General features: G+C 45.8%; 4 protein-coding genes and 1 long non-coding RNA gene across 6 annotated transcripts; 3 read left to right on the forward strand and 2 right to left on the reverse strand.

Moving 5' to 3' along the window:
• The first annotated feature begins 21201 nt into the window (after positions 1–21201).
• On the forward strand, positions 21202–82590 carry LOC128840410 (uncharacterized). Of its 2 annotated transcripts, XR_008445647.1 has the most exons (4): positions 21202–21666; positions 32588–32723; positions 68532–68582; positions 81641–82590. It is a non-coding gene; the product is annotated as an uncharacterized LOC128840410 (long non-coding RNA). The 2 variants fall into 2 exon arrangements; XR_008445648.1 differs by lacking the exon at positions 32588–32723.
• Positions 28850–30943, forward strand: LOC128840397 (uncharacterized). The gene is made up of 2 exons (XM_054034308.1): positions 28850–29258; positions 30405–30943. Exons 1-2 carry the CDS (start codon positions 28862–28864, stop codon positions 30896–30898), a joined length of 891 nt encoding a protein of 296 aa, XP_053890283.1. The 5' UTR covers positions 28850–28861; the 3' UTR covers positions 30899–30943.
• LOC128840391 (uncharacterized) lies at positions 37025–98907 on the reverse strand. Its single transcript, XM_054034295.1, has 22 exons — positions 98822–98907; positions 98221–98310; positions 92444–92544; positions 91024–91210; positions 89618–90046; positions 88470–88522; positions 86956–87095; positions 82597–82738; positions 71669–71710; positions 70921–70948; positions 68747–68821; positions 67471–67604; positions 65040–65226; positions 56024–56500; positions 54315–54364; positions 52834–52955; positions 51967–52087; positions 48542–48575; positions 47194–47280; positions 46641–46756; positions 38743–38878; positions 37025–37931 (listed from the first exon to the last, which is right to left on the reverse strand). Exons 2-22 carry the CDS (start codon positions 98228–98230, stop codon positions 37876–37878), a joined length of 2727 nt encoding a protein of 908 aa, XP_053890270.1. The 5' UTR covers positions 98231–98310; positions 98822–98907; the 3' UTR covers positions 37025–37875.
• On the reverse strand, positions 74119–76504 carry LOC128840403 (myb/SANT-like DNA-binding domain-containing protein 2). Its single transcript, XM_054034320.1, has 2 exons — positions 75693–76504; positions 74119–74626 (listed from the first exon to the last, which is right to left on the reverse strand). Exons 1-2 carry the CDS (start codon positions 76240–76242, stop codon positions 74589–74591), a joined length of 588 nt encoding a protein of 195 aa, XP_053890295.1. The 5' UTR covers positions 76243–76504; the 3' UTR covers positions 74119–74588.
• A 5099-nt stretch (positions 98908–104006) lies between the features above and the next one.
• Positions 104007–112473, forward strand: YARS2 (tyrosyl-tRNA synthetase 2). The gene is made up of 5 exons (XM_054034346.1): positions 104007–104816; positions 107075–107242; positions 107643–107798; positions 108663–108833; positions 110525–112473. Exons 1-5 carry the CDS (start codon positions 104035–104037, stop codon positions 110682–110684), a joined length of 1437 nt encoding a protein of 478 aa, XP_053890321.1. The 5' UTR covers positions 104007–104034; the 3' UTR covers positions 110685–112473.
• Positions 112474–129580: the final 17107 nt, after the last annotated feature.

The following is a 129580-nucleotide window of genomic DNA, read 5'->3' on the forward strand; positions in this document are numbered from 1 at the left end:
GCCCCATGCTGGGCAAGGAGGCAGCCCCATCCCTCACCCCCAGGGAGGCTACAGTCAGGGGCAACAGCAGGGGAGGAGGCGCACGCAGCACCCCTCCCCCCTCCCGGCACCCACCACGGGGGAGGTGAGGGAGATTCCTGGACCTGAGAGGGGCCCTAGGAGCACATGCAGTGACAGTGTGCTGCTGGGGCAGGGCAGGAAAGGGGGGCTCCTCCCCCAGAGCTGGGGGGAGTCCTCTCTGGCCCCTGTCCCGGAGCAGCCTGCCTGCACCCCAAACTCATTCCGAGCCCTGCCCCACCCCTAAGCCCATACCCCCAGTCAGAGCTTTCACCCCCTCACCACACCCTCTACCCTCTACCTTAGCCCTGAGCCTCTCCAGCATCCCAAACACCTTATCCCCAGTCCCAGCCAGAGCCCTCCCCCACACACTCCTACTCTCGCCCTGAACCCCTCCCACACCCCAACCCCCCCATTGCCAGCCCCAGACAGAGCCCTCACCCCCTACACTCACCCTGAGCCCCTCCCACACTCCAAACCCCTCATCTGCAGCCACACCCCACAGCCCTCACCCCTGCACCCCATCCCTCTGCACCCCTCCCATCCCCAAACTCCCTCCCAGAGCCTGCGCCCCAATTCCCTGCCCCAGCCTAGGGCCTGCACCCCAGACCTCCTCCCTCACCCAAACTCCCTCCCAGAGCCTTGGGCAGGTGGGGGGTGGAGTTTGGGTGGGGGCAGATTCTGGGCACCACCAAAATTTCTACAAACATGCCACCCCTGGCAGTACCTGCAAAACCGGGCGAGGAAGCGACGACAGTGCAATTACTATACTGATGAAGACATGGACACAGACGTTCCTAACAGCACGGCATGTGGCGATTGGGGGATCATGGTGACATTGGGCCAGGTTCATGCCGTGGAAAGCCGATTCTGGACCCGGGAAACAAGCACAGACTAGTGGGACCGCATATTGTTGCAGGTCTGGGATGATTCCCAGTGGCTGTAAAACTTTCGTATGGATAGGGCCATTTTCATGGAACTTTGTGACTTGCTTTCCCCAGTCCTGAAGTGCAAAGACACCAAAATGAGAGCAGCCCTCACAGTTGAGAAGCAAGTGACCATAGCACTGTGGAAGCTTTTAACGTCCGACAGCTACTGGTCAGTTGGGAATCAGTTTGGAGTGGGCAAATCTACTCTAGGGGCTGCTGTGCTACAAGTAGCCAACACAATCATTGATCAGCTGCTATCAAGGGTAGTGACTTTGGGAAATGTGCAGACCATTGTGGATGGCTTTAATGCGCTGGGGTTCCCTAACTGCGGCGCGGTGATAGACGGAACGTATATCCCTATCTTGGCCCCGGCACACCAGGGGGGCCAGTACATAAAGCGCAAGGAGTACTTTTCCATGGTGCTGCAAGCACTGGTGGATCACAAGGGATGTTTCACCGACATCAACGTGGGATGGCCGGGAAAGGTGCATGACACTCGTATCTTCAGGAACTCTGGTCTATTTGAACAGCTGCAGGAAGGGACTTACTTCCCAGACCAGAAAATTACTGTTGGGGATATTGAAATGCTTTTTATAGTTATCCTCGGGGACCCAGCCTACCCCTTAATGCCATGGCTCATGAAACCATACACAGGCACCCTGGACAGTAGTAAGGAGCAGTTCAACTATAGGCTGAGCAAGTGCAGAATGGTGGTAGAATGTGCTTTTGGACGTTTGAAAGTGCGCTGGCGCAGTTTACTGACTCGGTTAGATCTCAGCACAACCAATATTCCAATTGTAATTGCTGCTTGTTGTGTGCTCCACAATATCTGTGAGAGTAAAGGGGAGATGTTTATGGCGGGGTGGGAGGTTGAGGCAACTCGCCTGCCGGCCAAGTTCGCACAGCCAGACAACAGGGCAGTTAGAAGAGCGCAGCAGGGTGCGCTGCGCATCAGAGAAGCTTTGAAAGCCAGTTTCATGACTGGCCAGGGTACGGTGTGACAGTTGTGTTTGTTTCTCTTGAAGTTACCCACCCCCTATATATATGAAAGGAAATAAAGTCAAAATTGTTTAAAAACTGTTCTTTATTATTTGTTGCACAACACATTGAAAGAAATCAGAAGGTAGAGGGGGGTATTGGGTTGGGGGGGTGGAGGAGGAGGGAAGGACAAATCCAGAAACCAAATCAAAAGTTCGCATATGCCAGCTTTCTGCTGCTTGAGTGATCCTCTGGGGTTGAGTGTGTGGGGCCCCGTAGCCTCCCCCCTTGTGTTCTTGGGCATCTGGGTGAGGAGGCTATGGAACTTGGGGAGGAGGGAGGGCGGTTATACAGGGGCTGCAGCGGCAGTCTGTGGTCTTGCTGCCTTTCCCACATTAGATCCACCATACAGCGGAACATGTCAGTTTGCTCCCCCATGGGCTTGACCATAGCGTCCTGCCTGCTCTCATCGCGCACGTCCCTCCTCTCTTCATGTTCCTGTAATGCTTTACGGGACTCCACAATTGTTTGCCTCCATGCATTCAGCTGGGCCCTATCAGTGCGGGAGGACTGCATGAGCTTGGCAAACATGTGGTCCCAAGTTCGTTTTTTCCACCTTCTAATCTGGACCAGTCTCTGGAACAGAGTAGATAGGGGCCACGTTGAAACATTTGCACCTGCGGGAGGAGAAAAAGGGAGGGTAGTTCATTGCCGGTTCAGCACTTTATCTCTTATTTTCCTGGAATTTTCCAAGAGGGACATGTAGTACCAAAGGGCAATTTTACTATATTATTGATCTGGATCAAGAGTATGTTGGAATGTATGGGGCTGTGACCCAGAGCACCCATTCGCCTCCCTGGGTTTTTGGTACACTTGCCTGAGCTCCTTGATTTTTGTACAACACTGCTCTGTGTCCCTAGAATAGCCTCTTTCCGTCATGGACCTGGAGACTTTAGCGTGCGTATTTGCGTTCCTTTTTTTGGAGCGTAGTTCTGCCATAACAGACTCGTCTCCCCAACATGCAATGAGATCCAGTACCTCCCGTTCAAACCATGCTGGAGCTCGTCTGCGAATCCAGGACTGTGTGATCTCTTGTGATGGTGGACTCTGCATGGTCACCTGTGATGGTGGACTGTGCTGATGGTCACCTGTGCTGATGGTGACCAAATAGGAAATGAAATTCAAAAGTTCCCAGGGCTTTTCCTGCCCACTTGGCTAGTGCATCGGAGTTGAGAGTGTTGTCCAGAGCAGTCACAAGGGAGCATTCTGGGATAGCTCCCGGAGGCCAATAATGTCGAATTGCGTCCACGATACCTTTAACCCAGGATTGCAATCTCGATTTAAGCGCTACTCCACTTGCCGAGGTGGAGTACAGAAATCGGATTAAAGAGCCCTTTAAACCGAAAAAAAACAGTTTGGTCATGTGGACAGAATCTTTTTTTTTTCTGAATTAACTCAGCTAATTCCAAAATAACAGACTAGTGTAGACCAGGCCTGTGGTTTGTTTTTCGAAGTATTGATAAACTCTGCATGCAGCAAAACCCCTTCTCAGGCTGGTCCCTACTACCTCCAAACCATGATGTTATTATTCACACAAATAGTCATAATGCCTGTATAAGTTGGCCCTTCTGTGAGCCAGTGATTGACCTTTTATTACTGACTCCAACTAGGGCCGGCTCCAGGCACCAGTGTAGCAAGCAGGTGCATGGGGCGGCCAATGAAGCGGGGGGGGGGGGCGGCGCGTCCGGCCGTTCGGCAGCAATTCGGCGGTGGGGCCATCACTCTGTCTCGGAGCGAAGGACCTGCCACCAAATTGCCACCGATCACGGCATTTGTTGTTGGTTTTTTTTGTGCTTGGGGCAGCAAAAACGCTAGAGCCAGCCCTGACTCGAACAGAAACTTAATGATCCTGTTTTGGAAAGTTAAGATCTGAACTTGAGAAGCATGGAGCATCCACAACTCCCACTGACTTCCTGGGCCTGGATCCTAAGGCAAGAACTCTGAATCTTTTAGTAAAATATGGAAACGTTCTGGCCATTGAAAGAGCTTCTAGGATAACTTGTAATTTAATCTCTGTTTCTCACATGGGTGCAACAGAACAGTTTACAAATAATTAACCCAGCATGCCAGCACCTCTGAGTGTCAAAGCTCAGGACTGACACACTGCTTTATCAGATGTCCTTTGGCTTTACTTGTTTGAGTACTTAGTTAATAGAGCACAGTCAGCCCCAATCTTCCATCACCGTGTCTCAAGGACAGTGGGATAACATCAATGTAAACTACATTATTGTGTAGTTCATTGCCGGTTCGGCAGTTTATCTCTTATTTTCCTGGAATTTTCCATGAGAGACATGTAGTACCAAAGGGCAATTTTACTATATTATTGATCTGGATCAAGAGTATGTTGCTTTGCCATCAACATTTTATTGACTCCACTGTTTTAAGACAATTAATGTTAGAGGCACTCAGCGTGGTTCTACTTGAAACAGATTTAAGAAACAAAATTCCAACAGACGTCAATGATATTTTTGATTACGGCATATACACAAATAACAGCCTAGCAATTTTTTGCCCCTCTGTTCACTGTTTTGCTGATGAAGAGGTCCCTGGGCCCAACAATGATAAGATGTGAACGGAACACTTTTTCACTGTTACCCCACAGCACAGTTAGTGTGTCCTGGATTTTTGTGTCAAGTTATAAGTGGCTTATTTCCACTGTAACAACCGCCATTCAAAATCTTTGAAATCTTTTCTGAAATAGCAGTTTTTATAGGCAAAACCCCTGTCCGCCATTCTTTTTAGCTGGTGTTATAGAGTCTTAAATGTTCCTTGGGTGGGGGGAGGGGTACAGAAGGAACAGTTAGCTTAGATGTTCTGGCACGATTGTTGTTGGAGTTTAATTTGTTCCTTTTGGGGGAGGGAGGGGGAGAAGGAATGGTTAGTTTAGATGGTCCAGACCGACTGTTGTTGGAGTTTGATTCTGTTTCCTTTAAGGGAAAAAAAGCCAAACCTACACAGAAGGGGAGAGGAAAAGTCTAGCAATGGTAGAAAATGCAGCTTTTGTCTGATGCTTTCTTTAACTTGCAACCTCACTGCTGAAGAAACAGCACACGGTCTCTGAGACCTGGCAAACTGGTACCAGCACTGAGATGTATGAGGCATTACTTGTAACTGTCTTTCTGGTCACTGGCTTACAGCAGTGCTGCAAAGGTTGTGTTGGCCTGCTAAGCCTAATTCTTATTGGACAGAGGCAAAAGGAGACAGGAAAGAGAAGAAAGAAGGTGATAAAGGAAAATGACACCAGGGAAGGGTTAATGACCTATAGCTCACATCCCAGGTGGTATTCAGGAGTTAGCTGATGCTGTTGGAGGTGGTGATGATATCTGTTTCCCCCTCTGGCCCAGGCTGGTCAGGATGCCTTTCAGGATCAGGACGATGAAGGCCCAAAGGTGTCAAGATGGATCCCAGTGTCCCAGGAGATAGTGGAGGTGGCAACCATGATGGTAAAGCTTGTGTCTTCCAGACCATCTGACCTGACTTTCCCATCAGCAACCCGGACATAAACAACATCCAATTAAAATTAACCAATCAAAACACATTTCAGTGGTTTCAACTTTCAATATTTCCTCTCATTCCTGGAGTCTTTTAGTTTATTGTTATGCCAACTATGACTTTACCAAAAGCCTTGAAAATCTCTTATCATAATTCTTTTAACTTAAACAAACCAGTTTGTACCAATCTGTTTGTCTCCAACTTTTGCTGACTTTTCATAAACAATTTTATGGAACCGGCTGAGTTGGGCTTTTTTTTTTTTACCTTGGGCAACTTAGAGCACAGGACTTTGCACAACGCCACAAATCCTCATTATTCCTGCTTCCTATTCCAGGCTCTTAAATGTATTCCCTCCCTATGCCTGGCTAGGCCCAAAGCTATGTTAAAACACAGCAGAACTAGCTAACCACAAATGCAGAAGAGCATTTTAAGCTCAGCAGCAGGGCACAGCTGCAGAGACATGAGGGCTGTTGCTTTTTTAATGAAATGTGTGACTTCTGTTATCAGTGCACTGCCTCTCACCTCTCAGCTGTATCTCATTCTGTGGGATATCACTCAGTTTGTAGACCCAAAGATCCTGGTGTTCCACACAAATTTGGGTCTCAGTCCTGTTATTTCTTGCCTGATGGGTGGACTGCTGGGCTCACACACAAACAATTGTAGTAGCAGGGCCTACACTCTTGTTACTTGATATTATGAAAAAGGTTTACAGCACTAATATAAACTGAAGGCACAGAAAGAATTATCGACATGAAAGGAAGGAATCTCCGAGGATGTAAAGTTTCCTGCATGGCTTGCTTTTGTGGAGCCCTCTTTCTGGGTGTTTATCAAAACCTGGGTCCCACATTTGGGTCTTGGCAGGTCAAAAGTAGAGCTGGTCGACCTTCACAGTTTTCCATGGAAGGGAAATTCCAAAGGAACATTTATTTTGGAAAAATCAAAATGTTTTGATTTAATTTTTCGGAAGTGAAATGGAGCAGCAGGCTGCCCCAACTCCCAGGGACTCTGCATGCTGCCCAACACTGAGGGACTCCCCAGGCCAGAGTCAGAGGCAGCCCAAGAAGTTGCCCAGAATTAGGGGCAGCCAGGGAGTCAGGGGCAGCCCAAAGGCTTCCTGGGAATCAGAGAAGTTCCCGTCACAGAGCAGGGAGTCTAGAAGCCCTGAGAGCCTTGGCTTCCCGAGCTACCAAGCTCCTGGCTGCAACATAGGGCACCTGGAAGCCCCAGTGGTTCCCAGCCCCCAGGCAGTCTGATGGCAGGGCTATCTTGGAGTCACAGACCCTGGTAGTACAGGCTGCCAGCAGCCCACTTAGAGAGCTGTCAGGAAACCAGGCAGGTTTCGGTAGAAATTCATCAAAAGTGAAACCTTTTCACAAATCAGCATTTTCCAGTGAAAAACCAGTTTGTTGGGAAATTGCCAACCTGTTCTAGCTGAGAACTGTGCTAACTGCACGTGTACAGTTTAACTCCAAGCCCAGTTTTATTGGCTAAACAATGTTTTTAAAATGGGCTTTTAGCCAAAGGGCTCTTTTTAAAAGTGTTTGTTTTCCTGATCAGAACTTTTGTTGAGAGCTAGCCTCAAACTGCTCTGTTTTTTAATGCCTAGGTTATAAAGTGCTGACTAGCAGGTTTCATAATGGAACTGCTGCCAGACCGTCACCCAGACTGGCACTAGCACGTGTTGAGTGAGAATCATGGTAGTGATTTGAATCAAGTGACTACTACTGTATCTGTACAAGAACAAACATGGAATCTGCATTGCCCTGACTATACCAAGCTTTTAAACCTTCATACTCCTGGGCCCCAATCCCAGCAAACTCCAGACCTTCAGTGAGCTAAATGTGAAATTTGAGCGTGCAAGGAATGCAGAATTGGGCCCTTTATGATTTTGCATTTACATAGGGTCTGGTCCTGAAAACTGTTATTCACGGGAGCAGTCCTTGGTGCTCCCTGATCTAGCTCCCTCTCAGTGGAATTAACTTCATTAACTTCAATGGAAGTTGGATCAGGCCCTTGGCTAGTCTCAGTAGACTTCAGAGGAACGTCTTGTGTGAGTCAGGGCTTGCAATATTGGATCAATCAGAATCCCATCGTCATATAGTAGGAATCATTTTAATAGATCCCTATTTAGGGCAAAATGTGTAGCTATAATGTAAGAAAATTCTTATTCTAATTCTCATTCTCCTCAACTTCTATAAGCAGCAAAACACACAACAAATTGACTCTGTCTTGCATGGATCATTGTACACATTCAAAGAACAGCCTCTCTAGTCAATTATTAAGATTAATGTATTTTTAATTTTCTATTTTTACATTACTTGAGGAATAATAAAGGGAGTCCCCTAGGGCTGATTTAATGTAGTTTTGTGCACAAAGCACCTGCATCACATTTCAAAGTAAATGAGTTTAAATCTTTTACAGATTGGATTGTGTTAACCTTTGAATAACTTTGTCCAATCAATGCAATTCCAGAATTCTTTTGACCAAACATATTTCATTCTTTAGATTTACAAATAATAATTAAAAAACAAACAGGGTCAAACAAACACTAGTGCCTAGCAAAAAGGGCAGTCCTCCGAATATTATTATTAGCAGCCGAGGAGTCCCAGTCATGGAATAGGACCGCCTCTTGTCTTTTCCAGGATCGTGAACAACCTAACTTCAATACAGTTACAGACTTAACTTCAAGCCAGGGCTGATAACAGATTGTCACAGAAAGCTCTCTTTTTATTGCTGCAGGTGAACTAAATTTATCCATAGTGCAACTTGATTGTAGTTAATGGATTGGCACCAGACATGGGTTTGGGCTCTTTTTAGAAACAATCTTTTTAAAGAATAACTTCTGTCTGAATTAAGAACTATCAGTTGATGTATGTCAGATGAGCATCGGCTGTATATTCTTGCCCTTCCCAGGATTGGTTTTAATCAAAACAATCCAGGGAGCATCCATATCACAGGGAGGATTTTTAAAAGTAAACTATAGAATTAGAATTAGTAACCCAAAATATTGCATAACTCTCTGCTTCATTCAGTAGCACTAGAACTATCAAAATATGTACTGGAATTGCAGCCTTTTTATGAGTAATACCTGCATAGGTGGAAACAAAAGTCTGCAACAAAGAGTGGGACTCACTGCTTCTAGGTCCTTCTCCAATGAGGTTGGTCTGCAACCATTTGCTGGTGGGCTGTGTAAGCAGAAAAGATGCACAAAGTAAGTATTGAGCCTGTGTTTATTAAACTGCTCTTTAGTATCATTAGCTCTTCAAAGACAGGAATGAAAAAAATGACAGATTCAGAGTCACAACTGGAAAGTTTTGATGCTTTAAATTTCCATCCATCCTGGCGAGGACGTCCCATCACACAAATGAACTACATGGAATAACACCAGCCAGTTCGAGTAACAATAGCAGTGTAGCCAAAGCAACAAAGGAGGCTGCATGGCCTACCCACTACCTTCCCACATACTTGAGCAGCCACTGCCCAAGCCACTGCAATTTTACTACTATTGTTACTCAAGCTAACTTTGATCTGGCTAGACGTGCTGCAGTCACATTTCCTGACTGCACCATCGACAGACCCTTAGTTCTTATTAGAAAGATGCCTCTCGGCTGCAGGACCGGTAGAATTTTCAATATCCAGGCCTGTAAGATGCATTCTTATTCTTTAGTTATTTTGCAGCACTCAGAAATGTGCTAAGCACTTCACACACGACATAGAAAGACCCAGCCCCTTCCAAAAGAGCTTCCAATCTAAAATTAGACACCTTCACAAGTAGTGAAGGTAACAAACTATAGACCCGGTTCAGGAGGGACCAGAGTAAAACCAATATGATCACATTGCTGTTTAGTGTATGGAATGGGCATGTCTTGGCTTATTGTTTTAATGTGCAAATGTAAAACGGTGCCCTAGGAAAACAATTGACTCCCTTACTGTGGGTATCACAGAAGAACTGAATTTTCAGGAGTTGCGGCATTCATTCTTGGTTTGGTGAAGTACTAAGAATAGGGTTGCCAGTTGTCCGGTTTCCGACCGGAACGCCTGATCGAAAAGGGACCCTGGTGGCTCTGGTCAGCACTGCAGACTGGGCTGTTAAAAGTCTGGTCAGTGGCGCAGCAGGGCTAAGGCAGGCTCTCTGCCTTCCGTGGCTCCACATAGCTCCCAGAAGCAGCGGCATGTCCCCACTCTAGCTCCTATGTGTAGGGGAAGCCAGGGGGCTCTGCACGCTGCTCCCGCCCCAAGCAGCAGCTCTGCAGCTCCCATTGGCTGGGAACCATGGCCAATGGGAGTTGCGGGGGTGGCACCTGTGGACAGGCCAGCACACTGACCTGCCAGGCTGCGCCTCCACGTAGGAGCCGGAGGGGGGACATGCTGCTGCTTCTGGGAGCTGTTTGAGGTAAGTGCCACCTGGAACCTGCACTCCCACCCCCCCCTTGCACCCCAAACCCCTCAACCCCAGCCCCACCCCAGAGCCTGCATCCCCACTGGAGCCCACACCCCCTCCCAAACCCCAAACCCCTGCCCCAGCCCTAATCCCCCTCCCACCCTCCGAACCCCTGAGTCCCAGCCCGGAGCACCCTCCTGCACCCCAAATCTCTCATCCCTGGAACCACCCCAGAGCCCCCAGCCGGACCCCTCACCCCCAGCCTGGAGCCCCCTCCTGCTCCCCAAATCCCTCATCCCTGGCCCCACACCAGAGCCCTCACCTCCCCCCAGCTCCAGCCTTGATCCCCCTCCTGCCCTCCAAATCCCTCATTCCCAGCCTGGAGTCCCCTCCTGCACCCCAAACCCCTCATCTCCAGCCCCACTCAAAGTCTGCACCACCAGCCAGAGCCCTCACTCCCCGCTTCCCAATCCCCTGCCCCAGCCCGGTGAAAATAAGCGAGTGAGTGAGGGTGGGGAGAGTGAGTGACAGAGGGAAGGGGAGTTGGAGTGAGCGGGGGCAGGGCCTCAGAGAAGGGGCAGGGCAAGGGTATTTGATTTTGTGCAAGTAGAAAGTTGACAACACTAACCAAGAAGCATGAGACATGTGCTACTATATATCATTCAATAAGCAATTACAACAAATAATCCCAGGAGAAGGCATTTGTAGAAGACCATCTTCTTTACCTGGAAAGGCTACCGTGATTTAAAAGAAGTGAGTCAATCTGTTGGGCTCTTATATTTGTCCAAGTGCAACCCTAAAAATCCAACCCAACTTCGGACCAGGTTCAGACAGAACAAATGCTGCATTAGGCTCTATTTATCTCCTTGTTAAACACCTCCCTGCCATGGAGCCCACTGCAAACACCTCTTGGCTAACGAGTGCAGATATTTTTTTCGTAGTTCAGATTTTTGTGGCCTGATGGCTGTTGCACAATTCACTAAGCTGGTCTTTTACACTGGCTTTTGTTGTTGCAATGGTCTAATAAGTTTGATCAAATTAAATCAGAAGCTTTACGCTGAGCTTTGGGCAATTAAGTTTTAATTCTTTTCTCTCCCTTACACGTCAATTTATTTATTCCTCCTTACGCTACTTTGTTTTTTATTATTCCACCCAGAGTGGAATTCAGCTGCCACAGCAAAGTGGGGAGGTCACTTTCATTTCGTTTGACCTCCCATCATAAGCGATTCCAGGGCTTCTTCTTAAGCTCAGCAAGAAGTTGGTCCAGGGCAGGCAGAGAAAATAATGTCCGCCCTGTTGATTCAGTGGTTTATGTGCTGAGACAATAGCCACATAAAATAAAGGAAAGAAGACAGACAAGTGAAAGAAGGGCTAAGAAAAGCTCCAACCCAGTGAGATAGCAGAATCCCTTAGTTAAAATATTTTAAGTAATGCATGTTTTTCTCAGGGCGTCTTTGCTTTTCGGTTGCTTTTTTTAGCACCCTCAGATTGATTTCACCCTGCCTCAGCCTGCAGCCCATGCTGGAAAGGCTTGATTTATCAGTGCCCCATCACTCCTTTACGCTGTCTCTGTCCACAAAGAGGCATAGGTTTTTAAGGCCAAAAAGGGACCATTATGATCATCATCTAGTGTGATCGCCTGCATATCACAGGCCAGAGAACCTCATCCAATAATTTCTGCACCAAGACCATAACTTCTGTTTGCGCTCTAGCACATCTTTTGGAAAGACATCCAGTCTTGATTTAAAGCTGTGCAACCTATCGTTGTCTCCTGCCCCGTCACCCTCTGTTCAGCCAGAGATAGCAACCTGGACACCCTTTTTATTCTCTCCTCCCAGCCATCTCTAGCACCACGCTTTTTTCCCCACACTGCACATGAAGCATGGAACACTCTTCCCAAATCTGGCCTGTCCCATGCTCCTCCCCATATTCAGGTCTCTCCTTAACACTCTCTTCCGCACCACAAAAAGTGAGTTGACGCTGATAATTATTTTTCAAAAATGAATTGAGCCGCCTAGGTATGTCTACATTAAGCCATAGCATCATCATTGCTATAACTCTTTCTCTCTCTTTCCCCAGTCCCTCCCTTCTCTTTGTTACCCCCATTTAGCATGTCACATCCGAAATTAGCTTGCAAGATTTTAAAGGCAAAGGCAGGGCCAGACTTAGGGGTGGGCCACCGGAGCGGCCACCCGGTAGTCAAGGGGGCACCATACAGCAGATCAGAGGTGTGCGCTGCCAATATAGTGCCAGAAAGTGCTCCCTGGGGAGTGCCACATGGGGAGGGGGCTCCCAGATTTCTCCCTGCTTCCTTCTAGCAGAGGAACATAGATGGGGGCAAGCGGTGACACACAGATACTGCTCACCCCCCCTCCCATGTTCCTCTGTGCCCCCCAGGGGGCTGTGAGGGGAGGAGCAAGGAGCAACACCAAGCACTCCATGCAACCTTTCCCACCTGGGCTGTGCCGAGAGGCATCAGGAGCTGCTGCTCTCCTGCCCTGTCTTTATGCAGCTCAGGTGAGGAAAATGACCTGGATGCAGGGAGCCCTGACATTGCTCCTCACTCTCCCCCCACACATACACACACACACACAGCCTCCTAGAGGGACCAAGAGCAGCATTTCATGGGGGACCAAGCAGCAATGCCAGGTGCTCTGTGCAGCCAGGTCAATTTTCCCACATAGGTGCAGGAGGGGGGGGTGCAGGGGTTAGGGGCACAGGAGGGGGCAGGGATTAGGGGTGCAGGAGGGGAGTGCAGGAGTTGGGGGTGAAGAGGAATAGTGCAGGTTTTTGGGGAAGAAGTGGGGGTAGTGGTTGGGGCAAAGGGGGGGAGTGCAAGGGTTGGGGTGAAGGGGGGGTTGGGAGCCTAGGAAGCCCACGGGGGTTGGGGGGCACCCACAGGGTCTAGGGGCAATGAGGGGCACTGCGTCCATGGGGGTCAGGGGTGCCAAAATACAAGTTCACTCAGGGTGCCATTTTCCCTAAGTCCAGCCCTTGGCAAAGGTGATGATGGGCCAGCACGCCAGGTCTAGCTATGTTGAATGTGGAGCAAGGCTCCATGGTATATTGGTGTAGAAAGGTGAATGTAAGCCATCCAGCCTCTTGTCTGATCCCTGGCCCCCTCTCCTCTGATCCCTGGCCCCCAGCGCACGTTAGAGCAGGCTAAGTGTTGCTCTAAGTTACTATAGCTACAGTGGTCCCCTAGGGACAGTTTCACCAACTGGGAACTGTCAGAGTGTGTGCACTTAACTCCACCATCTTCTGCCAGCCTATTTTGGGTTGCAGATCAGGTGGCATAGAGCCAGCTCCATGGGCTTTACACTACCAGGGAATTCCCTGGCTGCCCCCTTTGAACTAGGCCCAAAACATTTTGATAGTCTGCAAAGAGCCTTGCACAATTTGGGGGCACTATGATAAATATAACTATTAATCAGGTTTCTTTGATTGTCCTCAATTGCAGTAGAAAGCCAAGAAATTCAGGCAGCTCCTCGCCTTGTACTGTTAATGGGATCTTTGTTTAGAGAACACATGCTTTGTCTGAAAAAAGTGCTGAACAACATCCTCAGACCAGGTAGGTGAATTGAGCCAATAGTTTCACATGCAGCAAATTGTTTACCCAGCTGCACCTGGCCTTATGAAGCCCATACAAATCAATGAGCTCCATTGCATTCTGCAGCTGTCTGTTTTTATGATGGGTTCTGAAATAGCATTTCCCCTTTATCTACTGACCCTTAAATATACTGGATTTAAGAAATGTAAGCAGTTAATGGTAACACCATAGCAGGCAGTAATGCCGAGCTGCTTCACTGAGTGAGGAAATGGTATTTACACCCCTTTTCAGGGGAAATTCAGTAACTGCAGGAGGAGAAAGACATTTCCCTTGCTTGGCATTCCCCTTCCTCCCACTCACACGGTATCAAGTTTTCAAGCAATGTGTGAGTCCTAAAGTAATAGGGCAGATTGTTCACTGCTGCAATATAGTTCAAGTATTTACAAAAAATCTAATGACTAATCATTGTTATGGAGATTAGTCAAATACTAGCTAAGCAAATGTATGACTTCCATGGAATTCTCACCGTCTTTGGTGGCTTTGTGGAATTGGCTTGGTTACAGGATCTAGGTAGCCATAATTTGCATTGTTACTATACAGAGCTTTGGTTTTCAAAAATACTCCAATAAGCATCATTTTACAGCTTGGGGAACATGGCCATAAATCCAGCTGCTAATGGGAGTGGATGTTAGGCAGCTTCAAAGCTCTAAGAGTCAGTGGGAGTGTTTGTTTATATTTACCATTGATTGAAGGAATGATTGTCTGGACTGACTGACCATTCAGTGGTCAAGACATTGGGCAGTTTTTCAGACTCTCTTGGGTTGAGCTGATTAGTGTAGCTGGCAACATTATAACTAAAACAAAGCCACACACACACTGCAGAGGATGCAAAATATACAGAGCAATGTGGGTCATTTTGTAAATCAGGCCCATTCATATGAAATGCCTTTTAATACAACCAAATGCAAAGTTATAGATCTAGGAACAAGGAATGCAGCCCATACATACAGAATGGGGGACTGGGTCCTGGAAAGCAGGGACCCTGAAAAGGATTTAGGGATCATAGTGGTCAAGCATCTAAACATAAGTGCCCAGTGTGATGCTGTGGCAAAAAAAAGTGGGGGGGGGGGGCGGCAGGCAATGCAATCCTTGGATGTATAAACAAGGCAGTAGGAGTAGACAGGTGATTTTGCCTCTGTACAAGGCATTGGTGAGCTCCCATACTGGACTACTGTGTACATTTCTGGTGTTCACGTGTTCAAATTGTGAAAAATTGGAGAGGGTGCAAAAAAGAGCCACAAAAATGATTTGAGGAGTAGAAAAAATGCCTTACAGTGCGAGACTTAACAAACTCAATCTGAAGATTTAGAGGTGACTTGATTATAGTGTATATACCTTCAGGGGGAGAAAATAGCCAGTACTAAAGGCTTTTTTTAACCTAGGAGAGGAAGGCATACCAAGAACCAAAGGTTGGAAGCTGGAGACAGACAAATTGAAATTAGAAATAAGACATGCATTTTTAACAGTGAGCATGATTAACCTTTGGCACAAACTACCAAGGGAAGTGGTAGATTCATCATCTCTTAATGTCTTCAAATCAAGACCAGATCATAGAATCATATCATATCAGGGTTGGAAGGGAGCTCAGGAGGTCATCTAGTCCAACCCCCTGCTCAAAGCAGGACCAATCCCCATCTAAATCTCCCAGCCAGGGCTTTGTCGAGCCTGACCTTAAAAACCTCTAAGGAAGGAGATTCCACCACCTCCTTAGGTAATCCATTCCAGTGCTTCACCACCCTCCTAGTGAAAAAGTTTTTCCTAATATCCAGCCTAAACCTCCCACACTGCAACTTGAGACCATTACTCCTTGTTCTGTCATCTGCCACCACTGAGAACAGTCTAGATCCATCCTCTTTGGAACCCCCTTTCAGGTAGTTGAAAACAGCTATCAAATCCCCCCTCATTCTTCTCTTCTGCAGACTAATCTTCTGCAGATGCCTTTCTGGAAGATATGCTTTAGTCAAACACAAGTTATTGGGCTCAATAGGTTGAACTTTTGGGGCCTATTATATACAGCAGATCAAACTATATAATCTAATTGTCCCTTCTGGTCTCTGACTCTATGAATCTTCCAAAGATTCCCCTTCAAGAGGCTCCTGAGAAATCTCGGCTCTCAACTCAACCAGAGGCTAAAAAAATCCCCACGTGAGCAAGTGACTGATGTGCTGGTTCTAGGTTCCAACACAGGGAATTCAGTCAGTGATGGATTTAGGCAGGCTACTTGGAGCCCCAAGATCTGAGCCCTCAGTTTATAGGGTACTAGACTATGAGGGAGGGAATCTCCTCCCTGCTACAGCCTTTGGAACAGAGACTTCAACTTGGCTCTTTTACATTGCAGGTGAGGCCCTAATTACTGAGCTCCTGAGTCATTTTTTTCTTGCTCTCTCTGTCTGGCCCAATGACTATTTAATCATTTATACAAAATTGGATAGCTCTAACAGTAGAGATTGAGAGACCCACCCCAGACTACCCACATCGCCCAATGGCTAGGGCACTCATTTGGGAAGGCGGAAGCCCTCGGTTCAAATTGCTGCTCCAAATCAGGCGACATGGGGATTTGAACCTGGCTCTTCCAGGATGAGTATACTAACGCCTGGGCTAAAAGGTATCCGGGGGCAACCACCTATTCCTCCAGTATCTTTTGTGCATGGTCCAATCCAGCAGGCAAGACAACATTTCACTTGAGGATCCTGCTGGGACTTAGTCCTGAGCTGAGCACCCAGATTTAGGCGGCTGGGCACCGCCTACTAGCAGACATTTGAACACGATGGGAATTTTACTAGCACCTAGGGATTTTGACATCTTCAGGGTTAGACAGCAGTTGACCAGGGGTTTTGAGGCTTTAAATTTGGACATAGGCACCAGAAATATTTTGTAGATCTAGCCCTAAGTAACTTGCCCAAGGTCACACCTGGAGCTATAACAGATCAGGGCAGGGCCGGCTCCAGGGTTTTGGCTGCCCCAAGCAGCCAAACAAAACAAAACAAAAAGCCGCGATCGCGATCTGCGGCGGCAATTCAGCGGGAGGTCCTTCGCTCCGAGCAGGCGTGAGGGACCGTCTGCCGAATTGCCGCTGAACAGCTGGACGTGCCGCCCCTCTCCAAAGTGGCCGCCCCAAGCACCTGCTTGGTAAGCTGGTGCCTGGAGTTGGCCCTGGATCAGGGGCTTCAACCCACAGCTCTCAGTTCACAATCAGCCTCACAGAAGAACTAGATGATATCTCTGAGCAGCTGGGTATTGTTTCTTTAAAGGGTGTAGCTGGAAGAGGGGCTGACAAAGGTTCTAGCAGAAGTCTGCAGCGAAGTAGAGAGAGGGAGACACACACACAGAGTCAGAGTAACAGTATTTCAATTAACATTTTCGTTCACTGTAAGAAGAAAGCAGATTCTTCTGTGATTCTTTACCATTGTCATATGACAATGTCACAGACGCCATGCAACTTTAGTAGTACCAGTTACAACTGGTGGGAATGGGAAGGGGATTGACATTTTAATGATTAAAATAGAAGAATAGAGTTGAAAATGTGCCATGTGACTTGCAATTCGTTTTCGATAGACGTTTGTGTGCTGTATTAAGCCTGTTTATCACCTAAAACTTTGCTTTAGTTGGGAGGATGGGAACATACATTATGCTGGTACCAGCAGATTTCTCATGCTTTCCTGTTCTTTCACTCTATCCAACATACTCCAATAGGTGAACTAGGTCACATCTTAATCCTCTACTGATATGAGCAGTCAAACACTGCAGACATATTTGGCAATATTGTAACAAGCAACATTGTGCAAAACACTCAATCTTTGCTTGTTGTGAAAACACTGATTTATACCTCCCCCCAAAAATGTGGCTCTGTAAGTTTGCACTAATTTTCATTATCCCCCACCAAGTGAGACCAAACTGCGCGTGAAGCTGCATCGTAGAGTAGATGTTGTCATCTGTGTTTGGTGTCCTCCCAGGGAAATGAGTTGGTGGCTTCACTGTCATTCCTAATGGGCAGGTTTCCACCACAAACCCCTCCCCACCAAAATTGGCACTAAGGCCCAGATCCTCAAAGGTATTTAGGCACCTACCTTGCGTTGATTTCAATGGGCATTAAGCACCTAAATATCTTTCAGGATCTTGGCCTAATTGCCCCCTGCCCCTCTGTTGGCATCATCAACAGAGATACTGAGAGACGAAGAGCCATGGAGACCAAACGCCACTCTCAGCCCGACCAGGGGGCTTTCTAGTGCAGGATGGAGGCACGTTGGCAGGCCAGCATGGGGATGCTTTGCACTGTGCCTGCCACGTTATGCTTGTTCTGTTGGTAGAGTTTCTAGTATCCAGGACCTTTCACCACTACTAAAGTCACAGTCTCTTTTTTTTTTTTTTGAACCCTCTCACCTTAAGTACTTTGCCTCTTTTTTGCCAGAGCATTTTTTTTCTCCAGGGAATAACAGTTTTTGCCACAGTGACGTTGGCAGCAAGACATTACTTAGGATAAAAAGGAATTTTCATCTGTGGAAAAGTTGCTTTCTCCTGAGCGGAAAATACCACCTTTGAGGTGAAAACACTAAGTTTTCTGCAAATCCAGCAAGAATGTTACTTTTCAGGGTTCTCACCATCTTGAACTTTATGTGATTGGGGACTGTGCCTTTAAGGGCTTCCCAGGCAGTGTAGCTGGGTGGGGTACTGTGAAGCTCTTGTTATGCCCATCCAATTGGAAATGGCCACAGAATAAAGCAGATCTCAGGCACCTTAAGCACCAAGTGATAATTGATAACCACAAACTTCATATGATAGCCATCATTTTGCTGTGTCGTCTTAATATCCTCCATACCAGGTTAGATACTATGGCACCGGGATACTGCAGTGATGGGCATTCTATAAACATGATTAGATTAAAGCATCCTGAAAGATCTTTGGGGCTTCATGCAATGTTATCACTTTATGCTATTGCAGCATGATGTACTGTTTTTGCACTGCAGTGAGCTTGCCCAGCTGATCTATTGGTGACACCTGCAACAGGCAGTGTTTGTCATGAGAGCGCCCTCTCCCTCTTGAGCGCTATGGGAAAGAATGGCTACTAAATTGCAATGCAAAAGCCTCCCTGCAGAATCCCAGAGGTGCTTTAATGCATTAGCTTTCACTTTTCAATAGTCCCCTCTCTATTTTATCATGAGGAAGAAATATGTCTTTTCACAACAGTTGGGCATATTCATCTGACAAATACAGTACAACAAAGGAGACATTTGTATAATAAAGTTTCTTTTTTCTTCTTTGGGCCAAGCCATTTCTTTTAAATTAGTTTGCCATGACAAGTTGGGTCCTAATTAAACTATGAATGTGAAAACACAGCTCTACACTTGTCTGCAATTTTGTTTTTATACCAGTCACTCCCATTATATTTAAGAGCTGTTTGCATTGTCTATGAAAGGAACAATCTGTTTAATGAGCGAATATGATCTTGAACCAATATTTTGGCAGCTTTGCAGTTACACCTAGATATAAACATCCCCCGTTGAGACTGAATCTAATCTCTCAGTGTTAATCCAAGATCTGGGAAAGTATTACTGTGATAGAGCAGTGTAGGAATGGAAGTTTACTGTAGACTCTCCTATAAAGTTATCTCTGACAATAAAGCCTTTGATGATTCAGCCCTGCTGCCGTTTATCAGAAACCCTTGTTAGCTTTTTCCACCCCCTCATAGTGGAGGCTTCATACTTCTTAAACACTCCGGTGAGGGAATGTGCTCTGTATCTTGACCAACCTGAAAACTGGGTCAGATAGCTGTGCCTCAGTCTTAAGCTACTCTTCAAACTCACTGTAGCCCATCTCCACACACAAAGGATATGGCTTCCTGAAAGAATCCTGCCCAGAAAAATCAAGGGCCTCTGAGCATCAATAACAGACAAGTTGGATACTAAAATAAAATGTTGCTTTTATAGAGCATCTTTTCTCTGTGGTATATACTATTCCTACTGAGTCAGCTACTCCAGCACGAGTCCATGCTTCTCCACAGCGTAGGCTGGTGTTCCATATAAATCTGGGTATCGGGGGGGGGGGGGTCCAGACGCACAGCATGAGTGAACAGGGGAGCAGTTCCCTGTTCAGTGACCTCTCCCCCCATGGCTGAGGAGTGATGGGGGCAAGAAATGTGAGGATTGGAGCTTCCTGCACTTAGGGAGGTTTCTGGGGATGTGTCTGACTCAGCCATGACCAAGACCACTCTTTGCAGGGGAAGAGGAAGTCCCGTCCTCCCTTGCCCCCAGCCCAGCTGGGACTAGCAGCTAAGCCTGGTGCAGGATAGGCACCAATGTCCAGAGCATCCCCAGCCCCCACCCCTCAGATTTATCTCTTCGCTGGCTGCTCTGGGCACCCAAAATGACATATCCACACTGCTGCGCAGGGGCGGGTGACTGCTCTTGCAGCTTCCCTTTGCTTCCCTGTCAGAAAGTCATTTTTCTGCAGGGAAGCAAATAAATCTGCAGGGGACATGAATTCTGCATGCACACAGTGGCGCAGCATTCCCCCAGAAGTAACACTGTGTACAAGGCCATCAGTGAAATGTTACCTAAGCCTTCTTTTGAGTGGGTCCATCCATGGCTTTAGTTGGAAACAGCAAGGATCCCCAGCTACTGCTGCTCCAGAAGACGTTCAAGCCCATTTTGCTTCCTTATTGTTTCTCAGCAAGTGGGAACATATTTCTCATGCAAGAATGCACTAATGGAATGCCAGCTTTAAGATCACAGCACTGTTATGTTACACGTCTAGTGTGTGAAAGCAAGGAACCTATAAACACCCCAGTGTCACATGACATGTGGCTAGAGTCCTCTCTATACTGGGGGCTTTCCAGCACTGTAGCTACACCAGAGCAAATCCCCACTGTAGGTGAGCTATACCAATGGCAGATAAGGCTTGCACTGGCGATTTCCACTAGTAAGTTGCCAGAGTAAGTCAAACTGGTGCAACTAGGGGTTTGCACCTACCTCAATGTAATTACACCAGTGCAAATTTCCCTTAGCTATGCATACATATTAAAACTACCACAAGAATGCTTTATAGGTACATTAAACATGAAGGCACTTAACTGCAAATAAATAAATAAGACACATATTAGGTGTGTTTGTCTTAGCAAGGTGTGGCACGGAACTCTTCTCTGATGAAAACCCTGCATTGGGAACTTTGCTGACTATTGGCATTTTCAGCCTGTCGCAATCTCTATCTGTAGGGTGTCTGTGGCATACTCAGGAGAGCTCTCATGGGCTTAAAGGCCTCTAAATGGACTCCTGTTGTCTGATTCGCCATTGAATCATATGGCAGTAGAGAGAAAAGTGAGTAATGAACAGCCTGAACTAAGTGCATTGACTGGCAATTCCTAGGAAGAAAAAAAGGCGTATCCCCGTTGGGTAAAGAATCAGTATTTCATGTTGTTCATATGGGAAGTATCAGTGACACCTACAGTGCTGTATAAATAAAAACATGATTATTAATATCTACCTCCACCCTATTATGAAAACACAAGCTGTTCTCTAGCAGTCAACTATGGCTCTCGAGATTCTTTGATGTGGTCAGCAGATGCCTGCTTTTTCAATGAAATGTTTACTGAACATTTTAAAACACCATGCCTAGAAAAACACACACTAAACTCTGAGCCAATGCCCATTGAGGTCAGTTGACAGAGGCATTGGCTTCAGAGGGAGTTGGAGCAGCCGTACATAGAATGCTGAAGACATACAAAAGACCAGCAGGACACAGAGTTTGGAGTAGGAATTATATTTGATATCCTGAATGGTGTATGGACAACTTTTCATCATTACTTACCAATCAACCCACCCTCAGCCTGACTGAAACAAAACATGAAGAATTCCAGGCAGCTTATGAAGACATTCCAAGAAGATTTTCATGCTATTTCAGACTCCTGGCAAGATTAGGACAAAATATTTCTATAGTAACAAAGATCCTGCATTTTAAGGTCGCTTCTGCATATTTCAGAGCCCTTTCCCCCTATCTACAGTGTCTTAGTCATTACCAAATTCCAGGCAAGAAAACAAATGACATGCTGAAAGCAAAACACACAAGGATGCTTGCTTGGAGACAGTCAGCACACAGCCAGCTGGACATGTCAGAGGATGAAGCTAAATAAAGAAGGAAAATAGGGAGAGTCTCATCTCTTCCTCAAGGTAAAGTATGTAGTAAATAAGCTCTCTACCAGCTATCCAGAGGCGATGCATATCTGCCTCCCCAGATTGGCCTGCTAGGGGCAGGGAGGGAGAGAGGCTCTGGCCTGCTGTCCCTGCACCTCCCCCCCCCCCCCCATGTTCGGACACTCTCCCTCAAAGCCGGGCGGGGAGCGGGATGGAGCCACTCCTACCTGAGAGACCTTGGGTGTGAGGCAGCAGTAGCCCAGCTCCATGCCTGGGCTCAGCTACCAGGGACTGGGGTTAAGTGAGCTGGAGCCCCCCCCACACGCACATCTGGCATGCTTGCCCCCAGGAGCCCAGGCAAGGAGTGGGCCGCTGCTATCTTGCAGCCAGGCTCTCTCAGGCAGGAGTGACTCCGTCTCGCTCCCCACTTGGCTGCCAGGGAGAACAGCTGAACATGCAGGGACAGAGAGCCACCCCCCCACCCCCGCCCCAGCACGTAATGTGGGGCGGGGAGAGTGCTGCAGCCCCAGGCTGGGCGCGGGGTGTGTCACTGGGCAGGGGAGACAGGTGGGGTGGTCACAAGTCCTCCCCTTTACATTGTGCTCCCCCAGTAGAGGGAGGCATCAGTCATCCATGCAGAGGTGACACATTGGGGCGGGGGATCAAGAGCGGACGAACGTGCCAGAGGCAGAGGCTGATTACTACACGGGCCGACAGGGCACATTCCGAGGCAGGGCCGGCTCCAGGCACCAGCTTACCAAGCAGGTGCTTGGGGCAGCCACTTCGGAGAGGGGCAGCACGTCCAGCTGTTCAGCAGCAATTCGGCGGACGGTCCCTCACTCCTGCTCGGAGCGAAGGACCTCCTGCCGAATTGCCGTTGCAGATCGCGATCGCGGCTTTATTTTTTGTTTTTTGTTTTGTTTTGTTTGTTTGGCTGCTTGGGGCGGCCAAAACCCTGGAGCCGGCCCTGTTCCCAGGGGCCCCGGCCCTGCTCCTCCTCCTCCTCTCCATTGCCCTCAGCTGTGGTAAGAGCCGCCCAGGCAGCTGTGGGGAGCCCCAGACCCTCCGCCTTGACGGGGGGGGCTGGGTGCACAAGAGCAGCCTCTGGCACATAGCCCTGCCCCCAGGACAAGCCCCAGGCCAGGTGGAGGGTCCAGGGCTCCCCACAGTGGGAGCTGCCTGAGGTAAATGCTGCCCAGCTGGAGCCCACACCCGAACCCCTTCCCACATCCCTACCCCCTGCCCCAGGTCAGAACCGCCTCCTGGAGCCCACACCCCACACTCCCTCCCGTACTCCAACCCCAGCCCTGAGCCCCCTCCCACACCCAAACGCCCTCCCAGAGCCCGCACCCCAACCCCCTGCCCCAGCCCTGAGCCCCTTCCTGGAATCCGCACCCAGCACCGCCTCCCGCATCCCAGCCCCGATCCCCCTCCCGCACCCAAACTCCCTCCTGAAGCCCACACCATCACCCCCCACACCCAACCCCCCCTACCCCAGCCCTGAGCCTGCTCCTGCAGTCTGAACCCCACAGCTCCAGCCTGGAGTCCCCTCCTATACCCCAAACCCCTCATCCCCGGCCCCATCCCAGAGCCTTTACCTCCAGCTGGAGCCGTCACCCCAACCCCCTGTCCCAGCCCATTGAAGCTGGGGCAGCGCGAGCAATGGAGGGCAGGGAATGGAGTGAGTGGGGGCGGGGCGTCAGGGAAGGGGTGGGGCAAGGGTGTTCAGTTTTGTGCAATTAGAAAGTTGTCAACCTAGCAGAAGCACAGGGAGAGAAGGACAGAGCATCTTCCCCTCCCTCCCGCCCCCCAGCAGGTAATGAGGGGGCAGGGAGAGCACTGTGGCCCCAGGCTGGGCACCAGGGGATGGTCACTGGGCAGGGAGACACATGGGTGGTCATATGTCCTCTCCTTTAGATTGTGCTCCCTCACCCCCACCCCAGTATGGGGAGTCACCAGTCATCTATGTTTGGAGGGAAGATTGCTTTGCGACATAGAAAGAAATACTTCAAGGTTGTTGATAGCATTCACAGAGCAGCTGCAGATGATGGAGAGCTGGTCCTGGGCCCAAGAAACAAGTACTGACTGGTGGGATGACATTGTCATGCAGTTTGGGATGACAAGTGGTGGGTGCAGAATTTTCGGATGTGCATTCCTGGATCTGTGTGCCTGACTCTCCCCAGCTCGCCTGTGCAGGGGCGCCAAAATGAGAGCTGCGCTGACAGTTGAGAAGCAAGTGGCAATTGCACTGTGGAAACTTGCAACCCCAGATTGCTACCAGTCAGTTGAGAATCAATTTGAAGTTGGGAAATCCATCCCAGGGGTGGTTGTAATGCAAGTGTACAGGGCCATTAATCACAATCTGCTATGCAGGACTGTGACTCTGGGCAACGTGCAGGAAATAGTGGCTCTGGGGTGGGTCCGGGGCCAAACTGCAGTGGGGCAATAGATGGCACACATATTTTAGCACCAGCCACACAGTATATAATACAAGCACTGGTGGATCACCGGGGTCGTTCTACTGACCACAGTTTAGGCGGGTCAGGGAAGGTTGCATGATGCACTCATCTTTAAAAACATAAAACTGTTCAGGAAGCAGGAAGCAGGGACTCTCTTTCCTGATTGGGGGATTACCATTGGGAATGTGGAACTGCCCATAGTGATACTGGGAGACCCAGCCTATCCCTAGCGCCTCTGGCTCATGAAGCTTTACATGGACACCTCAGCAGCACCAAGAAGTGCTTCAACTACAGGCTCAGCAGGTGCTGCATGACAATGGAATATGTCTTTGGCTGTTTGAAGGGGTGGCTGGCATGGTTTACCGTCTAGATTGGACCTCAGTGAGAGAAATATCCCAATGGTTATAGCTGCCTGCTGTGCCCTGTATAATTTCTGTGAAGCTAGGCAGAGAAATTTTCCGCTGGGGAGGAGGGCAGAGATGGAGCAGCTGCCTGCTAAATTTCAACAGCCAGCTATAAGAGCTATTAGAAGAGCTCCTTGTGGAGTTTTATGGCTCAGGAAGACTATTTTAATAGTGAGCCAGTGTAGTGCGTGTTGCTGTAGCGTGCTCTATCTGGCTTCGCTCTTTTGTGGCTGGGCATGAATCATGTAGCAATTGTTTTGTATGTAGGACTATAACATTGTCAATGCACTTGTTTATATGGTTTGGGAATGATGTTATTGGTTCTGTGACACAATACAGTAGAAGGAAATTAGTGGGTGTCAGACCTGTCCAGCAGCAGCCAGAATATATTGTGAAATAATAAAGATGAATTTTGTTCCAAAAATAGAATTTTATTCTGTTCCACAAACTGATAAATTTTTAAAAATTAAAACTTACCAAATTAAGGAAACAGAATTTATGAAGGGGAAAGAACACACATTTCCATTTCAGGTACACATACACCAACCGTGGCTTTCACAGGTCAGTGTATGGGAAGCTGTGATTGTCTTTAATGTCCCCCAGGGTAGAGTGGTAGGGGTAGTGTAGTGACCCCTTGATGCCTTGTTGAGGTGGGATACAGGGAGTTCCCGATACTGAGTTCTCTATGAGCTGCGGAGGGAGGTGAGCATGGGCTTGTTGAACCTGCAGGTCTGCCAAAGTCTGCAGCAGCTCAGTTTGCTGTTTAAGAAGCACAAGAATCTCCTGCTGCACATCCCTCTCCTTTTCCTGCGCCTTTCTGCTCTCCCCTGTAAAAGCATCAAAGCTGCAACTCAGCATCAGATCAATTGTTGGCCTCCCTTGCCTTCTGATATGCCTTGGCTTTCATGCAGCACTGCGGCTGGTCCCTCTTGTAGCCCTTCTCCAGCATCCGCCAAGCAATCTGCTCAGAGATGTCCATGTTTCTACAGCTGAATCGGACCTGTGCCTGCACAGCCTCTTCTTCCCACAGTCCTGTGGGAGCCAATACCTAATGGCAGACGTGCATCTGCAGTGTGTAGCCGGCATGATCAGCTGGGCAGTTAATGGTAACAATGGAGAGCTGCTAGGTGCGCTCACCAAGCCAGGCCACCAGGAAAAGACATTTCAAAAATTCACGGGGCTTTAAAGGGCAGGGGGCAGCTTCCTGTGTACCTGGCCCCTGGGTAGCAGAGTTCACAATGGTGACCACAGCGGCAGCTCCTGGAGGTCAATAACAATCGATCTAAGTAACACAGTGTCTACACTATCACTGCGTTGACCTAACTACATCAATCCTGACTCTACACCGCTCGGGGAGGTGGTGTTATTAAGTCAGCATAGCAGAGCGCTTACATCAGCAGGAGTGAAATTTAAATGTAGACACATAAACAGCTAGGTCAACGTAACCTGCCTTGTGTTGACATAGCCATGTAGTGCAGACTAGGCCTAAAGTTTGAAAACTTCTGACACATCAGCCTTCACCAAAATGCAGCCAGCTCTGGCATGGAGCATGGCCCTAATGTAACAGTGTATTGCAACACTAAACTATAGCCTGGGACAAAGAGTAAAGAGCCTCAGCTTGTTAGAATACTGAAATAGCAAAATACTATATTCAGTTGCAAATTTAGGTAACTAAAACTATCACTGGATGTGTAATTTGGCCAGGAAATTGGGACTGGTTACCCCCTGTCTTTTATAAAGTATTGCACGTGATCTTAAATATTGAGGGCCTCCATTTTCCACCTAATCCCAGATCTGGCATCTTTGGCCACACACTGCTCCACTATTGTATTGGCTCAGTACTAACTTGCAGAGGAGACTGCCCATTATGGAATCCTTTTAATTTTCACAGAGGTCACCCATTCAAAAAATGACCACATCACATACCTTTTGAAATCAGCCAAGAACACAGCCTAAGGATGCATGGCTGCAGGCCACACTGCTGTAAACAATCAAACGGCTGATACACACATACATGAAGGCTAAGTCAGGGATCAGTATAACTATTTGCCTCCAGAAACAGATCCATCCTTGAGGGAGTCTTAGACCTTTTCCCAGAAGGAAGCTCCTATTATCAGCTTTTAGGACAATGTCTTATTTATAAGCTATCTAAACAGGCAGATAAATGGACGTTAATAAGTTTACTGATAGTTGGCAGCACAGCACCTCAAGCCCAAGGGCCTTTTACCGAGAACTGTGTTTAGTGTACTGCATGCATGTAAGTTTGATAACAGCAGCAGAGACGCATATCTAGCAAGCAGAACCACAGTAAATAACATGAGAGGGGGTGCTGCTAGACAGATTCTTAGTTCAAGGTTCCTTGCCCTGAAAACTGTTTGGAATAATACAGTCTGTCATGTCCTTGCTCTCTACACAACATTAAGAGTATGGGGAAAATCACATGGGCACAGTTGGACGTCCAAAAAAAAAAAAGTGTTTATTAACTATGTACAATTATACAAGACCTAGCTCCCTGTGTACACAGCTCAAAGGCGGTGGTTATAAGAGGACAGTGGAGGCTAAGCCTCCCCAAACAGCCAGCCCACTGCCTTTGGAGCATGCCGCTAGTGAAAAGATGGGTGCCCCAGCCAGGGCCCCACTCGTGCTCTGCCCTGAGGCCCTGCTCCCACTCATCCTCTTCCCCTGAGTCTCTGCCTCTTCCCATCCCTGCTCCGCCCGTATGGGAGCCTCACGGGGGTGAATACACACATGAGGGACAAGCGGCTGGCTGGCGGCCAATGGGCAGGTGGCGGGGGTCCAGGGAGGGGGCAAGAGATGTGAGTGGTGGGCCTCGGGGAGGGGGACGAGTGGGTCCAGGGATGCAGCATGGGTGGGGCTTCAAGCAGAGGAGGTTGAGTGGAGGCAGGCCACGGGGCGGGGCCCTGGTGTGGGGGCGCACAGCCTCCCCAAATGGAGGAGTCACGCACCACCGCCCATGACACTGCTGTTTTCGCAGGATCCTGATGGGTTTAGCAATAGACAACAGGGAGGCTCACTAGAGAGCACCCAGACTATTTAAAGGGCTAGTCCCCAATTCCCATACACTATCTGGAATTAGATTTGTAAAACTAACTGTATTTTACTGCAAGTAAATAGTACTCGTGCAGCTGTGTCCACAACAGATCAGAGAGCCTGACCACACCCAGTACACACTCTGAGTTGGCTTGCTAATGCTTCCTTGTTAAAAAACTCTTAGCTCAAGAGAAACAATTCTACTTCTTATGGGTTTCTTATCTTCTCATGCTCCTTGGTTACTGTTATTTATTTACTTAACCACACACTCACTCAGTACCAAAAAGAAGAGTTATGCAATATCACACTGAATCATAGTATAGCCTCAAAAACGTGACAAAAAAGTTTCTCAATTTTAAGTATTTGTATAGCACAATGCAACATAATGACTTTGATTAGCTTCATAGATATTCTCTCTCTAAGGGTACGTCTTCACTACCCGCCGGATTGGCGGGTAGTGATCGATCTATCGGGGATCGATTTATCGCGTCTAGTGTAGACACGATAAAATCGATCCCCGATTGCTCTGCCGTCGACTCCGGAACTCCACCACAGCGAGAGGCGGAAGCGGAGTCAACGGGGGAGCAGCAGCGATCGACTCGTCGCCGTCCTCACAGCCAGGTAAGTCAACCTAAAATACGCAACTTCAGCTACGCTATTTGCGTAGCTGAAGTTGCGTATCTTAGGTTGACCCCTCCCCCCCCCCATAGCGTAGACCTAGCCTAATGCAGAACAATTCAAATTCTGATAAGTGAGAACAGCACCAGTTCTGCAAGCTGCTATGCCTTAGGCCTGGTCTACACTACGACTTTAATTCGGATTTATCAGCTTTAATTCGAATTAACCCTGCAACCGTCCACACAACGACGCTATTTATTTCGATGTAAAGGGCCCTTTAAATCGATTTCTGTACTCCACCCCGACGAGCGGAGTAGTGCCAAAATCGATTTTAGCAATTCGAATTAGGGTTAGTGTGGCCGCAATTCGATGGTATTGGCCTCCGGGAGCTATCCCACAGTGCATCATTGTGACCGCTCTGGACAGCAATCTAAACTCGGATGCACTGGCCAGGTAGACAGGAAAAGCCCCGCGAACATTTGAATTCCATTTCCTGTTTGCCCAGCGTGGAGAGCACAGGTGACCACAGATAGCTCATCAGCACAGGTAACCATGCAGGCTGATAATCGAAAAAGAGCACCAGCATGGACCGTGAGGGAGGTACTGGATCTGATCGCTGTATGGGGAGAGGATTCAGTGCTTGCAGAACTTCGTTCTAAAAGACGAAATGCAAAAACTTTTGAAAAAATCTCCAAGGGCATGATGGAGAGAGGCCACAATAGGGACTCAGATCAGTGCCGCGTGAAAGTCAAGGAGCTCAGACAAGCCTATCAAAAAACAAAGGAGGCAAACGGTCGCTCCGGGTCAGAGCCGCGGACATGCCGCTTCTACGCCGAGCTGCATGCAATTCTAGGGGGGGCTGCCACCACTACCCCACCTGTGTTCGTGGATTCTGGGTCGGGGATAGTCTCATCAGCGACGCCTGAGGATTCTGCCGATGGGGTAGAGGAGGAGGAGGAGGAGGATGAGCTTGCAGAGAGCACACAGCACTCCATTCTCCCCAACAGCCAGGATCTTTTTATCACCCTGACTGAAGTACCCTCCCAAGCCTCCCAAGCCAGTACCCAAGACTCTGACCCCATGGAAGGGACCTCAGGTGAGTTTACCTTTTAAAATATAAAACTTGTTTTAAAAGCAAACGGTTTTTAATGATTACTTTGCCTGACTTTGCATTCGCGGTCAGTTCTGCTACTGGAAAAGTCTGTAGCTACTGGAAAAGTCTGTTAACGTGTATGGGGATGGAGCGGAAATCCTCCAGGGACATCTCCATGAAGCTCTCCTGGAGGTACTCCAAAAGCCTTGCCAGAAGGTTTCTGGGCAGTGCATCCTTATTCCCTCCTCCATGGTAGGACACTTGACCACGCCATGCTTGCAGCAAGTAATCTGGTATCATTGCCTGACAAAGCCTGGCAGCGTATGGTCCCGATGTTTGCTGGCATTCAAGCAACATCTGTTCTTTATCTTGTTGTGTAATCCTCAGGAGAGTGATATCACTCCTGGTAACCTGGTTGAAATACGGGAACTTAATTAAGGGGACAGAGGTGGCCGTTCCTACTGGGCTGTTTGCCTGTGGCGGAAAATAAATCCTTCCCTGCAGTTAGCCAAGCGCAGATGGGAAATTGGCCCCGAGTTTTTCGCGTTTGGCTAGCAGGGATCTTCCCTGTTACCAGCCACGCGGTGGGGGGAGGGGTACCGTGATCATCCCAGAGAATTCATGGCGGGAGGGGGGCGGCGGCGGGGGGGGGTTAGTTTGGTGCCTGCAGGGATCTTCCCTGATACCAGCCACGCGGTGGGGGGGAGGGGTACAGCGATCATCCCAGAGAATTCATGGCGAGAGGGGGGGGGTGGTTAGTTTGTTTTCTGGTGCTGCTGAATGTTAACAGAAAAACCGCAGCACTCTACTTGCCTGAAGGGGCCCAGACAAGCCCCCCCATACTGCCCCCCCCCAACTGGCTGAGATTGGCCAGGCTTCTGCAGCACTCTACAAGCTATGCTTGGTATGTGGGAAAGGAGGGCGCAGAAGCTTACCATGGCCGCATGCAAGCCGAATTCTGTTGCCCAGACCTGTGATCTCTAGCAGCAAAGCCACAGGCACTCAGCATTAAGAGGCAAAATGCGACCTTGCACAGAAATCACATGTGCTATGTAATGTGAATAGTGTTGGTCACCGTGAAAGAGTATAAGCATTGTTCTGCAAAATGTAGCTTTTTAAACAATTCTCTCTTTTTTCCCCTCCCTACAGCAGCTGCAAATTCCTCAAGCCTCCCTCCTCCATCCCGAAGGTTATCACAGATAAGGCGTCGTAAGAAGAGAACGCGAGACGAGATGTTTTCGGAAATTATGGAATCCAGCTGCAGTGACAGAGCTCATGTGAATGAGTGGAAGGAAACAGTTTCAAAGTATAGGAAAGAAGTCAGTGAACGTGAGGACAGGAAGGACCAACGTGAGGAGAGGAGGGACCAACGTGAGGAGAGGAGAGACGCTCGAGATGAGAGGTGGCGGCAGGAAGACCAGAGGATGAAGGATGCAACGCTGGGGCTGCTCCGGCGTCTGGTGGAGGTTCAGGAACGGCTGCTGGAAAACAGACTGCCGCTTCAGCCCCTGATCCACCCTTCCCCCTCCCCATGTTCCGTATCCTCCTCACCCAGACGTGTAAGAACTCGGGGGGGGAGGCTCCGTACACCTTCCCATTCCACCCCAGTAGACAGCCCAAGCAAAAGGCTGTCATTTTTTTAACCTTTTCTTTGTGGCTTTTTCCTTCCCAGCAATCCTCCTCCCAAATACCACCCGGGTTCCCTCCCTCTTTTTCTAATCTATTAATAAAGAATAAATGATTTTTAAATGATAGTGACTTTATTTGGTTTGAAAGAAAGCTGGGGGAAGGGGCAGGGTGGGTTCCTTACAGAAAATCAGTCAGTAAAGGGGGAGGGTTTTCATGAAGGAGAAACAAACAGATATTTCACACTGTAGCCTGGCCAGCCATGAAACTGGTTTTTAAAGCTTCTCTGATGCACAGCGCTTCATGGTGTGCTCTTCTAATCGCCCTGGTGTCTGGCTGCGCGTAATCAGCAGCCAGGCGATTTGCCTCAGCCTCCCACCCCGCCATAAAGGTCTCCCCCTTACTTTCACAGAGATTGTGGAGCACACAGCAAGCAGAAATAACAATGGGGAGATTTCTTTGGCTGAGGTCAGAGCGAGTCAATAATGATCTCCAGCGACCTTTTAAACGGCCAAATGCACATTCTACCACCATTCTGCACTTGCTTAGCCTGTAGTTAAACAGCTCCTGACTCCTGTCCAGGCTGCCTGTGTATGGCTTCATAAGCCATGGCATTAAGGGGTAGGCTGGGTCCCCAAGAATAACTATGGGCATTTCAACATCCCCAACGGTTATTTTCTGGTCCGGAAAGTAAGTCCCTTGCTGCAGCCCTTTAAACAGAGTAGTGTTCCTGAAGACGCGAGCGTCATGAACCCTTCCCGCCCAGCCCGCGTTGATGTTGGTGAAACGTCCCTTGTGATCCACAAGTGCTTGCAGCACCATTGAAAAGTACCCCTTGCGGTTTATGTACTCGGTGGCTTGGTGCTCCGGTGCCAAGATAGGGATATGGGTTCCGTCTATTGCCCCACCACAGTTAGGGAATCCCATTGCAGCAAAACCATCCACTATAGCCTGCACATTTCCCAGAGTCACAAACTTTCGTAGCAGCACCTGAGTGATTGCTTTGGCTACTTGCATCACAGCAGCCCCCACAGTAGATTTGCCCACTCCAAATTGATTCCCGACTGACCGGTAGCTGTCTGGCGTTGCAAGCTTCCACAGGGCTATCGCCACTCACTTCTCAACTGTGAGGGCTGCTCTCATCTTGGTATTCTGGCGTTTCAGGGCAGGGGACAGCAAGTCACAAAGTTCCATGAAAGTGCCCTTACGCATGCGAAAGTTCCGCAGCCACTGGGAATCGTCCCAGACCTGCAACACTATGCGGTCCCACCAGTCTGTGCTTGTTTCCCTTGCCCAGAATCGGCGTTCCATGGATATAATCTGCCCCATTAACAACATGATCTCCAAAGCACCGGGGCCTGTGGTTTCACTGAATTCTGTATCCGTGTCCGTGTCCATGTCCATGTCAATGTCCTCATCATGCTTGTCGCTGCGCTGCCGCCGCCGCTGTCTCCTCGCCTCGTTTTTCTGGTCCTGGCTGAGCATAAACTCCACGAGAACGCGCGAGGTGTTTACAATATTCATGACTGCTGTCTTGAGCTCAGCGGGCTCCATGCTTGCCGTGGTATGGAGTCTGCAGTGTTCACCCACCCAGGAAAAAAGGCGCGAAAATGGTTGTCTGCCGTCCGTTGCTTTCATGCAGGGAGGGAGGGAGGAGGTGAGGCTGTACCCAGAACCACCTGTGACGATGTTTTTTGTCCCATCAGGCACTGGGATCTTAACCCACAATCCCAATGGGCGCGGGAGACTGCGGGAACTATGGGATAGCTATGGAATTGCTACCCACAGTGCAACGGTGCAGAAATCGACGCTAGCCCCGGTACTTGGACGCACACCACCAAAGTAATGTGCTTAGTGTGGCCGCATTCATTTCGACTTTATACAACCTGTTTTTCAAATCCGAATTATCTAAATTCGGATTAATCCCGTAGTGTAGACATACCCTTAGAGCAAATTAGCAAAGCGCTGGTTTCTGATGGGTTCCTCATCAGTTTGTATTACTAATCTGTAAATAGTAATGGTGGCTACAGTAGACATGCGACACATGCTGCAGAGTTAAACAACATATCTCAACTAAGATCCATTCCTGGCTCTACATAGTCAGGTTTTTGTGTATCTGCTTTAAGGAAGAAATAGTATATGCTGTAATGCTGTAGATTTAAATTAATCTTGAAGGCATTATGCTGAAACTGAACAATGTCTTTCTTATATATTTTATTCCTTACAGGGTCAGAGAAATGAGACCTTGCTATTGAAGATATCTGTCTCAGTTAACTGAGAATAAATGTAACAACCTCAGCGAATGAATGTTAGCATTATCACTTAGTGGATAAAGCTGTTATACTGCCACCCAGTGGTTAACACATATATGAATTAATTTATTTTTGCCATCTGTGATAGGAAAGCCCTTTGTCCACCATTTTATCTGAGCGTCCTGTGGCACCTTTAAGACTAACAGAAGTATAGGGAGCATAAGCTTTCGTGGGAAAGAACCTCACTTCTTCAGATGCAAGAAGTGAGGTTCTTACCCACGAAAGCTTATGCTCCCAATACTTCCGTTAGTCTTAAAGGTGCCACAGGACCCTCTGTTGCTTTTTACAGATTCAGACTAACACGGCTACCCCTCTGATACTTGGACATTTTATCTGAGTAACTGTTGTATCTGTAGTTTTCATAGGCAGGGTACCTAACTATCATCATGGCAAGCAAATTAGATCAGAGTATTTTTCCCAGGGAATACTTATTTATGGGATGTACTGTGCCATATCACTGTGAGTCAATATTATCCTGCTGGTCTGAAAAGCCTGAAGTTGTGCTGCCAAAAGATATTGACACTCAAATGTGGCGAGCTGTCTGGCTCAAAGGAAAAATGAGCCAATTCTGAAATACTCCCTCTCAGTAACACTTCAGCTTCTGACTTGGTTACCCCCATCCTTTATTGGTCATCCAAAACCATAAATGTTCCAGTAAAATTTATGAGAAGCCTAACACCCACTTAGAATACAATCCTAGCATATATATTAAGCATATTTTTAACATGTGAAAAAGCTTCTCAGAATAAGTTTATTTTTCTCAGGGTATTTCTCCTGTGAGCCCCAATAAAAATCTTTAAATCTTTAACTCAGTGCTAAATTGGATCCTGGACCTGACAAGACATAAATACATGTAATTTTACTCACATGAGTAGGCTCCTTAAATAAATACTATAATGTAATATAATATAATATAATGTGTCACGCATATCAAACTTCCCCTATTGGTGTCCAGTCCATAGATCAATTATTGGGCCAGTCAAATTTACATACACTAAAGTAGCAGCCAAAAACTGACTAATTGCATGTACATTTGGACCGGACTACCAACTCCACTTTCAACCTAGCTAATTTGATCTACGGTAATCAAAATGTATATAAAGAATTCCTTGCAGTGACTAGCAACTTACTGTCTAGCACAAGGCAATGTAGAATTTTAAATTTCAACTTGTGCTTAATGTAAATACACCTCTACCTCAATATAACGCTGTCCTCGGGAGCCAAAAAATCTTACTGCGTTATAGGTGAAACTGCGCTATATCGAACTTGCTTTGATCCACCTGAGTGTGCAGCCCCGCCCCCCTGGAGCACTGCTTTACCGTATTATACCCAAATTCATGTTATATCAGGTCGCGTTATATCGGGGTAGAGGTGTACATCTCTGTGGAGTTACTATCTGCCTTCTTAAAAGAGAGAGAGAGTTAAAAACATGACAGAACGTTAACATACAGTCTCTGTTATGCCAGTTATAGCCTTTGCAAGAAGAGTGTAAATTAGATAAGAATCCATTATTTAGCTATCTATCAATATACTCTATCACGCAGAAACTTCACTTAGTTACCCTGGCATTATTTTGTTGGTGAGACCAACATAAGAGTACCATATCCCAGAAAACTAACATGTCACCATCACTAAGCAGTGGATTACAGGATTATTTTAATATGATCCTTCTGGGAAATTCCTGTAATAGTTCAGGAGGCCAGGGAGTGACTCTGAATTTAGTTGGAATTGAGGCAATTCTGTTTTACCTGTAAATTTATCTTTTTCTCAATTCTTTACAATATAAACTTTAATCATAAAATATACATATCACCATTAATTGGGCATGTAAATGAAACAGAGTTGGAGGCTCATGTATGAGTTTTTGTGAGGCTAAAGGCACGAAGCAAGATCGATTGCTCCTCTTCTTGAGTGAGTGACAGTACCGTCAAGGGTCCCAAGTGGCCCAGCTCAGACATCTGGGACATGGTGTTTATTGCTAAAACTATATGAACACGTAGGAAACTGCAGGCAAAATAATATTCTCAGAGTAAGACTCAATCAGTTGCTCAGCTGGAGAGCGTCCAATCATATGACTCACCAATACATATAAAGTTTTTAATTAAAAACAATACAACTTTATTAGTCTCAGCTCTGTTAACTAATCAGTGGGTAATAATGTCGTGTCTGGAGTCTGTCTTCCAAAACTTCATGATACCCACACTACCCTGGCTCTGTTCCTATTTCTGAAGGAAAGATAGAGACAATGCCACGCTCAGCTTTGTTTTGATTCATTTATTTAAATGGCTTACAGTACAAGGTAATTTGACAATTATAGCATTAAAAAAAATGGAAAAAAACATGCAAAAGCTGTTACCAAAGCCTGATATCTAATGCCAGAAGAGGCTATTATGCTAGTAAGGGCAGGTCTACACTAGAAGCACTACATCTGCAGATGCACTGAGTGTAGGGTGACCAGACAGCAAATGTGAAAAATCGGGACGGGGGTAATAGGAGCCTATATAAGAAAAAGACCCAAAAATCGGGACTGTCCCTATAAAATCAGGACATCTGGTCACCCTACTGTAGTGTGTCTGGTGAAGACGCTGTATGCCAATGGGAGAGCACTCTCCTGTCAGCATAATTACTGCACCTCCACGACCTATGTCAGTGTGAACAGCGCTTAGGTTGCTGTAGCTTGCGTTGCTCAGGGGGGTCTTTTTCACACCCCTGAACAATGTAAGTTACATCGATTTAAGTGGTAGTGTAGACCTGCCTACACCATGTGTGTGTGTGTGTGTGTGTATATATACACACACACACATATATATATATATATACATATATATATATATACATATATATATACACACACACACATATATATATATATATACATATATATATATATATATACATATATATATATACACACACACACAGATACACACACATACTCTCTCTCTGAAGCGGGGCAATTACTTCAAAATTCTAGTAGTGTATAATTGTTTATATATATGCTACCTGAAGAGGGAGTTTCTTTAAGAATCTAGGATACTTTGGTTTCTTTGAAGCTATTGCCAACACAAGTTTCCAGTTATTTTCACCAGGAAGGATGGTCTTGTGGTTCAGACTCTGATGTGGGCTCAATTCTTGACAGTCTTACAGGTTTCTGGTGAAAGTCACTTAGTCTCTATGTGGCTCAGTTAAAATGGGCGTAATGAAACTCTCTCACAAACTGTGTTGGTCTGATTTTTAAATGAAGCATGTTTGCAAGTGGTCGCAGGTTCAGGGCCTCAGGCTGTGAACATTTTGGGACACGGATTGTCTTATAGTATGTGTTTGCACAGCACTTGGCACAATGGGGCCCCACAATTGCAGCTGGGGCCACTAGATACTATTATAATAATACAAATAATTTTCCTGCATATGTCCAAATATTTCCACATTGTATGTCACTGATTATTTGGGGACTCTTGGTACAACTTATGAATTCTGTTTGATGTTATGAAATTATGAAATTGTTGTATCAGGAAATGCCTCTATGAGGATGTGGATTCCACCAGACCAGGGAGTTGTGAACCTTAATGACTGTTCTCTGACCAAAGGGTCTGCTAAGGAGATTGCCCAAGTAGGGAAATCAGTTCAACCAAGTTTCTCTGCAGGAAGGGTAATCAGAAAATACCCAGCAGGAGAACAAAGACACCAGATGTTGGTAGTGGCCATAAAAATTTGAGGGAAGACTCACAGATCAAGACACAGGAAGCTTTGGGCAGAAGAGAAGAGAAGTGCATGCTTTCTTAGTAGGGGGTCCAGGGCTAGCCAAGTTCAGAGAAACCTAACTAACTTAGAAGTACTCAATGATTCTAAAAAGAAACAATCAGCTGCAGAAGAAGGATCCTGGACAGCCCAGAGGAAGCCCAAGTCCAAAGAACTCTCCAGAGTGGTTAGGAAACGGAGGTGTGTTTATTATGTTGTCTGTGTATCTCTTGTGTTGCTAAGTAAAGTGTAATTGTGTTTTAGGCCTGGTCTACACTGGGGGTGGGGGGGGGGAACTGATCTAAGATACACAACTTCAGCTACGACAATAACGTAGCTGAAGTCGACGTATCTTAGATCGACTTACCTCCCGTCCTCACGGCGCGGGATTGATGGCCGCGGCTCCCCCGTCGACTCCGCTTCTGCCTCTCGCCCTGATGGAGTTCCGGAGTCGACATGGAGCGCGTTCGGGGATCGATTTATCGCGTCTAGACGAGACGCAATAAATCGATCCACAATAGATCGATCGCTACCCACCGATCCGGCGGGTAGTGTGGACGTACCCTTAGAATGCTGTGCAAAGTTTCTCTGTATGTCTGTTGGCTTTCACTGTCACAGGGGTAAGGTCTGGACTCTGTTCAGGAGACTTAAAGAGCACACAGGGCCCATCTCACTGGATCCCAAACACAACAGCCTGGGAAATGCCCAACCAGATTATGGAGCCGTTTGTGTGGAACTGTCATATATTATGTTTTCAGTTATTTTTGCTAAGATGCCTAGAAACTTATGGAAAGAGATACCTATACAATTAAAATGCATTATTATTTTAAGTTTATAACATCATATAGTGCCTGGCATCTCAAGATTAATAACCTGATACTGAACTATCTGAGATTTTTGGGGGGGTTGCCATGTCCCTAAAACTCTTCTGATTGTTCTGATGTTTATACTGGTTCATCTTCTGCAGCATTCACAGATGGCCCCTCTGCATTATGTGACTCTGAAATTATTGCAAAAATATAAGAAATATTAAAAATAATTAATTGGTAAGATGATTCCTGGCTGATACTTTGCTAGTCATTGAATTAAACAGATATGGGTCAACTGAGGATATCACTCACTAATCTGCACCCCAGTGTCATTTTAGTGCCCTACAACTGTTATTCTAAAATCATCACAGGTACTCTTTCCACTTCCATATTAATGTGCTTCAGTTTGTTAATGTAGTTCTACACAGTGCACTTCTCAATTCCACAAGGCCCTGTTTTTACAGACTGTCCTGCACAACCTACACAATCATGTCACTGTGGCACTGGTTTCCTGCTTATTAAATGCAATGGCCCAACTATTGTGGGTCAATTAGTCACTTTCAGACCTCCTCATGGTTGGTCATGCTTCAAGGAACTGCCTTTCTGTTCTGTGTTCGTACAATGCCTAGTACAATGGGGTTTTGGTCCATAACTGGGACTTCTAGACACTAGAGTAATACAAATAAATAAATAAATAAAAATAATAATAAATGCTACTCTGGCTCTAGCTACTTCCAAAATCATGAGTTAAAATGACACAAGGTTACATCACTGACTCATCTGAATCTGTGTAATGAATTCCTTCAGTTGGTGAGACTAAGTATTTAAGAAGCCAAGAGTTAGCAGGGGTTCTTCTTAAGACATTTCCTATGTGATAGAAGGGGAATATGTGTCAAACTACAATTCAGATTTTCCTGCTTGTCAATTGAGAAAGTACAGGATTCCCAATTTGAACCCCTCAGATAAAACAGAAATATTAGTTCATTGGTCTATGCTAGGTACCTTTTGGCTTGTCCAAGGATTCAGTTTCTAGCTCTGATTCAGTCTCAGTCAATAAAGGATTTGTTTTTTCACTGTCTTCTTTCACTATGCCATCTCTGTGGGATGCAGATGCTTCTGATGAATTTAAAATGGCCTGCTAAAATAGCAATTGAATATATATAAATAAATATAAATATAAAAATAAAATATAAATAAATATAAAGTTTTGTGATTGGTTATATACAGTGCAGAGTATAATAAATACAGACTATCTGAACAGAAATACCTTGTTCATAGGCAACGATGGGAACAGTAATTACAAAATTTTCTGTTAAATAGGGGTCGGAGAACATATGGTCTGCATATATTAGACAAAATGCAGTTGAAGAACTAGAAGTTAATTAAATATTAAACATTTCAAGCTGTTATATGGTACTTGAGTCTAATAAAAAAAATCTTGCAACTATCCCTTGGCTTTAAACCACTGCTTGAACATTGGGCAGTAGTTCTCAACCAGTGGTCCGGGGCCCCTTGGGGGGCCGCGAGCAGGTTTTAGGTGGGCTGCCAAGCAGGGCCAACATTAGAATCACTGGGGCCCAGGGCAGAAAGCCAAAGCCCTGCCATACAGGGCTGAAGCCCAGGGCTCTGCCACCCGATGCTGAAGCCAAAGCCTGAGCAACTTAGCTTTGCGGGTCCCTATGTGGTGTAAGGGCCCAGGGCAATTGGCCTACTTGCTACCACTGGTGAAAGTGTGTTTGGATGCCCATGTAGCTGCTCTGCATTTGTCAAGGATGGGCACATTGTGCAGGAATGCTGTAGAAGTTGCTGCTGCCCTTGTTGAGTGTGTTCTGATGCCTGTTGGGGCTTCAGTGTTGCATAAGGAGTAGCACAAGTGGAAGCAGTTTGATATAGCTGCGCCTTTTGACATTTCTGTTGTTGATACGAACAGTCTGGGGGACTTACAAAAGGTCTTTGTGCTGTCTAGGTAAAAGGCCAGGGTGTGGCAGACATCTAATGTGTGTAATCAGTGATGAGCTCCCAAAATCCTAATAACCGGTTCCTTGCCGGGTCCTCGGTGGCACTTCGGCGGCAGGGCCCTTCACTCGGTCCAGGTTTTCGGCAGCATTTTGGGGGTGGGTCCTTCACCCGGAGCGAGTGAAGCCCCCCCGCCACCCCCCGGCCGCCGAAATGCCGCTGAAGACCCGGTAGGGAACCGCGCGGACAGTACAAGCCCCATGTGCCTGTCTCCCCTCCCATTTGACCCCAACCCAATTCCTGCCCCCGACTGCCCCCCTCAGAACCCGCAACCCATCAACCCCCCCGCTCCTTGTCCCCTGACCACCCCCTCCCAAGTCCCCCCACCCTAACTGCCCCCCAGGACCCCACACCCTACCCAACTCGCCCCGCTCCCTGTCCCCTGACTGCCTCAATCCCATCCACCACCACCCCGACAGACCCCCAGAACTCCCACGCCTACCTAAACCCCCGTTCCCCATCCTCTGACCACCCCCCCAGAACCTCCGCCCCCTCCAACCACTCCCTGCCCCTTATCCAACCCCTCCTCCCAGCCCTGGCCCCCTTATCATGCTGCTCAAAGCGGCAGGAGCTGCAGAGCTGCCCAGAGCGCTGGTGCCGGTGGCATGGCACGCTGGGGCTCTGCGAGAGGGGGGGGGAAGCGGGGGAGGGGCCGGGGAGCCTCCCCAGCTGGGAGCTCAGGCGGGCCAGACGGGACAGTCCCGCGGGCTGGATGTGGCCTGCGGACCAGAGTTTGCCCACCCACCGGCCCCTTTACAACCGGTTCTACACCGGCTTCTAAATTTAACAACCGGTTCGAACTGGCTCCAGCTCACCACTGTGTGTAATGCCGCCTCTAGTGGGTTGTTGTGTGGTTTAGGGTGGAAAGCGGGTAGGTGAATTGGCTGGTTAAGGTGGAATGAGAACGATATTTTGGGCATGAATTTTGGGTGAGTCCTCAGAGTCACTTTGTCCTTGTGGAATATTGTGTATGGGGGGTGAGCCATGAGCGCCCCAATCTCACTCACATTTTTGTGCCGATGTGATGGCTATTAAGAATGCTACTTTCATTGATAAATGGAGCATAAAGCAAGATGCTAAGGGTTTAAATGGTTTTCTGGGTAAGCATTTGAGCACTACGTTTAACTCCCATACCAAAGTGGGTTCACGGCTGTCCGGGTATATGTTTTGTAGGACCGTTATGAATCTCTTTGTAATCGGGTGGGCGAATACTGAGGTCCCTTCTATCTGTTGGTGGAAGGCGGTTATTGCCGCGAGGTGGACCTTGATCAAGTTTGTAGCCAGTTCTGATTTCTTTAACGATAGTAGGTACTCCAGGATCAGTGGGAGTGGGGTCTGGTTTGCTGATATTTGTTTTGGCACCAAATGGAAAATCTCTTCAATTTTTGGAGGTAAGTATGTCGTGTGTTTTGTTTTCTGCTGTTAATCAGTACCTATTGTACTCGATCCGAACAGGTTAATTCGTCCCCTCGGAGCCATGAAGGAGACATGCTCTGAGGTGAAGTTTCCCTGGATCGGGATGCAGGACTTGTCTGTTGTCCTGTGAGAGGAGATCATGTCATCAAGGGATATTGAATGGAGTGCATATTGCCATGCGATTCAGATAAGGGAACAAAGTCTGTCTGGGCCATGTTGGCACTATGAGGATTATCTTGGCCCTGTCGATTCAAATTTGGGTATGACTCTGGAGATTAGAGGAATTGGAGGGAAAGCATATAAGAGATGGGCATTCCATTTTATCAGGAACATGTCTCCCAGTGATTGCGCTCCCTGTCCTGCTCGTGAGCAGAATCCTGGGCATTTCTTGTTTGCTTGTGTGGCAAATAGGTCTATGGACGGATTTCCCCACATCCAAAGATGAGTTGTGTTATTTCATCATTCAGTTCCCATTCGTGTTCTTGTGAGAACTGTCTGCTTAGTGTGTCCGCCATGATATTCAGGCGGCCTGGTAGATATGAACCTGTTATAGTGATGTTGTGATTTATGCACCAGTTCCATAACTTTGGAGCTTCCACACATAACGAATGGGATCGTGCTGTACCCTGGTGGTTAATATAGAACATGCAAGCGATGTTGTCTGTTAATATCCTTATCATTCTCTTTCTTATGATTGGAAGGAAGTGGTAGCATGCATTGCGGACTGTGCGTAGTTCTAGTAGGTTTACAAGAAGATGCGTCTCTATTGGTGACCATTTGCCCAGGGCAATATATTGTTTCAGGTGGGCCCCCCATCCGATCAGGGAGGCGTCTGTTGTGATTTGAACCGATGGTGTTTCCTGTTGGAAAGGTATGCCTGAGCATACATTTGATGGGTTTGTCCACCATTGCAGTGATTGAATCACCTCTGCGGTGGATGTGATTCTCTTGTTTAGGCTGTGCCTTCATGGTATGTAGACTGTATTTAGCCATCTTTGTAGGCACCGCATGTGTAGCCTGGCATGGTGACCGCCATGTGTTCCAGTAGTTGTAAGCAGATGCGTGCATGCATCTATGAGCTGTGCGAGACCACCGATATAAGGGAGATCATCGTGTTAAAGCGGGGCTCTGGAAGGGAGTGAGTCCAGGCGAGCACCTATGAATTCCAGTTGTTATACTGGAGTGAGGGTGGATTTCTTTTCATTGATTTGAGCCCCAGGGAGTAGAAGAGGGAGATGGTTAATTTAACACCTCTTTCTATTTCTGTCTTTGTGGAGCCCTTGATTAGGCAGTTGTCTAAGTAAGAGAATATGAGTATCCTTTATCTGTGCAGGTGCACTGCTACTACTGCCAGTGTTTTGGTGAATACTCTCGGTGCTGTCGATAGGCCGAATGGTAGCCCTCTGTACTGGAAGTGTACTTGTCCTACTGTGAACTTTAGGAAGCGTCTGTGAGTCAGGTTGATTGTAATGTGAAAGTATGCATCTTGTAGGTTGAGGGTTGCGAACCAGTCCCCTTCTTCCAGCATAGGGATGATCGAGTTCAGGGTGACCATTTTAAATCTGTGGGCACTGATGAATTTGTTGAGTTTTCTTAGGTCTAGGATGGGTCTCCACCCCCATTTTTCTTTTGAGTCAGAAAGTAATGGGAATAAAATCCCTTCCCTCTGTGTTGTATTGGGACTAGTTCCACCACACCTATTTGCAGAAAGTGATGCACCTCTTGTCTCAATAGATGCTCGAGAGAAGGGTCCCTGAAGAGGAACAAGGAAGGAGAGTGGGTAGTTGGTATAGATGTAAAAGGGAAGGTATAGCCTGATAGAATTAGTTCTAAAACCCACTGACCAGATGTGATCATGGCCCAGTTGGTGTCAAATGGCCTGAGTCAGTGCCCAAAGATTTGTGTGTTGTCCGCTGACGCTGGTGTTATGGGGAGCTCATTCAGACCCTCGACCAATACTTCAAAATTGTGGTTTGTTTGGTGGTGGTTGAGACGCTGAGTTCTGGGGTTGATTCTGTCAGTATCTTTGTGGTATATTTCTTTGTCCCCTTGATTCATATGGTCTCTGCTGTCGCTGAGACATGTTGTCCCTGTTTCTGTTGTATGGCTGATAACGTTACCACCTGTTTGGTGTTATGTATAGCCCTAATGTTCTGAGGGTCACCCTGGAATCTTTCATGGACTGGAGAACTTCATCGGTTTTGGCCGAAAATAGTTCGTGTCTGTCGAAGGGCAAATCTTCCACTTTGTGTTGCAGTTCTCTGGGGATTCCTGATTAATGCAGCCATGATGCCCTGACATTACAATGGCTGTTGCCGTCGTGTGAGCTGCTGTCTGCCACGTCGCGGGCGGCCTGTAGTGCTGTCCTGGAGATAAGCTGGCCTTTGTTCACAATGGCCCAGAATTATTCTCTTTTCTGCTCAGGTATATTCTGGGTGAATTCTGTGAATTTGTTATAATTGTCATGATCATAGTTTGCCAGTAGTGCGGTGTAATTTGCAGTGAGGAATTGCTGTGTGGCTGATGTGTACACTTTTTGGCCTAGAAGATCCAGTCTCTTCCATTCTTTGTTTTGAGGACTGGATTTATATTGTTTGTTTCTTTGATTTATTGCATCCACCACTAAGGAGTCTGGTGGCGAGTGCACAAATAGGAATTTCATCCCTTTATTTGGCACTTGGTATTTCCTATCTATGCGCTTGTTGGTTGGTGGGATGGAGGCCGGTGTTTGCCACATTATATCTGCTGGTTTCAGGAGGGCATCATTGATGGGGATGGCAATCTTGGAGGAAGCTGATGTATGGAGTATTTTCAGGAGTTAGTATTGTGTCTGCTGTACTTCCTCTAGTGGGATGTTCTGGCTCTGTGCCACTCGCCTGAAGAACTCCTGGAGGTGTTTGAAGTCATCAGGGGCCGTTGTAGTTGTGGGTATAACTGTTTCATCTGGAGAGGTTCAGCATGTTCTGATGTGTCATCTCTCTCTTCTTCCCGTCCTCTGTCACTTCAGAGGGTTCCCTATCTCTCCTTGCCCTTGCCTTTGGGTTACTACAGTGAGCGCACTTTTGAGGGATGTGCGACTCCCACAGGCAGCATACACAGAGTGAATGTCCGTCTGAGACCATCATGGCGTCCTTGCAAGATGCACACTTTTTTAAAATCTGGTGATCCAGGCATTTTTGTTTTCGTCCCTCTTCAAGGTTTTGAGGACGGGAAGAAAGAAATGTAAAAAAAAAAAAATTTTTTTTTTTACACTACACTATTAAAAACTACATCTACTTAAATCCAAGCTAAACTCACTATTAACACTATAAGTACTATCCTAAATCTCTAAAATCTAACTAAAATCCGCTGACGGACTCCATCTCAAGCCGAGGACGGTTGAGAAGGAACTGTGGAAGTCAGTGCATGCACGTGCCAGAAGAGGCGTCAGCGCCGCCACAAGACAGCTCCTGCGCACGCACGCCCCGACCAGACACTGCTAGCAAAATCTCCGATCAACGATGCTGGGACGCACTGCCACCTGAAATGGAGCACCCACAGGGACACCACTCGATGAAGAACCTGACTCTAGGAGTTATGTTCCTCCAGTCGTGGAACAGAAATTTACCATGTGACTTACGTACTCCCTCAGAACTAATCAACCCCACTTGAATTTCAGATATTAAATTTTCACAGTGAACAGTTAGTGAACAATCTATAGCTCAAGAATGATTCACTCAAACAATTAAGTCAAGAATTTCAAATAATGAAGTCATTCAAGAAAATCAGACTGCTCAGAGAAAATCTGTGAACAGAAAATTTGTCATGTGAATGATTGGCTCTGAATTATTGATATTGCCACTTCAAAACTTTGAAAGGAATCTCTCAAATTTGGGGCTGTTTTCTGCCCCAGTTATTGGTAATCACAAAGATAATACAATTAACCACTGGAACAGTAGTTCTATTATAAGAAATTTTACAGTAATCTTGCAATTGCTTTCTAATAAGAGAAGCATGACACATGATTATAAGCCACCATGACTGGATATGCATAAAGAAAATGAATGAGTCGAACCCTATATTATGGACTTCATTATACCTCTAACTAGCTATAACAGGTTCTTTATGGCCCTAGCATCACTTCTTCAATTTGCCCACCAGTCCTCAGTTTCCTTTCTGCTACATTAGTTTGGATTCTGGCCAAACTATAAAGTCCTCACTCCCAAGACAAACAAAAGCAGGCCAAGCACAAAACAAAGTAGTTCCTTTGCCAGGATTTTATCACAAGTCTGAGGATATTTGGTGTTTTTCGTAAAGCCCCAGCTCCTAGAGTTGTGTGATTAAATGGGACTCTCAGCTTTCATTTAAACAGAAAGGTAAGTTTCTAGCCCTTCCAGCTGTGGAGAAAAGCTTGAAAATATGAAACAAAGGCTCAAAAATCAGAAGTCAAACAGAAAGCACCTATTTAAAAAACATGATTTTTAAGCCAATTGCGTGATTAATTTTTTAGGGCCCGATTCGTGATTTTTGGCCCTTTTGGGATGGGAAGCCCCATTCTGGGGTTGAAGTGGGACTTCCTCCCATCCTCACTGGAAGCTCTGGACTGGGCACCTAAACAAAAACTGATGGCAAACCTGCACCTCCAGCATACACCAGTACTGTATTGTGGCAGGTCTCTTCCTTCTTTTACTCTACCTCTTCCTGGGTCCTTTGATGTCTTGTCTCTTCAGACCCTGAGAAACTTACACCTCCTCAGGGTTCCTGCATCTTCACCAACATTTTCCACAGACCCTCCTGGGCTCAGTGCCTACCCAGTTCTATAAGTGGTCAGACCCACACAAGGCCTGGTCTTTCCAGAGAACTTTCCCCAGCAAGTACATGCTTCCCTCTCTCCTTTCTCTCTCCCGCAACATCGCCAGTCACTTTAAGGAAAGGTTGCCTTTTAAAGGGCCTGCTTTTTCTCCCACCATGCACTGCAGTTCTGCCCACAATTACCAAGCATCTGTGAGAACTACATCTCCCAGAATCCTTAGTTTTGAAAGGCCAAGCTCCGTTAGTAGGAAGACCAGCAGTGCCTGCTATTAAAGGGGCCAGCAATCTCAGTTACAGTAGCCAACGAAATTATGGTAAATTTGTCAGTCTCAGAAAAGACTAGACAATCAGATCAGCATACTTCTCAAAATGTCAACTACAATTAAAGTCAAAGGGATAATCTCCAACCAATTAAAAATGTTGGCATTAATAATTTTATTCATCACTCAAAGGCCAATTTAGTGAGTTTTTATCTTTACCATATTATTAATTATTATTATTTGTATTATAGTAGCACCTAAGAGCTACTGGGCACTATACAAATACAAAATTAAAGGATGGTTCCTTGCCCAAATTGTTTACTATCTTAACCACTCTAATATAAATCTTTAAAGCATTATGTAGGCATATTTTTCTGATTTTATCCGGTTTATTATTTTTTTTAAAAATGTGTTTACCTCACCAGAAGCATGTCCCTCATCTGCTGGTGACTGTATTTCCATTGTCTTTCCTTCCTTTCCTCCTGAGACTGAAGTTCCTTTAGTATCCTTTCTATTACATTTCTCTCGATCAGCTGTAAGTAAAACTGCAACTATAAATACTGCCTGATAAAACGTAGAACTAAACAGAAACACAACTCCCTCTCCTCCTTAAAAGAAAAGCACATTCTTATGTAAGTAAATTTGTAAGTCTGGGAAATACGGGTTGCAACAATTTTTCAGAACTATGCTAAGGCCTTTTTGGTGGACGGTGGGTTCTTGACCACAGTTTTGTCTTAACATGATTTAATACACCTGATAATTTCCGGAGGACTAGTATGGATACACTAAACTGATTTTGAAAGTGATTAGACTAACTTTCACTTTCAAACTGCATTTAAAATTGGATTAAACTAATGCGAGTGTGGGAAAGGCTAAAAACACTGATCAAACTTCCTGCTGAATTAAACCTTAAAGTCATTACAGTCTTCAGCAGATCTCAGAGAAAGTATTAAAAAGCCAGAAAACTCACCTTGGAGTGCTAAAATCTTTTCATCACAATGTTTTTTGATGCTGCTTTTTACTTGAAACGGTTCAGTGCTTGGATTATTTTCTTCTTCTGAATGTGGGATTCCATGTGGGGGAAAATTTAAAGTATTACTATGTTTAGGCAATATGCACTCAGAAGGCAGTTTAGTGTCAGTCTCCAAAGTCATGGAGTCCATCCACCTCAAGAGTTTAATACTTTTACTCCAAATAATTCCTTAAATTGGTACCGTTTTTACAAAATATGGAAATACAATAAGATAAGACAAATGTGTATCAAGATAGCACTGAAAAACATAGTAGTTCTACAAAATGCTGCAGAAACAGTTGCACAATTTTTGCAAATCAGTCATTTCTCTTGATGTATATGAGCAGTTCTCAATATTATGCATAACCTACTAATGTTAACATGAGTTACATATTTATTAAAGGAATAAATTACTTCATCTTTCTACGTGACTTGGTGTTTCTACATTAACTTGACCATTTTCTGTATCATTGCTTTCATGATTAAGCAAATATATGTCAATAAATCACAGTAAGTAAAAGTCAGACTATAATAAGTAAGACAGAAGTTAATGTGCATCTGAAATGAGGAGGAGCAGCAGTTCAAGTTGTTTACTTTGTGATCTCATATGCCTACAGAAAGATTAAACTGTTCTGATTCTTAGGGTCCTCTTTACTTTTTTTGAACATATAAATTAGCACCAACTTTCTAGTTTCCATATACTGATTTCTGCTTTTAAGAGAAAGGATGGCAGCAGATCCTTGATGTATAGTGTATATTCCTCTCTTATCAGGGGAGAGTTCATTGGCGGGGCAACAGGATGGTATACATCGGGAATGGTATACAGCAGGGGAGGGATAGCTCAGTGGTTTGAGCATTGGCCTGCTAAACCCAGGGTTGTGAGTTCAATCCTTGAGGGGGCCACTTGGGGATTTGGGGCAAAATCAGTACTTGGTCCTGCTAGTGAAGGCAGGAGGCTGGACTTGATGACCTTTCAGGGTCCCTTCCAGTTCTAGGAGATAGGATATTAATATTACAATTTAGGAAAGAAACAGTAAGATACAAAAATAGAAAGTCTCCTAAATAACTTTGATAGGGCTCATGTACTGATGATAGATAAAAGGACTGTCACAAAGAGAATGAAAGGCTGAATTGAAAAGGCAACTCTGCTGTGAACATTTATGCATGGGAGTAACTTTACATATGTGACACGTCTCTTTAAACTCAGTGGGTCGTCGCATATGCAAAGTTATGTATTTGCCGATCGGGACCTAAAGCAATATTTTCATGCATTTAATATTAGCTCATATTTTATATAGTTGCCTACCTGTTGGATTGTTAGTTGCACCTTCTGGTTGCTTCTAGGAGAAAAAAAAGAATAAATGAGTGGAAAATATTGAACATTTCACTTTTCTAATTAAAAGTGGCACTATTTAGTAGCTTGTTATGCTGAAGGGATTTTTTTAAATAATCTTCTGGATTCATTTCATAGTGGGGCATAATAGTAACTATCACCCTTGACATGAGTTGTGACTGTCAAATAATTTTATTTCAAATTCTAACCAGGTTAGAGAGCTGTGTACATTAATTCTTGTGCTGAAATGACTCTACAAAATAATTTATACAGTCATTAAAAAAGATCTTAGTTCAATGAGCTGTATTATCTTCAGAAAAAAGAAGTCCTCATTCTACTTTAATAATTATACTGTAGGAATATCCGTATATAGGAAGTGACTGCAGAATCAGGCTCTCTGGCCCCAGTCATGGAACGATTTGTGAACATAGTCCCACTGAGTTAAATCTCTGCAAGATTGAGACTTGTGACTCCAAATAACAGTCCTAATTGACTCTATCAAATATTAAATGAAACACTGTTAATGGAATATCATAGTTGACACATCTTTAACAAGCACCAAGGTCAGAAAATTCAGTTATGTTTCCCACGGCAGCTGCAATTGAGCCCCAGATGCATATACAGGACCAAACCCTGCCCCCATCCAAAGCACAAAACTCTAAAATACAGCAAAACCTCCATGGTTTATCATGCAAGGTGGCTGGCCATGGAGAGGGTGTGCAGGGGAAAAATCACATTCTGTATCATGGAATTTCCTGATTTTTGTGCCTGGGTAATTTCAGTTATAATGATTTTGTTTTAATTTAATGTCTTTGGCTAGTTAAAAATCATTACACCATGAAATGGAAGTCATAGCACCTGGTCCTGTAACCACTGAAGTCAATGGTCAAACTGCCACTAACCTCAATATTGCAGGATCAGGTCCTTAAGGCACTATGATTACATATGCAAATAAATGCACTGGCGCCTTTGATTAAATATTAAAATAAAACTTTCCACATATGTTCAGGCAGCCCTTGTTTGAATTTCCCCATCTTGTAAGAGGAAAGATCAGCCAGGCATTCTGCTAGGTCAGGGGTCGTCAATGTTCGGCACGCGGCTCGCCAGGGTAAGCACCCTAGCAGGCCAGGCCAGTTTATTTGCCTGCTGACGCGGCAGGTTTGGCCGATCGCGGCCCCCACTGCACATCCCCAGCACATCCCTTGGTCCGCGCCGCTTCCCAACGCCCCCATTGGCCCAGGCGAACCGCCGCGAGTGGTGGCCGCGATCGGCTGAACCTGCCGCGTCAGCAGGTAAATAAACTGGCCCGGCCCGCTAGGGTGCTTACCCTGGCGAGCCACGTGCCGAACGTTGCCGACCACTGTGCTAGGTATTACCACTGGAAATTTCCAATTTCATGTATTCTATAGGTAGGGCCCTTCATTTGCAATTTTAATTTAATTTAATTTAATTTAATTTTTATTTAATTAATTCCCAGGAATTTATCAGTGTTTATTACCAGAAAAACAGGTGAAAATCAGTGCAAAAAACTATTAATAATTTTTCTGGGTAAATATTGGAGTTTATTTTGGTGGACAGAAAGACAGGGGAAAAAAGTATTCAGTAGATTAATGCTTTGAATTTTGTTCATCAATGTGGTTTGCTGCAGAACTAAAACACAACTCAAAACACAATGCCACCTCTGAGTTTAAGAAAACAATGTCTCTGTAATCCCCAAATAAAACTTTTCATTTGAATAAATAATTTACAGTTGTAGACTTCGAACTATTAGCCTATAAATATTTACATTTAATAATTGGGCCACACCATTTGCAGCACATACACTCAACTTCATCCTTTTCTCCTGTTTTTGTTTTTTTAAAAACTTTCAAATACTTCCTTGTGTTCTTAAATGTATTCTGATACAGATTTTCGCTTTCTTTCCATTTTCGTGTGTCAAATTTTTAAACAATTATCTGCTAATAGTTTGAAAAGTGTACATGATGGACGTGAGATTCATCAGTAAGTTCAGATGCGCACGCACTTCAGAGCTTGCATGTGCACCTGTTTGTTTATTGTGTGTATCTTCTAGACTAATACATAGCCTAACTTCAACACGCAGCTTGGCATATACACACAGATGAATGTATTATCATAATACATATATCTCATGCAATGTATTGTATTTTCCTAATAAAACAAGTTATTTTTTATATATCTGAATGATACAAAAGTAGGGTGAAAATCAGAAAAAAATAAATAATACTTTTTGGAAAACCAAGAAATTTTTCGGTAAAAATCGGTTTAAATGGAAAATGAAGGGGTTTATCTATAGGGCACAATATTCTCTGGGGCACAGAGCTTGTGAAAATTGCCATGACACACTCCATCAAGAAGGCTGATAGTCCTGTTATGCCTCTCCTAATGCCACTGTACAAGTAGGAGGAGTTGGAGGAGATTTCTAAAGGAAATGAGGCGAAAGATGGATTACCAAGATTGGGGTGGGGGTCAGGGAACCAATGGTTGACTGGGACTATGTCTACACTATGAGCTAGGGGTTTGATTCCCCTGCTTGTATACACATACTAGCACTTGCTCTCAGCAAGCAAGTGCAAGTTTAAATAGCAGTGTAGTCATAGCTGCGCAGGTAGCAACAGCAGAGACACAGCTGAGCCATGCCGAGTATTTATTCACTAGTTTCAGACAAGCTTGCGAACACAAGAGAACCATAGGATTTGTTCTTGATTAAAAGACATGCTCTCACAGGGAGCAAAAGCTAAGGTAAACCAGGGCTGTCTGAGGCAAGCTAGACCTTTCAAGGGCCCCTTGGTTATTTTAAGATCCTTTTCTCTTAAGTGCTTTGTACTTAAGGGGAAAAAAACAATACTCTTTTTTAAGAAGGTCACTGTAAACAGAAAGTCATAGGTTTCCAAAGGGAAGAACAGAAGATACTAAACCCAGGAGGACCTGCTGGGTAAACATGTTTGGTAACTAGAGTACTGCTGCCTAGGGCCATTTGAGAGTGGGAAAATCATGTGATTCCACCCAAAGAGAGGTAGTCATGAGGTCTGAGGCCTTGGCTACACTGGCAATTCACAGCGCTGCACTTGCTGTGCTCAGGGTGTGAAAAAACACCCCCCCCCGAGCGCAGCGAGTGCAGCTCTGTATAGCGCCAGTGTAATCAGCGCCTGCAGCGCTGCACACTCCCTTGCAGTGCTGTAAGCTTCTCCCCTCGGAGAGGTGGAGCTCTCGCAGCGCTGGTGGCGTGACTACACTCGCGCATTCACAGCGCTGCTGTGAATCCGCGAGCGTAGCCAAGGCCTCAAACTTGAGGCAGTGCACTCAGAGAAGGGACAGAGTTGCAGTTAGCCCTGTAACTGTGACACATGGCTTTTAGCTGTAAACTTTCTGCTACCTACTTTTACATCTCGATTAGGCCAAATGATTTTCTTTATCTTCATTGCTTTAATTAGGTTTTCACAGTCACTACAGGGCTCACATGTGGTGATTAATTCAGTGTCACTCAGATCATCCTCAGTTCTGTAAAAGACAAAAACACTGTCATTTTTATAAATTAGCTCTTTTTTGGTTGAAGTTATTTCTCTTAGCATATCTAAAGCAAGTTCTTCTTCCTTCTGTTCCTCTGCCACTGACCAAAGGAGACTAGTAAGGAACCTCAGCCCCATGGCTAAGACTCAGGATATACTGTGGTCTCATTGCCATGGGAAGTGATGGAATGAGGTTGCATAGACTCTATCCAAGGAGGAGTCTGCATGGTCCTCCTTTCAGCTGTGTGCTCCCAGCACTATAGAGATAATATTGCTGTCCTCACACGCACACACCCCTGCCCACCACCACCCAGATCCTCCCAGTGTCCTAGCCCAGCTGCCTTACTCCCCTTCTCAAGTAGGGTGAGGTAACATACCCTAGTGTACCTTTTTGTAATCATGTCCATCTGCCATTCATCCATGACTCTCACCACACCTCTCTTCTACATCATAGCATCCATCATCATCCTCCCTCCCCCTTTCCCCACGGTCTCCATTTCCTCTTCTTTGTTACTCTCACATCTCTACAGGTCTACCTACTCCTCTTCCCCTTCTCACCTCTATCTCCTCCCTCCTCCCACCCGCACAAATTTAGGTTCGACATCTGCATTCTCCTCCTCACCTCTGGTGACATTTGCCCCCATTCTACCCCTTCCTCCACCTTCTCCAGCTCCCACATCCACACCCTCTGCCACCACCTCTTTTCCCTTTCATGCCACTATTCCTTACACTTCCTACCTCAGAATAATTGCATTAGCTTCTGCACATATGATTGCATGCTGGTCACAACTACCATCATCCTTCTGTGCAAACAGACTATTCACTGTCCCTTTTGGAAATCCATTGTAGCCAACAGCGACCTATAACAAAACCAGGCAAAAATAAACAAAAAGAAGAGTACTTTTCCAGGACCCTGATGCATTTAGGCCCAATCCAACTCCCAAAGATTGTCATTGACTTCCGTAGGAGTTGCTGTATTGTTGTGCACTTTGATCAGCTCGTTGTTATTCTTTGAGCATGTAGATTTCCATCTCCCAAAATGTTTGTTTTTTGAAAAATGAATACTAAATGTATTTGAAGTCCCAGTAGGGGCTAACTTCAAAATCCTAACAGCAAATCCTGTTTTTAGGACAATTTTTCTTTCAAGTTCCATGAAATCTTGTTCATGCAAATTTGAAGTTTGCTTTCCATGAACAGACATCTCAGTAAAACTTGATTAGTCATGAAGACAAATGCAAAAAAGGTTGTGGTGCATGAAGTGAATAATTTAAAAATTTGAGCAAGATTGCAGTGTTTGCCCAGCTGAGGTGGAATTATTTATTCATTTTGCAAGTATTTATACTGTAGAGATTGCATGAATGCAGTAGGACTGGAATGCAGGGAAGTCAGCTGATTAGTAATACTATGTATCAAATAGAGGGGGCTTTGCACATTCCAAGCACTGTGTAGATATTAAATAATTAATCATCACAACATTGCTGGGAAGTAGGTCAGGAAGTATTTTTATCTGTATTCTTCACATGGAGATGCAGACACAGAGGGCCTAATTCTGATCTCACAGTGTTGTGCCTGCACCGACTGGGTAATGGACCTCAAAGGTGCATTCCTTAGTCCTAGTCCCATCCTCAATCAGCTACACCATGTTACGTCTCGGCATGTGTAATTGTGTGAAATATTAGTAGGGCTATGGGTGTACTAAGACAATAAGTTCTAAGGCCTATAGAAGACTGCAGCTGCACATTTTATTAGCCTCATTATATTCTATCTGAATGTTTGATTATTTTTTATACTCTGTTAAAAATAGTCATGTGGAAATATGACCATGTGAGTAATTTGCTCCTTGTGCAAGTTTCATTGTCTTTAAAATCCTTTCAGATTTTGACTTGCATGGAGAGGGGTGATGTAGGAGAGTTTTTAAGAATCGTTATTTATGTCAGTAGAATTAACTTGCTCACTTATATAAATAATACTGAGGAAACCCCACAGAAATGCAGTGTATATCTATGGCAGACTTGAGCTCTTTTAAATATTTCTATGCATCACAATACATTGCACAAAAATTCTACAAGCAAAAGTTTAATGTGACAATCAGTTATAATAGATTAATGTTTGTATCAAAAATGAATACTTGACGGTGAGACTGAGGGGTTTTCCTCATCATTTTCAAACTGTATCCAGACTAATATTAATAGTTCTTGGGTTGCATATATTGTACTTACAATGTCTTCTTTCCTGTAGATCAGTGTCCCCACTCCAGTATTAGGACTGTCTGGCATGAAAAAAAAAATCAAATAGTGAAGCTACCAACAAAGTCTCAGGACTTGATTCACCCTGTTGGTGCAAAGATATGCAAAGTACACATCCCTGAGCCAGAAGAGGTTGCTATTACCACTACTGCCCTCCAAAAGGGATTCAACCAAGGAAAGAAAGTGTTAAGTTGCAGTGAGGGCTCCATATCAGCACCAGCAGTGAAGACTATCCAGGGATGTGGTGAATCAGCACATTCCACAGTTGACTTGCCTGAACGAAAGACTTCAGCCCACACAGCCCTATGTCCCTATGCAATCCACCTCTACCCCCCACCTGGTGGTGTCTTCTTAAGTGGAAGTGCCAATGATCTGTTAAATTCCCATAGCACTCCTTGCTGCTCATTCCAACAGTTATTATATCTCCCTGTATCTCAGAAAAAGCATAAAAAATACTATCTCCACCTGAGAAAACGAGTCATAATGGTTTCTGCTAAGCCTTCTCACTACAAAAGGTGAACTCATCCACTCAGTGAACCAAAACTAATACAATATGACCCTGGGGTTTTTCACCTTTCTCTGCAGCATGGGGCATGGGGTCACTTGCAGGTTTAAGCTAGTGTAACTTGAAGTATTTAAATCAATATTTGAGGACTTCAGTAACTCAGCCAGAGGTTAGGAGTCTATTACAGGAGTGGGTAGATGAGGTTCTGTGGTCTGCAATGTGCAGGAAGTCAGACTAGGTGATCATGATGGTCCCTTCTGGCCTTAAAGTCTATGAGTATGACCAATCACAGCCAGCCAACCCAGCTTGAAATGCAAAAAAAAGTAATATTTTCTCAGAATTGTTTAAAAACTGTTATAAAATTACTCCAAATTTGCAAATGTTTAATGAACTAAAAACCAGGAAAATCTGAATAAAAAAATATATTTTGGACCAATATGTCCGACATCTTGTGTGAGTGCACAAGAATGGGAGCAAAAGAGTGGGCAAGGGACCAGCCATAACTGTAGTGTCTGCGCTCAGAGCACAAGGACGACTGTCTAATAGCACTCCCTGAGGTGCTAGGAACCACAAAGTGGTGCGGGTGAAGGTAGGGTCATGTACTTGCTGGTTAGTCAGAGATAAAAAATGAGCCATCCTCCTAGAGATTAGTGGAATGGATGTTCTTCCCTTGCTCACCATGGACCTCTAGGAAGCATTGTGCTTCTTTGAGGCATAATTCTGCATGGAATTCTTGGTAGTGCAGCATGGCTCTTCACCAAATGCAAGCTGGTCTAGAGTTAAAGGTGCAATCTGGTCCTTTGTTATGGATATTTTTGCTGATCTCTACTACCAGCCTTGAAAGTATTTTTTCAGATGACCTGTATTGGTTTTGTATTGAGGTATAATTAATTTAATCTGGTCTGTATACCACAGGCTAATTATTTAACATAGGCAATACCACTGTAATATTTCACCTCTAGTGTAACAAGTTAGCTAAATGCATGCACAGCTTCCTTGAAAGACATTACCATGAATAAGGTCACAGAACTCAGTGTTACAGCTTCATAGTTGCTTCCTAAATCACACATTAAATACATATAATTCTCTACTACCCAGGACTCTAAATTCCTGAACCCATATCTTTCCTATACCATATTACTTACTGACTTTATCTTAATACTAATCATTCACTTACCATTTCTGGCTGCTAGTAAGTTACAGAGCTGCAATGCATGAGTATACTTGGGCTGTCTTTGAATGGCATGTTTATCCTCTTGAAAATTATTTTCCTTTATTTCGGTATCAATGCCACCTGCCAGGGTCTGAAAAGATTCCTTTGCTTTAGCAATATCATCTTTATATGATTCTTGGAATGGTTTATCTTTTTTAATGTGCGCCAGGTTAAGTATTTCTAAAAGTTTAGGTGATAGTTTATGATCATATACAGAGGTAATTGGAGTGATGCCCTTCTCAACTGGAGATGATCCTATTCGTGGAAAAATCCTTCGCTTCACCATTTCAGCATTTAATATTGGTATGTAGACTGCTGCAGTGATATAGCTTTCCCTAAAGATGTTATCAACATGTTCAGCTTCCATTTCAATTTTGTTCAGATTTACTTCTGTTGTTTGTATTTCAAGATTAGGCCAGTAATACACTTGAGAAATTTGAGCTGTATGAAGAAAAATATATGTAAGATAATATTTTAAAAGAAATATAATAAAGTCGACACACCTTCTTAACTAGTAAAATAAAAGCAGTACTGGAAGTAATTGTATTAGTTATACTTTTTCATGTATTATTATTTATTATTCATAAGAACAGCAGTGTGAGGCAGTTACACCTAATACACACAATGGGGTGCTGGTCCATGACTAATGTTCCTAGGTGCTACTGCACTACAAATAAATAAATAATAATAATAATAATAATCACCCTCTATGTACAGCACCAGCTACACAAACATGAAAAAATGAGAAAGAACGGTTACCTACCTTTTCGTAACTGTTGTTCTTCGAGATGTGTTGTTCACGTCCATTACACATTAGGTGTGCGCGTGTTGCGTGCACGGACGTCGGAAACTTTTTCCCTCAGCGGCTCCCGTCGGGCCAGCAGGGGGGCTTTGCCAGAGCAGCGCCCTGCTCTAGCACATATATACCCTTGCCAACCCAACCCTCCCTCAGTTCCTTCTTGCTGGTGACTCCGACAGAGGGGAAGGAGGGTGGGAAGTGTAATGGACGTGAACAACACATCTCGAAGAACAACAGTTACAAAAAGGTAGGTAACCGTTTTTTCTTCTTCGAGTGATTGTTCACATCCATTACACATTAGGTGACTCACAAGCTTACCAGAGAAGGAGGTTAGGCATCAAGGAACAATTGACTGAAGTACAGCCCTGCCAACTGCCGCGTCCTCTCTGGCCTGATGATAGATTGTGTAATGGGCTGTGAATGTGTGCACCGATGACCAGGTAGCTGCTTTACAGATCTCCTGGAACGGAACCTGCGCCAGGAAAGCCGTCGAGGACACTTGGGCCCTAGTCGAGTGAGCCCTGATCGTCGGGGCTGGCACTTTGGCGAGCTCGTAGCATGTGCGGATGCAATGCACAATCCACGATAACCGTTGCGCCGAGATAGGAAGACCTTTCATTCTCTCCGCAATGGTAATGAACAATTGTGTCGACTTGCAAAATGGCCTGGTTCGTTCCAGATAGAACGCCAGGGCCCTACGGACATCTAGGGTATGGAGGCTGCGGTGGCTAGAGTCCGTATGGGGTTTGGGGAAGAACACCGGTAAACAAATGTCCTGCCCCATGTGAAATTGCGAGACCACTTTAGGGAGGAATTTGGGGTGCGGTCTCAGCTGCACCTTGTCCTTATAAAATACTGTATACAGGGGTTCAGAAGTGAGGGCTATCAACTCCGAAACCCTCCTCGCTGATGTAATGGCCACCAAAAACGCCACCTTCCAGGAGAGGTGCGTGAGAGAACAAGAGGCTAGGGGTCCAAAGGGTGGTCCCATGAGCCTAGTTAAGACCAGGTTAAGGTTCCATGGGGGGACCGGCGGGCGCGAGTAGGGAAACACCCTCTCCAGACCCTTGAGGAATCGTACTACTGTGGGGTTGGAAAACACGGAATGCCCAGACTCCCCCGGGTGGAACGCCGATATGGCGGCCAGGTGCACTCTAATTGAGGAGGGGGCGAGACCCTGATGTTTGAGGTATTCCAGTATGGATTGGATGGAGGCCTGAAGAGGCTGTATGAGTTTAGGTTCGCACCAGTGGGAGAACCTCTTCCATTTGGCGAGGGATGTCGCCCTTGTGGAAGGTTTCCTGCTACCGAGGAGGATTTGTTGGACCTGGCGGGAGTACCTACTCTCCATAGCGTTTAGCCACAGAGATTCCACGCTGTGAGATGTAGAGACTGTAGGTTCAGGTGGAGCAGGCGACCCCTGTCCTGCGTGATGAGGTCTCAGTGCAGGGGCAGGGCAATCGGGGTGACCACTGACAGTTCCAGCAGGGTCGTGAACCAATGCTTGCGTGGCCAAGCTGGTGCGATGAAGATAATTGCTGCCTTGTCCCTGCGGATCTTGAGCAGGACTCTGTGGATGAGCGGGAATGATGGGAAGGCGTAGTTCAGACTCCTGCTCCATGGAATCGCGAAGGCATCTGCCACTGAGCCTGGGCTGAGGTTCTGGAATGAACAAAACCGAGGGCATTGGCTGTTGTCCTTGGTGGCGAAGAGATCTACTTGGGGAAATCCCCACCTCCGGAAGATCGATTGCAGGACGTCCTTTCTTAACGTCCACTCGTGCATGTGATACGATCTGCTGAGGCGGTCTGCCAGTTTGTTTTGATCCCCCGGAAGATATGCCACCACCAATTGGACTGAGTGGGCTATACAGAAGTCCCATAGAAGGAGTGCCTTGTTGCAGAGGGGAGAGGAGCAGGCACCATCCTGCTTGTTTATGTAGAACATGGTGGTAGTGTTGTCTGTCAGAACTGACACGCTGTGGCCTTCTATGGTAGAGTGAAAGGTCTGGCAGGCGAGGCGAACCGCCCTTAGCTCCTTCACGTTGATGTGGAGCGACCTTTCCTCCCTGGACCACAAGCCCTGCGTTCATAGGTCCCCCACATGTGCCCCCCAGCCTAGGTCTGACACATCTGTTACCAGCGTCAGGGTGGGCTGCGGTGTAGCGAAGGGAACCCCGTCGCAAACTCGCTGTTGATCGAGCCACCAGCGAAGGGAGTCCGAGACCCGAGCCGGGATTGTCACTACAAGGTCTAAGGGGTCCCTGCTGGGGCGATACGTTCAGGCCAGCTACAGCTGCAAAGGTGTGAGTCTCAGACGGGCATGTTTGACTACATGGGCGCATGCTGCCATCTGCCCCAGGAGTTGCGTGCAGCACCTGGCCGTGGTTGTGGGGAATCTTTGAATGGAGCTTATGGCTCTTTGGATGGCCAGGAACCTGGGAACCGGTAGACTTGCTCGTGCCTCTACTGAGTCTAGGACTGCCCCTATGAAGTCCAGTCTTTGCGTGGGAATCAACGAGGATTTGGGCACATTGACTAAGAGACCGAGCTTGTGGAACACGTGTAGCGCCAATGTCACGTGGGAGCGAACCTCGTCCTCGGACCTGCCTGCGAGGAGCCAGTCGTCCAAATATGGATATGCCCGCATTTTTCTTTTCCGAAGAAAAGCTGCCACCATGGACATGCATTTCGTGAACATCCGAGGGGCCGTTGCCAGGCCGAAGGGCAGGGCCGTTGCCAGGCCGAAGGGCAGGGCCATAAATTGGAAATGGTGCTGGTTGATGGTGAAACGCAAGAACCGCCGGTGATCAGGGTGGATGGCGATGTGAAAATATGCATCTTTCATATCAAGGGCAGCGTACCAATCCCCCGGATCCAGGGATGGGATAATAGCGCCAAGGGAGACCATGCGGAAGCGGGCCTTCACTAAGAATTTGTTTAGTCTGCGCAGGTCCAGAATGGGGCGGAGACCCCCTTTTGCTTTGGGGATAAGGAAATATCTGGAGTAGAACCCTTTCCCTCTTAGGTCTGGGGGGACCTCTTCCACCGCCCCTGCCCTGAGAAGGGCCTGAACCTCCTGCATCAGGAGTTCCTCGTGAGAAGGGTCCCTGAAGAGGGATGGGGATCGGGGGTGGAAGGGAGGGGGCGAGGAGAACTGAAGCGTGTATCCCAACTCCACCGTGCGAAGGACCCAATGGTCCGATGTTATATGGGACCATGCACGGTAGAAATGGGACAAATGGTCCATGAAACATAGGGGAGGATTTGGTGCGAGGCTTGGTGCGCTGTCCTCGATCACATCTTCAAAATCCCTGTTTGTTGCTGGGCTGTGGCTTGCCCTGGCCCTGGCCTTGGTTAGGCGTGTTGTTTCGCCTACGCCTGTTGTCTCTGCCCCTTCTGTGGTAAGGTTCCTGCCTGGGGTGAGGGTGGTACTGCCTCTGTTGCAGTGGCTGGGGCTTAAAAGGCTACCTCTGTGTAGCCGTGGTGTGCATTCCCAACAACTTGAGGGTTGCCCAGGAGCCTTTGAGGCTATGCAGTCTGGTGTCTGTTTGGTCCGAGAATAAGCCGAACGGGAGGTCTTGTAAGGTGTTTTGCACCTCTGGTGGAAGGCCTGAAGCCTGCAGCCACGCCGAGCATCTCATCACCACCCCCGACGCGATTGTCCTGGCAGCCGCGTCCGCTGAGTCAAGGGAGGCCTGCAGAGAGGTTTTGGCCACCACCTTCCCTTCGTCCACGATGGCTGTGAACTCGGGTTGTGAGCCCTAAGGCAGGGAGTCCTTAAACTTGAAGACTGATGCCCAAGAGTTAAAATTGTATCTGTTCAGGATTGCCTGCTGATTTTCGATCCTCAATTGGAGGCCCCCCAGATGAGTAGATCTTTCTCCCAAACAAGTCCAAGCGCGTTGCTTCCTTGGCCTTGGGGGCCGGGGCTTGTTGTCCATGCCACTCTCGTTCGTTGACCGTGGATATGACCAGCGAACAAGGCATCGGGTGACAGAAGAGGAAGTCGAACCCTTTGGAGGGAGCAAAGTACTTCCTCTCTATGCCTTTTGCTGTTGGTGCACTGAAGGCTGGCGTTTGCCATATTGTCTTATAATTAGACTGTATTGTTTTTATGAGCGGGAGCGCAATTCTGGAGGGGCCTTCAGGACTTAAGATGTTCACCATGGGATCCTCCTGCTCTATCATCTTCTCAGCCTGAAAGTCCAAATTGAGGGCTACCCTGCGGAGAAGTTCTTGATGTGCCCAATGGTCAAAGGGGGAGGACCTGATACTGCCGTGCCCGCCACGGCCTCATCTGGCAAGGACGAAGAAGTTAAGGCCTTCTGTGCTTCTTCCTCTAGCCCTTCCTGTGGCTCCTCACAGGGTGGGGGCTCCTCTGGGGTCTGTCCTACCGAGCGTGCTTGAGAGGGTACCAGGCTCGGTGCCGTGTCGGCTCTCTCTTGCTCAGGCGGTCTGGAGACCGTGGCCTTCTTGTGAGAGGAGGGGCGTCCATGCGGGGAGCGGGACTGATGCCCTGAGTGGCCGGATCTCGAGGTTCTGGAGGGGGGGGCCTTGGTGCTGGTGGTAGGCACTTGGAGTCCAGAATGGCCACTGTCCTGGCAGGCCCCACTGTGGGTGCCAAGGGGTTTGGTGCTCCCTGCTGGCTGGTGCCCTGTGGGTATACCTGCTGGAGCGGCCTGAGTCCGCCTCTGAAACCAGGGACGGCGACCTCGAGGGCCACGGTGGTGCCGTGGAACGGTGCCGGTCAGGGACCGGACAGCGGTGCATTCTTGACCAGGACCAGGATCGGGAGTGGCGCCTTGTCGACCGGGACTGGGATCGGTACCGGTGCCCTCAGGACCAGGAACGACTGCTAGTGGTCGACCCCGGGGATCGTGGCATTGAAATGTCCCGGTGCCTGTCCGGAGAAGGAGCCAGGGAACGTTGGGTCGGTGCCGAGCATGGGCTAGGGCCAGATGACTTTGAGGCTCTCTGCGCCGGGGGCAGCCGGGAGTCCACGGAGGCGGAGCTCGACCGGGACCGGCGCCATGAGCGGTGCCGAGATGGTGACCTTGGTGGGCGCATCATTGCCGGTTTGCCTCTGGATGGCAGTCTCGGTGTCGGCGCCGGATGCTTGTCCTTGGCCAAGAGGGGGCTCATCATGGACAATTCAATTAGGTCCCTTGCTGCCTCAAACGTGTCCGGCGTGGAGGGCTGTCAAGGCTGTATCCCCACTTTGAACTTTAGGGTACAAATGTAGGGGCCTGCATGAAAACTTCTAAGCTTAACTACCAGCTTAGCTCTGGTCCACTGCCACCATCCCAAGGCTAATTTCCTTCCCTGGGTAGCCTTGAGAGACCTTCACCAATTCCCTGGTGAATACAGATCCAAACCCCTTGGATCTTAAAACAAGGAGAAATTAACCATTCCCCCTCCTTCCTCCCACCAACTCCTGGTGAATACAGATCCAACCCCCTTGGATCTAAAAACAAGGAAAAATCATTCAGGTTCTTAAAAAGAAGGCTTTTAATTAAAGAAAAAGGTAAAAATCATCTCTGTAAAATCAGTATGGAAATTAACCTTACAGGGTAATCAAACTTAAAGATCTCAGAGGACTCCCCTCTAGTCTTAGGTTCAAAGTACAGCTAACAAAGATAAACACTCTAGTAAAAGGTACATTTACAAGTTGAGAAAACAAAGGAAAACTAACACGCCTTGCCTGGCTATTTACTTACAAGTTTGAAATAGGAGAGACTTGTTTAGAAAGATGTGAAGAACCTGGATTGATGTCTGGTCCCTCTCAGTTCCGAGAGCGAACACACTCCCAAACAAAGAACACAAACAAAAACCTTCCCCCCCCAAGATTTGAAAGTATCTTGTCCCCTTATTGGTCCTTTAGGTCAGATGCCAGCCAGGTTACCTGAGCTTCTTAACCCTTTACAGGGAAAAGGATTTTGGAGTCTCTGGCCAGGAGGGATTTTATAGTACTGTACACAGGACAGCTGTTACCCTTCCCTTTATAGTTATGACAAGGGCTGTTCCAGGAGCTCCTCCAGCCCTTCCTCCTTACTTGAGGCGCTTTATCCCAGGGCTCGATGGGCCTTTCGGCGCCGGAGCCACTGGCACTGGAATCTGTCCTGGGGCAGCAGTGCCCTTTCGCGCACTCGAGTCCTTCACGGGCACTACCTTCTTATGTGGGGAGTGCCCTCAGGCCTTGGGTTGGCCCTTCGATTGGGTCGGTGAAGACGACCGGTGCTGGGGCCGGTCTTGTTGTCTCGGAGCCGTAGGCTTAGGGTGCCCCAGCGGTGCTGGATCACAAACCGATGCCGGGGCACTCCGCACTGAGGCTGATGGTGCCGCGGTCGGATGACTCGAAGTGGAGGGCTGTAATGCAGCCTCCATGAGTAGCTGTTTAAGCCGAAAGTCTCTCTCTTTCTTAGTTTTTGGCTTGAAAGCCTTACAGATCTTGCAGCGCTCTTTCTGATGCGATTCCCCCAGGCAATGGAGACACGAGTCGTGGGGATTGCTAATCGGCATAGACTTGCGGCACACGGACGGTAAGAAGGAACTGAGGGAGGGTTGGGTCGGCAGGGGTATATATGCGCTAGAGCGGCCCAACGGGAGCCACTGAGGGAAAAAGTTTCCGACGTCCGTGCATGCGACGCGCGCACACCTAATGTGTAATGGACGTGAACAATCACTCGAAGAAGAAATTAACAGCTATGTCATTAACATCTTCCTATTAATCTCAGACATAATACATCCTCTTCACTGAACACATTCAGTAAATTGAAAACATAGCTCAATCAACAATAAAACAGAAATTTCACCCTTGAAGCAAAACAAATTATTATTAATAGACATTTTAAAAATTGACATCTTTTGAATTACAGACATAATATGAAACCAGGAACTTATTTTGTCATATTTATTTTAAGAACTTTGTTGCCACTGTAAATGGAAATCTCAATACGACCCTAAAGATGGAACTGCCCACACATATAAATAATCCATTTTAATGCTCACAGAAATGTACATTTTAAAATTAATTTCACCACTATAAATCTTAGAAACATAACTCCATTTAAAATTCAGCTTAGTCAAGTAGATCTTGATGTTTCTATTTGTTTAAAAGGTGATCACTACTTAACTGTGATTGGACTAAGGATAAAAATTATTCCTCTCTATTTAGCAAGGTGTTACCATATTACAGAATGAATCTCTTTAGACCATCCAGGAAGCACTGTTTCACGTGATGTGATTAAACTGAGTGAAACTACAGACTACTCATATTTATCAAACCAGGTGTGACTATCAAATGCTAATATTCAAAAATATTAAATGGGTTCTATATGGTTTTGTGTTTGGGTTTTGTTTTTGTTGATTAGGTTTTGTTTGTTTGTTTGTTGCAGGCAAATGCACTTTGAGTATTGAATAAATGGCAACCAAATATTTAATTATCTATTTGTCTTCTGCCTTTTTTGCTGGGCATAATTGATACATTAATTTTTCCATAGCAACACCCTCCCTTAATTTTTTATAATTATTCCTCTAGCTTTGTATTATTTTTCTTTTTCCAATCAGAGGTTATCAGTAGCTTAGCAGCTGTAAGCAGATGAGAGATGAATTTTTATTTCTTTGAGTATGACCATGTCTTCTAGGAAGCCCCAGAAGGCTTGCCAAAGGATCATTTGGTAATAATATCCAACAATTTGTATTATCAGGTTAGAAATTGCATCCTAATACTCTCTAATGACTGGACATGTCCATCATATATGCATAAAATCTTTCTGTCACCACAATTTCTACAACATTTATTCCCATACATCCTCTCTCTATTTTTAACCTGACGGGAAACCTTAAAAAAACAAAACAACACTTTTCTAACCTGAGCCTCCAGCAGGCCACCTCTGGTCAGAGTTAAGGTTTCAGTTTCAGTTTTAATTTGACTCATTTACTTGCTCATTTTCAATACAGGATTGTGGTACGAAAGTTAATTGAGGAGGACAGGATGACTTACCTCTTTAGCTAAACCATCACTCAACAATAGGATGAATTATTCAGCAGAAGACATGAGGGAATGGGAAAAGAGTAGAGAGGAAAGGAAGTAACCCTTGACATCACTATTTTATCAGCCTGTGAGTCTTTCACGGGTATGATGCCAGTTAGTTACAAGTACTGTATCTCTGATACTGACCTTGAATCAAAAGTTTTGCACAACTGATGCAAGGCATTCGAGACAGGTAAACTTCACAGCATCTCAGTGCATTTGGAAACCTTAACAATGCTTTTGGCACAGCATGAAGATCCTCAGTGGAGCAGTCCATTGTGATAATCCTTTTCGGTTTGTTAGCTTCACAGATGACAATTCCAGTTTTGAAAAACTACAAAAAAATGTTTTTACAATGTCTTTAAAACAAATAAAAGAAAATATTTCTTCACACAACGCACAGTCAACCTGTGGAACTCTTTGCCAGCGGATGTTGTGAAGGCCAAGACTATAACAGGGTTCAAAAAAGAACTAGATAAATTCATGGAGGATAGGTCTATCAATGGCTATTAGCCAGGATGGGCAGTGATGGTGTCCCTAGCTTCTGTTTGCCAGAAGCTGGGAATGGGTGACAGGGAATGGATCACTTGATGATTACCTGTTTTGTTCATTCCCTCTGGGGCACCTGGTATTGGCCACTGTTGGAAGACAGGTTACTGAGCTAGATGGACCTTTGGTCTGACCCAGTATGGCCGTTCTTACGTTCTTATGTTTAAGCCTGCCAATTAAAACAGGGGATGGCAATATCCATTTCACCAAAGCAAACTGCTTGCAACACTTCCTTTTGAGTGGGGGCATGTGCAGCCAGCTAGCAGAACACAGAAAATGTTTGGGATTGACTGGGAAGGTGGTGGGTCTAACGTACCCAGGAGATCTGCTGATTCAGTGCCTCTCCGGGGAAATCTCCATTAGGGCTTGTCTTCACTGCAACAGTTAGTTCAAGTGTACTCAAATTACTGCACTTGAGCTTGCCTAGTTTAAATGCAAGTGACCACACTTCAAAACAACACTGGAGTTACACCGAGTGATCTGACTGGCAGCACAGATAATTGAATTAGCTGCTGATGCGTTATTATAACTCAAGAGGTTGCATCCCCACTGCATTACTAGTTTGAGCTTCACTCCAGCATCACTTGAGTTTCAACTCACCATTAGCTAGATGCGTCAGCTAGTTTGATCTTAAAGCACTACTTAACTCAAGCAAGAGCCTGGTGTGTGAATGGGAGTCGAGTTAGGGGTATCACTCAAGTTGTAACTCAAGCTCAATGTGCTGTGAAGACACACCCTCAGTCCTAGCTAGAATTATGCTTGCTCCCCATGGTGAATCACATGCAGGAAAGTAGAAGTTGTATGACTGACTGCTTTCCAATATGGTGAACCCTCCCCCAGAGCAACTGCCCCTTGAGGTGCAATTTACATCCTCTGCAACTGCAGGGATGAAACAAGCACAATAATTTCACTGCAGGACCAAACAAGAAAATATTGGCTAAGGGACCATATTTTAAATAGAGGTAAGTGAGATTAAAAATATAGGTAAGAATTATATATTTTAGTATTACTTCTTTTAAAGCTTTCTTCAGTATGAAAGTCTTGCTTCTATATTTCTGTCCTTGAAAACTAAGGCCGACTATGCTACAAACTTAAGTCTTCTAAGAGCCAAATGTTATCAAATATATTATTGGTATTATTTAACATTTATATTGCTGTGGTACCCAATGACCTCAACAAAGTGGAACTCCATTGCACCAGGCTCTGTGCGAACATATAACACATATCAATCCCCAGCCCAAAGAGCTTACCCTGGACATTTTTAATAAGGATAATTAGTGAGAAGGAAGGAAAGTAGTCCTTCTGTCAGGAAATTCTTCTCCAGACAGACACACAGATCCATCAATATCCGTAAGGATAGATGGGAACTGCAATAATTTAGTACTAATATAGCCAAACTATTCTGCTTACTACTCCTAGTTCTGCAGCACCACATTAAACAATATCAGAACATCCTAGACAATGTCACATATAGAATTCCTGATTTGGGGGGCTGATTTTTGTGCTTGTGAAAATGAGGAACTATCAGAGTTGGCTTGAGGCAGATACTTTCTCTGCAAGCCTTCTGTACACAAGTGACAGTGCACTTCAACCCCAACCTGCAAAATCTCTGCTCATCCAGTTCTGAACTACTTTAAAACAGACACTACCAACTGTGCTGTGTGCTTGTTTTATGATATACCAAATTTGGACTATGATGAGATCATGTAAGACTAAACATTACATGACCACGTGAAAACACTAAGATTTGGAAACCACTTCACTCGTATGAAATCTTTACCAGATAATGTTGTGATATTTTTAAAGGCTATTCCACCACTGTTGGCTGGCATAGGGACCGAGTATTTATGCAATTTGGAAAAATAAAAGGAGTTTTTGATTTATCAGAACTTCTTGGACATTTTGCATATTGTAGGTTAAAATTCTAACCAATCAAAATCATAATCAGCAATATGTAATAGTCAAAATCCTAATTAATATCATGGCCTCTCTTATTCTGCATAATAGATACTGAATTCACTCAACTCACTTTTAAGATATTTGAGGTTTTTTGTTTGTTACCAACATATTTACATCTTGGCTCTTGACAGTTTGGTGAATTTTCCATATGGAGTGCTAAGAAGATGCACAAGTCTTCTTTATTTGGTAGACGAGAAGGAGGACCTGAAGAAAAAAGTGGAATTAGAAACTAGTTCATCAAAACAAGCATGGAGCAAAAGCAGCAAATGGAGTAAATGTAAAATAACCAATGGGACTGAGCTACAGAGGATAATTCCCAAACTATGCAGTCTCTGGTTAAAACGAATGCTGCTGTACTTTTCGTTTCTATGTGTATTAAAATAAAGAACTATATCCTAAAACCACATTAAAATTTGGTCCACCTGACACTCTGTGAGAATCCTCATTCTTGAACTTTCCTGATCCCGAGATCAATCTGTGCCTCTCCAGTCCCTGCTGTAAATTACACTGGCCGTTCCAGCAGCTGGGGATTGCCAATGTGCAATGATACCCTAGTCTTGCTCCCTTCTCTGGCTACTCTGCCGGTATCTGCTGAAGGGAGAGTAACTCCTATGCCTGCCCCTTCCTTTGGCTGGCACAAGGAGTGACTTCCATTGACTTCAACAGGCTTTGTATCAGGCCCAAAGCAGATATCCTATACCTGGGACAGCCTTTTCCTTATTCACTCAACTTCACGTTCCTCTCCAAAACTCATTTATTTCAGCTACCATACTGCCATTTATCTTCTCTTTGATGCTATATGTCCTTCTCTGTTACCTGAATATTATTTAAATAAATAACTCATAATTAATACAAATAATATAAAATAAGACAATTTATACAATGAGCTTTACTTAAAAACAACACTCTCCCAAAAGCTATATTTCCTTCCCGTCCAGTACTGTTGTGTCGATCCCCCTCCCCACAATGATCTGTTGTCACTTTCCATTTCATTACCTGTGTATTTTAGGTTGTAAGATCTCAGGGACCTTACGTCTGTACATGTCTGTAAAGCGTCAGTGGCACAGCAGTAGTGCTATACAAACAACAACCCATACTATCAGAACAATAACTTTATTTCTATTATTATAGGAAGAGAGGTCCAGAAGTGGAATAGCATGGAAATTTCAAATTAAGACTCAGGTATGTTGCTGGAGATTGATGTTAGAAGTATGCAAATTGCCTGCCCGCACTATGGCTCATGACTTTCAGAACAATTAAATCTATTCAAACATCTTAAAGAAAAAAGAATTATGTAAGCCAAGAAATAAGAATATATGCGCAAGTTTGATGAATATTTTTTTTGCCTTTATCATTCTTTCTTTCTGTTTCTTCTCCATCTCTTTTTTCTGAATTCTCTGTTTGTTTACTGAGGGGGGAAGCTGGAGGATAAAAGAAAAAGAAAAAGTTTAAATCAGGAATGGTGCATTGGATTTGCTCTGGTGAGGTTTAGTAATCGATGGGGTCCCATCTATTACCATGAATGGCACCAGATCCCTGCTCACTACAAAAGGGAGAGGGTGGGGTATCTCAGGATCAGTTTACTACAATATTTGATAAACAAGATATTAAAATCTGGTTGATATTTGGATCCAAAGGTCCTTCTACCCAGGCAAAATTCAGATTTGTCAATGCTTATCATGAAAAAAATCAAGACAAAAATGTGAACCATAGTACAAGATACAGGGGAGCAAGATCATTATCATCATTGCACAGAAAAGACCTTAGACAGACCAAGTCATCCTCAAACGATCAGAGTGAGAGCCTTGAACTTCTCCTGTCCCAATCTTGTCAATTCTAGCTCCTCTATTGTCCCCCTTGTCAGTCATTCTCTTCTTTTGAACAACAACCCAGCCAACTCTTTTTACTTTTCCCTCTCCATACTGCTGCTGTCTATTGACCAGCTGACTCCCCTGCATCCACCTTCCCCACTGACTTCAACTCCTGGCTTTCATTCCTCCTCACACTGGAATCCCCTACTCTCATATTTGGTTACTTTAATTTCCATACTCATGTCCCAGCTTACCTTTCAGCCTCCTGCCTTCTTGCCCTCACTTCTTTGTTTGACTTGCACCTATGGATCGACTCCCTTACTCATCAAAATGGCCAGTCTCTGTTCCCTCTCTCTTCCTTTCCCCGCTTATCCCCAGTACATCCTCCCCCGTCACAGACTGTGAAACACCACCTGTCTTTCTTTTCCAACCTCTCTTTCTGCCCAAAGGACCCATACCTTTATTATTCTAACCTCTCTTGCCCAGCTCTCATGCTGTCACCCCTTCTCTCACTCTTTTCAACAACTCACTCTCATCAGTTTCCTTTCCCTCCCTATATAAACATACTTTTATCTTCTCCATCTTAAAATACTTGACCCTTTCTCCCACTCATACCCAACATCTCTTCTCCCCTTCATCTCCAGATACACTGAACGTGTTGTCCACAACTGCTGTCTGGAGCTTCTTTCTTCCAATTCCATTCTTGGTTCTTCTCAAGTCTGGTTTCCACCCTCATTAAAGGCAACAGGACTTAGACTCTCTATGTTTATGTCACTTTTGAAAATGGGACTTAGGCATTTTTTATAATTTCACGCATATTTCAGGATGTATGTTTGCTCTTGCTTAAATCAAAGGGACTAAACTATAACAAGTATCATACCTAAGGGAGACTGTGTATTCTTAGAATAGGCATACACTATCCTGCTTAACATCTGTCATTTATTTTTTATTGGTATTCTAACTCTAATAAACAACGTTTTATGTAAGATAATTTTAGTATTGGCTGTTATTTTATAATAAGGGGCCTGATTCATTCCATTACCCTAGTGTTACTCCACTGACTTCAGTGGATTTATACCAGCATAAAATGAATGTAGTAGGCTGAAGAATCAAGCCCAAGGAATCCAAGCTGTTCTCAGAGAAAAGAAAAACAAAACGCAGGATTCAGATCAGCCTATTTAGCACCAGAGGAAACCACCTAAACACACATCAAAGGCATGAGAATTAGAAGCCTATGTCCAAAATGAAATTTTCATTTCATTTTCATTTGAGTAACAAAGAAAGACTAAAGACCAAAAGGGATTCCAAAGACTGGTGATCGAAAGACACCTTCTATTTTGTAAATTTATTATTCATTTTGCACATTCCTACAGCTAATCTAAGGCCCATTAACACATCCAGAAAACTGGGCCACTTATGGTGCAGAGAGCAGGATTCTTGTACACGTCAGCCTGTTGTTCATTCAGAAGTATTAAACCAGCAAGTAGAGTGGTAGGATGCAGATATTTGAATTGTATGGCTCTGAACCAAAATAGAGCTAATAGGTCTAATTTAAGGACTCACAACTGAAAATTGTGTTTGTTATATAAAGGGGCCTATTCCAATATGTTATGACATGATAGAAGTGTTTTTAAATAAACTGAGTAATAATAAAATACCAAATTTAGCAACCTTAAGATACAATGTTCAACTGTATGTAGTTATCTTACCAGAACATTCCGCATATTGAGGTTTCCACTGTTGAAAAACAGAAGGAATTTATGCAAAGCACAGTCCCAAATAATTTTTTTGCATAGTTCTTTTTCTGACCACAGCTGCCTTTATTCATCCTAGTTATTCATTAGATCTGTCCAGGGAATTTCTTGGGACATCAGACAATTCTGGGTACCTTTACCCATACCTACATCCCATCTGTGTCATTATTTCATTCCTAAAGCTCTCAGTCTATTGGGGCAAGGCAAGCTCCAGGTCAAAAAGCTACCTTTATATCAGTATTTATCTAATTTGTCACTACCTCTGTCTGTCCCATTTCTCTTTCCTCCCCCAAACTCTGATCCCTTTACCGCTATCAAACATGTTTAATAAATCTTAATTCTTTAAGTAACATTGTTTTCCTCCTCTGGTGCTACTCCTGACATTTCTTTTTGTTGGTGCTTTGTTTCCCACTCTATCCCTGACTGGATGACTCCCAAACCCACAATGAGCTTTCAAGAAAGCCACCAAACACCTCCATTATGAACACTAGTTTGAATACATATTTACATAAGTATGCTTCTCAGTTTCTTGTTTGATGAACTTTCTTACAAACCAAAATTAGCTTGGATAAACATTTAGCATAAGGAAATTTAAGTAGTTTTGAGCAACATCAAAGTGAATTTGATTTTATTAAATGAATGTTCGTGAATACTTTTTTTGCAACGTTTTCCTTGTTCTATACTCCTCAATAAGGATACATACCTGATAATATTCAAAGTTGCTCTTTAAAGAACCTGTGGAGTCCTGAAAAGGAAAAAAAAATTTTTTTTTAAATACACATATATCTCTGGCCAATAGAAAAATGTGGTCTTATTTGTGAATATTTTTTCTAGAATTCTCCATTTCTGGTAATCTTTACAATATGCATATTCTCATTTCTCCTATTAATTGGAGGCAGACCAGATATCTGGATGTAAGCCAGGCTTAGGACAACTCCCCAAAAAGAATTCTCCAGAACTATAGTTTCCAAAACTGAAAAATACTAACTATATAAAAGTTAACAAGTCACCTCAAGCCATTTGCAATAGAGCCAAGGAAAGAAATATAAGTATTTCCTTGAAGGAAATGGTCCTCCATTTCAAGTTACTCAGCAAATGAGTAATGGCCAGAAAAACTCTGGATACAATACAATGCTCCAAGGGAAGGCCAGACTGTCAGATACGGAAGGTTCAAGAAAGCACGTTCACTTGCATGATCAAATTTTCAATTCTTTGTTTTCCTTTTGTCCAACAGTCTTTAAAGTGAGATGTAGAAAGCACTTGTAAAGTGTAAAAACAATGAAGAATCCTTGTGGCACCTTAGAGACTAACAACTTTATAGTCTCCAAGAGTATGTCTACACTACGGGATTAATCCGAATTTATATAATTTGAATTTTGGAAACAGATTGTATAAAGTTGAATGTATGCGGCCACACTAAGCACTTTAATTCGGTGGTGTGCGTCCATATACCGGGGCTAGCGTCGATTACTGGAGCATTGCACTGTGGGTAGCTATCCCATAGCTATCCCATAGTTCCCGCAGTCTCCTCCGCCCATTGGAATTCTGGGTTGAGATCCCAATGCCTGATAGGGCCAAAAATATTGTCGCAGGTGGTTCTGGGTATATCCTCCCCCCTCTCCAGGGAAGCAACGGCAGACAACCGTTTCGCGCCTTTTTCCTGGGTGAACAGTGCAGACGCCATACCATGGCAAGCATGGAGCCCGCTCAACTCAAGACAGCAGTCATGAACATTGTAAACATCTTGCACATTATTGTGCAGTTTATGCTGAACCAGAACCTGCAAAACCAGGCGGCGAGGAACAGGCTACAGCAGCGCAGCGGCGAGAGTGATGAGGATATGGACATGGAATTCTATCAAACCGCGGGACCTGGTGCTTTGGAGATCATGCTGTTAATGGGGCAGGTTATAGCCGTGGAACGCCGATTCTGGGCCCGGGAAACGAGCACAGACTGGTGGGACCGCATAATGTTGCAGGTGTGGGACGATTCCCAGTGGCTGTGAAACTTTTGCATGCGTAAGGGCACTTTCTTGGAACTTTGTGACTTGCTTTCCCCTGCCCTGAGGCGCCAGAATACCAAGATGAGAGCAGACCTCACAGTTGAGAAGCGAGTGGCGATAGCCCTGTGGAAGCTTGCAATGCCAGACAGCTACCGGTCAGTCGGGAATCAATTTGGAGTGGGCAAATCTACTGTGGGGGCTGCTGTGATGCAAGTAGCCAAAGCAATCACTGAGCTGCTGCTACGAAAGGTAGTGACTCTGGGAAATGTGCAGGTCATAGTGAATGGCTTTGCTGCAATGGGATTCCCTAACTGTGGTGGGGCGATAGATGGAACCCATATCCCTATCTTGGCACCGGAGCACCAGGGTACATAAACCGCAAGGGGTACTTTTCAGTGGTGCTGCAAGCACTTGTGGATCACAAGGGACGTTTCACCAACATCAACGTGGGCTGGCCGGGAAGGGTTCATGACACTCACGTCTTCAGGAACACTAATCTGTTTAAACAGCTGCAGCAAGGGACTTACTTCCCGGAGCAGAAAATAACCGTTGGGGATGTTGAAATGCCAATCGTTATTCCTGGGGACCCAGCCTACACCTTAATGCCATGGCTCATGAAGCCACACACAGGCAGCCTGGACAGGAGTCAGGAGCTGTTCAACTACAGGCTGAGCAAGTGCAGAATGGTGGTAGAATGTGCATTGGCGGTTGCTGAAGGTTGCTGGCGATCGTTACTGACTCACTCAGACCTCAGCCAAACCAATCTCCCCATTGTTATTTCTGCTTGCTGTGTGCTCCACAATCTCTGTGAAAGTAAGGGGGAGACCTTTATGGCGGGGTGGGAGGCTGAGGCAAATCGCCTGGGTGCTGATTACGCGCAGCCAGACACCAGGGCGATTAGAAGAGCACACCAGGAAGCGCTGTGCATCAGAGAAGCTTTGAAAACCAGTTTCATGACTGGCCCGGCTACAGTGTGAAATTTCTGTTTGCTTCTCCTTCATGAAAACCCGCCCCCTTTATTGACTCATTCTCTGTAAGGAACCTACCCTCCCCCTTCCCCCAGCTTGCTTTCAAAGGAAATAAAGTCACTATCATTTAAAAATCATGTATTCTTTATTAATTGATTATAAACATAGGGAGAGAACCGACAAGGTAATCTGTGAAGTTTGGGAGGAGGATAGGAGGGAAGTAAAAGGCCACTGAAAAAATTCAATATAATGACAGCCTTTTGATTGGGCTGTCCACTGGGGTGAGTGGGAGGGTGCACGGAGCCTCCCCCCCATCCGCGTTCTTACACGTCTGGGTGAGGAGGATATGGAACCTGGTGAGGGAGGTTATACAGCGGCTGCAGCGGCAGTCTGTTATCCTGCTGCCGTTCCTGAAGCTCCACCAGACCCCGGAGCATGTCCGTTTGATCATGCAGCAGCCCCAGCGTTGCAGCCTGCCACCTCTCATCTCGAGTGTCCCTCATGACCTCACGTTCACTGGCATCTTTCCTAAATTTAGATACCGTGTCCTTCCACTCATTCAAATGAGCTCTTTCATTGCGGGTGCATTCCATTATTTCCGTGAACATCTCGTCTCGCGTCCTCTTTCTCCACCGCCTTATCTGAGATAGCCTTCAGGATGGAGGAGGGAGGCTTGAAAAATTTGCAGCTGCTGGAGGGAGGGTTGAAAAAAAAGGAGAGACGGTTTTAAAATGATACATTTTACAGAACAATGCTTATACTCTTTCATGGTGAACAACACTATTCACATTACACAGCACATGTGATTTCAGTATAAGGTCGCATTTTCCATCTTAATAATGAGTGCCTGTGGTTTTGGTGTTAGAGATCACAGACACAGGTCCGGGCAACAGAATTCAGCTTGCATGCAGCCATGGTAAGCCATTGTCTTTCGGCTTCCGCGCCCTCCTTTCCCACATACCAAGCAAAGCCCGTTGACTGCTGCGGTTTTCCTGTTAACCTTCAGCAGCAGAAAACAAACTAACGCCCCCCCATCCAATTCTCTGGGATGATCGCTTTATCCCTCCCCCCACCACGTGGCTGGTATCAGGGAAGATCCCTGCAGAAACCAAACTAACCCCCCCACCCCTCCCGCCATGAATTATCTGGGATGATCACTGTACCTCTCCCCCCACCACGTGGCTGGTAACAGGGAAGATCCCTGCTAGCCAAACTCAAAAAGCTCAGGGCCAATTTCCTCCCCCCCTCTCCCCCCGCACTTGGCTAACTGCAGGGAAGGATTTCTTTTCAGCCACAGGCAAACAGCCCAGTAGGAATGGCCACCTCTGTGCCCTTAATTAAATTCCCGTATTTCAACCAGGTTACCATGAGCGATATCACTCTCCTGAGGATTACACAGTGAGATAAAGAACGGATGTTGCTTGAATGCCAGCAAACACCAGGACCATATGCTGCCAGGCTTTGTCATGCAATGATACCAGATTACTTGCTGCAAGCATGGCGTGGTCAAGTGTCCTACCATGGAGGACGGAATAAGGCTGCACTGCCCAAAAACCTTGTGGCAAGGCTTTTGGAGTACCTCCAGGAGAGCTTCATGGAGATGTCCCTGGAGGATTTCCGCTCCATCCCCAGACACGTTAACAGACTTTTCCAGTAGCTGTACTGGCCGCGAACGCATCCCAAGTCCTCAGGGCAAAGTAATCATTAAAAAACGCTTGTTTTTAAAACAAGTTTTATATTTTAAAAGATAAACTCACCTGAGGTCCCTTCCATGGGGTCATGGTCTTGGATACTGGCTTGGGAGGGTTGGGAGGGTACTTCAGTCAGGCTGAGAAAAAGATCCTGGCTGTTGGGGAGAATGGAGTGCTGGGTGCTCTCCGCAAGCTCGTCCTCCTTGTCCTCCTCCTCCTCCTCTTCCCCGTCCGCAGAATCCTCAGGTGTAGCTGATGAGACTATCCCCGACCTGGAATCCACGGTCACAGGTGGAGTAGTGGTGGCGGCCCCCCCTAGAATTGCATGCAGCTCGGCGTAGAAGCGGCATGTCCGCGGCTCTGACCCGGAGCGACCGTTTGCCTCCTTTGTTTTTTGATAGGCTTGTCTGAGCTCCTTGACTTTCACGCGGCACTGATCTGAGTCCCTATTGTGGCCCCTCTCCATCATGCCCTTGGAGATTTTTTCAAAAGTTTTGGCATTTCGTCTTTTCGAACGAAGTTCTGCTAGCATTAAATCCTCTCCCCATATAGCGATCAGATCCAGTATCTCCCGTACGGTCCAGGCTGGTGCTCTTTTTCGATTATCGGCCTGCATGGTTACCTGTGCTGATGAGCTGAGCTATCTGTGGTCACCTGTGCTCTCCACGCTGGGCAAACAGGAAATGAAATTCAAATGTTCGCGGGACTTTTCCTGTCTACCTGGCCAGTGCATCCGAGTTCAGATTGCTGTCCAGAACGGTCACAATGGTGCACTGTGGGACAGCTCCCGGAGGCCAATACCATCGAATTGCGGCCACACTAACCCTAATTCGAAATGACAATATCGATTTTGGCGCTACTCCGCTCATCAGGGTGGAGTACAGAAATCGATTTTAAGAGCCCTTTATTTTGAAATAAATGGCTTTGTTGTGTGAACGGGTGCAGGGTTAATTCGATTTAATGCTGCTAAATCCGAATTAAAGTCATAGTGTAGACCGGGCCCAAGGTGTCTCATAGACTCATAGACATTAAGGTCAGAAGGGACCATTATGATCATCTGGTCTGACCCCCTGCATGCTGCAGGCCGCAAGACCCTTCCCTGTACTCTACCGTTGAAGTCCCCAGTCCTGTGTTTTAGTGACTTCAATCGGCTGAGACCCTCCTGCTAGTGATCCCTGCCCCATGCTGCGGAGGAAGGCGAAAAACCTCCAGAGGCTCAGCCAATCTACCCTGGAGGAAAATTCCTTCCCGACCCCAAATATGGCGATCAGTAATACCCCGAGCATATAGGCAAGAGTCTCTAGCCTGACCCTTGTTGGCCATTATGTTGTTCATGTACCATTGCTTGGTTTTCCTTGGCTACTATGTTTTATCATTAAACCATTCCCTCCATAAACTTATCCAACTTAATCTTAAAACCAGACAGGTCCGTCGCCCCCACCGTTTCCCTCGGAAGGCCGTTCCAATATTTCACCCCTCTGACGGTCAGAAACCTTCGTCTAATTTCTAGCCTAAACTTCCCCCCGGCCAGTTTGTATCCATTCGTTCTCGTGTCCACATTAGTACTAAACTGGAATAATTCCTCTCCCTCCCTTGTATTAACCCCTCTGATATATTTAAAGATAGCAATCATATCCCCCCTCAGCCTTCGCTTTGTCAGACTAAACAACCCAAGCTCCTCTAATCTCTTTTCATACGACAAGTTTTCCATTCCTCTGATCATCTTAGTCGCCCTTCTCTGCACCCGTTCCAGTTTGAGTTCATCTTTTTTAAACATTGGAGACCAGAACTGCACACAGTACTCCAAATGAGGTCTCACCAGCGCCTTATACAACGGAAGCAGGACCTCCCTATCTCTACTAGATATACCTCGCCTAATACATCCCAAGACCGCATTGGCTTTTTTCACCGCCACGTCACATTGCCGACTCATAGTCATCCTGCGGTCTACAAGGACCCCTAGGTCCTTCTCCTCTTCCGTTACTTCTAACCAATGCGTCCCCATCTTGTAACTAAAATTGTTATTATTCGTCCCCAAGTGCATAACCTTACACTTTTTACTATTAAATTTCATCCTATTTCTAATACTCCAATTCACAAGCTCATTCAAGTCTCCCTGCAGAGTATCCCTATCCTCCTCCGAGTTTGCAACTCCTCCCACCTTCGTATCATCCGCAAACTTTATCAGCCCACTCTTGCAATCTGTCCCGAGGTCAGTTATAAATAGATTAAATAAGATGGGTCCCAAAACCGAACCTTGAGGCACTCCACTAGTAACCTCCCTCCAACCCAACAATTCACCCTTTAATACGACCCGCTGCATTCTCCCCATTAACCAATTCCCTATCCACCTCTGGATTTTCATATCGATCCCCATGTTTTTCATTTTAACCAATAGTTCCTCATGGGGTACTGTATCAAACGCTTTACTGAAATCCAGGTAAATTAGGTCCACCGCATTTCCCTTATCTAATAAGTCCGTTACTTTCTCAAAGAAGGAGATCAGATTCGTTTGGCACGATCTGCCCTTCGTAAAACCATGCTGTAATTTATCGCATTTGCCATTAACTTCAAGGTCCTCAACTAGTTTCTCTTTCAGAATCTTCTCCAGCACCTTGCACACTACTGATGTTAAACTAACAGGCCTATAGTTACCCGGGTCACTTTTTTTCCCTTTCTTGAAAATAGGAACCACATTGGCTATTCTCCAGTCTAACGGGACTACCCCCGAGTTTACAGATTCATTAAATATAGTCGCTACTGGGCCTGCTATTTCCCGCGCCAATTCCTTCAATATTCTCGGATGAAGATCATCCGGTCCACCCGACTTAGTCCCATTAAGGCGTTCTAGTTTTGTTTCTACCTCGGATGTGGTAATCCCCCATCCCGTATGCCCCTCTGTAACGGTGCTAGTATCCCTAATACCTTCATTGGCCTCATTAAACACCGATGCAAAATATTCATTGAGATATTGTGCCATGCCTAGATTATCTTTAATCTCCTCTCCGGCTATAGTCTTCAGCGGTCCCACTTCTTCTTTCTTTGCTTTCTTCCTATTTATATGGCTGTAAAACCTCTTGCTATTACTTTTAATTCCCCTCGCTAAGTCCAACTCTTCCTGGCCTTTGGCCTTTCTCACTCTATCTCTACATTCTCTAACTTCGCTAAGGTAAGTTTCCTTACTGATCCCTCCCCTCTTCCACTCTTTGTACGCTTTCTGTTTTTTCCTAATCGCCCCTTTCAGCCGGTCGCTCATCCAGCTCGGTCTAAGTCTCTTGCTTAGTAATCTTTTTCCCTTTTTGGGGATACAGGCCTCTGACAGCTCTTGCATCTTTAACTTAAAGTAATCCCAGGCTTCTTCTGCCTTTAGGTCCCTTAATACGTTTGCCCAATCCACTTCCCTTACCAGTCCCCTTAATTTGTTAAAATTGGCCTTTTTAAAATTATAAACCCTAGTCTTTGACTTAATTCTGGTACTCTTTCCATTTAGTTTAAAGCGAATTAGCTCATGATCACTGGAGCCCAAGTTGTCCCCCACTACCACTTCCTCAACAAGGTCCTCACTACTTACCAGAATCAAATCTAAAATGGCCTCCCCCCTCGTCGGCTCAGCTACCACTTGATAAAGGAATTGATCCGCAAGCACATCTAGGAACATCTGAGCCCTATTATTGCTACTAGCGTTTGTTCCCCAATCGATATCCGGGAAGTTAAAGTCCCCCATAATTACACAGTTTCTATTAGTATTTACCTCCCTTAATACATTAAACAATTCCTTATCCATATCCTGGGTCGATCCCGGCGGTCTATAGCACACCCCAAGCACTATCCCCGGAGAGGCTCTAGTAGTACTTTTACCCAGCTTGAGTATCGCCCAGACGGACTCTGTATTATCTATTCCATCCACTATTATTTCTTCACAGCTTAATTCACTATTGACATACAATGCCACCCCCCCCCCTTTACCTTTATCCCGGTCTTTCCTAAACAGCGCATACCCCTCCATACCTGCGTTCCAGTCGTGACTGCCATTCCACCACGTTTCAGTTATTCCTACGATATCCGGTTTCAATTCTCGGACCAAGAGCTCCAATTCCTTCATTTTATTACCTAGGCTTCTCGCATTGGTGTACAAACAGCCTAATATATGTTGTTTAGCCTGTCTCCCATTACTAGCACTGTATGTTGCGCTCCTCTTTGTGTTCGTCCCCCCTGTCCCTCCTATGTCCAATCTCATTTCCCCGGCTATGTCTCCTCTTATTACACTCAGCTTTTCAATACCGGAAACTGGCGTGGAGATTAACTGTGCATCTCCCAACCATCTCCCCAAACTTCCTAGTTTAAAGCTCTTTTGATAAGATGAGCCAGCCTCCCTCCCAGAAGTCTATTTCCTTCCCTACTCAGGTGAAGCCCATCCCGCGAGAACAGGTGTCTGTCCCCGAAAGCCTCCCAGTGGCCATACATCCCAAAGCCCTCCTTATAGCACCACTCCCTTAGCCAACTATTTATCCTCGCAATCCTATCAGCCCTTTGCTGCCCTTCCCTCGGAACAGGCAGAATCCCACTAAAGATAACCTGAGCCTCTATCTCCTTGAGAGTCTTCCCTAGCCTGGCATAATCTCCCTTGATTCTCTCTAACGAGAACCTAGCCGTGTCATTCGTTCCCACATGAAGGATTATCAAGGGGTTCTTACCTGCTCCTTTCAGGATCCTTTTCAACCGCAGGTCCACATCGCGTATCTTTGCGCCCGGTAGACAGCACACCCTTCTGTTCTCCGGGTCTGCCCTGGTCACAGGCCTGTCCAATCTCCTCAGTAAAGAGTCTCCAATTACATACACCTGCCGTCGCCTGGCAACAGTGCGATCTAGTAATCTAGTCTCCGATCCCTCTAGTCCTGACCTGTGTCTGCTCCTCGTTGTATTTGCTTATACAGACTAACACGGCTACCACTCTGAAACTTGTAAAGTGTAGTAAGCAAGAGCACCCTCTGGACTTTTACTGTGCAGCAGCAGTGTGCACACAGGATGTTGCACTGCACAGCAAAACGAGTGCACTGCAGATTCACACCCTAGCTTGCCACACTGTAATGTCATGTGTAGACAAGCCCTAAGTCTGCTCCTCTCAAGTCTTTGAATGGGAGTTAAGCTGAATTTCTACACATTCACTTTCAGACCCAGGTTCTGGAACAGGTAAAGGCATAACTATGGCATCTGACACCTGATGAGGCGTCCTTCCTTGAACTAGACAGTTATTCACGTAAGGATTTTTTTAGATGTGCAGTAGTGACTGTTACAACCTTGTTAAAAGCCCTCAGTGCAGTCAATAGCTGGAAGGCCTACCACAAACCTTAGGTACCTCTGGTTCTATGGAATTATGTATATATGAAAGTACACATTTTGGAAATCAAGAGATGCAAACTAGTACCCTGGATCCAGAGAGGGAACTATCCTGAACTTCAACTTGCATATGAATCTGTTGAGCTTTCTTAAGTCCTAGATGGGCCACCATCTTTCTTTCCTCTTTGGAATAAGGAAGTATTTGCTGTAAAACCCTTTTGCTGGTAATTTAAAGGTACCCTTTCTATAATTCCAAGAGAAAGAAGCGAGAGGACATCCTGGTGTAATAGGTCCTCATGAGATTCGTCCCTGGAAAGGGCCAGGGAAGGTGGGATGGGAATAGGCACCCTGTGAAACTGGATAGAATATCCTATTGTAATAATATCATGACCCATTGGTCTGGAGTTATGGAAGACCAGGCATGCCTGAAAAGGGGCAAATGGTCACAAAGGAAGGGTTGGTGGCTCTGGATCCAAAGGGATAAGGTGCATGTCTTGACAGTCCTATCAAAATGAATGTTTTGGCTCCAATGCAGACTGTGATACATAAGCTTCAGAGGTACCTTCTCTTATGCTAATGCTGCCACTGGAAGGCTCAGTCAATCTTTGGTGAGAGAAGGGAGCTGGAGCTGAGCTCTGTGGGGCATACAATTTCTGCCTGATTTTTTTTTCTTTTAGGGGCAGGTTTATAGAACCCGAGAGAGCTAGGAGTCACTCGAGAAGCTTTCAATGTATGATGGGCACCATCTGTCTTAGAGATGAACAACTCTGATTCCTGAAAAGACAAATCCTCTGCTGTAGACTGAACCTCCTGACAGTAGCCAGACCCCTACAGCCAAGATGCCCTTCTCATCATGACTGCGGTGGCCATCAATTGTGAAGTGGTGTCTGCTGCACCCAAAGCAGCCTGAAGGATGGTTCTGGCAATCAACTGTCCTTCATTTACCTTCTTTCCCTTGCATCTGGAGGCAGTTTGCCCTGAATGCTGCAAATTTCTCATAGTTCAAATAATCATATCTGGCCATGAGGGCCTGATAATTTGCAACCCTAAAGTGCAAGTAGCCAACTAATATGATTTATGGCCAAATAAATCCAGTGTTTTGTAATCAGGTTCTTTTGGTGTAGTCTTATTTTGCAGATGTGACTTTTCATCAGCAGTGTCACTACTAATGACCCAGTTGAAGAAAATTGTTGATGCCTGTGACCTAATGGAGCTGAGGATGAGGGGGTTTGGGGTGTGGGAAGGGCTCAGAGCTGGGGCAGAGGGTTGGGGTGCAGGAGGGCGTCAGGGCTCTGGTCTGGGGGTGCAGGCTCTGGGGTGGGGCCGGGATGAGGGGTTTGGAGAGTGTCCTAGAATATAGCATTTACTCCCTTTTTGGCTCCAGAAAAGTCTGGATTTAAAGGCTTTCAGGGCACAGTGAAAGCCATATTGTTTTATAATTTGTATAATTATGAATGTTTAGTATGTTGAAGGTGTTTTATATAGTGGAGATTCCTCTACTACATGATGCAGGCATGTACAAATGCTTAGGATTTTTTAAATTGAGTACGTTGATCATAAACTATAGCACTGAACAGCAAATGAATGTATAAATAAATAATTACAATAAGGTAATTGCATTGCATTAGCTTACTTGTTGGTTTGATGATGATTGTGATGATTCTTGTACGGAAACAATTTTCTTTATGCCCACAAACTGTATATAGTTCTGACATTCAGAGCAGGGCGGTTTCGTGCAATAAAGAACATCATTCTCTTCTATTTTTTTTCTGGATCTGAAAAAAAAAAAAGTAGCAGCATTTATTTTCTGCAAAAGCAAAACAAGAGATCATGGTGAGGTGTCCCTCAAATAAATCCTAGGACTTTCCCTGAAGAACCGTATTTATTGTTAGTTCTCTCTGTCCCAGATTTCCCATCTCACTTTATTTCTGCCTTTGAGCTTCTCATCATTATACATACACATGTGCACTTATTATTTACAAAAGTAAAGTATTTATGTCTTAACTGAAATCATTCCAGTCTTGTTGGAGTACTCTGTCTTTCCTCTACAGAGAAAATGGCCATAAACTGACTGCTAGGCCAGTTATAATTACCATCTTTCCCTCAACTGCTGGATGTATAGTCTTCTTGTACTCTCAGGGTACGTCTATACTTACCTCCGGGTTCGCCGGTAAGCAATCCATCTTCTGGGATCGATTTATCGCGTCTTGTCTAGACGCGATAAATCGATCCCGGAAGTGCTCGCCGTCGACACCGGTACTCCTGCTCTGTGAGAGGAGTATGCGGAGTCGACAGGGGAGCCTGCCTGCCGCATGTGGACCCGCGGTAAGTACCTTGTAGTTCGAACTAAGATACTTCGACTTCAGCTACATTATTCACGTAGCTGAAGTTGCGTATCTTAGTTCGAACTGGGCGGTTAGTGTGGACCAGCCCTTAGTGTGCTCTCAGCTGTGAATCAAGAGCAACTCCACTGAAAATGGAGCTGGATCAATGTAGTCTAGTGGAAGGGAAGCCAGGAAATTTGGATTTTAGTCCTGGTCCTAACACTGCTTCCCTTTGTGGTCTTGGGTAAGTCACAAAACCTCTATGTGTACTAGTTTCCATATCTGTAAAATGAGGATAATATCTGCCTTCTTCACAGGAATGTTATGGATTAATTAATTAATGCCGCAAAATAATTTTTAACAGTTATATGCTAAGTATTATTAATGGTAATTACAATATTCAGTGTAAAACAGGTGTGAGTTTGCAATCAGGCTCATACTGCAGTACTGGGAATATTGTTATTTAATTTTTGCATATTTTAAAGGAATGTGAAAATTAAATGACAGTGAATATTTCCAGCCTGGTCAGGGAATGCTGTAGGTTGGAGAGGAAAGAGCAGTCTGCTGGACTCAGGGGTACTAGCTAGAAGAAAAGATTTACTCACCTTCTGCAGTAACTGTGGCTCTTCAAGATGTGTGTCCCTATGTGTGCTCCACTTCAGGCACACATGCACCTTTCAAGCCCCTGATTGAAGATTTTCTGTAATTAGTGTCCGCTCAGACCGTGCATACTATACAACCTCATGCCACGCTCAGAGGGTACAGAGGGCTGCACAGGTGAACCACCCTCATGTCCTTCTCTATCCCAACATGCAACAAGAATAGTCTGAAGCAGAGGGGAAGGAGGGCAGGTAGTGGAGCACCCATAGGGACACACATCTTGAAGAACCACAGTTACCACACAAGGTGAGTAGCCTTTTCTTCTTCTTTGAGTAGTGTCCCTATGGGTGCTCCACTTCAGGTGACTCCTGAGCAGTATTCTCACAGGAAGCTTCAGAATCAAGTCCAACACTGAAGACAACAGAGCACAACCAAGTTCTGCATCAAATCTGATGGTGTGGACCAAGGCGTAGTGTTTAGTAAAGGTGTGCACTGAAACCTACGTAGCAGCTCTGCATATCTGAGGCACTTGGATGTTTTTGAGTCACACTGTGGAAGTTGCTTGTGATCTGGTGGAGTATGCTGTAATCCTTTGAGGAGGCAAAACACCAGCTGCACTATAATAAGCAGCAATACAACCAGAAATCCATCTCAACAGACTCTGTGAAGAGATCATAGATTCTTTTGATCCTTCCACAATGGAGACAAAGTGTCTTGGTGATTTCCAAAACTGGATGGTCCTATCCAGATAAAAGGTCAATGCCTGTCTAACATACAAAGGGAAGTCTCCCACTGAGATTTATTATTTAAGCTGCCTTACATCAACCTAACTGTGTAGTGTAGACCAGGCCTAAGTCTTTGCTGCTATCAAGGACTGGTTCAGGAGGACCTATTACTCAGCCAGTAACAGCTTGGACAAACATTGGTTTGGAGCCCACAGGTGTCAGGGCTGAAGGTATGTGCTTCGATGTTGTCAGTACAAATGTGAAAAGGCACCGTTGGTAAGTCTGAAATAGATGGTCCCAATCTGGAGGCAGATTGTAGCAGGGTCCTGCCAGTGCCTCGTTTCTCCAAAGTGCTCCACAATCTGGTACCGGAAGAAGTCTTTAGCCTCCATGGGACCGAGTTGAGAGGCTGAAGCCTCCGACACTGTAAACCTTCTTGAGAGCTACTCCTTGTGGTGAGAGACTGACTGCCTCTTGTTCAGACCCTTCCTTGAGTCCTCTGAGCTCCTCCCCTTCTTAGATAAGACCTTAGCCGAAGTCGAAGGAGCACTGGATCTGTCTGGAGATAAATGTATGGGGAGGGAGTCTCCTGACCTAACTTGGAAGCAGGGCAAAGGGAGTGCTCCATCAGCAGCAGCTTCAGTTTGATCTCCTGATTCTTCCAAGCTCTAGATTTTAGAACCAGGCAAAAGTTACACTTCTGGGAGTTGTCAGTTCTGTGCGCCAAATTTCAGAAAAGATGTGGACAAATTGGAGAAAGTCCAGAGAAGAGCAACAAAAATGATTAAAAGTCTAGAAAACATGACCTACGAAGGAAGATTGAAAAAATTGGGTTTGTTTAGTCTGGAGAAAAGAAGACTGAGAGGGAATAATAACAGTTTACAAGTACATTAAAAAGGCTGTTACAAGGAGGAGGGAGAAAAATTGTTCTCCTTAACCTCTGAGGATAGGACAAGAAGAAATGGGCTTAAATTGCAGCAAGAGCAGTTTAGGTTGGACATGAGGAAAAACTTCCTAACTATCAGGGTGGTTAAGGACTGGAATAAATTGCCTAGGAAGGTTGTGGAATCTCCATCATGGGAGATTTTTAAAAGCAGGTTAGACAAACAGGTGTCAGGGATGGTCTAGATAATACTTAGTCCTGCAATGAGTGCAGGGGATTGGACTAGATGACCTCTTGAGGTCCCTTCCAGTCCTACAATTCTATGTCTATGGTGTTAGAATCTCCTAAGCAACAGATACCTGTACAGTGGCTGTCGCTGATCTTGATAGCCTCCTGATGAGAGAGGAAGCATTTGAAACACTAAAGTAACTAAATAACAACTACAAAACACACTGAGACACACATGAGGCAGAAACGCTAGAGCTCCTTCTCAGGCCAAGGTGGTAGAGAAGGAACTGAGGGTGGTTCACCCGCGCAACCCTATATACCTTTGAAGCATGGCATGAGGTTGTATAGAGTGTACACATGGGCTGAACGGACACTGCTAATGGAAAATCTCCTATCAAGGGCAGGAGTGGCACATGCACACCTGAAGTGGAACACCTATAGGGAAACTACTCAAAGAAGTGTCTGTTTTGAAGGGCAGGAAAGTTCTGTAATTCTAGTGTATCTGAACCTCAGCTAGTCTTAATCTGCTCCAAACACAGCTGCTTGCCTATTGCTAAGGCAGTGGCAATGCCAGCCAAAGCATCTTCTCTCCTTCTTCTCCAGTACCACAGTTAAGTGCCTGCACAAGGAACAGTGCCATTTGCTTGTTGCTAGGCAATGGAAGCAGAGCATTTTCATCCCAAAATGGCCAATCTCTGCTATCAACAAAGTAGATAGTAGCAGTGCTGCACGCATCAGCTCCCCACACATACAGATGTAAATAACTCACCAGCCACTACCATTGCCACCAGCATCCTCAAGTCAACCCACCTCCCACTATTGTTGCTGTCCTAAGGATTAGCTGATGCTGTCAGGTAAATCTTTCAAAAGATGCTTGGAGCTTCATGTTGTGGGGAGGAGGTAGGCATGTAGGCATGTTGGGTAACTATTCCTGAAGAGTGGAACAGTGAGGTTTTATGGTGAAAATTTTGTGAAAAAGCCTTTGTTAAAATTTTGATAGCATATTACTGTGCTTAAAGGTGTAGAATATTAGTAGTCCAAGCGGGAGATAAATTACTGGGCAGACACCAGGTGAGGTGGTCAAAGGTGCATGCTGAATGCAATTTATATCATGGCTCCACAATTAATCACATGGATATTACAACTGCATTGATATATAGTATCATAAGGAATTTATGTAAAACCACAGAATTACTTCTAAACAAATAATAAATAATAATAATAATAATAACCTGAAAAGTAGAGCATTTGCTTCAGCATGGATAAGGACTGGTCCTTTTGCTGTTCCTGACTCTTTTTTGACGTCTCTACCTGCACAAGGCAGGTTTGCAAATATTGCACCAATAGGGTATCCATTATAACCTGCCCCAAACTAAGAAAAAAAATTAGTAGAACCTAACAGAGTTGTAAGATAACAAGAATGACTAAGAAAAATAAGTATCAGAGGGGTAGCCGTGTTAGTCTGAATCTGTAAAAAGCAACAGAGGGTCCTGTGGCACCTTTGAGACTAACAGAAGTATTGGGAGCATAAGCTTTCGTGGGTAAGAACCTCTGAACAGTCTGAAGAAGTGAGGTTCTTACCCACGAAAGCTTATGCTCCCAATACTTCTGTTAGTCTCAAAGGTGCCACAGGACCCTCTGTTGCTTTTTAAGAAAAATAAGACACATATCACTGTAGTTTAAATAAAGATAAATACAATACATGACATTTCCCTTTTTTAGACACACACACAATGTCCATGTTTGAGAAAAGTTTGTAATATACAATAGTTACATCACTTTTACTTTTCAGGGATTTTTCTACTCCCATACTCAGTCACTGCCTACAATCACATATATACATCAGTCTAAGAGCCCTATAATGAATGTGATATACACTATTTTGTATATTTTAATGTACTGCTTCCCAAAGTTTTGAGGCAATTTTTCCAATTTACCAGACTAAAATATCTCAACTGCACCAGCAAATAACCTTCTCACCCTCACTATCCCATTCAAAACCACTAGCTACTACGCATACTTTTTTCCTGTATCCAGTGACCTCAAAATTCCTCCACAATCATAATATCTTTCCCTCCCTACCTTAATAATATAGTTATGGCCAGCTTCTTTGCTGGGCTATGGTGAATCACTTGTCTGGATTTCAATGATAAAATGTTATCATTATTGTTACTGTGTTTATAGTTAAGTGATTAGGAGCTAGCCTTCTGAGGGAAAGGAGGCTGGAAGTGAAATCCAGACTATCAGAGGAGGGAGGTGCCAGGAATTGTTAGCTGCAATTACACACAAAAAAGGTGTGTTTCTTTAAATGAACTGTACGTGATGTTCTAAAAACTTTAGGTGTTTTAATAAGTATTTTTAAGTTTTCAAAGAGGTGAGAAAGGTACAAGGCCAGATTCTGATTCAGTTACCTTGACGTAAAATGAAGTCTACTGTAACTAAGATTAGATTAAAATCTCGTCTCCAAGGCCCAATGATAGGGTATGCATTATCATTATGTTACAGAAGTGGTTGAGAGTGCAGCCAAAAAGCCCTGTGCTCCTATGGGGTATTGTACCTTATACATTTTACTAAGGGCTAAATACTGAAGGCATTATCTAGTTGTAAGGTAGATACATTAATGGAGCAATGACCAGCCAGGTAACAGTGGCAAAAGCTGGAAGTACCAGTACTAGTGTACTTATTAGCTAATGCACTGGAGAGAGTGAACAATAAAGGAAGTGCATGAAGCATTTGCCATACTTACAAAATATCCATTCTGATTGTATAATATGCAACCCACACCTCGATCTGGATCATCTTTTATAAGAAAAAGAGCATTTTATATCACTTTAGTGGTTAGACTTTAAATATTATATTGTGGTTTAAGGTGTCATGCTTTAGAATATTGAAACAGAATGTATAAGTAGATTGATCTGTCTAAACTACACAAGTACCCCTACACTATATTAATACGTTATCTAGACAGCAACATATACACTGTTATTATGAAAAGGCATTATTATAATCAGATACAAAGAAAAGCATATTTCATCACAACACAACAATCCAATGTAAAGTTTTTCCTTGATTAGTAATCTCAAAATATAAACACAATACAAAATCCTGAAAATGGAACATAAAACGTTTTATGTACACATTAATTGGGTATGGTGATGAACTCCAAATGCAAGGCCACTTACATACATAGTTTTACCATAAACAGACAATTTTATACATTTTTCCTGGTAAACTATAAATGCAAAAGAAGAACGAGCAATTATAAGTACTTTACCAAAAAATGTGTCAGTTGATAAATATATTAACTGATCGTTTTCATTTGACATTATCACAAGAAAATATTCAGAGGCCAAAATCATGAAAATAAAATATATCTACATATAAACATTCACACATACACCAATCAGGGAAGCAGAATTACATGATGAAATATGCACTTCTTTGTTCTTGATACAAAACTTTTGTTTATGTTTATTAGATGGACATTGTAAGAGTTACTTATCATTTCCTTGCTTTTAATTGCTTAGATTTTATAAATGATATTAGATAAGGACATGGTTGTCACTTAGTAACCTTCATTGTTTTTAAACAAAGCTTTTTGGGTTTGAAATATGATAGTGTGATTCAAAATAACTTGTTGCAATTTCACTTGCACTGATTTGAGTTTAAATCTATTTTGACTCAAATGTAGTACTGGATATGATTTCAATAAACATATCTACTTATTTAAATGAAAAAAATATTTATTTAGATCCTGGGTGAGGAAAGCATACCAATTCCTTTGTTATCAACATGAGTTATGAAATATTTGGCTTAGCTCTAGCTAAATTTATTAGGAAAAAATACCTGGTTTTCATATTTGTTTGCTATTTTTTCTATTTTCAGTATACTTACCAGATCTTGCTGCTAAAAGATAACAAAGCTGCAATGCATGTGTGTGCATTTTTTCCACATCAATCTTTTCTTTTTTTTCAAATTTTCCATGGGGACAATGCAGTAAACAATCAAGGCAACACAATGAATTCTTCATCTGCTCTGCACATATCCTTATATGTCCTTGCATATTAAGCAATGAACTATTTTTTTCCATGTCTTTAGGGACAGCCTCAGCATAATGGGAACTGCATTCTGTGCACTTGTATATTTTGATTCTAGATGAAATCTTAAATACAGTGTCAGAGTCTGTGATTGGTAGAAAAACACTGCTACTTATATTACTTCTGAGGAACATTTGGTCAACTTGCTTGAGATCTTCCTCAACTGCTGAATCTTCCCCTTTTAGTTCTGGAGACATTGGCCAGTAATAGACTGAAGAAACTGATCCTAAAGATGAAAATTTAGACTGATTTACAATACAATTCAACCAGACATGATCATTAATGCCTACATTTCTTGATAACAATGGTTGGCCTAATTCTCTGTTGCAGTGCAGCCAGTGTGTGCAACACCACTGGTGCATTCTAGTGTCAAAAATGTAACTGTCCACAAAGAATATCCCCACCCCAGTACAGAGGGCTCCCTGGATGCTGTAGAATCACTGTAACAGCTACTACCCTGTTTCCCCAAAAATAAGACAGTGTCTTATATTAATTTTTGCTCCCAAAGATGCGCTAGGTCTTATTTTCAGGGGATGTCTTATTTTTCAGAAATGAAAAATGCCTTATTATCGGTGGATGCCTTATTATCGGGGAGGTCTTATTATCGGGGGGATGCCTTATATTACGAGAGGCAAAACTGTAAGTAGGCCTTATTTTCAGAGGATGTCTTATTTTCGGGGAAACAGGGTATCACACCCTTCATGCCTGAGGCCAGTAAAGAGAGCATGGTTCAGAAAAGGAGCCGAGGCCAGGTTAGCCCCACACCCAGCTGCTCTAACTTTTGCTAGGGGCTGGCCTGGTGCCCAGCCAGCCCAGCAGTCGGAGGGCATAAAAGCAAGCTTTGCACCACCAACTTGAGCTGCAGCATGTGGTCCTTGAGAACAGGGGAGCCGAAAACTGAGAGTTATATATTTTTGGACCTGCTTCGTAATGGATCCTGACACAAGCTCACATTACATGACATGAGAACTACAATTTATGACCCTAGCCTGCAAATCCTTCCCAGGCAAGTAGTTTCACTGATTTCAAAGGGACTACTTACATGAATAAAAGACTACTTGTGAGAGTCAGGATTTGCAGGATTGAGCTCCATATGATAACATGATTTTTTCAAACCGGATATTGAGTATGGGCTTATTTCTGACCTCCTTACTCATAAAAAGCTCCCACTGACTTCAATGGGTTGGTCAGTTTATTATTTACCTTGAATGAGAAATGTAGTACAGGTGGAGCAGGGTTTCCTGGACAAATACACAGTGCAGTTACTCAAAGAACAGGGAACGTTCAGCACAACATGTTGCACAGCATGCAAGTTTTCTCTGGAGCAGCTCATTGCTACCACTTTGTGTATTTTGTCTGACTCACACACAACAATCCCAGTTTTATTGAACTGAAAGAAAACAATGTGACTTACTATTTGTCTGCAAATTTTATTTTACAAACACCTACGTTTTAAAACACAGCTTCAATGTATTACAGATTTGGCTACATTGATTTTAAGTACATTGATTCTTCATCCTAATAACCTTTGGCTCTTAATTTGTGTTTCTGCTTTATCAGTCCTATGAATATTTACTTGTTCATTATTCTTATTAATTCACTATCTTTATATGCGTATGCTGTTTCTTAATGGACCCAATCAGTCTCCCTTTGAAGTCACTGGTGAAACTCCAAGTGACTTCAAGCAAGCAAGATCAACCCATAGTTTTCTAAAACATCCTCAAGTGAAATTTATGAGCAAGAAAAAGGAAGCATGACTTTGTGAGGGGTCTAAATCATTTCTGTCAGGATCTTTTGTCAGCATTACATTAGCTGTGATGGATACAGTAAGGCAGAGAGACATCAGTGCTACTGATTAGATTGCAAGCTTTTTGGATGAGAAACTATGTCCATGTATAATGATATGTTTATACAGTGCCCAGCACAATAAGGACCTAATCCTTCTGGGTGGCTTTGGATTCAAATAATAGATAATATTATCTGACAAAGCTTTCTTATGAAGTTAGCGTATAAATTAAGCTCAAACAAATTCACTCTTAAACGTAAAATTCTAGTCTTCTCTGTGGAGGCAGTAACTGGAATAATCTACCCTAGGGGGTTTCACATGTTATTCAATTATCTTAAAGAACAGTAGCATACTAGTTAATCTGGCCCATTATGCACAGGAAGGATGGAAAGTGATCAATAACAACAATAATATTTAACACATAACATGTTTTGCATTTTAAAATCTCTGTACAGTATGAATTAATCTCCAAAGCCCCCCTGGGAAGTAGGCAAGTAAGCATTACTATCCCCAATTAACAGATAGGAAAACTAAAACAGAAGACTTGTATACACTAGCCTTTTTCCAGAAATCTCCCACTGTCATACTACCTACCATCAGGTACGTTAAGAATTATGGTATATTGATATGATATAGTGGCTGTGAATGATCACATCTCAGCTGTTATCTAATCAGGGAACTGAGCTCTTTATGTAACTATTCATCTGCTTACTGACTGAAAACTAAACGGTATTGATTACTGTTGGTACCTATTAATTGATATTATCAGTGATTTTAAGGGTTCATCCCCTTTTATTGGAAAGAAACACCTCTTCACAGTGACATCTCATTACATACCTTTTCAGATGGGCTAACACACATTGGAGAATTCTCCATATGAAGGGCTAGAAACATACACAAGTCTTTTTTATTTCCTAAACGTGTGGCAATCTTGTAACCTACATAGTTTCAAAGAAAGAAAAAGACATATTTAATAGACATATTCAAAAAGAGCCCCAATCCATGTTGTTAAAAACAGTCAACTGTTGTAATGCAGGTAATTTACTGAGCATCTATCATGAAAAAAAAAACATTTTGGGTGAAAACTTGGCACCACTGAAGTAAATGGGGCTAAGATTTAACCCTTGGGCACCTTCTAACTATAAGGACAGTTAAGCTCTGGAACAGGCTTCTGTGACGCTGGCAGACCAGGTGCCAGCTCTTGCCAAGGCCCCTAGACATCACAGAACACTGACAAATGCATAGCTGGAAACCATTCTGGCTCACCTGTGTGTTAGCATTGTTACAACAGATGTTAAGTTTATAAGAATGTGTTTAGTGGAATGCTTGTGAGTTGCTGCGTGCATTAATCTCACTTATAGTATGTGTATCCCTTGTTATAAGGTAATATCAAAGTGTTTGCTTTGTACTACAAAAGTGTTTGCTATGAAACTGAACCCCCCTTGCCCCCCCACCCCCACCCTAGTCAGGAGAGAAGATTTACCAAGTGTGAAATACTAGTTTACCATAAGAAGTATCATTTCCTCCCCAACAAAACAAGACCTAGCAACACCAGACAAACCACTGTGGAACACCAGCGGATGAATGACTTTGTTGATTGCTTCCCCCACACCCATGAAGTGGATACATGCACAAACCCTCCTCCCATCACAGCTTGAATGCTGGGGGAAGGGAATAAAAATCCCTGTTAAGGAGAAATTGTTATGACTATGCTGCTTGGAATTTGGAGAGGGCCATAATTCTAATAATCAAGGGATTCCCCCAGCTGCTTAGCTTGGGTTAGTCCTAAAGGACATATTGAGCTTGCGCATTACAGCAGCTACTATTATCCTTTGAAACCTAAGACAGTAACTCATTTGTGTATGTATATTTACCTGCTTTAACCTTGTAGACCAGCATTTCTCAAACTGGGGTCCACGGACCCCTTGGAGGTCCCCGAGAGTACAGGCGATCCGCAGGCCCTGATGATCAACTCCTTCCTCTTCCTCCCTCAACTCCTCCCCCTCCCTCCCAGTGCCTCCTGCATGCTAAAAGTCCAGTGACGCAGCGGGGCTAAGGCAGGCTTCCTACCTGTCCTGGCCCTGCACTGCTCCCAGAAGCAGCCAGCATGTCCCTGGGGTGGAGGAGGAGGAGGGGGTCTCCACGCACTGCCCCCACCCCAAGCACCGACTCCGCAGCTCCCATTGGCCAGGAACTAGGGCCAATAGAAGCTGCGGGGGCAGAGCCTGCGGGCAGGGTCAGCATGCGGAGACCCCCTGGCACCCCGCTTTGGAACTGCGGCCAGATGGATGTGCAGGTCGCTTTTGGGGCCGCTCGAGGTAAGCGCTGCCTATCCGCAGTCTGCACCCTGCACCCATCCCCACACCCAAACTCCCTCCCAGAACCCACACCCTGCACTCCCTCCCACACCCAAACTCCCTCCCAGAACCCACACCCTGCACTCCCTCCCACACCCAAACTCCCTCCCAGAACCCACACCCCCTCCTGCAACCAAACCCACTCTCAAAGCCCAGAGCCCACACCCAAACTCCCTCCCAGAGCCTGCACCCCTCACTCTCTCCTGCACCCGTCACACCCTCTCCTGCACCCAAACTCCCTCCCAGAGCGTGCACCCCACATCCCCTCTATGACGTTATCTGATTAAAATATGACCATGTAGATCATTGTTGCTACCACTGTTATATAATTGCAACAAATATTGTACAAAGGTTGTCAAGCAAGGTGTCTATGAAAAGGTTATGATTTGCTGAATATGATTATGCTATTTGTATGCATGTCACATTTTTGTATTTAAAGTTATGAGTATTGGCTCTATACCTGGATTTCAAATATGTTTGCTCCTGTGGCAACGCCCACAAGGTATTTACCCTGCACATCTTGAAAGGATTATTCAAGTTAAGTGGCCCATTAAAGGAACACTTAGCTCACAATGGAACACGTCTATTTACTCTTAATAGAATTTCCTGCTATGACTAACTGAAATAATGCATGGACATGTGACTTGCACATGTGACTCCAAATTCCATCTTTTACCTGTAATTTTCCACTAGCTTGTTTGAATCAATGGATTTCCCTCCACATGGCAGAAGCTATAAAAGGTGCTGGAAACTTCTCATTTTTGCCTCTTTCCTGCTCAAACCTCTGGACTATGAACTTATATTAATGGGAACATTCTAACCAAGAGACTGAGGCCCTTCCAATGATTTGGAAGCAACCAGAGACTTAACAAGCCCACAGTTTATTCCATCACTGCTACAAGCCTGAATCAAGGGACTTTGCAATTGCTGTATGTATTTGATTCCTTTAACCAATTTTAACTCTCACCTTTCTTTCTTTTTATAAATAAACCTTTAGATTTTAGATACTAAAGGATTGGCAACAACATGATTATTGGGTAATATCTGAGTGATATATTGACCTGGGAGTGTGACTGGTCCTTTGGGATCAGAACACTTTGTTTGATGAAACTGGTTTTAAAGATCAGAGGGGTAGCCGTGTTAGTCTGAATCTGTAAAAAGCAACAGCGGGTCCTGTGGCACCTTTAAGACTAACAGAAGTATTGGAGCATAAGCTTTCGTGGGTGAATGCCCACTTCATCAGATGCAAGAGACTTCATCAGACTTCATTTCTTGAGTCTGATGAAGTGGGCATTCACCCACGAAAGCTTATGCTCCAATACTTCTGTTAGTCTTAAAGGTGCCACAGGACCCTCGGTTGGTTTTAAAGAATCACTCATCTTTAAGTCTAGTGTCTGGGTATTGAATCCAGGGCTGGAATGCCTAAGGAAACTGCTTTTCTGACTTCTCGTTAGCCAATGTGGTGAAACAGAAGTTTACTTGTGTTGCTGGTTTGGTATAGCTTATGGGAGAATAACCACCAATTTTGGGATGTATCTGCCCTATTTCTCAACAGTTTGTCCTGAATTTGGTATTCTCAGTTGTGATCCACGAAGGCATGCTGACACCCTTCCATACCCAAACTCCCTCCCAGAGCCCGCACCCCCCCACACCCAAACTCCCTCCCAGAGCCCGCACCTTGTACCCCCCCCTGCACCCAAGCTCCCTCCCAGAGCCCTCACCACCTCCTGCACCCCAACCTCCAGCCTGCCTCAGCCTGATGAAAGTGAGTGAGAGTGGGGGAGAGCCAGCGACGGAGGGAGGGGGTATGGAGTGAGCATGGGGCGGGGCCTCAGAGAAGGGGGCAGGGCAAAGGCTGAGTGGGGTGAGGGTTTGGAGATCCCCAAAAATTTTAAAATCAAAATGGGGGTCCTCAGGTTGCTAAAGTTTGAGAACCGCTGTTGTAGATAACTCTCTTATTTCTTTTTGTAGTTAATAAATCTTTAGTTAATTTATTACAGGATTAGCTACCTTTGGTGAGAAATCTAGGTGCAACTGACCTGGAGTAAGTGACTGGTCCTTTGGAACTGAGAGTAACCTGAATTTTGTTGTGCTTTCTGGTGTATGGGACAATCTATCACAAAGGCAGGCTTGCCTGGGTGGAGAGATAGACCAGAGTGCCCAAGGAGACTGTCTGTGACTCCATGTTATCATAGAATCATAGAGTTATAAGGGACCACGAGGGTCATCTAGTCCAGTGGCTCTTAACCTTTCCAAACTACTGTACCCCTTTTCAGTTTGATTTGTCTTGCGTACCCCAAGTTTCACCTCACTTAAAAACTACTTGCCTTACAAAATCAAACATAAAAATACAAAGGTGTCACAGCTCACTATTACTGAAAAATTGCTTACTTTCTTATTTTTACCATATAATTATAAAATTAATTGGAATATAAATATTGTACTTACATTTCAATGTATAGTATATAGAGCAGTATAAACAAATCATTTTCTGTTTGAAATTTTACTTTGTGCTGACTTCGCTAGCCCTTTTTATGTAGCCTGTTGTAAAACTAGGCAAATATCTAGACGAGTTGATGTGCCCTCTGGAATACCTCTGCGTATCCCAGGGGTACATGTATCCTTGGTTGATAACCACTGATCTAATCTAACCATGTTAGGGCTATTATAGTGCTTGTGGAGTTCACACTTGTTACTTGGTTTGTGAAATCTAAGTATAGAACATACAACCAATTTGAGGATTGTAGCCCTGCTTCTGGACAGTCTGCCCTGAGGTTGGCACCCATGTTGATGAGACACTCTGGGTAGCCTGACAATTTCTAAAGAAGGTTGTGTAATCCACCATTGGAGGTTTTTAAGAACAAGTTGGACAAACTCCTTTCAGGGATGGTCTAGGTTTATTTGGTCCTGCGTCAGCAAAGGGATCAGGACTTGCTGACCCTTCCAGCTTTTTAGTTTTGTTTTGGAGTTTTTTTGGTTTTACACAGATGTATGCAAAAAACAAACACACAGCAAAAACAAAGCCCCCAGCTTTCTTCACTACTCACCAACCAGCCTACACATTGGATGAGACAGGGGTCTTACAGAAAAAATAATGGGCCAGATCCTCAACTGATGTTAATTGGCATAACTCCACTGCCTTCAAGGATCTGTCCCAGGATATCATTGCATATGTTCAGACTGTATCATACATCATATACACAAAAGGAAAGAGTTAAGGTCATGACAACCTCAGCTTTGGTATTTGCTGAATTCTGAGTACTTCACATTACAACTTTTATATTATTTGTAACAATTTTTCTATGGAATTTCTTATATTTACCAAAACATCAATAATCCATCATGTGGGACAATTTGCTAGACATAGAATGCTCTGTTCTGCACAAGATTGATATTCACTCCACTGCATCAGTTTTACCCATTTAACTTTATAGACCAGAATGTAGTTACACTGGATAAGACCAGTAGTAATGGAGTAGGGAATCAGGTCCAAGATGTGCAGCCTTGCCTCTGCTGAGGCCCAGTCACAACACTGTTGAAGTCTTTCAGATGACTTCAACAGGTATTGGATTGGGCCTTAAGTAAGTGCAATTCTGAGTACTGAGGTACACACGCCAGATATAATAAAGAATTTTAGAAAAATAATTATTAGGGATTTAATGTTGTTCACACTGGAGCAAGTGGTTGAAAATTATTTTCTATTCCACCCACTTTTTCCTTTAAATTACACTGGAAATTGATTCTTACAAATATTCCACATCTTTCAATCAAACTCATCAATGGTACCTACCACTTTGTTCGTTAACTGCATAGTTCTCAGGCCTGGTGGACTATCTTTTGTTTACCATATTTTACCTATTGTAAGACCCCATATTGTATACATTGCTTTATAAATAGTAAGGCACCAGTCTTCTACTAAGAACCATGTAGGCCTGTGACCTGTGGGTCCCTTCCCATGATGTTGTACATCCCTACTATTATTTTCTCTATAGTCACCATCCACAAGTGGGCAGAAAGAAGTTGTTGTGATCCTGATCTATGATTGGAGCCCGTAGGTGCTACCACAATACAAACAAGGAATAAATAAATAATAATAGACCTGGGCTGCCACAAATTTCCTGCATGTCCATAAGCAGCTGGGATCTGCACATCAGATCTACCAGGAAGAGTCCAATTGTCAAACGTGTAAATATTTTTAACTGGGCACCAGTTTCTTCTATTAGTCACCTCAAAATGTAAGACAAAAGAAATACAAACCCCGTTCCATGTCTGATTGTAAAGAGTCTCTTCCTTTGGAAAATATTTAAGAATTTCTTCTTTCCTTCCTCTTCCTTTCATCTGATATCACTGTGGTAAAGAAAGATTATATCATTACATCCAGAATCAAAATCATATATATATGAAAAAATATAATTTCATTGTGCTTACAAATGTATTTTAAAACCGTATAATAAACCCTTTTCCTCCATATGAATGAAAGGTACATGAACAGGAAATTTTGATATGTAATATCACAGCCTCATACTGTTTGCCAGCAAAGTAAACCTTCATAAAAATAAGAGAATTGAGCCCTTTTTTGTAATTAGATTAATTCAAACATATTATCTAGTTATTTGTAGGAGAACAATAACATTAATATTTCAACTTCTCACAGAGTACTAGAGTCACATTCAGTAAATATTGCATCATCATTTTGGTGTGTCCTCTCCATTTTCTTCTGTGTTATTAAGTCCAATTTCTACTTTTCTTTTAAGGAATTGTTTACTATTGGTGACTGAAAGAAACTGTACTTTGTGTATTCTAAACACCTAAATAAAAAGCCATTTAATATCACAGAGTAAATGTATGCTTTTCTTACCTGTTTCTCTATTACCAAGAGCATTTGCTTCACAGAGATTTAAAAGGCTTTTAAAGAGCAGAAGTGAAACTAAAAAGCTACTTTCAGTTCATTTGTCTGTCGTGATCACAAGCTATTTCCTGTTGACGTTGTAATAGCTCAATCCGGTTTCATATTGCTGTGTGTACTATTTAAAATACACAGTGTTTATTAAACAAGATTAATTCTCTGAAATAATGGAAATTGACCAGACTAGTGTAGGGTATGAAGATCAGCTCCAAAAATGCCCTTTGAAATGATGAACAAGAGGGCGCTTTATTTTGTACTTTGCCCATCTCTAGCAAAAAAAAATATGTTCCCCCTTTTTAATGTTAATTTGCAAGTGAATAACTCCTGGCTTCTGATTATGGAGTGATGTATGGAGAGCAGGGGCAGCGAATCGTACGGGTCCGTGGTGCCCAGGCTCCAGCAAATTCAGGGCCCAGGGGACCCGGCTCCACCAATGTTCGGGGCCAGGTCTCTCCCCCAGCCCTGCCTGCCGTCCCCGCCCGCCTCCCCTGGGCATCCCTGCCTGCCCTGGGCAGTGGGCGGCTGCCCCCTGAAGCTCCTCGCTGCGCTGCCATGCCGGCTGCTGCCACAGCCGGCTACAAGGAAGCGGCGCAGGGGGCAGGCTGAGGCGGCGGTGCTGTGCCTGCAGAGGAAGGTTGGGAGGAGGCGCATGGCAGCCTCCACCCTCCTACCCCCAAGCAGGCGACTCCTGGCTGGACCTCCTGAGCAGCAGCCTGGGGCAGCCTGGGTGAGTGTCGTGCCAGGGGGCCACAGGGGGCCCCCCTGCCCTGGAGCTAGCTGCTGCTGGTGGGGAGAGGGCTGGGGGGAGTCCTCCTCACTGGCCCCCAGCCCCAGGGCAGCCTGCCTGCTACACCCCAAACTCCTCATCCCGGGCCTACCCCCATGCCCTGCACACCCTCCCGCAACCCAACCCTCCTTGCCAGCCCAGAGCCTGCACCCAAACCCCCTCCTGCACCCAGAACCCCAACCCCCCTCCCGCACCCTCTCCTGTACCCCAACCCTCTGTCCCAGCCCACAGCCCATACCCAGCACCCACTCCTTTCCAGAGCCCGCACCCAAACTCTCTCCCAGAGCCTGCACCCCAAACCCCCTCCTGCACTCAAACTCCCTCTCAGAGCCCACATCCCTCCTGCATCCTAACCCCCTGCCCCACCCCAGAGCCCGCACCCAGCACCCAAACCCCCTCCCAGAGCCCACACCCAGCACCCAAACTCCCTCCCAGAGCCTTAGGCAGGTGGGGGCGGGGCAGGACTTGGACCTATTCTGGGCACCACCAAAAATTATACAAACCTGCCGCCCCTGCTGGAGAGGGCTTTTAAGGCTGGCAGGGGCCCCCTGTTAAAATCCCACCATCAAATTGAAGATATAATTGGGATGTTTTTCTTGACTGCCTCTGAACTTCAGTCCCCATCTGACTACTGAGAAATCCTCTCTGACAAAAAATGTATTATACATTAAAATTATATCTGAAGAGCATTGCTTAAGGAAAACACCAACTTGCACCAGGAGCAAGTGTGTGGTATTATTCCTAAAAGGTCTGCACTATCTTCATCATAAGGATAGGTACATTAGTTCTTTAAAACTGTAGCAGGAAGTTGCCAAGAGGAAGAATGAAAAAAGAAGTTCTACACTGAAGCAGAGACAAGGTAGCTTTAGGAATAATACTGTTTTTCCTATTCTAATTAACTTCCTTGTTCAGTGTTAGAACACAGTGACTCATTGTGTTATTCTTTTTCATTGTGAAAACGTGTTATCACAAGTTGCCTTATTTTAAACCAGCAATAGAACTAGGCAAAAAACTGGGGAAATATTTTGAAAAACCAATTCAAATTTGTTTGTGAAAAAATGTTTATTGAAATTTCAAACTTTTGAAAAATGTTAACAAGCCCTAACCAGCATAAGGAAAAAGAAAAGTCAATACCAAAATTCAGCCTTCAATAAAATGTTCAGTTTGATAAGCCCAAAGAATGACTTGAGGGGATGGAGTATGTTACCTGATTCAGACCTGCCATAAAGCTTACCATAGAGCATAGCAAAGTGCAGTTCAGTTCATTAATTCATGTAACTGGTAGTGCAGACAAAAAAAATTATAAATCCTTTGCCTTCACTCAGAAAAGAGATTAAGAATAATTACATTCTTTAAAAGTCTGATAAGCATTCCATTCCACATATGTAATATATGAATGGAATTGCTTTTACCAAAGAGATGCCAACGCTCAGAGAAGGCATGGAAGCCTGTTTTAAGGACCTTATATATACAAATAGAGTATTGTGACTGTGGTATCCATAGGAAAGAATATCTAAGAGACCAATTAAAAGTTTGAATTTTAACAAGGAACTTTCACTACAATATGTTATCGTTAATGTCTGAGCTGACAAGTGGTGTAAAAATCACAGATACCTGAGTGAAATAAGTGCGAGTCACCTAGCAAGAAAGTGGCGTGTGACAGCATGGTGCAAGAAGCAAAGAAATAATTCCAATGGAAAAAAGGGAAGAACCATTACTAAAATACCTGAGTTCCTGGGCAGAAATGTGGTAGGTGTAGAAAGAGAGAACACATGACAGATGAAATGGAGTGGAACCAGTGGAAATGTGCAGGGAATGTAAAGAAAGGGGTATTTGGAGCATGTCTAAAAAAAAAAGCAAAGGAATCGGGAAGATAACCGAAGCAGGGATAATTTAAGCCTATTTCATGGGATTGTGTATCCAAAGATGGCACGCCAAATAGGTTTGGACTGTTAGTGAAATCCTATTACATTTAAAATTAATTCAGGAATAGAGGTGACAAAAAATGAACTCCCTAAAGCTGAAGGTTTGATTTCCTATGGAAATTGTATTGCAGTTCCACAGTCTTTTACACAATGACATATTGGAAAGGATTCACGAGGCATCCCAAGGCCACAAATTACATCTAATTGCTTTTGCTTTATTAGTTTGCTGTATAACAAAAATCATTTGGTACATAAAATTGCAACATTTTTAGCACTGTTATATTTTATATTAGTACACAGAGTCTTTCCATATTTCCTTTTCAACTGATAGTCACAAAATATAACTCTTTAACAACAGGTCATCATGCCCCAGTACCTCAAATGCAGGGCCGGCTTTAGGCCAATTCCACCAATTCCCCCAAATCGGGCCCCGCGCTTAAGAGGGCCCCGCGCACAGTGGCAGGGTCGCCCAGAGTGGGGGGCAAGTGGCAGAGAATCCCTTCCCTGGCTAGAGGCACCTTTTAAATTTTTACTCACCCGGCGGCGCTCCAGGTCTTTGGCAGTGGGTCCTTCACTCGCTCTGGGTCTTTGGCGGCGGGTCCTTCAGTGCCGCCGAAGACCCGGAGTGAGTGAAGGACCCGCCGCCAAAGACTAGGAGCGCGGCCTGGTGAGTACAAGCCCCACGTGTTTTTTTTTAACGTGTTTTTTTTTTTAAGTCATCCCTGTCGGGGCCCTGTCGAAACTGTTCGAATCGGGCCCCGCACTTCCTAAAGCCGGCCCTGCTCAAATGTATCGTTTTATGTTGGTAAAGAATTTCACCTGCCACTCAAGGTACTTATAGAGACAGAGTCTGCAACCCCTCTGCCCTTTTCTAGGCATCAATTTAGCTAAGTACTTAATTTTAATCACTTCAATGAAGTCACTCACAAATGTTAAACTAAGCACATGCTTAAGTGCTTTGCTGAACCAGATCCATGCCATTTTGGTTACATATGGTCCAGTGGAAAAAAAAAAAAAACCTCTAGTTTCTCTTCTTCTATCCGGAGTAGAGAGTCTCATCTTGGGAAGTTTCATACTAGCAGCCGTGTTAGTCTGTATCCGCAAAAAGAAGAACAGGAGTACTTGTGGCACCTTAGAGACTAACAAATTTATTAGAGCATAAGCTAAGTGGGCTGTAGTTCACGAAAGCTTATGCTCTAATTGTAGGGACGCATAGCTCCCGAATCGCCAGCCCATGGGCACGGCAAACTGCTCCCATGGCTACGAGGCAGGAGTGACCTTCAATCCTGCGTTTGTGTTTGGGAAACTTATTTGGCTGATTTGATTGTACCCTCGCAGCTGGTGTTCACGCGCTCAAGAGAGGGGTTTGTTATCTTATGTGCATGTATACTGCCTGGCTTTTCTATGCGCAAGATTTGTATCAGTGAGAAGCGTTGTAAGCAGGGAAGTGTAAAGAATAAAAGCCCCAGGAAAAGTTCCTGGAGGTAGAGGGGCTTTTCGGCTACCACAGACCTGGCGTTCTGTTTCCTTTCCTGCGTCGTCACCACACTAATAAATTTGTTAGTCTCTAAGGTGCCACAAGTACTCCTGTTCTTCATCTTGGGAAGGTTCAGCCAGAACTTGTTCCCCAATAACGGCAGCCAAATCAGATTGTGGTGTCATTGAACCCAAATGTTAAGACCAAGAAGCACGCGGGGGGGGGGGGGGGGGGGGGGGAAGGTAAGTGTTTAAAACGACAGTCATTTTAACGTATGTAACTAACAACAACTGGGGCTTGAGGAATGACATTGCCCAGGGAGCTACCCTGTTTCCCCGAAAATAAGACAGTGTCTTATATTAATTTTTGCTCCCAAAGATGCGCTAGGTCTTATTTTCAGGGGATGTCTTATTTTTCAGAAATGAAAAATGCCTTATTATCGGTGGATGCCTTATTATCGGGGAGGTCTTATTATCGGGGGGATGCCTTATATTACAACGAGAGGCAAAACTGTAAGTAGGCCTTATTTTCGGAAGATGTCTTATTTTCGGGGAAACAGGGTAGTCCTGAAAAGAGGAGCCCTTTGTGCGGGCCTGATGGCCACAAGGGTTGAGTTGATCACGCCAGGAGGCCAGGAGGCGTTGCAGACCCCAGCTGGCGCACGGACTCATTCTTTGACAAGGGAATTTTTTTCTGGCTCGAGGGCAGCGTGCGCGCGCCACTTTCCCCGCGCAGAACCCTGGTTTCAGTGGGGGCGGGGCGAGGAACGGCGGGACGCTGAATACGGGGAGGGGGACGGGGCGGGGGCTGCTGTACGCTTCTCTTACGCAGAGGCCAGGCTCCCCACAGGGCAGAAGGGGCGGGGCCTAGGGAACCCGGCCCCTCGGCTGTGCCTGTTCCCGCGACAATCCGGGAGGAGCCCACCCCTACTAAGCCTCTTATCCCAGCGTCCCTCGCGCCGCCCTTCCCAGCCAAGATGGCGGCGCCCATGATCATGCGAGTCGGGTGCCGCCGTGTCGCGGGTCTTTGCGGGGGCCTCTCCCGGCGGATCCATCACCAGCCGCAGCGGGCTCCGGGCGCCAAGGGGCTGCTGGCGGCGCAGTGCGAGCGGGGCCTGTTCCAGGAGGTGTTCCCGGCGCAGAGCGCGGAGGAAGGGCTGCCCGCCCTGCTGGAGCCGGGCCAGCCCCCGCAGACCGTTTACTGTGGCTTCGACGCCACGGCCGACTCGCTGCACGTCGGCCACCTGCTGACCGTTATGGGCCTGCTGCACTTTCAGCGCGCGGGGCACAACGTCATCGCCCTGGTAGGCGGGGCCACCGCCCGCCTGGGCGACCCGAGCGGCCGCACTAAGGAGCGCGAGCCGCTGTCGGAGGAGCTCGCGCGGGAACACGCGCTAGGCCTGCGCGAGGGGCTGCGGAGGCTCTTCGACAACCACCGCCTGGTGTTCTGGCCCGCGGCGGGCGGCGCGCGGTTGGGCGAGGTGATGCTGCAGGACAACGCGTGGTGGCTGGGGCGCGAGCCGGTGGTGGGCTTCCTCTGCGGGGTCGGGGGGCGCCTGCGCATGGGCACCCTGCTCAGCAGGCAGAGCTGCCAGGCTCGGCTCCGCAGCGCCGAGGGCATGAGCCTGGCTGAGTTCCTCTACCCGGCCCTGCAGGCCTACGACTTCCTGCACCTGCACCGACACCACGGCTGTCGCATCCAGCTCGGGGGAGCCGACCAGATGGGCAACATCATGTCCGGATATGAGCTTGTCACCAAGTACGGGCAGCAGGACAAGGGGGCAACCGGGCTGCACCAGTGGGCTCTGGCTTAATCTGTCATACGGATGGGCAGCCCCTGAGAGATGCTTCATCTCATCAGGATTGGCAACCCCTGAGGTGCCAGCAAGAGCTGCACCACCATAGCCATCAGCTTCATTTCTCATAGGGATGGCTGCCTGAGAGATGATAGCCCAGCCTGCCAGGTGCCATCATGGGCTACAGTAGTATGGCCAACCACTTCATCTCATTGGGCTGGGTAGCCCTTGATAGATGTCAACATGAGCTGCATCACCATGGCCTCACACTTCATCTCTCACAGAGATGGGCAGCCTCAGAGAGACCACATATCCCAAATTGCCAGGGGCTGCAGAAGCATGGCTGACTGCTTCCTCTCATAGGTCTGGGCACTGGAAGTCCCTGAGAGATGATGGGTCCTAGCCTGCTAGGTGTCATCTTGTGCTGAGTGGCCTGAGGCACCTAGCAGGTTGGGACCTGCCCTCTTAAAAGCAAGGAGGTGACTATGCCAGGTTCAAGCCTGTTGCTTCACACATGCTAATCCACAAGTATGCCAGTGATGAGGGTGATATTAAAACACTGAAGGAGTCAAACTTTTTCCTTTATTGTTTCTCAAGTAATGCAAGGAACTCAGGATGGCCAAGTTCAAGTATTCAAAAATGAGTCAGGCCTCAAATAGTTAATATTGGCTTAAATTAAAAAAAAAAAAGACAGTGGGTATTATTTGTCTGCTGATTTTTCAGCCTTTAGGAACACACGGGTCACGCTTTCAAGTTTTTCCTTGTAACCAGGAGGGCTAGAAATTTTTTATTATTTTTTAAATGAAAGCCGAGAGTCTCACGCTCATTTGTCTCCAGCATCTGGGGCTTTAAATAAAATACACCTCTACCCTGATATAACGCTGTCCTCAGGAGCCAAAAAATCTTACCGTGTTATAGGTGAAACCGCGTTATATCGAACTTTGATCTGCCAGAGTGCGCAGCCGCCCCCCCTCCCCCAGAGCACTGCTTTACTGCATTATATCCGGTCGCATTGTATCTGGGTAGATCAGGGTGTATCCGATATGAAACTCGATAAAATTGTAACGCTAAAGTGGTCAATATTTTCCAAAATTTCAACAAGTTTTCCACCAAATGAAATTTTTTTTACACAGGGCTTTGGAGCTGTGCTTCGGCTCCACTCCAGCTCCAGGCAAAAACCTTCAGCTCCATTGCTCTGGAGCTGCTCCACACTCCAGCTCTGGGCTCCGCTCCAAAGCCCTGTTTTTTCATATCTCTAATATATAAGTAGACACAGCTCTTGGGTGCCTAGGTGACAGTACAATCCTCCATTGTCAGGTTGCCTGAGGTATAGCGACTTTGAGGGAGCAGCATTGAAATGCTTGCTCAGACTTTTTTTTTTTTAAAAGTTACAATCCATAATAAAAGACCAGGAGGCACTTACGTTCAGTAATTGCTATCTGCATCATGGCAACAACTAGCCTGTTAAAAGAAGATGCCTCTAAACATTTCTGACTGTTTCCAAGGTATAAGATTGTTCGTGAGATTTATAGCAGCATCCATTGCAATAGATAAGTGGAAGTAGAGGAGAAAAGGCTGCTGAAAAATGCTTTTAAGGAACAACTGCAGATACCAATGGTGGTGGGGTGTTGCTGCTGTACTAATAAGTGAAATGGAGACAGAGTGCTTGGTCTAGCCTTTCTTGGTAGTTGACATGGAAATTAAGCACTTCTCAAAAAGCTAGACCACATTCAAAGTTATTGTGCAAGTTATGTTGAACATAGAATAACATCTACAAGACATTATACATCAAAATTGACATTCGGTGCATCTTAATGCAGTATTCTGAACCAGATGCTTCAGAAGAACCTGCCAAAAACCCTGTTATGGAATAACCTGCCAACAGAGAAAGTTTCTTCCTAACCTCTTATTAGCTGCTAGTTGTCTTATACCCTGAAACTTGAGGTTTATAAATCACTTCTAATTTTTTAAAAACCTAAGTGGATAGTCTCATTATTACATATACAATTGTAGCTTATTTTGTATCCCACCAATATTGTTGCCTCAAACATTTAGTGGCAATGAGTTCACAAGACACTTTTTAAAAATGTATTTTAGTATCATCTAATTACTTTGTGAAAGGCTTAGAAGCAGCTCAGAAGAACCAGTAGTTCCAAGTACAAGTTACATTTAAGCTTACCAAGCAATGTGATCTTAATGCATTGTGATTCTTTCCCCACAGAGTGACGGGAGACGATGTGTTTGGAATCACCGTGCCTCTTATTACCAGTACCACTGGAGATAAATTGGGAAAATCTGCTGGTAATGCAGTTTGGCTAAACAGAGATAAGACCTCTCCATTTGAACTGTATCAGTTTTTTGTTAGACAGCCAGATAGCACGGTTGAAAGGCAAGTAGTTCTTCTTAAACCTCACTTTTCACAAAATTTGCTCCAGAAAACTATATAACAGCAGCACTGAAAATGTGCTTATGTTTTATACAGACAGATACAGTATGAGATCATGCAGTAAGATGAATTTCCACTATCATCATGCCAGTTATTCTTTTGAAAATGAGTCTTTATTGGTTAAATAACATACATCAGATGACTAAATGTACATGACATTAGCACTTCATGGTTAGTCCTAACTTTGCAAACAGAAATAAAGGTTTGAAAAAGAATATCTAAAATCTGGATATTTTAAAATTACATCATTTTAACACAGGGAATTAAGTTTGCATGGCAGAGAGAAAGGAAGTCTAATATACAGACCAATGTAGAGATCAAATAATTCCCTCCCTGCCCTTAGGTACCTGAAACTCTTCACTTTCATTCCTCTTCCGGAGATTGAGCACATGATGGAAATGCATGCTAAAGAACCTGAAAAGCGGGGACCTCAAAAACGACTTGCTGCAGAAGTAACTAAGCTTGTTCATGGAAAAGAAGGTCTGGAATCTGCTAAAAGGTAAAATTTGACTAATTAATCTGTCCAATTTCAGGCTTATTTAGGAGGAGTGACCAGAGGGAGGGGAGATACTATGTGACTAGTTCATGAATAGGGCTCTGTGTCTATCACGGAGGTCACAGAAGTCACGGATTCCGTGACTTCCTGCAACCCTGTGACTTCTGCAGCGGCCAGTGTGGCTGACCCCAGGGCCACCTGAGCAGCTGGCCCTGGGGTCAGCCACACTGGCCACTGCTAGAGCGGCTCTGCAGCCAGCTGCACCAGCCACTGCTGGAGCGGCCCGGGGCCAGCCACATTGGCCACTGCTCTGGTATCTCCAGGCAGCTGGCCCCAGGGACCGCCCAAACAGCGGCTGATGTGGCTGGCCCTGGGGGCGGCGGGAGCCGCCACAGCTTCATGGCTCCCAGCAGCTGGCCCCAGGCAGCTGGAGCAGCAGCTGGCCCACCAGGGCGCTCCCCTGCCAGCTGGTGCCACAGGTCCTCCAGACTCTCTCTCTCTCTCTCTCTCTCTCTCCCCCCCCCCCCCCAAGATTCAATTGGGGTATTTATGGTATGGGCCGTGACTTTTTTGTTTCTTGCCTGTCCATGACTTTTACTAAAAATACCCGTGATTAAATCGTAGCCTTATTCATGAACAGTTGAGTGGGGGAAGGGAGGGCAACAAAATGGAGAGGTATCTGTCATGTAATTCTGCAGACACTGTTATACTTGAGTGGGAATGACAAGGTTTGATGGGTTTCAGTTTAGGTTTTTTTTATTATTATTTTATGCAGGAAGGTAGGCTACTATGGTAAAAAGATGAGTTTGGGGAGAAAAACATAAAACAGGAGAACCCTATTTGGTTAACCATATTTTTATTTTTTAGATGTACAAAAGCACTGTATTACAGCAGTGTGGAGGCACTGGAGGCTATGTCTGACCAAGAATTACAGGAACTCTTCAGAGAAGCTCCATTTGCTGAATTGATGCTTGAACCTGGAATGAGTGTACTTGACCTGTGTCACAAAGCAAATGCCATTCCAGATGGACCTAGTGGGTATGTTCCATTTGTATTCTTTAATACCTCTTTGTTATATGAGCTACAGTTGTACACTTCCAGCAATTCACTTCAAACAGAAGGTCTGCTTTGTTCAGTCCTCAGTTATATCAAAACAACTAGTAGTCATCCATCTGAGAAATCAATTAGTGAGGCATTGATGATCTGCCTACCAATACTATAAACTGAGGTGGGAGAAAATCTAGTGTGTTGAACAACTTCTACACCTATGCTTGATTTATAAGTTAAAGTGAAGTAATTCAATAGGTCTGAACTGTGTTGCTAAAATATCTTCACACACTATTGATCCAAGTTGTAGAATGTTGCTATCTGCTAAATTTCATTAAGTAACTAAGTCTGGTATGCTTTTACTGTGCACCAGTACATAAAGTTCTAAAGGAATGACACATGAATTCCAAATGCACTAAAAAGTAAAAAAGCCATCAAGAGTATTGATTGGCTAGAGCAAAATATTGAGAAGTGAATTTATTGCTGGTGCAATGCACCAAATTAAGAGCCATGAATAATGAAGGGTACATAAGAAAGGCCATACTGGGTTGAACCAGTGGTCCATCTAGCCCAGTATCCTGTTTTCCAACAGTGACCAATGTCAGGTGCTTCAGAGGGAATAAACAGAACAGGTAGTCATCAAGTGACCCATCTCTTCTTGCCCATTCCCAGCTTCTGAGAAACAAAGGCTAGACAAACAGAGGGAAACCAGCGCTGCCCGTCCTGGCTAATAGCCATTGATGGACCTATCCTCCATGAATGTATCTAGTTCTTTTTTGAACCCTGGTATAGTCTTGGCCTTACCAACATCTTCTGGCAAGGTGTTCCAAAGGTTGACTGTGTGTTGTATGAAGAAATACTTCCATTTGTTTGTTTTACACATGCTGCCTATTAATTTCATTTGATCCCTAGCCTAGTTCGTGTTATGAGGAGTAAATAGCACTTCCCTATTTAGTTTTTTCCATACCTGTCATGATTTATATTCCCCATAGTCATCTTTTCCAAGCTGAAAAGTCCCAGTCTTATTAATCCCCCTCATATGGAAGCCATTCCAAACCCCTAATAATTTTTGTTGCCCTTTTCTATACCTTTTTCAATTTCAATATATCTTTTTGAGATGAGGCCCCCAGGTCTGCATGCAGTATTCAAGATGTGGGCATACCATAGATTTATATAGAGGCAATATGATACTTTGTCTTGCTATCTATCCATTCCTAATGATTCTCAACATCCTGTTAGCTTTTTTGACTGGTGCTGCACATTGACCGGATGTTTCAGACAACTATCCACTATTCAGAGATCTTTCCTGAGTGGTAATAGCTAATTTAGACCCCATCATTTTATACGTATAGTTGTGTGTGTGTGTGTGTATATATATATATATAAAGACCGCAGTGGAGTCAGTTTCCTCTTTTACCTCACCTCTCAACAAAGGCATCATATCGCCAGAGTGGGGGATGGGTGTGTCCTTTAGGAACATGACTGATACCAGTTAGTGTTGACCTGAAATGAAACTTGAATAAGTGACCTAGAGGCAACTGGCTTCATATTCCAGTATGAACTGCCCAAGTTGTCCAGTCTCCTACACCAAAATTAATACAGTAACTTTTTTCTAAACTGAATGTTTGAGAGTTAGCAACAATCAATCAGTTTCATCTTGCAATTACTACTTTTGTTTCAAGGTACCGGAAGATTACAGATGGTGGAGTCTCTATAAACTACATTCAAGTAACTAATCCTGAAACTGTTCTTGTTATTGGGCAACATATCCTCAAGAATGGAGTGTCACTACTTAGGATTGGAAAGAAAAACTTCTATATTATAAAATGGCTGACATTGTGACAAAAGGAAATACCTAATTCAAAGATACACCTTCACACTAAATTTCCCAAAGCCGCTATCTTACCTTGTCCTTTCTATATTGTGTATATTGCACATCTCAAGAACAGCACAACAAGAGCGTACTGTTTGTCTCATTCTTCTCACAGTGAGAGATTCTACCTAATACACCTGGTTCAAATAAAAGCAGCTAAATTTATGAAGATGGATAATTTTGTATTTTAATTTTGACAGTGTTAATAAATCTGAGAGGTTTGTTACATACTATGAGTCATGGAGTGAAGAATACAGTAAAGAAACTCAGAGCAAATTATTCCAACTAGTCTACCCCAGAATTCCTTTAGGGCTAGAGCAGTCGTCATTCCCATAATCAGTCCTCCAAAACAGAATTCTCAATGCAATAAATACGTCCCAGAAGGCAATCTACTCATTTGCCATCAGGGTTATAAAAAACTCATTTATTCCCTGCCCCCTCCAGAAAAGACGTGCTTTGTGTTCTAGGTTGAGACTTTCATGTTTTTGAATAGTAACAGAATTTGAAAGTTTAAACACTGGGCTCTCATTTCAACCAGTGCAAATCAACTTTTATCCAAAAAGGTGAGCTGTGGAGAGATGAAGCTTAATGTTTCCTGATGGGCAGAACAGCAAGTTACAGACATGTTTAGAAGCCTAAACTCATGGAGGCTTTGGTGATTGGAGGAAGAGGTGTGGGTACAGGATAGAATGAAATGTCATCAGATGTTGGATTTGCTTAATTAGTCTTGCTTTACCACCTGCAACTCCTGGGCCTTCTAGCCTCTTGTATAGGAGTTATCCCACTGGAGAAATTACACAGGTTCCTACTGCTACTTTCCTGGAACAAGTGTAAAGAGGATATGCATAAGAACATAAAAATACCAATTTATGAAGGTAGTTTCCCTCAAGGGCAGCCAGAGGTCATGTACGTAATAGTGGATCTGTCTGGATCTCAAGATGCTGATGAAAACCACTGTGAGGCTGCTGAGCGTGACCCAGGGAACATGGGCTAGAATTTCTCATTCCATTGATCATCAACCTATTGGAAGTGAGAGCTATCAGAGTCCTCCTGCAGAAGGAGCAATCCTTGGCCAAGCTGACTTCACTCTGACAGAGCAGCCTACGTAAATTGGTACGGTGAAATGAACTCAAGCTTGAAGACAAGAGAGATCCTTTCCTGGGCAGATATGGCTTTCATCAGGCAAGTTACATAAGAGATCCAACATAAAAGCAGACTGGCTGAGCCTTATAGTTCCTGAGCCTCTAGTTGTTGCAGTGCAAATAAGCAAGCTGTCAGAACAAGTGACTTTTTGGACCGCCTAAATTAGACTCTTCAGATACAGACACCATACAAGACTTCTGCACAGAAGCAGCAGCCTAGCTATTCCACATGACAAATGCCCATAACCAAACCAAAGTACCTTCCCTCCAATTCATCTACTAATAACATTGATAAGAAAAAGGGAGGATGTAACATAAATCAAGACGCTGTAATGCAAAGACCCAGAACTCTGTGACCACGAAATACTTTTCATTCCCAACCTATTTCCGCTGAGTTTGTGTAGTTTGTCAACCAAGGGAGAGCCATTGGAGTAGGCTGGGCTGTCTGAAGCAGGACTGGGATCCTGTGACTGCTGTAGGACCTGCTGCCTTAATAGAAGGAGCAGGTAAAATGTACTTTTGTGGTGGGTGGGAGTGGGTAGGCAAAAATAACTGTTTTCCTGCTAGTTACTGCACTCTCTCATCAGTTTGTCAAATAAAATTTCAGCAGTGTGAAGCAATTTTTTTTTTTAAATAAAAGTTTTAGTACTTAAATTTCAACAAGGGATAGATTTGATGTCTGTTATAATAAAATTTTCACAGGATTTAGGCAAGATTTTTTATTGTTTTAGTGATAAAATGGTTTGAATTCTAAGTTTTATTTATATATTTAAAAAAACCAACTGTAGTGTGTGTTTTTTTTTTTTTTTAATAGCATGGGGTAAGCTGTCTCAGGGGATTTGGGGATCTAATGGTTTTGTGGGTGGGAGCGGGCTAACAATGCAGGAGCAGAAGTGGGTATTGCAGGACAGAAGCAGGAGTGGGATTTCTAGATGCTGAAGTCAACTTCAAGCTCCCCCCTGCCCTAGCCTGTAATTAGAGTTGGACTTGTTGGACAACATAGCAGTAACCAAGATATGTAGATCTAGATTGCTTGGAGAACAACAAAACCTTGAAAGTAATCATTGGTGAAGTTTCTTCTGAGTATTTTTGAATGTGCTCCGTAAGTGACAAAACTTGTTGAAAGGTTTTTGCTGTATGCTCGAGACTGCGTGCGCCCCTCCTACAAAGTGCTGCAGGTGGCCTAGCTTAGCACCTTCTTTCCCACCAAGGCCCTTGTCAGATTCAGCCATTCATCTCATAGAGTAGCAATTATTGCATTGTTTTCTAGAAGGTTCAACAACCCAGCCTATGCTTTTGGTTCCCCATTATATGGTTATGAAGTGGATTCTTGTCTTCCGGAACCCATGCAACATGGAAAAGTATAAGAAGCATGCATCGTAATCTAATTGGTTCTCCACTACTGGGGAAAGCTTTAGCGTAAGAAGCAGTTACTGGCAAAAAGTCAGTCACGTACTTGCAGCAAAAACAGTGAATTCAGTAGTAGTATGAGAAAAATGTCATTCTGAGTCCAAACAGACAAAGACGAGATGGGTCTCTGCTATACGGAGCCCTCAAAGAGCACAATATATAGTGCAAGCAGCCTGGATGCAGTGATACAGAGACCCTTTTATACCCCACTCTACCTGAACGTGATAATTGGTAGGCAACTTCTAACCCAGATAGGGTACATCATGATGTTCTAACCTCTCACAAAAAGAAGAACAGGAGTACTTGTGGCACCTTAGAGACTAACAAATTTATTAGAGCATAAGCTTTCGTGGACTACAGCCCACTTCTTCGGGCTGTAGTCCACGAAAGCTTATGCTCTAATAAATTTGTTAGTCTCTAAGGTGCCACAAGTACTCCTGTTCTTCTTTTTGCGGATACAGACTAACACGGCTGCTACTCTGTAACCTCTCACAGGTCATCCATCTGCATTATCTATATAAAAATCTTAACTCGGTTATTTATTATTGTATCAGCTAGGAGTCCCCAGACATGGTCCAAGGCTCCATTGTGCAAGGCACTCTATAAACATTGAACAAAAAAGTTTTCCAATTTTCCTATGTGTATTACATAAATCAATAACACTAGGAAACCAGACATTCTAGTTCTTATATTTTCTTTAGGATAGTCTGGACTTTGGCATTAAAGTCCATGCCATCATTTCAGATTTCAGTTTTATAAATCACTAATTGCCTGCACCTTACCTGTGAGGTTCCTGGAGCAGTTCTAGCCAAATCATTAATCAGACCTTTCCTACACCAAGGATTTGCCCTTGATACTACAAAGTACTCCACGAAGTCAATGTAAGTCTATTTTTCTTCAAGTCTGTCAGTCAATGTCCACGTGCTGGTAGCAAGCATAATAGCAAGGAGAGTCTGAGACCTTTACCCTACTGCATATTGCATGAGGCAAAAGTTGTGCTTTGCACTCAAGAATCATTTCTATGCAAAATCAACACATCCCTTCACGCCTCAAAATGGGAGTCATACCACTGTCATTTTGCCCAAAGCCACATCAGAAAGCAAATAGCACCAAACTTGAGGGCAATAAAGAACTCTAAAATAGACCAGGAAATCACTTTCACTGTTTCCTTCATCTAAATTCTCATGGATTGATGGAAAAGTCAGAATCCAGAATGTAATATAATGGAAATCCAATTTCCTTTCTGGGACTCATCTCATCCTGCCTATATTTTCCTGTGATCAAGTAATCAGATTCTGAGCTATATATATAAAAAAATGAAATTGTTCTACTAATTCAGTGTTTAATATACCTTTAGAAATACTCTTTGAAAGGGCAGAAGCAACAGTAAACACGGGGGCAGGCAGGTTTTTTTGTTTGTACGGGGCCAAGGATTATAGAACCATGGTTTGGTTGTCCTCTAGATACTACCACAATATAAATGTTAATATAATAATGATGGCTGCTATCCCAAGACGAAATGGCCTTCAGTACTTGCACAGAGGAAGCACAGTCAAGATACGGGAATAGGTCAGTCCTAGAAATCAGGTAAAAAGAAGTTTGTACTTGGTTCAGCTACAGAAAAAATTAGATTGCAGGGTTTGAATACAGTAACTCCTCTCTTAACCTTGTAGTTATGTTCCTGAAAAATGTGACTAAGCGAAACTATGTTAAGTTAATCCAATTTCCCCATAAGAATTAATGTAAATAGGGGGGTTAGGTTCCAGGGAATTTTTTTCACCAGACGAAAGACTATTGTATATATACACACATATATACACACAGTATAAGTTTTAAACAAACAATTTCATACTGTACACAGCAATGATGATTGTTAAGCTTGGTTGAGATGGTGAAGTCAGAGGGTGGGATATTTCCCAGGGAATGCCTTACTGCTAAGGCCTGGTCTACACTAGGAGGTTATGTCGAACTTAGCAGCGTTAAATCAAATTAACCCTGCACCCGTCCACACAACAAAGCTATTTAGTTCGACATAGAAGTCTCTTTAAATCGATTTCTGTACTCCTCCCCGACGAGGGGAGGAGCGCTAAATTTGACATGGCCATGTTGAATTAGGGTAGGTGTGGATGGAATTAGACGCTAATAGCTCCGGGAGCTATCCCACAGTGCACCACTCTGTTGGCGCTCTGGACAGCAGTCCGAGCTCAGATGCTCTGACCAGCCACACAGAAAAAGCCCCGGGAAAATTTGAATTCCGTTTCCTGTCTGGCCAGTTTGAATCTCATTTCCTGTTTGGACATCATGGCAAGCTCAGCAGCACTGGCACCGATGCAGAGCTCTCCAGCAGAGGTGACCATGCAATCGCAGAATAGAAAGAGGGCCCCAGCATGGACTGATCGGGAAGTCCTGGATCTGATCGCTGTGTGGGGCGGTGAGTCCGTGCTTTTGGAGCTGCGATCGAAAAAACGGAATGCGAAGATCTACGAGAAGATCTCCAAAGCCATGACGGAGAGAGGATACAGCCGGGATGCAACGCAGTGCTGCGTGAAAATCAAGGACCTGAGACAAGGCTACCAAAAGACCAAAGTGGCAAACGGACGCTCTGGATCCCAGCCCCAGACATGCCGTTTCTACAAGGCACTGCATTCCATTCTAGGTGCGGCCGCAACCACTACCCCCGCCAGTGACCATGGACTCTGACGATGGGGTATTGTCAACGGTCGCTTCCTCTGAGATGTTCGTGGACGGGGAAGATGAGGAAGGAGATGAGAAGGACGAGGCAGTCGACAGCGCATACAACGCTGATTTCCCCGACAGCCAGGATCTCTTAATCACCCTCACGGAGATCCCTTACCAACCCTCCCAAGGCGTTAACCCTGACCCTGAATCAGGGGAAGGATCAGTCAGTAAGTGTTTTAAACATGTAGACATTTATTTTGATCAGAACAGGAATGGAATATTAACAATGGGTTTTTCATGATTACTTTGCCTTAGGCGCTTTACTTTTTAGTCCTTGCCAGTGCAACTACTGCAAAATTGTGTCAATATGTCCGGGGATAGAGCAGAAATCCTCCTGGGACATCTCCATGAAGCTCTCCTGGAGGTAATTTGAAAGCCTTTGCATTAAGTTCCTGGGGAGAGCGGCCTTATTGCGTCCTCCATGGTAGGAAACTTTTCCGCGCCAGGCTAGCAGCAAGTACTCCGGGATCAGTGCCTCGCACAGCATGGCTGCATACGGCCCCGGTTTTTGCTGGCATTCACGCAGCATGCGGTCTTTCTCTGTGTCCGAGATCCTCATCAGAGTGATATCACTCATAGTGACCTGCTTTAAATTAGGGGAATGTTAGTATTGGGACTGATTGCCTGTTCCTTTCCATAACTGTAACCGTCGGTTTACAGCCACGCGGTGGAGGCGGGACAGGGGCAGCATACAGGGATCTTTCCTGGGGACAGCCGCGAAGGCGGTGGGACAGGGGCAGAGTTCATGCTGGCCAGATTGCCAGCAGCAGGAACTGGCCAACGCTAGGGGCACTGCTATAAATTAAGCTTTCAGCAGCCAAAAGTCTACAGCTTACCATGTCCACCTGCTAGCCGAATTCCACTGACCTGCCCTGCTTCTGTGATCTGTACTCCAAGACCCCAGGCACTGAATACGAAGGCCGAAAATTCGACCTTGTCCTGAGTGCGCATGTGATAGATGCTGTGCATGGTCCTGTTCACAGAGAAAGACACAGGACGAGATGTTCTCCGAACTTACGGGCTGCTCCTGAGCCGAGGCGGCACAGCAGACCCAGTGGAGGGAGAACATGTCGCAATACCAGCGATCACACAGAGAACGGGAGGACAGGTGGCGGCAGGAAGACCAGCAGGCAACTCAAACGCTCCTTGGACTAATGAGGGAGCAAACGGACACGCTCCGGCGCCTTGTAGATGTTCTGCAGGACCGGAGGCAGGAGAAGAGAGCCCCGTTGCAGTCTCTCTCTAACCGCCCTCCCCCGCCACAAAGTCCCCCCCCCCCCAAAAGTCCCAAGGAGGGGCGGCAGGGGCCGTGAAAACAGCCACTCCACCCCTGCAGACTGCTCAAGTACCAGACAGTTCTCATTCCCAAAGTTTTGATAAGTCCTTTCCTTCACTCCAAAAGCACCTCACCCAAGCCCCCGTCCCAGTGTCATCCCCTAACTGTGTAGTTGTTAATAAAAAATACGTTTCTGTTCATTACTGTTTCCGTCATGTTCTTTTAGAGGAGAGTGTGTTTGAAGGGGGGAAAAGGGGTTGGTAATTGGAGAGGACAGTCACCTTTACCAGGGTACGGACACAGGGGCAGGTTCAGCAGCAGGTCACACACACATTGCAGTCACTAGGCACCCTGGTCAGTCTGGGAGGTGGTTTTCATGTTCTGTGTCGGGGGGCTATGTGAGTTTGTGGCGGGGGAGGGCGGTTACAGATCTTATGCAGCGGTCCTTAGCCTGGATGACAGAGCCTCGCAGCAGGGGATCTGTAACTGTCCTCCCCCGCCACAAAGTCACATAGACCCCCCAACAGAGTTCCAAAAAGGAAGGGTGGCAGGCTCCGTTAAAACAACCAGTCCACCACTGCGGACCGCTCTAGGAGCGGGAGCCTGTCATTCCTCGAGTGTAGAAGCATCCTTTCCATCACTGCACCCGCTCTCCACCACAGTCTGCGTCCCAGTTTCAACCCTTTACCACGAAATCCTTAATAAAGAAAACAGTGTTAATGAACAAAGTTCCATTTATTTTATTTTTAAAGGTGTGTTGGAAGGGGGGCAATGGGGTGAAGGGGGTATGTAACTGGAGAGGATAGTCAACATTAAGTGGGTAAAGAAACGGCAGGTTCAGCTTCTCTTTAAACAAACTTAATAGTCACAGGTTACCCTGCTCACTGTGGAACCTAGCTTTCAAAGCCTCCCAGATGCACAGCGCATCCCGCTGGGCTCTTCTAATCGCCCTGCTGTCTGGCTGGGCGTAATCAGCAGCCAGGCGATGTGCCTCAACCTCCCACCCCGCCATAAATGTCTCCCCCTTGCTCTCACAGAGATTGTGGAGCACACAGCAAGCTGCAATAACAATGGGGATATTGGTTTCACTGAGATCAGAGCGAGTCAGTAAGCTTCTCCATCTCCCCTTGAGACGTCCAAAAGCACACTCCACTACCATTCTGCACTTGCTCAGTCGGTAGTTGAAGAGTTCTTTTTCACTGTCCAGGGCGCCTGTATAGGGCTTCATGAGCCAGGGCATTAGTGGGTAGGCTGGGTCCCCGAGGATCACTGTAGGCATCTCCACATCCCCAACAGTTATTTTGTGGTCCGGGAAGTAAATACCTTGTTGCAGCCGTCTAAACAGACCAGAGTTCCTGAAAACACGAGCGTCATGAACCTTGCCCGGCCATCCCACGTAGATGTTGGTAAAACGTCCCCTGTGGTCCACCAGTGCTTGCAGCACCATTGAAAAGTAGCCCTTTCTGTTAATGTACTGGCTGGCCTGGTGCTCCGGTCCCAGGATAGGGATGTGAGTTCCATCTATAGCCCCACCGCAGTTTGGGAATCCCATCGCAGCGAAGCCATCTATGACTGCACGTTTCCCAGGATCACTACCTTTGAGAGCAGTAGCTCAACGATTGCGTTGGCTACTTGCATCACAGCAACCCCCACAGTAGATTGGCCCACGCCAAAGTGGTTCGCGACTGACCGGTAGTTGTCTGGCGTTGCAAGCTTCCAGAGGGCTATGGCAACTCGCTTCTGGACAGTCAGGGCTGCTCGCATCCGGGTGTCCTTGCACTTCAGGGCAGGGGACAGCAACTCACAAAGTTCCAGGAAAGTTCCCTTACGCATGCGAAAGTTTTGCAGTGATTCATCCCAGACCTGCAGCACTATGCGGTCCCACCAGTCCGTGCTTGTTTCCTGGGCCCAGAATCGCCGTTCCACAGCATCAACATGACCCATTGCCACCATGATGTCCATGGGGCGGGGTCCCGTGCTTTGCGAGAGGTCTGTGACACTCTCAGACTTAATGTCCTGACCGCGCTGCCGTAGCCTCCTCGCCTGATTTTTCAGCATCTGCCTCTGAAAAAGGTGGATGATAAGGCGCGAGGTGTTGACAACGGCCATAACTGCAGCGATGGTCGCAGCGGGCTCCATGCTCGCAGTGCTATGGCGTCCGCGCTTTCACTCACCAGAAAAGTGCGCAAACTGATTGCCCGCCGGCGCTTTCAGGGAGGGAGGGCGGGAGTGATGGTTGAATGACGACAGTTACCCAAAACCACTCTCGACACATTTTTTTTCCCCATCAGGCATTGGGGGCTCGACCCAGAATTCCAATGGGCAGCGGGGACTGCAGGAACTGTGGGATAGCTGCCCACAGTGCACCACTTCCAATGTCAACGCTTGCCCCGTTAGTGTGGACTCACAGAGTTGAATTACTGTTCTTAGTGTGGATATACACGTTCGACTTTGTAATATCAGTTCCACTAATTCGATTTAAGTAAAATCGAACTACTCTCGTAGTGTAGACGTACCCTAAATGATGAACAAGCACTCAGCTGAGCCCTCAAGGGTTAACACATTGTTAATATAGTGCCACACTCTACAAGGCAGCACAAATGAAGGGAGGGGAGACAGCATAGCAGACAGAGACACACCCTATGTAGTGTGTGAGAGAGATGCGCATTACCCCTTTAAGTACACTGACCACACTCTAAATACATTTCCTTTTTCAGGAGATCAGCTGAACTGCCAGCAATTGATAGCCTGCTGGGCGCAGGGCTGGCCTTACCATGAGACGAACTGAGGTGGCCGCCTCAGCTGCTAGACTGGGAGGAGAAGGGGCGGGGGGTGCGCTACTAGGACCCAGAGTGTAGAAAATTGTGTCTGCTGCTGGTGCATATGTATGCTCTCTGCTCTAGATGCACAGAGATGGTGGAGTGCTGTGCTGGAGGAAGGAGGGCCCAAGAGACATAACAGGCAGGCAGGAGAAAAGGTGAGGGAATAACAAAAAGCAGCAGGAGCTGTAGGGAGAGAGAGGAGGAGGAGCCTCTTATGTACCTCTCTAGCCCCCCCAGGAGCCTGGACTGTTTAACACCAGCTTCTCAGGGAGCTTCCTGTTTCTTGCTGCTTCCCTGAACCCACTTGAGGAGAACAGGCAGTCAACTGAAGTAGTAGGAGCCAGTTAGGCCCTTAAGACGCTGATATCTTCTCTCACTCAGGCCCTGCTACCAGCCTGCTTATTTGTCTCCTTCAATTGAGCGTTGAGAGCCACTAGAGCTGGCACAGAACAGCAGTCATGAGTGAAAGAAGAAAATGCCCCTCTGGGGCAGCATTCAGAAGCAAGCAAGCAAAGGAAGCTTTTCTGTCTAAGCAGGAAGGAGCTCTTCTGAGATACATAGACACAAATGTTCACAGTGAGCCTTCCGGCCCCAGTGAGGATGTGAGTGGTGAGGAGATGCCTGATCTTCCAGTTAGTCAGAGTGCAGGTGACCTGGCAGCTACTGCAGCATCCATATCTCCATCTGAAATGGATGTAACCATGCACATTCCTGAAGAAAAGTGTAGATCAGAGAAGAGTGTAGTGGAGGCGCAAGAAACAGCTGCTGCTGAGTTTAGTTCCTTAAGTCTAGATGATCCAGGACTGTGGACCCACTTGAGCAGTAGCCTGAGGGACTTCCTTGTACTGCATGGGCCACAGCAAGTGAAAAACTTCATGTTCCCCAAAGACAATGAAAACAGAAGTTTCCATCCAACGCGTTACTGGCGTGAAATCCCCAATGGCGACAAAGTGGAGAGGCCATGGCTTATGTCAGGGGTCCCCAATGCAGTGCCCGCAGGCGCCATGGCACCCGCCGGGGCATCCATGTGCGCCCACCTACTGGCCCGCCGGACAAGCAGCTGCCAAAATGCTGCCAGGAAACAGCAACATCAAGAAGCGCTACAACCAAAATGCCGCAGAATTTTGGCAGCATTTTGGCGGCGACGCCTCTTAACGTTGCCGCTTCACAGCAGCATTTTGGCGGCGACGCCTCTTAACGTTGCCGCTTCACAGCAGCATTTCAGCAGCCACAGTCCTCAGCGGGTAGTTGTCCGGTGCCCGCCCCACGGAAAAGGTTGGGGACCACTGGCTTATGTACTCAAAAACTCAGAATGCTGCATACTGTTTTTGTTGCAAACTCTTCCAGTCTAATGTTCCAGCCACATTGGGTTCTACAGGACTGGAAAAATCTGGCTAGAAATCTGGCATGTCATGAGAAGGCAGCAAATCACCAGAAAGCATTCCATAGGTGGAAAGAGCTTGAGATGAGACTAAGGTTAAAGGCCACCATAGATGATCGGCATCAAGAGAAGATTGCATCAGAGTCTCTTTACTGGCAAAGTGTTCCGAAAAGGCTCATTGCCATTGTGAGAATGCTTGCTACCCAGAACCTAGCACTGTGCGGCACTTCAGATCAGCTGCATGTGCCAAACAATGGAAACTTCCTTAAAATTGTGGAGCTGATGGCTGAGTTTGATGCTGTACTCCAGGAGCATCTAAGAAGAGTCACCACCCAAGAAATGTACACACACCACTACCTTGGAAAAACCATTCAAAATGAGATCATACAGTTACTGGCAACAAAAGTCAAACAGAAAATTGTGGCAGATTTGAAGTCAGCAAGATATTACTCTATTATTCTGGACTACACACCTGACATCAGCCATACGGAACAAATGACTTTAATGGTGCATTTTATAACAGAACCTAGTGAAAATGTCCCTGCAATGGTGACTGTCAGAGAGCATTTTCTAGAATTTATTGACATTGATGATACTACAGGAGCTGGTATGACAAATGTGCTTCTTAAAAAGCTGGAAGATATGGGAATTGCGATAGCTGACATGACAGGTCAGGGCTACGATAATGGTGCCAACACGAGAGGAAAGAACAGAGGAGTGTAGACACGGATCCGAGAGTTAAATCCTTGAGTTTTTTTTGTCCCATGCAGTTCTCATTCATTGAACTTGGTGGTCAGTGATGCAGCATCAGCTTCTAATGAGGCTGCTGAATTTTTTAATGTAATTGAAAGCATCTATGTATTTTTCTCTGCATCAACTAATCGATGGCAAATTTTGAAGCAACATCTGGGAACATCTTCTCTGACACTGAAACCAGTGAGTGCCACACGATGGGAAAGTCGAGTGGAGGCGATAACGCCTATCAAACACCAAATTAGGAAGATAGATGATGCCATAGTTGCCATTATGGAGGATAATGCTATGACAGGAACTGTTCATGGGAGAACAGTGGCAGAGTGAAAGGGAATCACCAGAAACATACATAACTTCAAATTTCTGTGTGGCTTAGTGTTGTGGCATGACATACTGTTCGAAATAAATGTTGTAAGCAAGTGTTGACCTTGATATATCTGGAGCAATGGAACAACTGGACAAAGTAAAGTCATACCTACAGTCTTACCGGTCAGATGAGGGATTTCAAAGCGTTCTGAAGAGTGCACAGAAGTTGGCAGAGTAACTTCACACTGAAGCTATTTCCCCACCCATTCAAGAATACAAGAGTCACCGAAGATGACATTTTGATTATGAAGCATGGGATAATCCCATAAGAGACCCCAAACAACAATTCAAAGTTGAATCCTTTAACCGGGTGCTAGATTGTGCAATACAGTCAGTTGAAGAACGTTTCATGCAGCCCAAGGAACCCAACAGTATATTTGGGATGTTGTATGAGATTCCAGAACTCCTCACTATACCTGAAGACGACCTACACCAGCAATGCAGGGCACTAGAGACAATGTTGACACATGATGATATACGCGATATTGATGCAAGTGATTTAGGTGATGAACTGAAAGCCCTTTCAAGATACATTTCAGCAGGATCAACTCCAAAGGCTGTTCTGGAATATAGGTGCACTAATAAGATGACCAACCTCTTTCCAAATGCTTTTGTTGCTCTGTGCATACTTCTAACACTTCCTGTAACAGTTGCCAGTGGAGAACGCAGCTTCGCCAAGCTGAAGTTAATAAAAACACATCTACTCTCCACAATGACACAGGAGAGGCTGGTTGGCCTTGCAACCATCTCAGTAGAGCATGAGCTGACCCAAACTGTGGACCTTCAGGTAGCAGTTCAAATCTTTGCAACCAAGAAGGCACGGAAAGCACCACACTTTGATTATTTAAACAGATTCAAAAAGAACGGTTACTTACCTTCTGTAACTGTTGTTCTTCGAGATGTGTTGTTCACGTCCATTACACATTAGGTGTGCGCGCGCCGCGTGCACGGACGTCGGAAACTTTTTCCCTTAGCGGCTCCCGTCGGGCCGGCGGGGCCCCCACCTTCCCGCCAGAGCGGCGCCCCGCTCCAGGGTATATATATCCCTGCCGACCCGACCCCTCCGGTTCCTTCTTGCCGGAGACTCCGACAGAGGGGAAGGAGGGTGGGAAGTGTAATGGACGTGAACAACACATCTCGAAGAACAACAGTTACCGAAGGTAAGTAACCGTTCTTTCTTCTTCGAGTGATTGTTCACGTCCATTACACATTAGGTGATTCCCAAGCTTACCATTGGAGGTGGGTAGGAGTCAAGGTACAACTGACTGTAACACAGCCCGGCCGACCATCGCGTCCTCTCTGGTCTGATGATGGATCGCGTAATGGGCTGTGAACGTGTGTATGGACGACCAGGTGGCTGCCTTACAGATCTCCTGGATCGGGACCTGCGCCAAGTAGGCCATTGAGGACGCTTGGGCTCTAGTCGAATGGGCCCGGATCTCCGGGGCCGGAACATTGGCGAGCTCATAACAAGTGCGTATACAATGCACAATCCATGCCGACAAGCGCTGTGTCGAGATAGGCAAGCCTTTCATACGTTCCGCAATCGCAATGAACAGCTGGGGTGTTCTGCGGAACGACCTGGTCCGCTCCAGGTAAAATGCCAACGCCCTTCGGACATCCAGGGTATGTAGGCTGCGGTGGTGAAGATCCGTATGGGGTTTTGGAAAAAACACTGGTAGGCAAATGTCTTGCCCCATGTGAAACTGTGACACCACCTTTGGGAGGAATTTGGGGTGCGGCCTAAGTTGCACCTTATCTTTATGGAACACCGTATAGGGTGGTTCCGACGAGAGGGCCCTCAATTCCGATACCCTTCTGGCCGACGTGATGGCCACGAGAAACGCCACCTTCCACGAGAGGTGCGTGAGGGAGCAAGTGGCCAGGGGCTCAAAGGGAGGACTCATGAGTCTATTTAGGACTAGGTTCAGAGACCACGTCGGAACCGGTGGGCGTGAGTAGGGAAACACCCTTTCCAGCCCCTTGAGGAATCGGGCCACTGTGGGGTTGGAGAATACTGACACTCCCAACTCTCCCGGATGGAAAGCCGAAATAGCGGCTAAGTGAACTCTAATTGAGGCGGGCGCAAGCCCTTGATTCTTGAGGTGCAGTAAATAGTCCAAGATGGACGGAACCGAGGCCTGTAAAGGCTGTATGCGTTGAGGCTCACACCAGTGGGAGAACCTTTTCCACTTCGCCAGGTATGTTGCCCTTGTAGAGGGCTTCCTACTATTAAGGAGGATTTGCTGAACCTGGTGAGAGCACCTGTGTTCTGCATCGTTCAGCCAGAGAGATACCATGCCGTGAGATGAAGCGAAGACAGGTTCGGGTGGAGTAGGCGACCTTTGTCTTGCGTGACTAGGTCGCGATGGAGGGGAAGGGTGATTGGATCGGCTACGGACAGTTCCATCAGGGACGTGAACCAATGCTGGCGAGGCCAGGCCGGGGCAATAAGTATGATCGTTGCCCTGTCCCTGCGGGTCTTGAGAAGAACCTTGTGTATAAGTGGAAATGGAGGGAAGGCATATTTTAGGCTCCCTCCCCATGGGATCATGAAAGCATCCGCTAATGATCCCGGGCTGAGGTTCTGGAACGAGCAGAACTGAGGGCATTGGCTGTTGTCCCTGGTGGCGAATAGATCCACCCGGGGAAACCCCCACCTCCGGAAGATCGAATGCAGGACGTCTCGCCTCAACGTCCATTCGTGCATTCGATAAGATCGGCTGAGGCGGTCTGCTAAGCCGTTCTGAATTCCCGGAAGATACGTCGCGATGAGGTGTATCGCATGGGCTATACAGAAGTTCCATAATTGGAGTGCCTCGTGACAGAGGGGAGAAGACCGGGACCCGCCCTGCTTGTTTATATAGAACATGGCGGTAGTGTTGTCCATCAGGACTGCCACGCTGTGACCTTTTAGGAAGGCGTGGAAGGTCTGGCAGGCGAGGCGAACCGCTCTTAGCTCCTTCAGATTGATGTGAAGCAGCTTGTCCTCTCCGGACCACAGCCCTTGGGTCCGCAGTTCCCCCAGGTGCGCCCCCCAGCCCATGTCTGATGCATCTGTCACTAACGTCAGAGTGGGTTGTGGGGCAGCAAAGGGGATCCCTTTGCATACCTGCTGGCGATCGAGCCACCAGCGTAGCGAGCTGAGCACCTGGTTCGGGATCGTGACTACTTGATCCAATGGGTCTCTGTTGGGGCGATGCGTGTGGGCGAACCACAACTGTGAAGGCCGGAGTCTCAGCCGGGCATGTCTGACCACGTGCGTGCAAGCTGCCATATGCCCCAGAAGCTGCATGCAACACCTTGCCGTTGTCGTGGGAAATTTTTGGACCGAGCTTACGGCCCCGTGAATTGACATGAACCGTGCCTCTGGTAAACTCGCTCGCGCGGTTACCGAGTCCAGGGTAGCACCTATTAAGTCCAGCCTCTGTGTGGGGACTAACGTGGATTTCGGCACATTGACCCGGAGGCCGAGCTTGTCGAACGTCTGCAAGGCCAGCGTCATGTGAGATCGGACCTCGGCCTCCGACCTGCCCGCGAGTAGCCAATCGTCCAGGTACGGGAACACACGCATCCTTCTTTTTCGAAGGAAGGCTGCTACCACGGACATGCACTTCGTAAACACCCGTGGAGCTGACGCCAGGCCGAAGGGCAGGACAGTAAATTGGAAATGGCGCTGGCCGACGACGAAGGGCAGAAAACGCCTGTGGGCCGGATTGATTGCGATGTGAAAATAGGCATCTTTCATATCGAGGGCAGCATACCAATCCCCCGGATCCAAGGATGGGATAATAGTTCCAAGGGAGACCATACGGAAGCGCGCTTTGATCAGAAACCTGTTTAGATCGCGCAGGTCCAAGATAGGACGGAGGCCCCCTTTCGCCTTGGGGATCAGGAAGTATCTGGAATAGAATCCTTTTCCCCTTAGGTCCAGAGGGACCTCTTCTACTGCTCCTGCAGCGAGAAGGGTCTGTACCTCCTGTATGAGGAGTTGCTCGTGAGAAGGGTCCCTGAAGAGGGACGGGGAAGGGGGATGGCAGGGAGGGGGCGAGGAAAACTGGAGGGTATAGCCCGCCTTCACTGTGCGCAGGACCCAGCGGTCCGATGTTATGCGCGACCAGGCCTGGTAGAATTGGGACAGACGGTCCTTGAAACCCAAAGGAGGATCCAGTATATGAAGTGGTACGCTGTCCTCGGGCGTAGCTTCAAAAGCCTGGTTTATTTCCCGGCTGCGGCTTGCCCTGGCCGTGATTCTGGCCCTGGTTAGGCGTATTGTTACATCTCCGCCTGTTATCCCTGCCTCGACGGCGGTAAGGCTCATGTCGGGGTCGAGGGTGGTAATGCCTTTGCGGCAGCTGGGGTTTGAAGGGCTTACGCTGCGTTACCGGAGTGTGCATACCCAACGACTTAAGGGTCGCTCCTGAGTCCTTAAGGCTATGTAGCCTGGCGTCCGTCTGGTCGGAAAACAAGCCCGAACCTTCAAACGGGAGGTCCTGCAGCGTGGTCTGCACCTCCGGCGGGAGACCTGAAGCCTGCAACCACGCCGAACGCCTCATCACGACTCCCGACGCGATTGTTCTAGCCACAGCGTCGGCTGAGTCCAGTGCGGCCTGTAAAGAGGTCTTGGCCACTGCCATTCCCTCGTCCACCAGGGCCGTGAACTCCGGATGCGCGTCCGGTGGGAGGGAGTCCTTGAACTTGGCGACTGATGCCCAAGAGTTAAAATTGTGCCTGTTTAGAATCGCCTGCTGATTGGCGATCCTCAGTTGCAGGCCCCCCGATGAATAGACTTTCCTCCCGAATAGGTCCAATCTCTTAGCTTCCTTGCCCTTGGGGGCAGGAGCTTGCTGGCCATGTCGCTCCCTTTCGTTGACCGCCGAGACCACCAGCGAACCGGGGGGACGGATGTAGAAAGAGGAAGTCAAACCCTCTAGATGGGGCGAAGTATTTCCTCTCCACTCCCTTTGCAGTTGGCGCACTGGAGGCCGGTGTTTGCCACACCGTCTTATAGTTGGACTGTACTGTCCGTATAATCGGGAGAGCGACTCTGGAGGGGCCCTCTGGGCTCAGGATATCGACCATGGGGTCGTCCTGCTCTATGGTCTCCTCCGCTTGCAAGCCCAGATTGAGGGCTACCCGGCGGAGCAGGTCTTGGTGTGCCCGATGGTCAATCGGGGGAGGGCCGGACACCAGTGTGCCCGCTACCGCCTCATCTGGCGAGGAGGAAGAGGTCGGGGCCTTCTGCCCATCCTCATTGTCCTGCAATCCGGCATCAGCCAATTGCTCCTCTGCGGCCTGACCCGCCGCGTGGGATTGGGACGGTACCGTACTCGGTGCCGAGTCCACTCCTTCCCGCTCCGGTGGTCTAGAGACCGTTGCCTCCCTATACGATGGCGGATGGTGCCGCGGGGAGCGGGATCGGTACCGGGATGGCCCGGATCTCGAGGCTCCCGATGGGGGCTCTTGTTGGTGGTAGGCCCAGGGTGTCCAGAATGGCCATTGGCTCGGCTGGCCCCATTGTGACTGACCGTAGTCCCTGCTGGCTTGTGACCTACGGGCATACCCGCCGTATCGGTCTGAGTCAGTCCCCGAGACCACGGACGGTGACCTGGAAGGCCACGGTGGGGCCGTGGGACAGTGCCGGTCCGGTCTTGGGGAGTAGCGCCTCCACGACCAGGACCTGGAATGGCGCCTCGTCGACCTGGACCTGGAACGGTACCGGTGATCGCGGGACCGGGAACGGCTACGGCTGGTCGGCCTCGGGTAACGAGCCGCCGGTGCTTCGCGGTGCCGACTCGTGCTCGGTTCCTGAGTCGGTGCCGGCCGTTTGTTGAAGCCCGACTGCTGCGGTGCTTCTTGCGCCGAGGGCAACCAGGAGTCCACCGAGGCGGAGCTCGACCGGGACCAGTCCCTGGAACGGTGCCGAGACGGCGACCGTGGTGGGCGCACCATCGCCGGCTTGCCTCTGCGCGGCAGCATAGGCGGGGCGCCTTCAGCGCGTGCCGGGGCCTCGACGGACAAGGCAATGAGGTCCTTAGCTGCCTCAAACGTGTCCGGAGTGGAGGGCTGTTCCACCAGTTCCTCCAGCCCTGCATCCTCGCTCGACGCGCTCATCCCGGGGCTCGACGGGCCCTTCGGCGCCGGAGCCACTACCGGGGTCCGTGATGAGGCCGTGTCGGCCTTAGGGGCACTCGAGGTCCTTACCGGTGCCGCCTTCTTGTGCGGGGAGCGACCTCGGGCCTTAGGTTGGCCCTTCACTTTTGCCGGCGAAGACGATCGGCGTCGTGCACTTCCCCGCTGGGTCGGTGCCGCGGTCTTTGGGTGACCCGCCGGCGCCGGTTCCCGCACCGAAGCCGGGGCGCTCCGCACGGAGGCAGACGGTGCCGTCGAAGTGGAGGGCTGTAACGCCGTCTCCATGAGCAGCTGCTTAAGGCGAAAGTCCCTCTCCTTTTTAGTTCTGGGCTTAAAGGCCTTGCAGATTTTGCAGCGCTCCTTCTGGTGAGCCTCCCCCAGGCAACGAAGACACGAAGCGTGGGGGTCGCTCAATGGCATAGGCCTGCGGCACGTGGCACAGGCCTTAAAACCCTGGGCGTGTGGCATACCCCACCGCCCGGGGCCGGTGACGGGGCTGAACAAACAACCCCAGCAGGAACTTTAAGTACTCTAATGAGCCGTTAACTACTGGTTAAACACTACACAACTAACTGATTAACTGCTAGATAACTCTAATGTGCTAAGGGACACTCTCAGACGAGAGACAGAGTTGTTCCAATGCCGCCACGGACGGTAAGAAGGAACTGGAGGGGTCGGGTCGGCAGGGATATATATACCCTGGAGCGGGGCGCCGCTCTGGCGGGAAGGTGGGGGCCCCGCCGGCCCGACGGGAGCCGCTAAGGGAAAAAGTTTCCGACGTCCGTGCACGCGGCGCGCGCACACCTAATGTGTAATGGACGTGAACAATCACTCGAAGAAGAAT

Source organism: Malaclemys terrapin, chromosome 1 (assembly GCF_027887155.1).
Source record: "Malaclemys terrapin pileata isolate rMalTer1 chromosome 1, rMalTer1.hap1, whole genome shotgun sequence".
In the NCBI taxonomy this organism is placed as follows: Eukaryota; Metazoa; Chordata; order Testudines; family Emydidae; genus Malaclemys; species Malaclemys terrapin.

What these genes read in the sequence shown, in the direction of transcription:
- LOC128840397 (XM_054034308.1), top strand. Translation starts at nt 28,862, where the DNA reads ATGATGGAGAGAGGCCACAATAGGGACTCAGATCAGTGCCGCGTGAAA. An exon ending in CCCCATGGAAGGGACCTCAG is followed by an intron (nt 29,259 to 30,404) that starts GTGAGTTTACCT and finishes CCCTCCCTACAG; the next exon opens with CAGCTGCAAATTCCTCAAGC.
- LOC128840403 (XM_054034320.1), bottom strand. Translation starts at nt 76,242, where the DNA reads ATGCAGGCCGATAATCGAAAAAGAGCACCAGCCTGGACCGTACGGGAG. An exon ending in CCCCATGGAAGGGACCTCAG is followed by an intron (nt 74,627 to 75,692) that starts GTGAGTTTATCT and finishes CCCTCCCTCCAG; the next exon opens with CAGCTGCAAATTTTTCAAGC.
- LOC128840391 (XM_054034295.1), bottom strand. An exon ending in GGCCTAATCGAGATGTAAAA is followed by an intron (nt 48,576 to 51,966) that starts GTAGGTAGCAGA and finishes TTTTTCTCCTAG; the next exon opens with AAGCAACCAGAAGGTGCAAC. An exon ending in AAAGATTTTAGCACTCCAAG is followed by an intron (nt 46,757 to 47,193) that starts GTGAGTTTTCTG and finishes TTTTACTTACAG; the next exon opens with CTGATCGAGAGAAATGTAAT.
- YARS2 (XM_054034346.1), top strand. Translation starts at nt 104,035, where the DNA reads ATGGCGGCGCCCATGATCATGCGAGTCGGGTGCCGCCGTGTCGCGGGT. An exon ending in GGATATGAGCTTGTCACCAA is followed by an intron (nt 104,817 to 107,074) that starts GTACGGGCAGCA and finishes CTTTCCCCACAG; the next exon opens with AGTGACGGGAGACGATGTGT. An exon ending in CCAGATAGCACGGTTGAAAG is followed by an intron (nt 107,243 to 107,642) that starts GCAAGTAGTTCT and finishes CCCTGCCCTTAG; the next exon opens with GTACCTGAAACTCTTCACTT.